The sequence below is a fragment of the Lathyrus oleraceus genome, chromosome 5 (genome assembly GCF_024323335.1).
Source record: "Lathyrus oleraceus cultivar Zhongwan6 chromosome 5, CAAS_Psat_ZW6_1.0, whole genome shotgun sequence".
NCBI classification, from domain to species: domain Eukaryota; kingdom Viridiplantae; phylum Streptophyta; class Magnoliopsida; order Fabales; family Fabaceae; genus Lathyrus; species Lathyrus oleraceus.
This window is the reverse complement of record NC_066583.1, coordinates 518,814,947-518,959,125: the sequence shown is the minus strand read 5'-3', so window position 1 is coordinate 518,959,125 and position 144,179 is coordinate 518,814,947. Positions and strand designations below refer to the sequence as shown.

Below are 144,179 nucleotides of genomic sequence, written 5' to 3'. Positions count from 1 at the left end.
ACTACTACATTAGTCCACTTACGATTGCTTAACATAGCGCTAAATTGCCTTATGGCACACTAACACTAACTACTAAATGCTAACATTTAATTCAAGCTTTTAATTCTTGCAATTTACTTTAATGCCATTTAATTTCTTGCTCATTTATTCATATTGTCTTTTGCCCTTTGCTCACTTGAGCTCATGTTTATGTTTATGCCATTTGCCTTTTGCTCACTTGAGCACATTATTGTGTATACATTTTGCTTTGTGTTTGTCTTGCTTTGTTTGTGTGAACCAATGCAAAAAGGAGAAAGGACTTAGAATTAGGACCTCACCTATGCTAGATGGAGTTTCAAGAGCAACTAGGCCTCATTGTAAGACCCCAATTTTTGACCCTAAGATCTCTCATGGCATCATAGCATTGCATTGCATAAGCCTCAAGGATCAATGAGCATCTTGCTTCCTTTACCTGTGGGTGGAATCTCTTTGTGAGTGATTCTTGATCACCAAGCATGTTTGCATTATATATCATTACTTTTCTCATTTATTTGCTAACCAAATGCACCAAAAATATGTCATTAACCTTTGTTACTTGCAGCTTAAGCAGTCAACAGGTCAAGCATATCAAGTGGATCCTATGTGCACAATGTAACACCCCAATAAAATAAAATAATTATAAAAAATTGAATTAATAGTATATTATTAATTTAATTAAATAATTAGATTATTATTATTGGATTATTTTAATTATTTCGGAATAATAATTATTATTGGAAATATATAAGTGTGAAATGAGGAAAGAGAATCCCATTTTTGGTAAAGAAGTGTTTTCACGTGAAAACAGAGAAACTGCAGAGAAAAGGAAAAAGAGGCAGAACGTGGAAAAGGGCAAAACGAGAACCAGAGAACAAGGGTTGAAGGGAGGAAAAGCTTGAAGCTGCAGAATTTGCCGGATTATCTCAGGTAAGGGGGGTTTATCGTCGATTAATGGGAATTATGGGATAATATGTAATGGGTAGTGATAAGCCGTCGATTTAACCCTAATTGGGACGGTATATGCTGAAATTGATGTTGGATAAACTGTGTTAAAAACTGTAAATTGAATCGATAGTGGTGCGAGTCGTAAATGTTAGACTAGGGCACGGATCCCCATTTAAAAATTGAATCGGCACCACCAATGTAGAGACAAATTGGGTTTTTGATGCGGGAGCAGCCGGAAAAACCTGATATGCATTAAGCTGACTGAACTTGGAATAACTCAGAAAAATCTGAGTCTGCGCGCGAGCGGTCGACCATAGGGTCGGCGTGCGCTGACCCGTGAGGCACGCGCCGACTGCATGCGTCGACGCAAGGGGCTTTTGCGCTGACCCGTGAGTTAAGCGTCGACTGTATGCGTCGACGCAAAGGGCTTTTGCGCTGACTCCCTCCAGTTGAGATGGATATTTTAATGTTGTGTACTTAATTGAGAGCTGGCCTATGTTGGCACGTGATGTAATAGGGATTGTATCCCGCTGTTGGGAGCAGTATAAGTGTTAGTAGAGAGTGCTAATACGGTGTTTAATTGACTTACATGATAATGATGTGTTGATTGATGTATGATGACATGCCTAATGATGTGAATGCACATATATTGCCTGTGTTGTAAATGGACTGTTGTATGACTTAGAGTGTGCGCTTATGTCCGTTGTGAATTGTTGTTGATGCTGCATTGCTAGATGATTAGCGTGTATGGCATAGCCTTCGGGGCTGTAGCTAATTCCCATTGTGAGGAATTAGTGAGTGAATTGTTGTGATAATTGCTGTTGATGCTTGCATGCTAGATGATTAGCTTGCATAGTCTAGCCTTTGGGGCTGTAGCTAATTCCCATAGTGAGGAATTAGTGAGTGAATCATTGTGGAGTCTAGCCTTTGGGGCTGTAGCTAATTTCCATTGTGAGGAATTAGTGAGTGAGTCATTAGATCTCAATGAGTGGGACTAGTGAGCTTAGTAGCCGTATCCGGAGGGATCGGTGAGCTTGAACTGTATGTTCAAGAAGAGTCGGTACCGCATTTCATGGAGTCTCATTGCATAGTGAATGCATGGCATAGCCTGTGGGGCTGTAGCTAATTCCCATTGTGAGGAATTAGTGAGTAAGTCGTTGTGTTGTGCTGTTGGTGTTGAATATGGTTTGAAAATTTTACATATGATATATATTATTGTTGAGTATGATGTTGGAGTAATACTGCCGTTATTGGGTGTGTAGTCTGGTTAGGGTGAATTGTTGCGTTATTTACTTAACATTACATAATGTTGTATAATGCCTATTATATTGATTGAGGAACTCACCCTTACACTATTTTTTCAGGTAACGAGCATTGAGTCGAGTAGAAGCTAGTCCTTGGAGTCTAGTGTCGTCCTTAGTGGGTCATGCTCTGATAGATGTAACATCGGGAGGGAATGTTTTAATTAATTTGATATTGATTGTTGGATGATTTACATGTATAGTGTTACATGTTTTACATTGATGTTGAATTTGATTCCGCTGCGAATTATGCAAAAGACCTTATTTTGATTTAAATAAATGAGCATGACAGGATATTTGATGAATGTAGTGAAATGATTGTGTGACACCCTTCGGGGCATAATTACTCTGATGAATATATGTGTATTTTAATTATAATAATTTGGGGTATTTAGAAGGGTGTTACATTAGTGGTATCAGAGCATAGTCGGTCGTGTCGAGTCGTAGTTATTCTGTTTCCCCTGTACGGGATAGGTGTTGGGTAACCCTATCAGTACTTAATTGTTTAGCTTGTTTGGGTTTTCAGAATAGAGATGGCGGGAAGGGGTAGAGATGATGCTGCGATTGCTGAGGCTCTGGGTATGCTAGCTGGAGTACTTGGAGGAAATCCGAATGTTGTAGGAATGGGAGCTGCTCGTCAACTGAGTGAGTTCCAGAAGAACAATCCTCCAATGTTCAAGGGAGCATACGATCCAGATGGTGCTCAGAAGTGGTTGAAGGAGATCGAGAGGATCTTCAGAGTAACTGAGTGTGCTGATAACCAGAAGGTCAGGTTCGGTACACATATGCTGTCAGAGGAAGCTGATGATTGATGGGTTGCTACCCGCACTGAGTTGGAATCTGCTGGGAATACTGAAATTACTTGGGCTGTATTCAGAGAGAGATTCCTGAGGAAGTATTTTCCGGAGGATGTTAGAGGAAAGAAAGAGATAGAGTTCTTGGAATTGAAGCAGGGTAACAGGTCTGTTACTGAGTATGCTGCTAAATTTACAGAGTTGTCAAAGTATTATACTCCCTATAATGAGGCTGCGGGAGAATTTTCGAAATGTGTGAAGTTTGAGAACGGGTTGCGTCCCGAGATCAAGCAGGCGATTGGATATCAGCGAATCAGGGTGTTTTCTGATTTGGTTGACTGTTGCAGGATTTTTGAACAGGATTCCAAGGCTAGAGCAGAGAGCTATCAGCAAAGGGTTGATAGGAGGGGTAAGAATCAGGTTGATCGTGGGAAACCGTATGCAGCTGGCAAGGGTTTCCAGAAGCAGAGTGGGATGAAGAGGCCTAGTGGGGGAGACTCTAGTGCTCCTGTTAAGTGTTACAGATGTGGTCGGGCTGGACATCGTGTTCATGAGTGTACCAGTGCTGAGATGAAGTGTTTCAAGTGTGGAAAAGGTGGTCATTTGGCTGCAGAGTGTAGGTTGAAGACTGTGACTTGTTTCAACTGTGGAGAAGTGGGTCATATCAGCCCACAGTGTCCTAAGCCGAAGAAAGAAAAGCAGTCGGGAGGCAAGGTTTTTGCTTTATCGGGTTCTGAGACTTCTGCAGATGATCGGTTGATCCGAGGTACGTGTTATATTAATGGCTTTCCTCTTGTAGCTATTATTGACACAGGTGCAACTCATTCTTTTATATCCTTGGATTGTGCTGTGAAACTTAAGTTAGAGATATCTGAGATGTTGGGTAGTATGGTGATTGATACTCCTGCGAAGGGTTCAGTGACTACTACTTCAGTTTGTTTGAGTTGTCCTTTGAGTATTTTTGGTAGGGATTTTGGGATAGACCTTGTGTGTCTTCCTCTAGTACAGATTGACGTTATCTTGGGTATGAACTGGTTGGTGTTTAACCGGGTTTCTATCAATTGTTTTGATAAGACTGTGATATTTCCTGAAGTCGAGGAAGAAAAGAGTTTGTTTCTATCAGCGAGGCAGGTGAATGAGGAAGTGGCAGATGGGGCAGAGTTGTTGATGCTGTTAGCGACTTTGGAGGCTAAAGATAAGCTGGTAATTGGCGATTTAGATGTGGTGTGCGATTTTCCTGATGTGTTTCCTGAAGAAGTGAATGAATTGCCGCCAGAGCGTGAAGTTGAGTTCTCGATTGATTTGGTACCTGGTACTAGACCGATATCGATGGCTCCGTATCGTATGTCTGCTGTTGAGTTAGCTGAATTGAAGAGTCAGCTGGAAGATCTGTTGGATAAGAAATTTATCCGTCCGAGTGTGTCACCGTGGGGTGCACCAGTGTTGTTGGTTAAGAAGAAGGAAGGTACTATGAGGTTGTGTGTGGATTACAGGCAACTGAATAAAGTGACGATCAAGAATCGGTATCCCTTGCCGAGGATTGATGATTTGATGGATCAGTTGGTTGGTGCGAGTGTGTTCAGCAAGATAGATTTGAGATCTGGGTATCATCAGATACGTGTGAAGACTGAGGATATTCAGAAGACTGCTTTCAGAACAAGGTATGGACATTATGAGTATTCTGTAATGCCTTTTGGTGTGACTAATGCGCCTGGAGTATTCATGGAATATATGAATAGGATTTTCCATCCGTATTTGGACAAGTTTGTTGTGGTGTTTATTGACGATATTTTGGTGTATTCGAAATCTGAAGAAGAGCATGCTGAGCATCTGAGGGTGGTTTTAGAAGTTCTACGAGAAAAGAAGTTATTTGCTAAACTATCCAAGTGTGAATTTTGGTTGGAAGAGGTTAGTTTTCTTGGTCATGTGATTTCCAGAGGTGGTGTTGCTGTCGATCCTTCTAAGATAGAAGCGGTATCTAAGTGGGAAGCTCCTAAGTCTGTTGCTGAGATTCGAAGTTTCCTTGGTTTGGCCGGTTATTATAGGAAGTTCATTGAGGGATTTTCTAAGTTGGCGTTACCGTTGACGATGTTGACCAGAAAGGGGCAAGCGTTCGTTTGGGACTCAAAATGTGAAGAAGGTTTCCAAGAGTTAAAGAGGAGGTTGACTACTGCTCCTATTCTGATATTACCGAGTTCGTCGGAATTATTTGAGGTTTATTGTGACGCTTCATTGTTGGGTTTAGGTGGTGTGTTGATGCAGAATAAGCAGGTTATAGCTTATGCTTCGAGACAGCTAAGGGTTCATGAGAGGAACTATCCGACACATGATTTAGAGTTGGCAGTTGTGGTATTTGTTCTGAAGTTGTGGAGGCATTATTTGTATGGGTCAAGGTTTGAAGTTTTCAGTGACCATAAGAGTTTAAAGTATTGGTTCGATCAGAAAGAGCTGAATATGAGACAGAGAAGATGGTTAGAATTTCTGAAGGATTATGACTTTGGTTTGAATTACCATCCGGGTAAAGCAAATGTAGTGGCTGATGCCTTGAGTCGGAAATCATTACATATGTCTATGTTAATGGTTAAGGAATTGGATTTGATCGAGCAATTTAGAGACTTGAGTTTGGTGTGTGAAAGTACTCACAATAGTGTTAAATTGGGAATGTTGAAGTTAACGAGTGGTATTCTGGATGAGATCAGAGAGGGTCAGAAATCCGATATGCTTTTGGTTGATAAGTTGACTTTAGTGAATCAAGGTCAAGGTGGTGAATTCAGAGTTGATGAGAATGGTGTTTTGAGATTTGGTAACCGGGTGTGTATTCCGGATGTTACAGAACTTAAGAAGAGTATTCTTGAGGAAGGACATCGTAGTGGCTTGAGTATTCATCCTGGAGCTACGAAGATGTATCATGATTTGAAAAGGTTATTTTGGTGGCCGGGAATGAAAAGAGAAATTGCAAGTTTTGTGTATTCCTGTTTGACTTGTCAGAAGTCAAAGATTGAGCATCAGAAGCCGTCTGGGCTAATGCAACCGTTGGCTATTCCGGAGTGGAAGTGGGATAGTATCAGTATGGATTTTGTTTCTGGTCTGCCGAGGACAAGTAAGAATTTTGAAGCTATTTGGGTGATCGTTGACAGATTAACGAAATCGACTCATTTCATTCCGATCAGAATGGATTATCCGTTAGAGAGGCTAGCTGAGCTGTATATTGAGAGGATTGTAAGTCTACATGGTATTCCGTCGAGTATTGTTTCGGACAGAGATCCTAGATTTACATCGAAGTTCTGGGAAGGTTTGCAGAAGGCTTTGGGAACTAAGCTGAGATTGAGTTCTGCATATCATCCACAGACTGATGGACAGACTGAGAGGACGATTCAGTCACTAGAGGATCTTTTGAGAGCTTGTGTTTTGGAGAAAGGAGGTGCTTGGGATTGTTATTTGCCTTTGATTGAGTTTACCTACAACAATAGTTTTCATTCGAGTATTGGTATGGCACCATTTGAAGCTTTGTATGGTAGGAGATGTCGGACACCTTTATGTTGGTATGAGTCCGGTGAGAGTGCTGTGGTTGGACCGGAAATTGTTCAACAAACTACGGAAAAGATTAAGATGATTCAGGAGAAGATGAGAATTGCTCAGAGTCGTCAGAAGAGTTATCATGATAAGAGGAGGAAGTCACTTGAGTTTCAAGAGGGAGACCATGTGTTTCTTCGTGTTACTCCGATAACTGGTGTTGGTCGGGCGTTGAAGTCGAAGAAGTTGACACCTCGATTTATTGGTCCCTATCAGATTTTGGAGAGGATAGGAGAGGTAGCCTATCGTATCGCTTTACCGCCGTCGCTTGCGAATTTGCATGATGTGTTCCATGTGTCTCAGTTGAGGAGGTACATTCATGATCCGTCGCATGTTGTCCAAGTAGATGATGTACAGGTGAGAGATAACCTGACTGTTGAAACATCACCTATGAGGATCGAGGATCGAGAGTTGAAGCGGTTGCGGGGTAAAGAGATTGCCTTGGTGAAGGTAGCTTGGGGAGGACCAGCAGGTGGCAACGCGACTTGGGAACTGGAGAGTAAGATGAAGGAGTCTTATCCAGAGTTGTTCGCTTGAGGTATGTTTTCGAGGACGAAAACTCTTTTAGTGGGGGAGAGTTGTAACACCCCAATAAAATAAAATAATTATAAAAAATTGAATTAATAGTATATTATTAATTTAATTAAATAATTAGATTATTATTATTGGATTATTTTAATTATTTCGGAATAATAATTATTATTGGAAATATATAAGTGTGAAATGAGGAAAGAGAATCCCATTTTTGGTAAAGAAGTGTTTTCACGTGAAAACAGAGAAACTGCAGAGAAAAGGAAAAAGAGGCAGAACGTGGAAAAGGGCAAAACGAGAACCAGAGAACAAGGGTTAAAGGGAGGAAAAGCTTGAAGCTGCAGAATTTGCCGGATTATCTCAGGTAAGGGGGGTTTATCGTCGATTAATGGGAATTATGGGATAATATGTAATGGGTAGTGATAAGCCGTCGATTTAACCCTAATTGGGACGGTATATGCTGAAATTGATGTTGGATAAACTGTGTTAAAAACTGTAAATTGAATCGATAGTGGTGCGAGTCGTAAATGTTAGACTAGGGCACGGATCCCCATTTAAAATTTGAATCGGCACCACCAATGTAGAGACAAATTGGGTTTTTGATGCGGGAGCAGCCGGAAAAACCTGATATGCATTAAGCTGACTGAACTTGGAATAACTCAGAAAAATCTGAGTCTGCGCGCGAGCGGTCGACCATAGGGTCGGCGTGCGCTGACCCGTGAGGCACGCGCCGACTGCATGCGTCGACGCAAGGGGCTTTTGCGCTGACCCGTGAGTTAAGCGTCGACTGTATGCGTCGACGCAAAGGGCTTTTGCGCTGACTCCCTCCAGTTGAGATGGATATTTTAATGTTGTGTACTTAATTGAGAGCTGGCCTATGTTGGCACGTGATGTAATAGGGATTGTATCCCGCTGTTGGGAGCAGTATAAGTGTTAGTAGAGAGTGCTAATACGGTGTTTAATTGACTTACATGATAATGATGTGTTGATTGATGTATGATGACATGCCTAATGATGTGAATGCACATATATTGCCTGTGTTGTAAATGGACTGTTGTATGACTTAGAGTGTGCGCTTATGTCCGTTGTGAATTGTTGTTGATGCTGCATTGCTAGATGATTAGCGTGTATGGCATAGCCTTCGGGGCTGTAGCTAATTCCCATTGTGAGGAATTAGTGAGTGAATTGTTGTGATAATTGCTGTTGATGCTTGCATGCTAGATGATTAGCTTGCATAGTCTAGCCTTTGGGGCTGTAGCTAATTCCCATAGTGAGGAATTAGTGAGTGAATCATTGTGGAGTCTAGCCTTTGGGGCTGTAGCTAATTTCCATTGTGAGGAATTAGTGAGTGAGTCATTAGATCTCAATGAGTGGGACTAGTGAGCTTAGTAGCCGTATCCGGAGGGATCGGTGAGCTTGAACTGTATGTTCAAGAAGAGTCGGTACCGCATTTCATGGAGTCTCATTGCATAGTGAATGCATGGCATAGCCTGTGGGGCTGTAGCTAATTCCCATTGTGAGGAATTAGTGAGTAAGTCGTTGTGTTGTGCTGTTGGTGTTGAATATGGTTTGAAAATTTTACATATGATATATATTATTGTTGAGTATGATGTTGGAGTAATACTGCCGTTATTGGGTGTGTAGTCTGGTTAGGGTGAATTGTTGCGTTATTTACTTAACATTACATAATGTTGTATAATGCCTATTATATTGATTGAGGAACTCACCCTTACACTATTTTTTCAGGTAACGAGCATTGAGTCGAGTAGAAGCTAGTCCTTGGAGTCTAGTGTCGTCCTTAGTGGGTCATGCTCTGATAGATGTAACATCGGGAGGGAATGTTTTAATTAATTTGATATTGATTGTTGGATGATTTACATGTATAGTGTTACATGTTTTACATTGATGTTGAATTTGATTCCGCTGCGAATTATGCAAAAGACCTTATTTTGATTTAAATAAATGAGCATGACAGGATATTTGATGAATGTAGTGAAATGATTGTGTGACACCCTTCGGGGCATAATTACTCTGATGAATATATGTGTATTTTAATTATAATAATTTGGGGTATTTAGAAGGGTGTTACACACAAGATGAGGCATCTCCTTGAGATGAGGACCATTTGATCGTTCTAAAGAGCTTACATGAGGTAGGGTTCATTTTGAAGCAAATTTACCAGCTGGTAGAGGCCCAAGTTCATCAGTGCATATTCAGGTCATCTGAGCACCATACATTCAACTGTGCAGTTAATTGAAGGCTATGAGTTGAGGAATGGAATTTCTTCATCCTAATCATGTTCATACAAGGCCTATTCATCATCTCAAACATCTATCTTGGAGATTTTGAAGTCAAATCAAAAGTTTCCAAAAATGGAAAGTGACTTTTACTTTCAAGTTTCCAAAAATGGCAAGTTTTTGGTTCACATTCAACTTGACTTTCCAACATCAAAGAAGCTTCAAATGAAATTTTGGTGAACATGAAAGTTGAATATCTTTCTCTCCTCTTTTCAAAAAGTCCAAGATCATTATCATCTGATGAATGGTTGAGAAGTTATGATCCAATGATTGCAAAGTGTACATGGAAGTTCAACATGGCATAACTTTTGATCCAAAACTCCAAATTGAACCACTCTTTTTGCAAAATGATTCTTGTGACCAAGAGATTCCAAATCTACCATTGCCTTGCATGAAAGAGGATCACATGACCACTTGCTCATTCAAGTACATTTTTGAGGGAAAATGCATAATTCAATTTTGGTGAATCCCATGACCCTAATTCCAATTCCATCATGTTCATTGGATGTTTTTGAGTGAGATTGGACCTTGCATGGCACTGTTCACGTGCTCATTTGCCATGCATAGGTGTATTTTCCAATTTTGCCATGCACCTCATATTTCCTTAATTTTCCATTAACCAAAGCTTAATCTCATTTTCAGCATGATTAACACAGAGTATAAAAGCCAAATGCTAATCACAAATCAGATAATAACAGAATTTAGATCTAGAATTGCATTTCCCTCCAAAAATTCTCTCACTTCAAACTTGAAATTTCTTCACATAACTCGTGAATTTTCTTGCATAATCTGGTTCATTGAGCATTATTGAGTAGGAATCAAGCATTAGATTGGAGAATTTGATGCATATTCGTCCATACACAAAGCTTGAACATGAAGATGGATCTTGAAAATTGAGCTTCATTCAGGTGGATTCAAGTATCAATTCATGCATCAAACTTCATAACAAGGTTGAGGAAGAAGATCTGGAAGTGGTGAGGCCTTGAATACACGAGATCAACACACTGCTCTTCAAACAGGTACATTAGTCGCTTTTAGCTCTTACTTGAGCTTTTCTTTGGTTTGTGGTTGGTATACCACTTAGGTAACCACTCTCTTTCTCCATGTAGTCTAGAAGTCCTGTCGCCTTTTTGGCAGGCATTTGGCTGAAGTCCTCCTTAAGAGGCAATAGCTGTGATTGTTTACATTTGTGCTAAAGACCTCCAAGTGAGGCATGTTACTTGATAAGTCCTCCTAAGTGAAGAGGCAATTGACAGATAGAAGGGATTAGCAATCAATCCCCTGTTATTCAGTGAGTCGTTCATTATGCTCGCGCTACGTGCTGATGCTCTTGAACATAACCCAAGATCTTTGTATAGAGTCAGTCAAGTGGAATAAGGTCCCTCTTTCTGGATCCCCACACTTTCTTTTGTCATAAGCTCACCCAGGCAAGGGTTAAGAGCATGAGGTCTTATCCTCATTTCCTTTCATCAGCTTCACCCTAACTCTCAATGTTAGTGGTTAAGAGCTCCAGGACACCCCTACAGTTTTGGCTTGTTTGTCGAGGTTGATATGACCCCTCTTGACTAAAGCCTAACCATTTGTATGAGCCTCTTGTTTGTATATAGAGTGTGATGTTTGATTGTCTGTTTACTTATTTGCATCTTTCATGTGTTTGCTTTTCATGCATCCTTGTTGCTAGGAGTCAGATGTAAGTCCAGCTATTGGCACTCTGTTTCCTATTTGTTTTGAGGAGTTAGATGTAAGTCTAGCTATTAGCATTTTGTTTCCTCTGTGTTGTTCAGGAGTTAGGTATAAGTCCAGCTATTGGCATCCTATTTCCTATTCTTTGTTCAGGAGTTGGAAGTAAGTCCATCTATTGGCATTCTGTTTCCACTTTGTTGTGCAGGAGTTGGATATAAGTCCATCTATTGGCATTCCGTTTCCTCTTTATAGCTTTTGCTCTTGTGTTTGTTGCCTATTCCAAAGGAACCTACTTGGATCATTTCTATGATCTCAAGAGAGGAACTCCTAATGTAGTTTTGTTCCTCACCCCCACCTTTTTGTGCTTAACCTTGATCCATGTTTTCATCCGTAACCCAAAACCAGAAAACTATTGTGCAAACATTTGACTTGTTTTCAAAATTAGAAACCTAGGCCTTATGCCTTTGATTTTCAAACTTTCTTTTCATAATACTCATTTTGAATTGAACGTTAAATCAACTTTGACCATGTTTGTGAATACTTCTAATTGGTTAATTCAACCCACTCAATTGCTTTTGTGGCCCTTGTCCACTTCTTAATCAAATTTTCATGCATTAGCCATAGATCTGAATTATCTTAGTGGTTGATGTAAATCTCACCGCATCCTTAGTGATCGACTTGTAAGCCTTCCATACTTATAAAAGGGTTAACCCCTCCCTAGTATGTCGAAGCTATTCTCACATGGTGGATTGTTGGTTCAGGTCGAGTTTTCTCCCATTGATAATGAAAGACCTTAAGGCTTTTGTTTAAAATCAGTTCACTCACTGTTTTGAAATTTGTTACCCGAACTACGGGGTTTTGATCCTTATCTTTCATGAGAGGGTACGTAGGCAATGGGTTCATCCATCCAAACACAAAAATAACTAACTTGCACATTCTTTTCTCACCTCTTCAATCATGTTTGCACAATAAATATTTCATAAACAATAACCTTTGCAACAAGTTGTGAAAAGGGTTCCCTAGGAGTACCTAGGATGTTGTGGGTGCCTAACACCTTCCAATGACATAATTACCCTCTTACCCAGATCTCTGTTTCTTTTATTAGTTTTCTCTTGCAAAACTTCTTAGGCTTTTATTCGCTTTCTAGCCATTCCTTTGGATAAATAGAAGTGCGGTGGCGACTAGACTTTGTATGATTTACCTTGGATCTAGTTAATATTTCCAATGGTGACGATTACACCGCTACACTCATGCCTTTAGAATGCTAAATATGTTAAAGAGCAACTAGGCATCATGCCTTTAGAATGCTTAATCTTGAAGTTGAATTGAAATGACATCATTCTAAACTCACTCTTGTCCATTCTTTCTATTACATTGTGGAACTTTTTGATTTGTTTGTTCTTATGTGGTAGGGATCCTAAACTTGAGCTATTTAGAAGGACCATTGTCATGAGCATCCAAGATAAGAGAGCCAAGTTCAAAATGGGAGGATCCTAGGAGATTGATTGAATATGTGCTTGATTGCTTGAATTAATTACTTATTGCTTGCTAGGTCCAAAGGAAAGGAGCAACTTGGATCATCTTTATGTTCTCAAGAAGGGAACTCCAAGGGTTTTATTTCTTTTCTCTCATCTTTGCATGTTTAGGACCTATCCCATATCTTCTTATCTCCACTCTAACCCAAGTTAAACTTATTTTGTGCAAACATTGACATTGTTTTCAAAACTAGAAACCTAGGCACCATGCCTTTGATTTTTCAAACTCTTTTCATAATACTTATTTTGAATTGAACCTTAAGTCAACTTTGACTTCCTTTTGTGAATACTTCTAATTGGTAAATCCAACTCACTTAAATTGTTTTTGTGGTTCCAATGACCACCTTTTCCAAAGCTTTCCATAAACATTAGCTATTAGGTTTGAGTTATCATAGTGGTTGATATAAACCTCATCTGTATCCTTAGTGGTTGGACTATAAGTCTTCCATACGTATTATAGGATGGATCCGTCACTAGTATGTTGAAGCTCTCCTCACATGGTGGATTTGTGGTTTAGGTTGAGTTTTCTCCCTTTGATAACAAAAGACCTTAAGGCTTTTGACCAATCAATTCACCAACTTCTTTTGAGATTTTTACCCTGAACTACGAGGTTTTGATCCTACCTTTCTGATGGTACGTAGGCAATGGGTTCATCCATTCAAACAACAAATATGTAAATATAATATATATTCTCTTCTCATCCCTCCAATCTTGTTTGTGTAGCGGGGTATTCGTTACCATTAGAGATATTGACTAAATCCAAGGTAAATCATACAAGTCGAGTCGCCATCGCACTTCTATTTATCCAAAGGAATGGTTAGAAAGCGAACAAAAACCTAAAAGTTTTATCGAATCAAAAACTAGTAAAAATGTAAAAGATCTGGGTAAGGGGGTTGGTTATGCAATGGGAAGGTGTTAGGCACCCAAAACATCCTAGGTACTCTTAGGGAGCCCTTTTCACATTTGTTGCAAAGGTTGTTGTTTTTGTGAAAATTTATTTGTGCAAACATGATTGAAGGGATGAGAAAAGCGTGTATGTTTATCTAATGTACTACTTACTAAAAGAAGGGTCAAAAGAAAATGACTCGCACGGACGTCGCATCCACTGCCTACGTATCCCATCTGAATTTGAGAATCAGAGTCTTCGTAGCTCGGCTACCTATGGGTTAAAGAGGAGTGTGCTCGGTAAGACATCGCATCTTATGCCTATGTATCTCATCTGGAATGAGAATCAGAGCAAGCCGTAGTTCGGCTAACTATGGGTTAAGGGTTATGTTTTGGGGTGAACGACGTTACTACGCAATCTACCGGATGCTCGACCTTTGGAGACTTACTCGCCTGTAGTAGAAGGAGTAAACGTGTTCTATGGAGAAGAAAAATCAATAAGTTTGTTAGGGTTTGAGGAATGCTCATGCAAAAGGCAATCCTAGATGAAGGAACCGCGCTACCTATGGGGTAAAAATGCGGGAAAAATAAAGGGATAAGAGATTTACCACACGGATAAAGATCCGTAGTAACAGCAATTAGATAAATAAGAAACCCCAAAGACTCTTCCAAGCTAAACACCATCAAAGAAAGCGAGTCAGTACAGGTAATTGGAATGGACCTCCAGGTGGTACCCCACAAATAAAGTGGAACACCAAGCAAGATATCCCTGCAAGAGTATGTGAGCCCTCACAAAACAAAACTCTGAAGGTGAGAAAAACAAGAAAGGGGGGTTTGAATTGTTTTGGAAAATAAGCGCTTTTTCAGAATAAGAACACACAGGATTTTATACTAGTTCGCTTATAACACAAAGCTACTCCAGTCCACCCGGCCAAGGTGATTTCGCCTTCAAAAAGGACTTAATTCACTAATCTTGAAAGATTGTTACAACCAACGTCTAAGAGAAGGATCTCTTAGTCCTATCAAGTATACAGACTGCGCAGAGTCACTTGAGGAATACAAAACAATTTCAGGCAAAAATAGAATTTATAATCTAGAGTGCTTCTAGGACAAAGCAAATATTACAGCAGTAAGAGCAAGTAAGGTGTTTCACGTTCTGAGCAAAAGCTCGTGAAAGACTGAGAGAGAGAGAGAGAATATTTTTGTGCGTTCAGGTGTATCTCTCAATGATGTTTGTCGTCCTTTATATAGATGTAAAAGCACCGTTGTAGTGATGGAAGATATTTTGTCTTGATGAGAGTTTAATGCCATAACTTCTGTTGTTTCTTGCCAAAACAATTTTGTCTCCCTGAATAACTTCTTTCCAGATATAGTTTCTTTCCCTTTGAAGTTGTAGTTGCCGTTACTCTTTCTTGATATGGAAATTCTTTATCAGAGTTTGCGCTGCTTGTTAATCTGAGATCTTTTAGATGTGACTTCAGAGCTTCTGATGATCCTGTTCTTTTAGATCCTCAGCGTTGATTCTGGAGGAACTTTAGATCTTCTGATATTCTGCTATGCTGTTTTGCTCAGAGTCAGAACTTCTAAATCGCGTTTTCCTCTTCAGATGCTTTTGATCTTCTGGTTCTCTGTATCTGATTTGATTCTGTATCTGATAAAGCGATCAGATTCCTTTCTTCTTGTTCAGAGTCCTGCACACTTAGAAACTTTTTATTAGAGTGTCATTTTTGGTTTCATCCTTTGTTATCATCAAAATCCTGGAATCTGTTGTAGAACTATTTTTGTTCTTACAATCTCCCCCTTTTTGATGATGACAAAACAAGCTTAAATGACAGATGAAACATTCAGATATAAGAGTTTATCAGATCATATAGAAATTGGCTCCCCCTGAGATAGGCTAGGGAGTTCAGAAGTTCTTACCAGATCTTCCAAGCAGTGAAGTTTCTAGATACCTTTCTGCAACTTTCTAAGTCAAAAAGTGTTAGATATATTTTTATTGAATGGTATGTTTGCAGAGTGCTTAAGGCATTAGACAATTTTTCATCAGAGCTGTTTGATTTCTCCCCCTTTTTGTCAAAATCAAAAAGACTTAAAGAAATAATAAGCAGGAAGAAAATATATATATAGATATCCAGAAAAGAGCAAAAACATCAGAGACAAAACTAGGAAAGCAACAAGCAAGAAATAAGCCTAGGTGCCTAAGGGTTGGGAGGAGGAGGCATTCTCTGAAGCAGTTGAGTCAGTAGATCCTGGATGTTGGCGTTGAATGTGTCTTGTTGATCCAATCTAACGCGGACTGCCTTCTGCTCTTTCTGAAGCTCCTCAAGGGTCTTGAGAACTAGAGGGGCAAAGTAGAGGACTCCCCCTGAGTCAGAGCATTCTGTTCTTCAGCGCGGAGAGCTTCAGCTTCAGCAGCAGCTTTTGCTTCAGCACCAGCAGCAGCAGCAGCATCAGCTAGAGCTTTAGCTTCAGCTTCCCTTGCTCTTTGAAGTTCTTCTTGTCTCGCTCTTTCTTCTGCTTCCCTTCTGGCCTATTCCTCAGCTTCTCTGTCCAGTCGCTCCTATAGTCTTGCCTCTGCGTCTCTGATAAAGTCGTTTCTGACTTGTTCAGAGAGGTGTTTCAACTTGAAAGCCTCAAAGGTCATCCAGCCAATGACTTTGTTCCAGTGTGTCCTAACAGAGGAGGGATCATCACTGATGCCAGAGTTAATGGTCAGAGACTTGACCTTTTCAAGTGATGCTCCTACAAACAGCATAATTGCTTCCTCTAGGGTTGGCATGGAGTTTTCTGGTTCAGATGGTGGAGGTGAAGAGTTTGGAGGGCTTAGGTTGAGAGTTTGAGGTTCAGCGGAAGTGTTTGGAGGGATGATGTCAGAGGAGTTGGGGTCAGAGGATTGAGCGTCGGATGGAGGGATGGTTGGTTGTCCTATGGGTGGTGAGGTGACTTCAGGTTCAGGTGGAGGTTGTTGTGGTTGTTATGAGGCACGGTTTTGAGTTTGAAGTTGGGCTGGCGTGGGAGAAGCGGGGTCAGAGGGTTCTATGTCTGAAGAAATGATGAAATAAGGAGGAGATTCTGGGGCTGAGGATGAAGAGGTGGTTTCATTCATTTCTTCAGCTTCAGATATGGGTAAGGAGGTAGTGGCAAGGTTGAATTTTGGGAGTGGTTGAGATGTTCTGGTGGTTGAAGGAGGGATTTCAGATTGGGTGTAAAGGGGTGTTGGTAGAGGAAGAGAAGAAGTAACTTGTTGTATAGAAGGAGCAGGAGAGACAGACTTACTAGGGGACTCATTCAGAGGTGCTAGGGGTCTTGATTCAGAGGATTCTCCTAGATTTGCTTTCTTTGCCTTCGATGTCTTCTCAGAAGGTCCTCTTTTATGCTTCATGAAGTTGGGAGCTGTATCTGGCAGTTCGCTCAGCCTGAATTCTGAGATGTCCACTCCTTCATCCTTCAAACGTTGGAGATAGTGGAGAATTGCCTCTCTGGGTTCTTCCTTGGAGAACAAATAGAGACCATGGGGAATTTTCCTTTTATCTTTTAAGGCTTCCCAAGAGGTGTCCAGAGTAGGTCTGACGTTGACCTTCTCTAGAATTCCTATGCTTCTCAGATTCCTGGAGTTCAGAGGCCTTCCAGTGTCGATTGCCATGTCTTCCATAAGCATGAGTTTTACCAGATGGTCCACGAGACCATTTTCTATCAGCACATCTGAGAGGAGTCTTCCTAGAGGAATGTAAGTTCTGGGCTTCATGTGATTTATGGTTTCTCGTATAGAATCTCTGAGGTATTTGAAGAGGAGCGCTGGGAGGCAAAGCTTCAGACCTTTGTGAATACAGTACATAATACATTTCTGATCTGTATTGATGTAATCTGATGAATTCGACGTTGGGCGATGATGAATAGTTCCCAGAATGATTTTGAGCCAAACCCGGAGATTCTGATGTAGTTCCTTGTTCTTTGAGGGGTTTCCTTCTGGGTTTAGTTTGAAGATTGTTGGGTTGATTTCTTGAGCAATGTATTTCGCCCTGGGATTTATGTTATAAATTCTTCTTCCTCCAGCTTTTTCCATGTTCAGCAAAGAAGCGATTGACTTTTCAGTTATCACAATCTTTACTCCCAAGACGTAGGAGACGATGAAATGATCGTCAGCATCAGCAAACCTCCAGAATTCCTTAATGAGATTTGGGTAAACTGGACCGTATAGGCGTTGAAAGTAGTTTCCTCAACCTTGTTGATGAAGTTCTTCAGTGAGGTCTACGCCATTTCTCCTCATGTTGACAAAATCCACCAGGGATTCACACAGCACTTCCAGTTTTTCAAAAGGTGTTGCAAGGTTAATATGGGGCTCACGGTCAAGAATGTGAGGCTCCTTGTAGATTGGTGTTGTAGTTACGCCTGTAACCGTTGGAGTAGGGTTGCTTGTGCTTTGAGTTGGGTTGCTGGAATCCATTTGTTGAGAGTAGTTGAACACAAATTGTTGTTGAGTATCCATGGAGTTGATGAAGAACTGAGATGAAGATGAACTGTTTGCAGAAATGCCTGAGAGAACTTGGGTTAAAGGAGTGAGTGAGAGTGAAATGTATGCAAAGTGAGAAGAGAGTGTTTAAATACCCAAAGGGGAGCATGCAAAACGACACATAAATCAGAGTTTTAGCACAAAAACCAAGTTAGCACGTTTAGAGGGAGAAATGATTATAGCTCATAAATGATGTCTAATCCCAACAGTTCGCACACTGCTTGAGGAGATCTCAAGAGTCTGTCCCTTGATTACTGCTGGACAGCTGTCTAGAAGTTCCAAGGTAGACGCAAATCACTCCACATGTTTTGATGTATCTGATCTTCAGGAATACCAAACGATTGGTTCCTGGAGATTTCTAACTCAGATAACTTCTAATTAGGTAGAAGTATCAGAGTCAGAGGCAGAATGCACTTGTTTATGTCAGAGTCTCATTTAACGACTTTAGAGGCACATTTTATTCAAGGCAGTTTTGAATGTTCAGATTTTCTAAGATAAAGAGGAATCTATCTTCAGCTAATGGTTTAGTAAAGATATCTGCCCATTGATGATCTGTATCAATAAACTTCAATGTTACTATTCCTTTCTGAACATAGTCTCTGATAAAATGGTGTTTTATTTCAATGTGCTTAGCTCTGGAGTGTAGAATGGGATTCTTACTTAAACAAATGGCAGCAGTATTATCACAAAAGATAGGAATGTTACTCTCGAAGATTTGCAGATCTTCTAACTGATTCTTCATCCAGAGCATCTGAGTCGTGCACAATGATGTTGAGATGTATTCTGCTTCTGCTGTGGACAGGGCGATAGTTGATTGTCTTTTGCTGGCCCAGGATATCAGATTGTTTCCTAAGAGCTGACAATTTCCAGATGTGCTTTTTCGTTCCAATCTATCTCCTGTGTAATCTGCATCACAGTAACCCGAGAGTCTATACTCTGATGTTTTCTCATACACCAGGCCCAGGTTATGAGTTCCTTTCAGATATTTGAAAATTCTCTTAACTGTTGTTAAGTGAGTTTCTCTAGGATCTGATTGGAATCTGGCACAGAGACAGACACTAAAGAGAATATCAGGTCGAGTAGCAGTCAGATAGAGAAGAGAGCCTATCATACCATGATAGAGCTTCTGACAAACCTTTTTACTGACTTCTTCCTTTTCAAGAATGCATGTTGGATGCCTGGGAGTCTTTGCAGAGTTGCATTCAGCCATGTCAAATTTCTTCAGAACATCTTTTATGTATTTGCTTTGATGAACGTACGTGACTTCTGAAGTTTGGTTAATTTGAATTCCTAGAAAGAACTTTAGTTCTTGCATTAAGCTCATTTCAAATTCTGCCTGCATTAACTCAGAGAATTCTTGACAAACAGAGGCGTTAGCTGACCAAAAATGATATCATCAACGTATATCTGGCATATCATGAGATCATTGTTAAGGTTTTTACAGAAGAGTGTGGAGTCAACTTTCCCTCTGATAAAATTATGTTCCAGAAGAAAGTTACTTAACCGTTCATACCAAGCTCTAGGAGCTTGTTTAAGTCCATATAAAGATTTTTTAAGTTTAAAAACATGTTCTGGATAATTTGGATTTTCAAAACCTGGAGGTTGGTTGACATACACTTCTTCTGATATATAACCATTAAGGAATGCACTCTTAACATCCATTTGATATAATTTGATAGAGTGATTTATAGCGAAAGATACAAGAAGACGAATAGATTCTAACCTGGCGACTGGAGCAAAGGTTTCATTGTAGTCAATACCTTCTTGTTGACTGTAACCTTGAGCCACCAATCGAGCTTTGTTTTTGACGATTTCTCCTTTCTCATTCAGCTTGTTTCTGAATACCCATCTGGTTCCGATAAAATGAGTGTCTCTGGGCTTAGGAACAAGATCCCAGACATCGTTCTTTGTGAATTGATCTAACTCTTCTTGCATGGCTAGAACCCATTCGTTATCTTGAAGTGCCTCATCACAGGAAGTAGGCTCGATTAGAGACACTAGTCCCAGAGGAGTCTCTTCAGAGGTCTTGAAGGTAGATCTGGTTCTGACAGGTTCGTCCTTGTTGCCCAGAATCAATTCTTCAGATATGTTGAGGCGACTTTTAGCTTTCTTGGGAATCGATGGAAGATTAATTTCTACAGAATTTTGAATGGCAGTTGCTTCTGGAGCTTTGTCAGATCCTGCAAGAGTGATTTCTAAATCTGCAAAATTCTCAACTAGCTTTGACTTTTCAAGGTCAAGCTTATCGTCAAATCTGACATGAACTGATTCTTCCACAATTTTGGTTTCTGTATTGTATACTCTGTAGCCTTTAGAGCGTTCTGAGTATCCTAACATAATACCTTTCTGTGCTTTGGAATCAAACTTGTTCAGATGTTCTTTAGTGTTTAAAATAAAACAGGAGCATCCAAAGGGATGAAAATATGAAATATTTGGTTTTCTTCCTTTACACAGTTCATAGGGAGTCTTTTCCAGAATAGGTCTTATTGAAATTCTATTCTGAATATAACACGTTGTATTTACAACTTCGGCCCAAAAGTGCTTAGCCACATTTGTTTCATTGATCATAGTTCTTGTCATCTCTTGGAGTGTCCTATTCTTCCTCTCTACAACTCCATTTTGTTGTGGAGTTCTAGGGCAGGAGAAATCATGAGATATTCCATTAGAGTCAAATAATTCCTCTAAATATTTGTTTTCAAATTCCCCACCATGATCACTTCTGACTCTGATAATTTTAGAGTCATATTCTTTTTGCACTTTGGAGCAGAAACTAGTGAATACAGAGTGAGACTCACTCTTGTGCTTTAGGAATTTCACCCATGTCCAGCGACTGAAATCATCAACAATGACTAGTCCATACTTCTTTCCATTGACTGATGTTGTTTTCACTGGACCAAATAAATCAATGTGAAGAAGTTCCAGAGGCTTAGAGGAAGTAACAATGGTTTTTTTTTGAAAGATGTTTTTGAAAATTTTCTTTTCTGACATGCTTCACATAGAGCATCTGAAGAGAACTTCAGTTTAGGTAGGCCTCTGACTAACTCGAGTTTATTTAGCTGAAATAATTTCCTCATGCTAATGTGGCCCAAGCGTCTATGCCATACCCATTGCTCTTCGTGAACGGACATCAGACATTTCACATTTTGTTCTTTTAAATCAGACAAATTTATTTTATAAATATTGTTTTTCCTCTTGCCTGTGAATAGGACAGAGCCATTGTTTTGATTTATGGCTTTACATGTTTTTTGATTAAAGATAACATCATAACCATTATCACTTAATTGACTTATGGATAATAGGTTATGCATTAATCCTTCTACGTAAAGGACATCAGATATAGAGGGAAGAGTACCATTACCTATAGTTCTGGAGCCTCTGATGCTTCCTTTCTGATCTCCTCCGAAGCCTACGAATCCAGCGTCTTTAAGTTCCAGGATTTGGAACATAGACTTTCTTTCCGTCATGTGTCGCGAGCATCCAGAGTCCAGGTACCATGACTGGTGTTTGAACTTTGCTGCATAAGATATCTGCAACATAAACAATCTTATCTTTTGGTACCCAGAGTCTCTTGGGTCCTTTATGATTAGTTTTCCCAGAGTTTCTTATTACTTTGGGTTTTCTAGCATTATCAAATTTTTGCTCTTGCGTGTGTGTATAGTGATATGAAAATGGGGATTTAGGTTGGTCACTAGTAGAAGTTTTATCTTCCTTAGGATCATACCCAATTCCTCTTCTATTATTCTGACTGACTCCATAAATCATGGATGCCATTACACTCCTTCCTATCCCATTTTTCAGAAACTTTTGAAAGGCTTTTTCGTATTTATAAATTATCGTGTTTGAAGTTTGTGGAGTTTGAGATAACGCTTCTTCTAGTTTTAAACAAGTTTTCTTTGCTACATCTTTTAGTGATGTTAAAACTTTGTTTTCATCTTTTAGTTCTAGAATTGTCATCTCAAGTTTGCCACATTCTTCAAATTTTTCTTCAAGACAGCCTTTTATTGCTTTACATTTTTGTTTTAGTTTCTGATATGAGTTAAGAGTTTCAGACAAGCATGATTATAGGTCAGATCGAGAGAGTTCAGAAAATACCTCTTCTGATTCAGATTCTACATCTGGAGTGTTCCTGGATGTGGTAGCCATGAACGCCACATTGGCCTGTTCATCAGAGTCAGATTCTGATGAGTCAGATTCACTATCATCCCAGGTAGCCATTAATCCTTTCTTGGTTCTGAGGGGATTTTTCTTGAAGCTCTCTTTTCTGGAACTGTCTTTCTTTAGCTTGGGGCATTCATTCCTGCAGTGACCTGTTTCTTTACATTCATAACAAGTAACATCTTTGTTAGTTTTACCTTTTGAGGTTGATTCTGATCGATCCCCTCTGGGTCTTGGTCTTCTGAAGTTGTTGTTCCTCTTTTTCCAGAGTTGTTTAACTCTTCTGGTCAGGAGGGACAATTCTTCTTCATCATCAGAATCTTCCTGTTCAGAGTCATCTGCATCTTCTGTCTCGGCCTGGAAGGCTTTGTTCCTGTCAGATTTACGCCTTTCAGATCTGGACTTTAATGCTTCAGATCTGAACATTACCTCTATGGCTTCGTCGTCCTCCATTTTGAAGGCTTCATATTTCTGGATTAGAGCCAGAACCTTTGTTTCTTTGACCTGAGAGTTTCCTTCATGAGTCATCCTCAGAGAGTCGAGTATGTCTGTAGCTGTTTCTCTGTTGGTAATTTTCTCATACTCGTTGTAAGATATGGCATTGAGAAGTATCATTCTGGCTTTGTGATGATTCTTGAATTCTCGCTTCTGATCGTCTGACATCTTACTTATGGGAACTTCAACTCCAGCATCTGTTACAGGAGGTTTGTATCCATCTGTGGCAATGTCCCAGAGATCAGCGTCATAGCCTAGAAAGAAACTCTCAATTATATCTTTCCAGTAATCGAATTTCTCTCCATCAAAGACATGAGGCTTAGTATTGTAACCGTATCTTTCATTTATGTGGGTCATAGTTTTTCTCGTTCTGGATCTCTCTACACTATTAAGTGTTTGATTAGAAAATCAATAACAGAGCCGAAGCTCTGATACCAATTGAAGGTGAGAAAAACAAGAAAGGGGAGTTTGAATTGTTTTGGAAAATAAGTGCTTTTTCAGAATAAGAACACACAGGATTTTATACTGGTTCGCTTATAACACAAAGCTACTCCAGTCCACCCGACCAAGGTGATTTCGCCTTCAAAAAGGACTTAATTCACTAATCTTGAAAGATTGGTACAACCAACGTCTAAGAGAAGGATCTCTTAGTCCTCTCAAGTATACAGACTGCGCAGAGTCACTTGAGGAATACAAAACAATTTCAGGCAAAAACAGAATTTGTAATCTAGAGTGTTTCTAGGACAAAGCAAATATTACAACAGTAAGAGCAAGTAAGGTGTTTCACGTTCTGAGCAAAAGCTCGTGAAAGACTGAGAGAGAGAGAGAGAGAGAGAGAATATTTCTGTGCGTTCAGGTGTATCTCTCAATGATGTTTGCCGTCCTTTATATAGAAGAAAAAGGACCGTTGTAGTGATGGCAGATATTTTGTCTTGATGAGAGTTTAATGCCATAACTTCTGTTGTTTCTTGCCAAAACAATTTTGTCTCCCTGAATAACTTCTTTTCAGATATAGTTTCTTTCGCTTTGAAGTTGTAGTTGCCGTTACTCTTTCTTGATATGGAAATTCTTTATCAGAGTTTGCGCTGCTTGTTAATCTGAGATCTTTTAGATGTGACTTCAGAGCTTCTGATGATCCTGTTCTTTTAGATCCTCAGCGTTGATTCTGGAGGAACTTTAGATCTTCTGATATTCTGCTATGCTGTTTTTCTCAGAATCAGAACTTCTAAATCGCGTTTTCCTCTTCAGATGCTTCTGATCTTCTGGTACTCTGTATCTGATAAAGCGATCAGATTCCTTTCTTCTTTTTCAGAGTCCTGCGCACTTAGAAACTTTTCGTTAGAGTGCCATTTTTGGTTTCATTCTTTGTTATCATCAAAATCCTGGAATCTGTTGTAGAACTATTTTTGTTCTTACAAACTCAACAAACAGGTTAGAGAAACAAGTTAGGGTAATCAAGAGTTACCCCAAAATCAAAATGTAACCACATGAATCATGCCATTAAAATTTAAAAAAAAACACACAAAAAGCAACCAAGGGTAGGAGGCCTAAACCTCTTGTCGAACACATGCATCCAAAGGGTATCAAATTCATCCATAATACCTCATTTATTCAGAGCATTCAAATTAAAAGCATAAAGTAATGGGAATACGGGAAAACCTGATTGGAGAGACCGATGAAATTGAATTGCCCGGTTGGGTTTGCAAAGCAATCTGAGGGTTTATATGAGATGGAACTGGTTCTTTGCCGATGAGTTCCCTTCAGTCTCTGGAGGTTGCTCTGAACTTTGTTAGCTCTTCTCTCACTATCTTTTTCCTTGCCAGGGTAATAGGAATAGAATGAAATTTTGTTTCACTGAAACTCTGAATTTATAACCTGATTTTTGTGGACTTGTGGGCTCAAATGAGAGAGGCCCAAGTCCAAAAATTTTATTTTTTATTTTTTATTTTATTTTTTATTTTTTATTTTTCGTTTTTCTTTTTCGTTTTTTTTTTCGTTTTATGTTTTTTTTTTCGTTTTTCGTTTTTTTTAAACACGTGGGCTTCGCCTAGCGAGCATGACAGTTCAAGAAATTCCTCTGAGCGTAGATGATTCTGGTGGCTTTTCTTGGGACTCGCTAGGCGACCCATTCTACTCGCCTAGCGAGCATGACAGCTCATGAACAAACTTTTGCTCCTTCAAGATTAACATTTTGACTGACGAATAGACCCCATTTGAACCTGTTGGAAGTATCTCAAGCCATTCCCTTATGTTGAATGATCATCTAAATAGAATCCACAAAGTGTCTTGGATGATACTCAAGCTTCAAACAAAAGATGTTAGTGACACATTTTTGTGCTTTTGGTTAGTAAACAAAAGTAAGAGAAACAATGATGTATAATTCAAGCATGCTTGGTGATCTCAAACCAATCACAAGGAGTCCCACCCAAAGGCAAAGGGAACCAAGATGCTAAAGATCCTTGAGGCAATCCAAATGCAATGTTATGATGCCATGAGGGATCTTAGAGTCAAAATTGGGGTCTTACAGATGCCCCTATTTAAGGTCATTCTAGTCGGAGGAGTGAAGGTTAAAATCTTCGTCTCGACGGGGTAGAATGGGCTTAAATAATAACGAAGAGACGAATTTTGGTCCCTAAGAGACCTCATGATGCAAATGTAGGTATGAAAAGTGGTAGCACTCTGTAGAGATATGTGTCCACAAAAGCAAAGAAATCAGAAGTCACTGATAATCCATATGAGCAATTCACTCCATGGGACCAAGACCCTGGGGACTCTCCTGGGGATAGAAAAGGGATAAAAATGCGCAAGCAGGTCACGACTCAAAGCGTGGGGAACAGAATTCCAAAGGGAAAAGATCCAATGGAAAGACTCGAGCTGACTCGAAGATGCATGTATTGGGGAATATGCCAATACAGCAAACAACTATCCACAACGGATACTTCGGATAAAATCCGGATGGAAATAATCCACTAAGGGACTTCGCTGAGGATGTCCACAAGGACACTCCTGGGGAAGCAGCGGGACGAGGTATTACCGGTTACTGGGTAATAAGCTCAATGAGACATGTGATCTGAACGCCGGGTATGAGGGTGAGAGATACAACATGCTCAGGAAGAGATGAATATCCAAGACTGGTATAAGGGTGAGAGATATCAAAACTTCAAAAAGTCTGAGGAAAACCTAAAAGGTATACTTCAACTCAGGGATTCTGACTCCACAGGGGACAAAAAGTCATAATAGGGAGCAGAGAGGAAGGAACACCAGGGATACCGGTTACTGGGCATATAATAGGTGACCAACCAAGGCGTGAATTGGGGAATATTCCCAAAACACTCATCATCCAAAAGAGGGCTAAAAGCAAACTCGATTACAAGATGGATGTTCGACTCCACGAAGGGGATACGAATCTTACTCAACTGGGGAAGAACAAAAGGCTTCAGACCCGAGAGTGCATGAGATATACTATCTATTACCGTCAGAACATAGATAATATACTCGCATGGACAATTATCCACAACCGGTTACTGGGTTAATAAAGGATAAATCGACCGAAAAGAAAAGACATCGGGATACCGAAACTAGGTATATAATGATGACCAATTCAGGAGAGAAACAATCGTCACCAACAACAACAAGGTAGACGAGAGATGACCCGCTGGGGATAAATTGCATAATCAGGGCAATTATCCAAGCAGATGAGGGGATATCATCACCAAATATTGGATGAAGATAACTGTCACCAATTAAAGATTAGCAAAAATTGTTACTCTACAAAAAGGGAAGAAATAGGGTTTACAACTACCGATATGAGGGTAGAGGACCGCAGACTCCGCCGGGGATAATAATTACTAATTATTGAGCAATTATTCATTTACCACGGGGAAACAGAAAAAAAATCTCAAGAGACCGATCTAGGATCAAACTAGATAGGCATACCAAATCAAGACTTGTCCCGGTGAGGATATAACTCAATGGGGAAAACCATCCCACTATATGTGTTGGGAAGGAACAAAAACAATCAACATCCACGAGGATATAACCCGTGGGGAATATGAAAGAAAGGATATACGCTTTCTGCCTATGGAGCTGACTCTATATGGAGAGATCAGACACACACGTCTGCTTGGGGAAGTATATCACCAAATAGCAGGAGACAGCAAACAACGATATATGGCAAAGAATGCAACATGAATATCTGAATATTATAATTATGCATGAATATGCATGGTTTATGTATGATGTATGCTGACAGACAAACATATTTAACACAACCAGGTCCAGGAATCAACCACCCGGTACTACATCTCAAGAGAGAAAGCCTAGTTCACCGGAGAGTATCCAATCTGCTGGGGATCAGAGATACCAGGAAGCAAAGAACTCTGTAGGGGATGAATCATCAATCATTCCAGCTGGGGACGAGAGTTATCACAGACAAGGTCCACCACACCAACAACTCTACTGGGGAATCTATCCGAGGAGATAAAGGATTTCTCGGGATCAACCACCAAATACCGCTCTTGCCCAAATAGATCCAAGCTGCTGAGGAAGAAAGGTTGCTACTCTGCTGAAGGGAAGAGAGGTGACTCTCAACAAGCAATCCACTTGGTAGGATAAACCACAAGGGGTTCCGGAGGAAGGAGATACAGTCATGCCAGGAATATGGACAAAAATCTTACCCTGTTGGGGATCGTACCACCCTTGGGAGAGCACTGAGGATCTCCTAAGTATCCTTTCGTCATTGTGAATGTTCACTTTGTTTAAAAACAAATTATAAAAAAAATTGATTGTTTAAAACAATGATATTTTCTTAATCAAAACATGCAAAACATTTGTTGAATAGAAACAGATAAGAGTGTCAATAATTGGATAAAAGGCTCAAATTTACTTGATAGAATGGTAGTCTGCGAATGGCAAGACTCCATAGATCTTTACAAATTTGAAATTGGTGATATATATTGGAAAAGGGCTACATTGGACATAATGACCATTTCTCCACCAATTCTGAATCCGATGTATTTGAAGCTTTGGTTGATAATGAACAAGAATCTTTGACGAATAACGGTTGTAGAACAAAGTCTTGTCAGGATGCAGTTACTTGCCAAACCCTAATTTTTGCCTAGATTGCCCCATGATGAGGTACTCAATCTAGCAGGATACATATATCATTGTTATATATTTTTTTTGTCTCTAACTTTTGCCTGGATCGCCCTTTCGGGTTTTCAATCCACCGAGACGCTCATTTTTGCCTAAGCCACCCTTTCGGGTTTTCAACTTAGCGAGCTATTCAGTTTTTATTTTTTTAGGCGAAGTATTTCTTGACTGCATCTGAATTCACAGGACGAGTGAAATCCTCCCCATCCATAGTTGTAAGTATCAAAGCACCGCCTGAAAAGGCTCTCTTAACAACATACGGACCCTCATAGTTCGGAGTCCACTTGCCCCTGGAATCGGACGCGAAAGACAAAACTTTCTTGAGCACAAGGTCACCTTCTCGGAACATACGAGGCTTGACCTTCTTATCAAAAGCTTTCTTCATCCTCTGCTGATATAACTGACCGTGGCACATGGCAGTCAATCTCTTTTCTTCTATCAAGTTCAGCTGGTCATAACGACTCTGAACCCATTCAGCATCAGTCAACTTGGCTTCCATCAAGACTCTCATTGATGGGATCTCCACCTCTACAGGGAGTACAACCTCCATGCCATAAACAAGAGAGAAATGGGTTGCCCCTGTTGAAATGCGGATAGATGTACGATATCCATGCAAAGCGAATGGCAACATCTCATGCCAGTCTTTGTACGTAACAACCATCTTCTGGATAATTTTCTTAATGTTCTTATTAGCAGCTTCAACAGCCCCATTCATCTTGGGTCTGTAAGGAGAAGAGTTATGATGTGCAATCTTGAATTCACTACACAGCTCTTTCATCATTTTGTTGTTCAAGTTAGATCCATTATCAGTAATGATCTTATCCGGCATACCATAACGGCATATGAGTTGATTCTTGATAAACTTCACGACCACCTGCCTGGTCACATTTGCATATGACGCCGCTTCAACCCAGTTGGTGAAGTAATCAATTGCTACGAGAATGAATTTGTGTCCATTGGACGTTTTCGGCTCTATCATGCCAATCATGTCAATTCCCCACATGGAGAAAGGCCATGGTGATGAAATCATATTCAGAAGTGTCGGGGGAATATGAATCTTATCAGCATAAATCTGACACTTATGGCATTTCTTCACATATTTGCAACAGTCAGACTCCATTGTCAGCCAATAGTAGCCTGCTCTCAACATCTTTCTAGCCATGGCATGTCCATTGGAATGAGTACCAAATGAACCTTCATGGACCTCAGTCATTAACAGGTCTGCTTCGTGTCTATCCACGCATCTGAGCAGAACCATGTCAAAATTTCTTTTGTAAAGCACTTCGCCATTGAGGTAGAAACTGCCAGATAATCTCCTCAAAGTTTTCCTATCTTTCACAAATGCCCCAGGTGGGTAAACCTGATTCTGAAGGAAACATTTAATATCGTAATACCACGGCTTATCATCTTTTACTTCCTCAACTGCAAATACATGAGATGGTCTATCCAAGCGCATCACGGTGATATTGGGAACTTCATTTCAATATTTAACCACAATCATTGAAGCTAGCGTAGCAAGGGCGTCTGCCATCCGATTCTCATCTCGAGGAATATGATGGAAGTCAACCTCAGTAAAGAACGTTGAAATCCTCCTCGCATAATCTCTATATGGAATGAGGTCAGGTTGATTCGTTTCCCATTCACCCTTAATCTGATTAACAACGAGGGCCGAATCACCATATACGTTAAGATGCTTGATTCTAAGATCAATGCATTCCTCCAATCCCATAATACAAGCCTCATACTCTGCCATATTATTCGTGCATTTGAAAGTTAGCCTTGCTATAAAAGGAATATGCGTGTCCTGAGGAGTAATGATCACGACCCCAATACCATTTCCATACTGATTTACAGCACCATCAAACACCATGCTCCATCTGGAACCAGGCTTTGGCCCTTCATCAAGTGTGGGTTCATCACAATCTTTCATTTTTAAATACAGAATCTCCTCATCCGGGAAGTCATACTGAACTGACTGATAATCTTCAATAGGCTGATGTGCCAAATGGTCAGCCAAGATACTACCTTTAATAGCCTTCCGAGCTCAATACTCAATATCATACTCAAATAACAACATCTGCCAACGGGCAATTCTCCCTGTTAATGTAGGCTTCTCGAAGATGTACTTAATTGGATCCATTCTGGATATCAACCAAGTCGTATGATTTATCATATACTGGCGTAAGTGCTTAGCAGCCTAAGCCAAAGCACAACATGTTTTTTCAAGCATTGAGTATCGAGACTCACAATCAGTGAACTTCTTACTCAGGTAGTAAATAGCATACTCCTTCTTCCCTGATTCGTCTTGCTGACCAAGGACACAACCCATCGAGTCTTCAAGAATAGTCAGATACATGATCAAAGGTCTTCCCTCTACAGGCGGAGACAGAATCAGAGGCTCAGACAGATATTCTTTAATACCGTCGAAAGCTTTCTGGCAATCCTCGGTCCAATCATGGAACTGATCTTTCCGGAGGAGCTTGAATATAGGCGCACATGTGGTAGTCATGTGGGATATGAATCTGGAGATATAATTCAAGCGGCCAAGAAAACCTCGGACTTGCTTCTCAGTTTTGGGCGTAGGCATCTCTCGTATTGCTTTGACCTTTGCAGGGTCAACCTCAATACCTCTTTCACTGACAATAAAGCCCAATAACTTGCCGGAACGGACTCCAAATGTACACTTGTTAGGATTCAGACGAAGCTTATATTTCCTCAAACGCTGGAAAAGTTTGAACAAATATGTAAGACCCCAAATTTGTCCCTAAGATCCCTCATGGCATCATATCATATCATTGCATTGCCTCAAGGATCATTGGACACCTTGCTTCCTTCCTTGTGGGTGGGTTATCTTTTTGAGAGTGATTCTTGATCACCAAGCATCCTTGCATTTGTATGTCATTTCTTTTCTTTTAATCACTAACCAAAAGTACAAAAATATGTCATTAACCTTGTTACTTGCAGCTGAAGCATTTGCAGGTCAAGCAATGAAAGGCATTCATTGAGCAATAGATGGTGGTCATTCTTGAGATTTGGACCCCATAATCATTCACAAGAGTGCATATGAGTTATGATGTCATTTTGAAACAAAATCCCAAGTGGTAGAGGCTTGAATTTCATCAAAACATTTTCAAGTCATTTGAAGACCTAGAAAGTCAACTGCAAAGTCAACTGTGGATTTGGAGGTGGGAAGTGACTAGAAATACTTCATTCATGTTCAAACAAGTCTCATTTGACATTTCAATCACTCACATTGAAGAATTTGAGGTCCAATCAAGAATTTCCCAAAATAGAAAGTGACCCATAATTTGAACTTTCCAAAAATGGAAAGGTTTTGGACCAACTTCAACTCAATATTACATCATCAACAAAGCTTCAAATGAAATTTTGTTGAACATTAAAGTTTTAGATCTTTCTCTCCCATTTCCAAAATGTCCAAGATCATGAGCATATGATATGTGGTTGAGGAGATATGATCCAATCATGGCAAAGTGTGCTTGGGACTTCAAATGGCCATAACTTTTCAACCAAAGCTCCAAAATGAGTGGTTCTTTTTGCAATATTCTCCTCTTGACCTCTAATTTCCAAATCATGCATCACATTACATGAATTGTCATCACATGATCATTTGTTAATCCATGGGTTTTTTGGAGGGAAATTACAAAATTCAAAAATGGTGCATTGTATGAACTTTTTGCCATTACCATTGGTTTTAAAAATTGATTTTTAAGTGAAAATGGATCCGCTTTGGTACTGTTCACGTGGCTACCACATGCATGAGGGTGAAAATACCATTTGGTGCATACACTTCATAACTTGTTAATCTCATTTGCATTTGGCTTAAACATGATTTCAGTATGATTAGCATGGGGTATATAAGGTTAAACATAACTGCATTTGCCATTAACTACACTTTTCAGATCTAGATTGAAGAATCATCAAAAATTTTCTCTCAAAATTTTTTCCAATTTCTTCACATAAGAACCTTTTCTATTGATTGATTCATGCTCATGAGGTGTTTTTGAGGAGATTTGGACGTGGAATCAAAGCAAACCGTGCCATATTGAACCAGATTCAAAGCTTGAAGCATCCATGGTGATTTCAAAATCTGCTGGATTCACGTGCATTTGAGCTTCAAATTCATCATCAATCACTTCAATAAGCATTGTGGAGGAACTTTGAGCCATTGCTGAGCTTTGTAGAGCACGATTCCAGTTTCTGCACTTCAAGAGGTCATAATTCGAATCTTGTAATTTTGAAATCCATTGCTATGTTGTTGTAGATCTTGTTGTCCTGATGAATCTGAGCTTTGAATCGTGCAATTTGGTGTCCTATTGACTGAGTTAGGGAAGATTAAAGTTTCATGTATGAACTTTCATGTGCTCGATTCTGTTTGTGTATGTTGATTCATGCTTAGTTCTTGCTTGATCCATGATCTCCTTTGAAAGATCTACGTGTTGATGTGCTTGATTTTGATTTCTGGAGAAATATTTTTGGACGTGCATGAACATGTACACTGTTCATCTTCATGAAGATGAAGATCATACATTTTCCAGATTAGCTACGAAATTGCCATGGTTTTGCTACGAAATTCCATATTAGCTACGAATTCTGGAGCGCTAGGGTTTTACAGTCAAAACGCTGTCGTTTTAGGCTAGCGCGCATTTTCAAAAATCTACATGGTTCGAGTCCGTCTGAGCGCATTATTTCAAATTGCCTTGAATTTTTCACTTTCCCTCCCATTTTCATGCCTTAGTCCATTTTTGAATTTCAATATTTTCTTCCACTTAGAAAAATCATAACAATTTGAAAATTGATCCAAATTGATCCCAATTTTTTGCAAAATGCTCCTTATTCTGTCTAGTTTTTTATCAACATAATTTCCAAAGTTATGCTTAGCTGGATTTTATTTGGTGCTAGGTTATGTGAGCATGTATGCATGTTTGACCTTGCCTTGCTCATCTTGTTGTGAAATGCTCAAAAATGATCCAATGGCTTTGAAATTTTGCATGTTGATTCTAGACACATTGCTTGACATTTTGGTTTTGGTTGGACATTTTTATCAATTACCATTTCTGTTTTATGCATGTGATAACTTGGTGTGACAATTTGTGTCACACCTTTTGATGTCCAAAATGTGCCATTTAATTTCCATGCTAAATGATCTTTGATTCTTCTGATTTTTTGTATTTTGATCATGTTAGGTGTCTTGAATGTGCATGAATTTTTCCAGATTTATTTGAATCATTTCTATTTTGATTTGAATTTTTCATTCATTATGATCATATATGAGCTTTAAAATTGCTTTGAACTTCACATGATCATGAAATGCATTTGGTTAATGATTTTGATGAGAGCCTTTTTAGGATATGTCAATATGTGTTTGAATTTGCTTTGTGTTAAATTTCAGCTCTTGTTTTGAATTTTTTCCTCATCTTTGACCATAGGCTTTGACCTAGTGGTTTGTTGCTTACATGTGTGCTTTGATTTCAGGTTTAAGCATCCAAGTTCTCTAGTTGATGATGCTTCATCATATGAATATTGATGTTTGCTTTTGATTGCTAACACTTGAGTGTTTTGTAGGTTGATGCTAACTCATTTGAGTTTGCCTTATGGCTTACACATTTGTACATTGGGATTGTCTGTTGCTTATTGACTGTTGTCTGTTTGCCTGAGCATTGTACTGATTTGTTTAGTGTTTCCACAGGTACATAAGTTGCTTTAAGTTCACTTGAACTTTGCTTTTCCTTGGTTGCTTAACCACTTAGGTATAATCTCTAATCTTCATGTAGTCTGGAAGACCTACTGTTATTGGCAGGCACCTGTCTGAAGTCCTCCTTAAGAGGCAATGTTTGTGCTTGTTTAACTTTGTGCCAAGCAGGAAAAGTCCTCTTGTGAGGCAATTGGCAGATAAAAGAGATGTGTAATCCATCTCCTGCTACTCAGTGTGTCATTCACCTTGCTCACACCATGTGTTGATGCATTGTGAATAATAACCCAAGATCTTATAGAGTCAATCATTTGTGGAGAAGAGTTCCTACTTTCTGAACTCCCACACTTTCCATTGATCAAAGCTCTCCCAGGCCAGGGATAAGAGCTATGAGGCACACCCCTCATCTCCATTTCATCTGCTTCACCCTAACTCTCAATGTTAGGGTTAAGAGCACAAAATACCCCATTCTAGTTGGCTGTAAAGCCTAACCTTGCTTGAGCATAATTGATTGTATATAGTGTGTGCTATTTGACTTGTTTTATTTGCTTGCCTGATTCATCTGTGCATATTTGCTTATGTGTGCCTTTGTGCATTTATCATCATTACTGGTATGTCATTTCATAATCATTGTTCATATCTTTGTGACATTTTGTTTTGTCCATTGAGGAGTCAATTGTAAGTCCAGCTATTGGCAGTTGTTTCCTATGATCTGGTGGGATTTGGGACTAAGACCATTCATTGGCATTCCTTTCCTTGGAGTCGAGTGTAAGACCATCTGTTGGCAACTTGTTTCCTCTTGCTTATTGCATTTGTTATTTGTTTCTTGTGAGGAGTCAATTGTAAGTCCAGTTATTGGCAGTTGTTTCCTATGATCATTCCTTGGAGATTGGTATAAGTCCATTGATTGGCATCTGGTATCCATATTTCATTTCGTTTTAGGAGACTGGTATAAGTCCATTGATTGGCATCTGGTATCCATGTTTCTCTTTGTTTTAGGAGACTGGTATAAGTCCATTGATTGGCATCTGGTATCCATGTTTCATTTTGTTTTAGGAGACTGGTATAAGTCCATTGATTGGCATCTGGTATCCATGTTTCTCTTTGTTTTAGGAGACTGGTATAAGTCCATTGATTGGCATCTGGTATCCATGTTTCTCTTTGTTTTAGGAGATTGGAATAAGTCCATTGATTTGCATCCAGTATCCATTTACTTTGTTCATCTGTTATTTGCTTGTTGCCTTTTCCAAAGGAATCACTTGAATCATCTACATATGATCTCAAGAGGTGAACATCTAAGAAGTTTTACTTCCTCACCCTTCCACCTTTTGCTGCTTTAAACCTCCATTTGCATGTTAACCCAAACTTGAAAACTATTGTGCAAACATTTTGACATGATTTCAAATTAGAAACCTGGGCCTTAAGCCTCTGATTTTCAAACTCCATTTTTCACAATACTTCTTTTGAATTGAATTCTAATCATACTTTTGACCATTTTTGTGAATAATCCTAATTGGTTAATTTCATTCATTCAATTGTTTTGTGGCTTTGTCCATTCTTGATAAGTTTTCATACATTAGCCATAGATCTCAATTATCTTAGTGGTTGATGTGAATCTCACCTTTTGTCCTTAGTGATTGAATTGTAAGACTTCCCTGTTTATTATAGGGCATGGTCCCTCACTAGCAAGTTGTGTTGGTGTAAGCCCTAGAGGCCAATACATTTTGGTACTTGTATCGAATAATAAAAGGCATTCTCTTTATTATGGTTGATTAATAAAGTCCCTGGAATAGATAGTCCGTTTAATGTATTAAGTGTGACTTAATCATGAGAACACATTAAACATAAGGACACTATTCCTAAAGTATCCGTAGTCGAGCTTTAGTGTGAAGTGGGATAACATTAAAGCATTAAGACTATTATGTTTGTAGACTGATGATCACATCTCATGGATCATGGATAAAGAGTTATCAAGTCTTAAACATAGGTATGAATATTAGGAGTAATATTTATACCGGATTGACCCGCTATAAGAATACTATATAGAAAGTTATGCAAGGTGTCATAAGTTATTCTCATGGTGATAATAGTGTATTCCACTCTTCGACCTGAAACCACTATGGATCCTAGATGTAGAGTCGAGTGCTTTATTGCTGATCCAACGTTGTCCGTAACTGGATGACCATAAAGACAGTTGATGGGTACTCCACAAAGCATGCTGAGGGACATGAGTGTCCTAGATGGAATTTGCCCATCCTGCGTAACAGGATAAATGTCTATGGGCCCAATATTGAACTGGACAAGGATGACACGGTCTATACCTTGTGTTCAATATAGACATAAGGGCAAAAGGGTAATTATACACATAATTATTATCACAGAAGGAATTGTCAGATCACTTGACATTTTCGTGTCTTGGGTAGCAGTGATGTGTTGCTAGATACCGCTCACTGTTTATTATGTTAAATGCGTGATTTAATATAATTGCCAACGTCACGAAAACCTACAGGGTCACACACAAAGGACGGATTGATGAGAGATAGAGTAACTAAGGAATATCGTAAGGTACGGTACCCTTAAGTGAATTATAGAACATCGTAAGGTACGGTGTACTTGAGTAGAATACGAAATATGGTAAGGTACCATGGGCTTAAGTGATTTTGGGCATATTATAAGATATGGGCCAAAATACACTTAAGTGGGCTTTTTAGCTTGAAGCCCACACAAGTGGTTCTATAAATAGAACCCTTGTGCAGAAGCAAAAATTGCGGTTGCATTCTATTCGTTTTCACTCTCTCTCTCTCTCACTCAAAGCCTTCATTCGTACCAGCTAGCACTGAGATTGAAGGAACCCATTCGTGTGGACTGAGTAGAGACGTTGTCATCGTTCAACGTTCGTGATCGCTCCGTGGATCTGCATCAAAGGCTTTGATTGTCACAAGAGATCTGCACCAAAGGTTTCAGTCGTTACAAGAGGTAAATATTCTATCACTGATCATGACCATTCGTAAGGATCTCTAAAGGAGAAAATTTTAATTTCCGCTGTGTTTTGGACCGCAATTCTCCTTCAAGTTGAAGCTTTTTCTCACATGGTGGACTTGTGGTTGTATAGGTTGAGTTTTCTCCCATGGATAATGAAATAATAACTTGTACATTCTTTTCACCTCCTTTCAATCATGTTTGCACAATAAATATTTCATAAACAAATAACATTTCATACAACAAGTTGTGAAAAGGGCTCCCTAGGAGTACCTAGGACGTTTTGGGTGCCTAACACCTTCCTATTGCGTAATTAACCCCTTACCCAGATCTCTGATCTTTTCATTAGTTTTCTATGTGTAAAACTTCTGAGGCTTTTGTTCGCTTTTTAGCCATTCCTTTGGATAAATAAAAGTGCGGTGGCGACTCGATTCTTTGTATACTTTGCTTTTGATTTAGTCAATAAATCATAAAGTGACGAATACACCGCTACAGAAAAGTGGCGACTCTGCTGGGGAGAGCCATCCTTGGTGGTTTTTCCTACTTTTCACCCTTGTTGTATGATATTGTTTATTTGTTATATGACATATTTTTGTATAATTTGGGATTACTGTATTAATTGTAATGATTGAATTGCTTGATATACAATTGCTTATTTGCTGGGTGATCTCTAAGAGATGAGTTCTATACCCGAACTCGAGTGTACCCTATGATAGGAGAATGGCATAGTCTCGTCGACTTGTGTGGAGTATTCCTTAGCAAGTTGACTTGCGAGTCCATTCACTTGGTGGAGGTCATGTTGGATTAATAATGTCACACAAGTCATTTGTGGTTAGGCATTATTTTTTCAATCATGTGCCTTAGAAGCCAAGGACCTTGGTTTACCAAGCCCATCTTGGCCTATTTCTAGGACGTAGTGCGGAGGTCGTTCAGATGTAAGATCTGATGCGATTGTTATGCGATACTACACTCATAAGAGTCTCTCTTGAGAATATTTTTGGAATACGAGTATTCGTTCCTACGATAATATTCGAAAGATGGGATGATGACTATGGGAACCTCTTGTAGAACATGTTCGGCAGGTTTAAACCCTAGTACACTCCCTTTGGGTGGTTCTTAACCGAGACTCCATGCTCGTGACTCTCAACAAACCCATGATTCATGGTTGAGTCGTTCAGACATCCTTAATATCAATGGAACTTGGGTGTCGATAAGGTGAAAACCATAATCCACCAAAATGGATGATTGATATTAAGGATACTATGAGCTTTCCCATGACCTTTGTCTGGTGTGTTTGTTTGATCCTTGAGTGTGATTGCTGCATTCATACATTCATGCATTCATCTGCATTCATGTCATCAGAAAAAATCAGAAAATTTTCAAGGAACTTAAAGGGTTTATTTGCAAAATTTTCAGACATGGAAAGACCAAAAAGGCATACAAAGAAGTACAGCTTTCACCAACCCGATCTGAAAGAGTTAAGGAATCTGACATCTTATGTATTAGATCCCTTGGGTTTCAAAGCTCGCTATGGGAAGCTTCTGCCTCTGTTGACTACTCAGGTGGATGAAGGGCTGATGAGTACTTTGGCACAGTTCTATGATCCTCTGTATCACTGCTTCTCTTTTCCGGACTTTCAGTTGTTGCCTACGCTCGAGGAGTATGCTCATCTTGTGGGTTTTCCTATTCTGGATCAGGTGCCGTTCAGTGGCTTGGAGAGTATTCCGACATCTCGAGAGATTGCAGACTTGTTGCACATTGTCGCATCCGCGAAAAACAACCGGCGGGTAAAAACAAAACAAACAGAGCCGCCACCGTGCGTTATTTATCCCAAAGAGGGAAAGGAAACGCTCGAAGTAAACCTGGAAAAGACATGGTCTCGTGACCAAAGAGAGATGGGATCGGGAGTCGGTTATGCGAAGGGAAGGTATTAGCACCCCTACGCATCCGTCGTACTCGACGGGATCCACGCTCAAAAGGATAGAAGAAAGGTTGCCAAACACTGCTCAAAGAATGCACACACACTGGAAGAAGACACAGGTGGAAGAAGAGGGGAACGGGCTCGCTAGGATATCGCATCCTATGCCTACGTATCTCATCTGGAATGAGAATCAAAGTTATCGTAGTTCGGCTCACGCACGCCAAACTAAACCCACACAGGAAACCGACTGCCAATCGCTGGACTTATGTCAGACTCCACACAAACAGGCAAACATGGAAACCGAATGCCAATCGCTGGACTTACATCAGACTCCGAACCAACAAACACACACAGGAAACCAACTGCCAATCGCTGGACTTACGTCAGACTCCAAGAAAACAAGAGGTTAACCGGACGCTGAGTCGTCAAAAAGCAACAAAAAAGTTGAACAAACAAGCCAACAGGGAGTCTGGTACTCGAGCCTGCTAGCTATCAAGCAAACACACACAAAAATGGAAAAGGGTGCCCGGAGATTTCTCGTACTATCTCCTGCCTGCGTACCTCATCTGGTATGAGGATCAGGGCGACGTAGTTCCCCTTAACAGGGAAAGAACTTCTAACCTAACCAGAGACTGGGAAATGACAAACTAGAAGGGAGCCTGACTCGAGCCTAATAGTTATCATGTAAATTCACAATGGTCCTAGGTTAAGGTTTCTATCTAACTTGCACATGGAGCAAGCTATCCTAAACAGCACAAGCAAACACATACAAGCACAAAAAGCAAGCACACACACTATATGCACACAGATGGTCTCATACAAGGTTAGGCTATGAAACACAAGCCAACTGGAATCGGGTGTAGTTAGCTCTTAACCCTAACATTGAGAGTTAGGGTGAAGCTGATGAAATGGGAAGTGAGGGTAAGACCTCACAGCTCTTATCCCTGGCCTGGGAGAGCTTGACTCAAAATAGAATGTGTGGGAGTTCATAATGTAGGAACTCTTCTCCACAAGTGACTTGACACAACATGATCTTGGGTTATTATCCACAATGCATCAACACAAGGTGTGTGAGCAAAGTGAATGACACACTGAGTAGCAGGAGATGGATTACACATCTCTTCTATCTACCAATTGCCTCATAAGAGGACTTTTCCTGCTTGGCACAAAAATAAACATTCACAAGCATTGCCTCTTAAGGAGGGCTTCAGACAGGTGCCTGCCCACATAACAGGACAGGTCTTCCAGACTACATGAAGTCAGAGAGTTATACCTCAATGGTTAAGCAACCAAGCAAAGCAAAGTTCAAAGTGAACTTAAAGCAACTAATGTACCTGTGGAAACATCAGACAAATCAGTACAAAGTTCAGACAATCAAACAACAGTCAATCACACAATCAGACAGATAAGGCATTAAACAACAATGCGCAAGCCACAAGCCAATGAGCACAACACAAATAACTTGGCATCAACCTACAAAAAAACTCAATATTAGCCAACATCAACCAACTAATCAACTCAAATGAGTGAGCAACTCCATCATGGTAATGTGCTTAACCTGAAATTTACAATCCAAACAGTGAGTCCAAACCACTAGGTCAAAGCCTAGGGTCAAAAGAGGGTCAAACATTCAAAACAGAACATGAAATTTAACATGGATCAACTTCATTCAATCAAGAACATAATCCAAAAGGTCCCATATCAATATCATTAACCAAAAGCATTTCATGAACCAAACATGGCAAGGTATGCAAACTGTGACCACATTGTGACATTAGAAGCAATAAATGCACATTAAATCAAACATGATTCAAATAATCTTGACAAAATTCATGAGTAAACAGGACATACAACATGATCATCACACAAAAAATTAGAGGCATTGGACATCCTTAGGCATGGCAATCACATAGCATAAGTCAAGACAAGCACAACAAGCACATGTGTGACACAAATTGTCACAACAAGTTCGCATAGGCATAAAACAGATATGGATCACGGTAAAGACCTCAAACCAAAGCCAAAACAACACTCAACATGTCTAGAAATAGTGTGCAAAATTTCACAAGCATTGGATAAGGAACAAGCATTTCACAATCAAATGAAGTTCAAGGCAATTTGGAATCTCTAATGTGACCAATCAGAATGAAATATCTCAATTAAATCAGAAATGATCCCAAAAATTCCAAAAAATATCATGCTCATTCACAACATCTATAGCATGCATCATACAAAAAATCAAGGCAATTGGATATCATCTGGCATGGCAAACTCATCAATCAAATTGAACAACACAAGGTGTGACACAAATTGTCACACCTACCTTAGCATGATCACAAAACAGCAATGGTAATTGATAAAAATACCAAATCAACACCAAAATGTCAAGCAAAGTGTCTAGTTTCATCATGAAAATTTTCAGATTCATTGGATCAAAGACCAGCATTTCACAAATGAGAAAGCAAGGCAAGGTACAAAATGGATACATGTTCAAATTCCCTAGCACAAAACAAAATCCAGCCAAGCACAATTTATGGAAAAATGGTCAAAAAATAATAGACAAGATAAGGAATGCAATGCAAAAAACCTCATAATTTTTGGATTATTTTTCAATTATATATGAATTTTTAAAGATGAAGAAAAAATAAAAAAAATGATGTGAAGCATGTATAGAAATGTATGGAGGGAAAAGGAAAATAATGTGAAGCATTTTGAATTATTCCCCTCGCTGGGAATCGAACTCAATGTGAGTTCAAATGTGAAAACGCGCCAAGCTGCTAAACCCAGCGTTTCATTAAACGCTAGCCAATAGAAACGCACGCATGGCCATGGGAATCAACCAATCAGATTGTAACCCTAACAAACACATAGGCAACGCTTTTATGTTGCAAAAACAGATTGAAAACCATGGCCAAAACTGTACTTCATATTCTTCATCACACACCATGCATGAACAGTGGAATTCTCAAGAACATCAAGAACAATATTTCCAGAACTTGAAATTAAACACATCAATGTGAAGATCCTTCATCATACATCTAGAATACACGCATGGCTAAGCTTGAATCAAAGCACACAAAGAGAATCGAAGCAATTATCATTCATGCACAAAACTTTAAATCAACCTAACTCACTCAAACATGCATGGAATTTCACGATTTAAAGCTCAGCATGACCAACAAACATGGATCTACAATAATATCACAATAATTTTGAGAAAAGAGAGATTCGATTTGGTGACCTCTTGAAGTGCAGATCTAGAATTCGTGTTGATTCAAGCCTTGCAATGCTCCAATGTTCCTCTATGAAGCTTGTGAAGTTGATTGGATGAAAGCTTGAGGTTCAATTGCTCGTGATTCAACCAGAATTTGGATTCACCATTGTTGAGTTCAAGCTTGCATATGCTTCAAATAGGCGCGGATTCTCTTGGTTCCAAGTCCAATATTGCTCAATGATGCGTCAGAATCATGAATTGATCAAGAGAAGTGGATTGTGTTTGAAGAATTTGAAAGAAAAATTGAGAGAAAAAATTTGATGAATTGAGATCTAGATCTGAAATTATGAGAAGCTAACTGAAAAACAGTTATGGATTAGGCTTATATATGTTCTACTAATCATGCCTTAATCAAGTTTAAGCCAATGCAAATGGAATTAACAAATATGAGGTGTAAATGCAAATTGGGATTTTCACCCTTATGCATGAAAATGCATGTGAACAGTACACGAATTGTGATTCATTTTCACTCAAAAATCTGTTTTGGAGCTAAAGGCAATGGCACAATGTTCAAATAATGCACAAATTTTAAATTCCATATTTTCCCTCCAAAAATCAAGTGAATTTCCAAATATTCATGTGATGATAATGCATGTCATGTAATGCAATATTTGGAAACTAGAGATCAAAATAAGAGCAATGCAAAAAGAGCCATCCAATTTGGAGATTTGGTTGAGAAGTTATGCTCATTTGAAGTTCAAGGTACACTTTGTCAAGTTTTGACCATATCTCCTTAACCACACATGAGAAGTTGATGATCTTGGACTTTTTGGAAATGGGAGAGAAAGATCCACAACTTTCATGTTCAACAAAATTTCATATAAATCTTTCTTGATGATGTAATCTTGAGTTGAAAACCTTTCCATTTTTGGCAAATTCAAATTATAGGTCACTTTCTATTTTTGGAAAGTTTTGATCTGACTTTAAATTCTTCAATGTTGATGTTTGAAATGTCAAATGAGACTTGTTTGAACATGAATGAGGTATTTCTAACCACTTCCCACCTCCAAATCCACAGTTGACTTGGCAGTTGACTTTTTATGGTTGATAGATGACTTGAACATTCACTGATGATTCTGAGCCTCAACCACTTGATGAAATGGCACCAAAATGAAACCCTAGCTTATACAAGCTCAATAAAATCACATGATGATCTCCATATCATTAAAGACCTCATCTCCTTGCAGAACCCTGACTTTTTATGCAACTGATTAGGGTTGACCAGAGGTCAAAACCCTAATCCCAAGGAATCTTATCAGGAATAATGAATCATGATGATGATGATGTACCATCTCAACCAAGATAATACTCAACCTCCTTGAGGAACCAAGAAACCCTAATTGAAGCACAACCTCAGATGATTAGTGATCAATTCATGAGACCCTCAGGCTTGAATCTTTTAACCCCTCTATCTTCTGAGAAAGACCTAGGAGGATGACTTGCCCATTGTTTCCACATGATATGCAAAGATGTCATGCCTAATGTCCTAAAAATGAGATGCAATATGCTAAGCTATTCCCAAGAGAGGAGGGCAAATTTTGAGGTGTTACAGCTGCCCCTATTCAATCCACTGCGAACCTGTCGATATGAATAGCCTCGGCTTTCAGATGATCAGGGTGAAGAGTGATTGAATACCAAGAACGGACGAACAATTTGCACTCTGATGGGAAATAATTAACAATGCCTGTCAGAATCGGCAAAGAAGTGATCTCAAAAGAAGAATCCGTCTGGTACGGAGAAAGTCGGCCTGAATACCGAACAGAAATGTTGACCTGGATACCAAAATAAATGGTAACACAGGAATACCATGGCCTGAACACCGCATCCGCTGGGGATTATATTATCCTTTCTTTTACTTTTTCTTGAACCCCGAAACTTTCTAATGGATGATTTTCTTTTTTTTTGCTTTCTTGAACCCCGAACAAATATTTTTCTTTCGCGCGAATGATCCCGGATCACCGCAGTTGAACCCTGACATCTTCATAGTAGTCTTGTTTGCCAAACAATGAACCCCGCTCTCCAATTGAACCCTAGTCGCCTGACGATAACTCGCGATCGCCATTGTGAACCCCGTTCTCCAGAAAACACCCTGTGCCTCCCTTTCTCCATTTGGACCCCAGTCGCCTGACGATAACTTGTGATCGCCATTGTGAACCCCGTTCTCCAGAAAACACCTCGTGTCTCCCTTTCTCCATTTGAACCCCGTTCTCCAGAAAATGCCCAGTATCTCCTTCTCTCCATTTGAACCCCGTTCTCCGCTTTCTTGTGATAATTCCGCTGGCAACGCCGGAAATAACACCAAAACACCATTCCGATGGCGACATATCAGAGGGTACACCTTCACGAAAGGAAGGTATCATGTGCATCTCTTCCTCAGAACACACCCATAACGACTTCTGTTGGCCTCAGCCAAAGTCTAAGGTGACATATGATCAGAAGATAATCCTGAGGTCCTCATCCCGGATATAATCTTCAACTCCAATCTCCGTTTGAACCCCATTCTCCAAAAAATGCCGCAACATTTCCCTTTCTCCAATTGAAATGTATTTTCGCGCTGATCGCGTAACGTTCTTTGATTTTATTTCCATCTCCGTCCGATAGAAAAATTTTCTCCAATATCGCACTACTGGGGAACATTGTTACTCCAACGTCATGATGCTAAACTCCTCAGAGTAACATCTTCACCATCCGGAGAAACCAACTCCCAAGCGGTAACCACGGCTCGAGTAACTGATGCTTGCAATGCTGATGCTGATCTTCCAACGAGCGAAACCACTTCTCAAACGGTAACCACGGCTTGAGTAGCATCTTCACCCACTGGCGAAACCAAATCTCAAACGGTAACCACGGCTTGAGACTAGCTGATGCTTGCAATGATGATGCATGTTTTTTTTAGCGCAATGCTCCATAATTACGGAAATGCTACGCAATTAGCTATGCAACATGTTATGCTTATCTAAATGATGAATGCATAAAAGTATCCCCCTCAAGGGACTCTTCTGGGGAGCTCGAGGCACTCTGCTGAGGAACCCAACAACACTCCAATCTCCACCCTGCTGGGGAATAGCACCGTTGTTGGGGAAAGGACCACCCTTACCAAGGATGACCTCCACTGAACCCGATCCACTTGGGGACTTCGCTGGGGAAGAAACCACCAACGCATTCTGCGGGGAAAACAACAATACTCGACTTCCTGTGGAATTAACAAGCTCCGCCATGCTAGGGGAAACAACTACCCACAGACACCTCCGCTGGGAAATAGCAACCTTCAGGCCTGGCTGCTGAGGAACACCGATCTCAAACCTGCTGGGGAAATAACCATCCCGACCCTGCTAGGGAAGACTCGGACCTTAAATCTGCCGGGGAGGTAACAATCCCAACTCTGCTTAGGGAAACAAGGAAATTCTGGCGCAGAACACCCGTCGACTCGTCGAACCCTGGTATTCAACATCTAAATCCAATGTCAGCTTTCCACTTTTGAGAGCTCCCAGACTCGTCTGGACTTTTCTGATTCATCACCTTGTATCCTTGACTTCTCCGTACTCTACGGAGATCGAACTCCGTGGATGTATACCAACTTTCCAGTCCTCAGACTTTGAAGAGTCTTCTTGATTAATATCCAGGATCGTCGTACATCTTTCGTCGTCTTTTCACCATTCCTCCATTCATTCGTCCCTGATTGGACTCCACGGGGATCTTTCGTCAAAAGCTTCCACATCACAACCTGCAAGTGAGTGAAAATATCTAACAGCTCCTGCAAAAGAGATCGTTAGACAAAAACGTGCCCCAGGTATGCCAAAGTCTCAACACCTGGGTCACTCAACCTTCCGAATAAGATTTCAGGTTTTCAATCTTATAAACATGCATTGGAAGGGATCTCCATGTTTCGAAATGCAAAGATTCTTTATCAAAATAAACGGATGTTTTTGCAATCAAAGCGGTTACAAAAACAAAAACAAAATTATTTGACTGAATATGCATTTTATTGATTGAAAAGGTGTGGCTCAAACTGAGCAATACAAAGGAAGCAATTCCTGAAAAGAGGTAATTGCGCACAAAAGGAAAAATCTATCCTAATGGCAACGGGAAACCGCGATCTCATCGAGCTCCAACTCGGTTACACCCCTTATGTCCTCAGACTCTCCGCGCTTTCTGCCTTCTGAACAAGACGGTTCCGACTGATCCCTGTCGGGGATTATCCATGGTATCTTAACCAAAGCACAAACGATCATGCCAGACGCAGTTGTTCGTTTCAATCCCTCTTTTGCCTGGACCGCCCTTTCGGGTTTTCAGTCCACCGGGATACCCTTTTTTGCCCAAGCAGCCTTTTCAGGTTTTCGACTTGCCGGGTGTATAGTTTTTTTCGTTTTATCCCTAATTTTTGCCCGAACCTTTTTCATCTTTTTTTTTCTTGGTTCGGCGGGATGCCCATTTTTGCCTGGACTATTTTATTCTTTTCGTCCAGCGGGTCTCTTTATACGAAGTATTTTTTAACTGCGTCCGCATTCACAGGGGATGAAAAATCCTCGCCATCCATGGTCGTTAACAACAAGGCTCCGCCAGAGAAAACCTTCTTAACCACGAATGGACCTTCATAATTGGGTGTCCACTTGCCCCTACGATCATTTTGAGGAGGAAGGATCCTTTTCCGCACCAGATCTCCTACGTGATACACACGGGGTCGCACTTTTCGGTCAAAAGCACGCTTCATCCGCCGCTGGTATAACTGCCCATGACAGATGGCCGCCAGCCTCTTTTCCTCAATCAGGCTCAACTCTTCATACCAGGTCCTTACCCATTCAGCCTCTTGCAATTTCACGTCCATCAAGACTCTCAAATAGGGAATCTGAACCTCAACCGGTAGTACCGCTTCCATCCCATACACGAGCGAGAAAGGCGTTGCCCCAGTAGACGTGCGCACCGAAGTTCGGTACCCATGCAATACAAATGGCAACATCTCATGCCAATCCTTATAGGTCACGACCATTTTCTGCACAATCTTCTTTATATTCTTATTAGCTGCCTCAACCGCCCCATTCATCTTCGGACGATAAGGAGAAGAATTGTGATGCTCGATCTTGAATTCCCGACATAGTTCTGCCATCATCTTATTGTTCAAATTAGAACCATTATCAGTAATGATTCTCTCGGGAACCCCATATCGGCAAATGATGTCTCTCTTCAAGAATCTGGCAACGACCTGTTTCGTCACATTTGCATAAGAGGCTGCTCCCACCCACTTGGTGAAGTAGTCAATAGCCACTAGTATGAACCGATGCCCATTCGAAGCCGTCGGCTCAATCTTCCCAATCATATCGATGCCCCACTTAGTGAACGGCCACGGGGAAGACATCAAGCTCAACGGATTTGGAGGTACGTGCACCTTGTCGGCATAAATCTGGCATTTATGACACTTCCGCACGAAGTTAAAACATTGGGCCTCCATTGTCATCCAGTAATAACCTGCCCTCAGCAACTTCTTCACCATTGCATTCCCACTGGCATGGGTACCGAACGACCCCTCGTGAACCTCTTTCATCAATTGGCTTGCTTCTTTATCATTAACACATCTGAGCAAAACCCAATCAAAATTTCTCTTGTACAAAACCCCATCCTTATTCAAGTATAACACCATGGACAACCTCCGCAGAGTCTTTCGGTCCTTCTTGGATGCTCCCTCAGGATATTCTTGGGTCTCCAGACAGCACTTGATATCGTAATACCACGGCTTCTCATCGTCAGGCGTTGTGTCAACAGCAAACACATAAGCCGGTCTATCCAGACGTCCCACCTCAACACTGGGAAACTGATTCCACCACTGCACCTTAATCAAGGCAGTCAGAGTAGCCAAAGCATCTGCCAAAGGATTCTCTTCTCTAGGCACATGATGCAATTTCACCTTGGTGAAGAACGTCAACAGTCTCCTCGTATAATCCCGGTATGGAATTAAATGAGATTGATACGTATACCATTTTCCGTTAACCTGGTTCACAACCAAAGCTGAATCTCCATATATAACAAGATTCTTGATTCTCAAATCAATCGCCTCTTCAATCCCCAATATACAAGCTTCGTATTCAGCCACGTTGTTGGTGCACTCAAATGTTAGCCGGGCAGCAAAAGAAATATGGGATCCTTTCGGCGTAACCAAAACAACACCAACACCGCTACCATTCACGTTAACGGCCCCATCAAACATCAGAATCCATTCGGATTCAGGGTCAGGCCCCTCCTCCGGGATTGGTTCCTCACAATCTTTCGATTTGAGAAACATGATGTCCTCATCAGGGAATTCAAACTTCATCGGTTGATAATCCTCAATAGGTTGCTGGGCGAGGTAATCAGACAATACACTCCCCTTAATTGCTTTCTGAGAAGTATACTGTATATCATACTCAGTCAAAATCATTTGCCATCTCGCAACCCGTCCGGTCAATGCTGGCTTCTCGAAAATATACTTGATTGGATCCATCTTGGAAATCAATAAAGTGGTATGAACCAGCATATACTGCCTCAGACGGCGAGCAGCCCAGACCAAAGCACGACAAGTTTTCTCGAGCAGTGAATATCTTGTTTCACAGTCGGTAAACTTTTTGCTAAGGTAGTATATGGCATGCTCTTTTCGACCAGACTCGTCATGCTGCCCCAGTACACACCCTATAGACCCCTCGAGGACCGTCAAGTACAGAATTAACGGTCGTCCCTCCGCAGGAGGCATCAGAATCGGAGGCTCCTGCAAATACTCTTTTATTTTTTCAAATGCCATTTGGCAATCATTATTCCACCTGACCGTTTGATTTTTTCTCAACAATTTGAATATTGGTTCACACGTGGCTATTAGATGAGATATGAACCGTGAAATGTAGTTCAATCCACCTAAGAAACCACGAACCCCCTTCTCTGTTCTCGGTTCAGGCATTTCTTGTATTGCTTTTACTTTAGCAGGATCAACCTCGATTCCTCTTTCACTTACAATAAACCCCAGCAATTTACCGGACCGCACTCCGAAAGTGCACTTATTCGGATTCAACCTCAGTCTGAATTGTCTCAGCCGATCAAACAACTTGGCCAGATCTACCAAATGCCCCTCTTCTGTTTGGGACTTTGCTATCATGTCATCAACATAACATTCGATTTCATGATGAATCATATCATGAAACAAAGTCACCATGGCTCTCTGATAAGTTGCACCGGCGTTCTTGAGACCAAATGGCATCACCTTATAACAAAAAGTGCCTCATGGTGTGATGAACGTTGTTTTCTCCATATCATCTGGCGACATTTTAATTTGATTATAGCCAGAAAAGCCATCCATGAAGGAAAACACCGAGAATTGAGCTGTATTATCTACCAACACATTAATGTCAGGTAGTGGGAAATCATCCTTCGGGCTAGCTCTGTTCAGATCCCGGTAGTCCATACACATTCTCACCTTCTAATCCTTCTTCGGAACCGGCACAATATTCGCGACCCAAGGCAGATAATTAGTGACAGCTAGGAAACCAGCATCCCACTGTTTCTGTACCTCTTCTTTAATTTTCATGGCCATCTCAGGTCGAGTTCTGCGCAACTTCTGCTTCACTGGAGGGCAATCTGCTCTCAATGGTAGCTTGTGCACAACGATATCGGTATCCAACCCTGGCATATCTTGATAAGACCAGGCAAAGATATCAACATACTCTTTCAATAATGCCACCATTCTGCTTTTGACACTCGCCTCCAAGGCGGCCCCGATTTTCACTTCCTTTCTGATCTCATCGGTACCCAGATTCACAACCTCTACATGTTCCTCGTGCAGCTGAATCACCTTCTCCTCTTATTTTAACAACCTGGCTGATTCCTCTGGCAGTTCACAATCTTCTTCGCCTTCTTCTTCGGCATGATAGATCGGATTGTCGAAGTCATATGAGGGTGTAACAGGATTGTTATCAATGAGATCCGGCGAATGATCGCATCTGCATGAATGTTGATTCATGCATTGCTTTAGAACCGGAGCGAGACAAATTGAAAAAGAAAATGAAAACATTGCCATTTTTTTTTTGAACTACAAAAATAAATGAAAAACAGGGAACACCGCTTTTGATGAAAAACATCCATTCATCAATGATGCAAAAAATTTCAAAATGAAACATGAGGTGGCCCTTACAATGAACCATTACGTTTCGGGAAAAACGTATGGCTTCCATGCAAATAAAATTGAAAACAGAAAAATATTACTCTTCAAGTAGAGTGACAGTGATGATCCTTTCGGCCTTCCAGTTCTGGACTTCCATCCCTGGTACGCACGGCTTTATCCATTGATCCATCTTGCAGTCACTGTCGACCTCTTCACCCACCATACAGATGTGATCTGGATCCAGCATGCCAGCACTGGTGAACGTGAATGACGGACGACGTCCTCTACCTTGTCCAGACGAGCCTCGGCCCGGCTGATAACCCACTCCGAATCTGTCTTTATTGGCGGCGATGTCCATCATCTTCCCCCAACCCGGAGCTTCTCCACTCTTCACCACCTCAGCAGCCTGCTTGTACGAAGAAATGGACGGCTTCTCCTCTTCTTTAGCAAAAAGAGCATTCTCCACCTTGACGGTTTCGAATGCTTGACTCGGCGTTTCCCATATCTCACCGTCCATTTCAACATACTTGAACGATGATAGGTGGCTGACGAAGATATCCTCCTCTCCATAGACTGTGACGACCTGCCCGTCCCAGATATACTTCAATTTCTGGTGCAAAGTCGAAGTCACTGCCCCAGCAACATCAATCCATGGGCGACCCAACAGGCAACTGTATGCCGGCTGAATATCCATGACATAGAATACCGACTTGAACACCTCGGGCCCGATCTTCACCGGGAGCTCCACTTCCCCAAACACTGCCCGCTTAGAACCATCAAAAGCTCTCACTATCAGGTCAGTGGGCGTCAAGATTAACCCTTCACAGTCCAGCTTCGCCAGGGCTTTCTTTGGCAACACATTTAAAGATGAGCCGGTATCAACCAACACGTGCGAGAGCACAGCCCCTTTACATTCCATAGCAATGTGTAATGCCCGATTATGATTCCTCCCATCCACAGTTAGATCCAAATCAGTGAAACCCAGCCCATGGCTGGCATTGACATTTGACTCCACTGTCTCCAACTGATTGATTGTTATCTCCTGAGGAACATAGGCTCTCTTCAGGATTTTCAGCAAAGCCTCTCTATGCCCCTCGGAGCTCAGCAATAAGGACAAGATCGAGATCTTGGATGGGGTCTGCTGCAAATGGTCAACATGTTTGTACTCTGACTTCTTGATGATCCTCAGGAATTCTTCAGCTTCATCATCAAGTTCTTTCTCCGACCCACCAGGCGCCGGTGTCACTACAAGAGTACCCTCGCTCACCACCTGCTTCCCTCTCGCCCTGGCTAAAGCCTCGGCCTTTTCTTTCTTTTCTCTCTCTCCATCCCCACTCCTTAAAGCGTCAGGTGCAAACAACCTTCCACTGCGAGTGAAACCACTGGGTCCGGCATTATACACCTTTGAAACGGTGGTTTCACCTGCAGTCTGATCCTCCAACTTCTCCCCATTACAATATACTTCTCCACCATAATGCCATGGCACGGCGTCATCTTTGTCACAAGGAATTGGCCCAGGTACCGTGATAGTAACTGGAGCCGCATCTGCCAGCGTTGACAAATCAACCGGGTCGAAGTAAATGGTTATGGTGGAGACATCCTCTTTCACCAAATCCACTCTCTCAAACCTGAGGCTTCCTTCATCCATCATCTTTTGGACAGCCTTCCTCAGCGACACACACCCATCAGGAGTAACAGTGCACGCAGCACAACAGTTATCATAGCCCGGAAAGACCCCATTCTTCAACAGTTGTCTTTTGACCTCAGCCAACGGAGTCTTCAACTGGCTCACATCCGTCACCCCGATTTGGCCCTCATCCTGAGAAATTGCATTCACCCCCATTTGACCATGCGCGGGCATGGGATTAGCATTCACATTTGGAGATGGAGCAAAGTTGATTGCCTTGGAATCCACTAAGTCCTGGACCACATGCTTAAAAGCTTTGCAATTTTCTACGTTGAGTCCAGGGGCACCAGAGTGGAATTCTCACTTGGCGTTCTCATCAAAACTGGGAGGCCTCTGATCAGGTCTCAACGGAGCCAACATTCTCAACTGGACCAACCCCAAGTCCTTCAACTTCTTCAGCAAGAATGAATAGGTCACATGTGGTCTATCAAATTGACGATCATTCATTCGTCCTCGCACCTGATACCCAGCCCTCTGCGGTCTCTGTTGAAATGGTTGTCGTTGTTGTTGCGGTTGTTGCTGTTGTGTAGGCTAATTATCAGCAGGAATGGTTACCGCAACAGTGTGCTGGTAGTAACGATCCCTACTTTGTCCTTTTTGGGCATACACAGCGCTGGTATCACCCTTCTTCTTCCTCTGACCATTCCCAAAGGGCTTCTTCGATCCAGACGACGAAGCATTACCCTGTATCTTCCCCAGCTTCAACCAACTTTCAATTCTTTCTCCAGCCACCACTATATCAGCAAAGTTAGTAACTGGGCAACCAACCATCCTTTCTGCAAAGGTCCCCTAAAGGGTACCCATAAACAGATCTGACATTTCTCTATCCACCAACGGAGGTTGGACCCTGGCAGCCAGCTCCCTCCACCTCTGGGCATATTCTTTAAACCCTTCACTAGGCTTCTGAGACATACCCTGCAGTTGGGTACGGCTAGGCGCCATATCAGCATTAAATTGGTACTGTTTAAAGAATGCATCACCAAGATCTTGCCAGCTCTTGATGTCAGAAGATTTCAGCTTGGTGTACCATTCCAAAGACCCTCCAGACAAACTGTCTTGGAAGAAGTACATCCACAGCTTCTGGTCCATTGTATAAGCAGAAATCTTGCGGACAAACGCCTGGAGGTGAGTTTCCGGGCAAGAACTCCCATTATACTTGTCAAACGCAGGCGCTTTGAACTTCTGTGGAATCACAATCCCCTCAACCAGCCCCATGTTCGACATATTGACAACCCCCGGAGTAGCATGGCTTTCCAAGGCTCTTATCTTCTCCGCCAGCACCTGAATCTCTTTAATTGGCGGTTGAACACCATATTGACCAAACTGTTCGTTAAGCATGGAGAACTGATCAACTTCCCTGTCCTCCTCTCTATCCTCCTCAGCCCCAAAGAAAGGAGGAAACAGACTGTCCTTCAGATTATTACCCATCGGACCTGGTCTACCGCTTGTGGCAGCACCAAAACCACCCCCATTATTGATCACCACGCCAGCAGTTGTCTTTTTTCTGAGATCTCCTCCATCCCTGGAACCACCAAGGCCATGGTTGGAGACACCCTCCAAGTTGACACCACTATTAGCAGCTGAAGCCCGCTCGAGCTTCTCCACTTTATGAGCAAGTGCTTTTTGCCCATGGCAAACCCTTGCATGACATTGATCAATTCGTTCATTTTCTCCTTCAGCTCAAGAAAATCTGCGTTGGGTAGATCCATCAGCCTGGGTGTGTTGCGTCTGGTAAAGTATCTGTATGGACGGGTTGTGTGCAAGGGAATGACTCTACGCGCACGAGCAATGATTCATGAAACAACCAAGCATGTTAGAAACCGACACCTGCAAAATAGAAAACAAGTTATTATGATTCATGCATGAATGCAATGTCTATCCACATGAGGAACATTCTGTCTTTCGATCCTGGCTTCATCGAGACAGATAATAATCCGACAACAATATTCTAATATTCATCGAATGATTTCGACATACAGAGCAGAGATATATGATTTAGCAAAGATTTCACCCAACCATGTGTGTGCTATGTGAGTGCATACAGGAAAGCAAATAAAGCTTGAAGATCGATCACTGAATGAAAATAACCATTGTATACCAAAAATGCACCATACGTGCGAGAGTCATACATCGAGTCTGATACAAATCAAATTACAATTCTCCAGAATCAGAAAGAAAATACAAACAAGTGAATTCCGTCAACAGGCCTGACAGTAATCCAACACAAATGATAATAAAAGGCTACGCTGAAGAAGGCCCCACAGAAGGCTCCGCATCATCTACCATCTTGGTAAATTTCACAGCAAACCTAAGCTCAGTGTTCTCCTGCTGCAGTCTCCCTATCTCCTTCTGGTGAATCTTTATCTGTCGGACGTAATGATCCCTCTCAGCAAGGTAGTGATCTCTCTCAGCAATAATCTTCGCTTTCTCAATTTCCCATTCTGTGGCAAGGACTTTAGCTCTGACATCTCTCTGCTTCTTCACAAGGATTTGTCTCCTCTTCTCATCTTCAATAACCCTCAAGGCCCTAGCTAGTTTCTCCTTGGTAAGGTCATGCTCCTTTGTAGACAACTCCAACGCTTGGTTGATCTTGCGGTAATAGGCAGTATCTATCTCAAAGCGCTTCACCTTCATGGCATGTCTCTTATCCTGGTCTTCTATTCTCCCTTTGATTTCCTGATTAGCCATCTGAATCCTAGCAACATTCATCTCCAATTCAACCTTCTCTGCTTGTAGTTAATCTCTGGCTTTCTTCATCTCAAGGAACTCTTCCATACTGACAGAAGAACGTGGCCCCTCAATCAATGGACACCAAGGATCACCTCTAGGAAATGGTAGATGGGTGAGCTCAATCCTCTTTCTGAGCCAATCATCAAATGGAGAAAGAGACCTGCTATTAACCTTACCAAAAGCAACCTTACCCTTCCTCTGAATGTTACACCATGCCCCGGACACCTGCCTCAACTGTAACAAATTACCCTCAGCTGGGAAGTAGAAAGACTCATGAATCTCACACTCGAGAGGAGGAACCTCCATAGCAAACCCCATTTGTCTCCTAAGAAGCGTCGGGTTGTAATTAATGCAACCCTGAACTCCTATAAGAGGCACATTGGGAAAGCTCCCACAACTATAAATGAAGTTTCGTCCAGCCATACCATTGTGAGTCCAAGCTATGTCCTTGGCCCGCAAACCCATCAACCTGGTCGCCCAATTAACCGTAGGATCAAGAGAAACAAAAGCACCTCTGGAAGGCAGATACCCCATAAACCATTTGTACAACAGTTGAGCACAACATCTAATCAACCCCCCACGCCGCTTCTCGTTCCGATTATGGACCGAGTAATAAACATCCCCAACCAAGGTAGGAATAGGATTCCTCTGCATAAACACCCGGATGGCATTAATGTCCACAAAGTTCTTCTGATTAGGGAACATGACGATCCCATAAATGCTCACGGCAATCAAAGCACAAACGGCCCTCCAATTTCCCACAACAGCATGATCCTTGGCTTTAGTCTCTAAGAAATTCAGATGAAAACCGGGCAACTTCCCCTTCTCCTTCAAACCCCCCTTGGTCACCTCTGGGCTCAAATAAAGAGCACGAGAGATTTCAACAACATTAGGCTCCCCCTTAGTGACGTAGAACGGAATCTAGTCCCTGATCGGGAGACCCAGGATGCTGGCGTAGTCCTCCATCGAAGGCCCCAACAAGTAATCCGGGAAAACGAAGCACCTCAAACCCGGGTCATAAAACTGGAGAAAAGTGTGGATGGCACTCTTATCCGTATCAATAAGCCTGAAAACCACCTTCAGAATACCACCATAATACTCACGGAACAACCCCACATGGTCAGGTGTAATCAATGCTATCATATCCCTCAACACATCAATATCTGGATTGTAGAAACTGTAGACGACATCATCTTTCAAGCCGGGCCTCATGTCTGGAACAAAGAAGTCTCTAAACCGGGATCTCGATCAAGAATGTCCCCTACATATGGATAAACATGAGTTAGATGCGGATAAATGCAAAATGTGAATGATGCTGATGCATGAATGCAATGCACTGTGCCATCCTCCAAGTCATCTGAACAACCCTTATGCTGGATTCCGGTTTCTGAATTGATCTCAACCATCTGAGGTACTGAGCAACCTTAAATCCAACTCAGGAATTCCGAAATAAACGGAACCGGAGAATACATCACCATCATCACCAGAAAGTCCTCTGAACCGATAACCACCAGATCCTCTGAACCAGCCTAGGGAATCCTGAAATAAACGGATCCCCACTGATAAATACCACGAACAGAACTCCGGCGTCTCAGAAATAAATCCATAAATCCGACTTATAAATAGAACTCTGATCAATAACTGAACCATTAGTCACCATCAGAACATGCATCTGTAAGAATCAACCCTCCCCTCACAGGTGAATTCTAAACAAGTCATCCTAAGGCGGATAATGGTCTCGACAATCGGGCAAAGATACTCAACGGGTTTGCCTTTTCGGGTGTGCCGTTGCAGCTCTCTTAAGATCGTCTAAACCAAAGATCCGGGAAAGCACGGTCACCGAAGTCAACAGCCCTAAAGAGATAACCCAACCAAAGTGGAATACCCCACTAAGGAAGAGCTCACTCAGAAGAACCTCGTCCGGCTTGTGGTATGTCACGTCGCAACAACATGCTGATCCAACATGTGAGGAAACGTGAGACCACACTAATCCTAGGTGTATACTCGGGCCTGGGTTTTAGCCCCACTCAGAACACCCACCCCAAATCAGAGAAACCACTTGTACAGAAGACAGCACAATGATAGTATGATGCATGCAAACATTTATGCAAATAATCACAGTACAATAATCATAAATGCAATAAATAGAACAGCACAAGCAACCTAAACTATCCTAGAGAGCGCTAGGAGAGACTCGCTTAGGGAAGATGGACCAGCGAGAGGTCAACTTCTTATCCCCAGCAGAGTCGCCAGCTGTCGCATCCGCGAAAAACAACCGACGGGCAAAAACAAAACAAACAGAGCCGCCACCGTGCGTTATTTATCCCAAAGAGGGAAAGGAAACGCTCGAAGTAAACCTGGAAAAGACATGGTCTCGCGACCAAAGAGAGATGGGATCGGGAGTCGGTTATGCGAAGGGAAGGCATTAGCACCCCTACACATCCTCGTACTCGACGGGATCCACGCTCAAAAGGATAGAAGAAAGGTTGCCAAACACTGCTCAAAGAATGCACACACACTGGAATAAGACACAGGTGGAAGAAGAGGGGAATGGGCTCGCTAGGATATCGCATCCTATGCCTACGTATCTCATCTGGAATGAGAATCAGAGCTACCGTAGTTCGGCTCGCGCACGCCAAACAAAACCCACACAGGAAACCAACTGCCAATCGCTGGACTTATGTCAGACTCCACACAAACAGGCAAACATGGAAACCGAATGCCAATCGCTGGACTTACATCAGACTCCAAACCAACAAACACACACAGGAAACCAACTGCCAATCGCTGGACTTACGTCAGACTCCAAGAAAACAAGAGGTTAACCGGATGCTGAGTCGTCAAAAAGCAACAAAAAAGTTGAACAAACAAGCTAACAGGGAGTCTGGTACTCGAGCCTGCTAGCTGTCAAGCAAACACACACAAAAAGGGAAAAGGGTGCCCGGAGAGATCTCGTACGATCTCCTGCCTACGTACCTCATCTGGTATGAGGATCAGGGCAACGTAGTTCCCCTTAATAGGGAAAGAACTTCTAACCTAACCAGAGACTGGGAAATGACAAACTAGAAGGGAGCCTGACTCGAGCCTAATAGTTATCATGTAAATTCACCATGGTCCTAGGTTAAGGTTTCTATCTAACTTGCACAGGGAGCAAGCTATCCTAAACAACACAAGCAAACACATACAAGCACAAAAAGCAAGCACACACACTATATGCACACAGATGGGCTCATACAAGGCTAGGCTGTGAAACATAAGCCAACTGGAATCGGGTGTAGTTAGCTCTTAACCCTAACATTGAGAGTTAGGGTGAAGCTGATGAAATGGGAAGTGAGGGTAAGACCTCACAGCTCTTATCCCTGGCCTGGGAGAGCTTGACTCAAAATAGAATGTGTGGGAGTTCAGAATGTAGGAACTCTTCTCCACAAGTGACTTGATAAAACATGATCTTGGGTTATTATCCACAATGCATCAACACAAGGTGTATGAGCAAAGTGAATGACACACTGAGTAGCAGGAGATGGATTACACATCTTTCTATCTACCAATTGCCTCATAAGAGGACTTTTCCTGCTTGGCACAAAAATAAACATTCACAAGCATTGCCTCTTAAGGAGGGCTTCAGACAGGTGCCTGCCCACATAACAGGACAGGTCTTCCAGACTACATGAAGTCAGAGAGTTATACCTCAATGGTTAAGCAACCAAGCAAAGCAAAGTTCAAAGTGAACTTAAAGCAACTAATGTACCTGTGGAAACATCAGACAAATCAGTACAAAGTTCAGACAATCAAACAACAGTCAATCACACAATCAGACAGATAAGGCATTAAACAACAATGCGCAAGCCACAAGCCAATGGGCACAACACAAATAACTTGGCATCAACTTACAAAGCAACTCAATATTAGCCAACATCAACCAACTAATCAACTCAAATGAGTGAGCAACTCCATCATGGTAATGTGCTTAACCTGAAATCCACAATCCAAACAGTGAGTCCAAACCACTAGGTCAAAGCCTAGGGTCAAAAGAGGGTCAAACATTCAAAACAGAACATGAAATTTAACATGAATCAACTTCATTCAATCAAGAAAACAATCCAAAAGGTCCCATATCAATATCATTAACCAAAAGCATTTCATGAACCAAACATGGCAAGGTATGCAAATTGTGACCACATTGTGACATCAGAAGCAATAAATGCACATTAAATCAAAAATGATTCAAATAATCTTGACAAAATTCATGAGTAAACAGGACATACAACATGATCATCACACAAAAAATTAGAGGCATTGGACATCCTTAGGCATGGCAATCACATAGCATAAGTCAAGACAGGCACAACAAGCACATGTGTGACACAAATTGTCACAACAAGTTAACATAGGCATAAAACAGAGATGGATCATGGTAAAGACCTCAAACCAAAGCCAAAACAACACTCAACATGTCTAGAAATAGTGTGCAAAATTTCACAAGCATTGGATAAGGAACAAGCATTTCACAATCAAATGAAGTTCAAGGCAATTTGGAAGCTCAAATGTGACCAATCAGAATGAAAAATCTCAATTAAATCAGAAATGATTCCAAAAATTCCAACAAAAATCATGCTCATTCACAACATCTATAGCATGCATCATACAAAAAATCAAGGCAATTGGATATCATCTGGCATGGCAAACTCATCAATCAAATTGAACAACACAAGGTGTGACACAAATTGTCACACCTACCTTAGCATGATCATAAAACCGCAATGGTAATTGATAAAAATACCAAATCAACACCAAAATGTCAAGCAAAGTGTCTAGTTTCATCATGCAAATTTTCAGATTCATTGGATCAAAGACCAGCATTTCACAAATGAGAAAGCAAGGCAAGGTACAAAATGGATACATGTTCAAATTCCCTAGAACAAAACAAAATCCAGCCAAGCACAATTTATGGAAAAATGATCAACAAATAATAGACAAGATAAGGAATGCAATGCAAAAAACCTCATAATTTTTGGATGATTTTTCAATTATATATGAATTTTTAAAGATGAAGAAAAAATAAAAATAAAATGATGTGAAGCATGTATAGAAATGTATGGAGGGAAAAGTAAAATAATGTGAAGCATTTTGAATTATTCCCCTCGCTGGGAATCGAACTCAGTGTGAGTTCAAATGTGAAAACGCGCCAAGCTGCTAAACGCTAGCCAATAGAAACGCACGCATGGCCATGGGAATCAACCAATCAGATTGTAACCCTAACAAACACATAGGCAACGCTTTTATGTTGCAAAAACAGATTGAAAACCGTGGCCAAAACTGTACTTCATCTTCTTCATCACACGCCATGCATGAACAGTGGAATTCTCAAGAACATCAAGAACAATATTTCCAGAACTTGAAATTAAACACATCAATGTGAAGATCCTTCATCATACATCAAGAATACACGCATGGCTAAGCTTGAATCAAAGCACACAAAGAGAATCGAAGCAATTATCATTCATGCATAAAACTTTAAATCAACCTAACTCACTCAAACATGCATGGAATTTCACGATTTAAAGCTCAGCATGACCAGCAAACATGGATCTACAATAATATCACAATAATTTTGAGAAAAGAGAGATTCGATTTGGTGACCTCTTGAAGTGCAGATCTGGAATTCGTGTTGATTCAAGCCTTGCAATGCTCCAATGTTCCTCTATGAAGCTTGTGAAGTTGATTGAATGAAAGCTTGAGGTTCAATTGCTCGTGATTCAACCAGAATTTGGATTCACCATTGTTGAGTTCAAGCTTGCATATGCTTCAAACAGGCGCGGATTCTCTTGGTTCCAAGTCCAATATTGCTCAATGATGCGTCAGAATCATGAATTGATCAAGAGAAGTGGATTGTGTTTGAAGAATTTGAAAGAAAAATTGAGAGAAAAAATTTGATGAATTGAGATCTAGATCTGAAATTATGAGAAGCTAACTGAAAAACAGGTATGGATTAGGCTTATATATGTTCTACTAGTCATGCCTTAATCAAGTTTAAGCCAATGCAAATGGAATTAACAAATATGAGGTGTAAATGCAAATTGGGATTTTCACCCTTATGCATGAAAATGCATGTGAACAGTACACGAATTGTGATTCATTTTCACTCAAAAATCTGTTTTGGAGCTAAAGGCAATGGCACAATGTTCAAATAATGCACAAAATTTAAATTCCATATTTTCCCTCCAAAAATCAAGTGAATTTCCAAATATTCATGTGATGATAACGCATGTCATGTAATGCAAGATTTGGAAACTAGAGATCAAAATAAGAGCAATGCAAAAAGAGCCATCCAATTTGGAGTTTTGGTTGAGAAGTTATGCTCATTTGAAGTTCAAGGTACACTTTGTCAAGTTTTGATCATATCTCCTTAACCACACATGAGAAATTGATGATCTTGGACTTTTTGGAAATGGGAGAGAAAGATCCACAACTTTCATGTTCAACAAAATTTAATTTGAAGCTTTCTTGATGATGTAATCTTGAGTTGAAAACCTTTCCATTTTTGGCAAATTCAAATTATAGGTCACTTTCTGTTTTTGGAAAGTTTTGACCTGACTTTAAATTCTTCAATGTTGATGTTTGAAATGTCAAATGAGACTTGTTTGAACATGAATGAGGTATTTCTAACCACTTCCCACCTCCAAATCCACAGTTGACTTGGCAGTTGGCTTTTTATGGTTGACAGATGACTTGAACATTCACTGATGATTCCGAGCCTCAACCACTTGATGAAATGGCACCAAAATGAAACCCTAGCTTATACAAGCTCAATAAAATCACATGATGATCTCCATCTCATTAAAGACCTCATCTCCTTGTAGAACCCTGACTTTTTATGCAACTGATTAGGGTTGACCAGAGGTCAAAACCCTAATCCCAAGGAATCTGATCAGGAATAATGAATCATGATGATGATGATGTACCATCTCAACCAAGATAATAATCAAACTCCTTGAGGAACCAAGAAACCCTAATTGAAGCACAACCTCAGATGATTAGTGATCAATTCATGAGACCCTCAGGCTTGAATCTTTTAACCCCTCTATCTTCTGAGAAAGACCTAGGAGGATGACTTGCTCATTGTTTCCACATGATATGCAAAGATGTCATGCCTAATGTACCTAAAAATGAGATGCAATATGCTAAGTTATTCCCAAGAGAGGAGGGAAAATTTTGAGGTGTTACACACATAGATGAATCCCTTATTAAAGCTCATATGACCACCAAAGGTGGAATTCAGGGTCTTCCTTCTGATTTCCTCGTCGCTCAAGCTACCGTTTATGGGAAGTCCATGAGTGAGGATGCCTTTGAGGCCATATTCGTGCTGCTCATCTATGGTTTGGTATTGTTCCCCAACCTTGACAAATTTGTGGATGTGAACGCTATTAGAATCTTTTCGGTTCTTAATCCCGTTCCTACTCTGTTGTGTGATACCTATTTCTCTTTGCACCTGAGGAATGCAAAGGGTGGAGGAGCTATTGTGTGTTGTTTGCCTTTGTTGTATAAGTGGTTTATTTCTCACTTACCGCAGACGATTGCTTTCAAGGAGAACAAGGGATCTCTCACTAATGATGATATCTCTTGGTATGATCGCGTGTATGATACTGTTCAGATCATTGATTATTGTGGTGAATTCCCTAATGTGCCTTTTCTTGGTACATGTGGTGGGATCAGCTACAACCCTATCTTAGCACGTCGTCAGCTTGGGTTCCCCCTAAGGGATAAACCTCATAACATTCTGTTAGAAGGTGTGTTCTTTCAGGAGGGTAAAGATCCCCAAGGTCTGAAAGCCAGGATGGTCCGCGCTTGGCGCAAGATTCACAAGAAGGGTAGAAGTGAGTTGGGTCCGACAGAGAGCTTCTGAGTATCTCATGCCCTATGATTATCCGAGACCTACACCATTGTATGTGGTTGGGCCTTCAACCCTCCCTAACCAAGGCGTAGAGGAGTTGAGAGACGAAGACCTTTCACGTGCCTTGATCCGTGAAAGAGAAGAGTTGCTTCAACAACTTAAGGAGAAGGACGCTCTGATCGAATTTCTCGAGCATCAGGTGATAGATGATCCGAATGATACCTGGACTTCTCTGCTTCCTCAGTCTTCCAAATTCTGGAAGAGGAAGTATGATCGACTTGCTAAGGAGAAAGAGGATATGGAAGCAGCATATGAGAGAGAGATCAAGAGGCTTTGTGCATCTCGTCTTCCAGCATCTCGAGCTTCTAGGGATCCATAGGATGTTTATTTTCCTTTTCCCTTGTAATGATCAACAATGTTGTACTTCTTTGTTTCAAATATATTTGATGAGATATTTTCCATATGCGATTAAATGTTTAATATTTCAAAAAAATTGCAAATGATACCCTAAAAGATTCCTTGAAATAAAAACAAAGCATATGCACAAGCATTGCATGCATCATTTTGCATAAGCAGGTTTTGTTCTGGTCTTCTTGTCCGTGGCCTAACTCTGTGCTCTTCATTTATTTTGAAGACAAGCTGACTCATCGGTACTACACCCGAGCCAATTCTGCAAGAGTGATGGATCAACTTGAACAAGAGAACCGAGAGCTGAAGGAAGAGGTCGCCAGACTAAGTGCCCTGATGGAGCAATTCTTGGCTGCTCAGAATCAACCGTCTCCACCGCCTGCAACCCCTCCCCAGAGGACTGTTATATCAGAGATTGTCTCCTCAACAGTGCCAGCTGCCAGTGCTCATTTCATGCCAGCCATGCCAGTCGGTTTTCCGTGGGGTATGTCTCCTGGTTTTATGCCTGATATTCCAGCTCCTACCTTTGCTTCCATGCCGGCATCTAGCCCGGTCCTTGCAATGCCTCCTCCTGTCGTGCATACCACTCCCAGGGTAGACGACACCATCTATCATTCTGAGCCGTCTGAGGGCCCAGATGTTAATGAAAAGATGGATGCAATGAATGACCAATTCCTTGAGCTCCGCAAGGAATTGAAGACCCTCCGAGGGAAAGATTTGTTCGGCAAGTCTGCTGCCGAATTATGTTTGGTTCCCGGTGTTAAGATACCCGTCAAATTCAAAGTCCCTGACTTTGAAAAGTATAAGGGGAACACCTGCCCTCTCAGCCACCTGGTTATGTATGCCAGGAAAATGTCTACTCAGACTGATAATAATCAGCTGCTGATTCATTATTTTCAGGATAGTTTGTCTGATGCAGCTCTTTGTTGGTATATGAGCCTAGATAGCGCAAATATTCGTTCCTTCAACGATCTTGGCGAAGCCTTCATCAAGCAGTACAAATATAATGTTGATATGGCTCCTGATCGTGATCAACTCAGAGCCATGTCTCAGAAGGACAAAGAGACATTTAAAGAATACGCCCAGAGGTGGCGAGAGCTGGCAGCTCAGATTACTCCTCCGCTGGAAGAGAAGGAGATGACTAAGATCTTTTTGAAAACTCTTAGTTCATTTTACTATGAGCGGATGGTCGCTAGTGCTCCCTCTGATTTCACTGAAATGGTGAACATGGGGATGCGATTGGAGGAAGGAGTCCGTGAAGGACGTTTATCCAAAGATGAAGGCTCTTCAAGCAAGCGATATGGGGCGTTTGCTAAGAAGAAAGATGGGGAGGCACATGCTGTGCAATCCCATGCTAAACCCAGAAGACCCTCTGCCAAGAGGAAGCCTGTGCGTCATGCCAGCAATCAGCATCAGGTGGCTCACATAGCACCTGTCTTCAGAGACAACAATCAGCATAATCAGCAACAACCTCAGTATCAACAGTAACATCGCCCACAGTAACAGGCTTACCAGCCTCGTGGCAACGGTAATCAGGCTAATTTGAATTATGAGAGGAAGAAGATCACTTTCGATCCTATTCCTATGTCATACGATGAGCTATATCCATCTTTAATAGAGCGGAAACTGATTACCCCGAGGGATCCTCCGACTGTGCCTGTTAACCCGCAGTGGTGGTACAAGCCCGACCAACATTGTGTTTATCATTCCGGTGCTCCCGGTCACCATATAGAAAACTGCTATCCGTTGAAGACTAAGGTGCAAGACCTTATGAGATGCGGCATTCTGAGCTTTGAGGACTCAGGCCCCAATGTTACGAAGAACCCATTGCCCGAGCATGAGAAGTCGGTTAACATGGTCCAGGGTTGCCCTGGAAAATATAAGGTCAAATATGTAAGCCATATTCGACAGTCATTGGTCGAGTTGCATCGTTTGCTGTGTAATTACAGTCATATGGAGCATGACCATGACAAATGCCGTATCTGCTCCATCAATAGATTGGGTTGCCGCCAAGTGCGCAGAGAGCTTCAAGAATTGCTAGATGAGGGAACCATTGAGATTCTGCAGAATAGAAATGTTGATGAAGACGAACCAGAAGTAAATGTGATTTCTCCTGTGTTCAAGATTCCTGAACCTGTTGTCATCCGTTATGATGGTAGCAAGCCGAAGGTTTCTCCTTCTTTGGTGATTAAACCTGCAGGCCCTGTGCCTTATGCTTCAGATAGAGCAATTCCCTTCCGATATAATCCAGTCGTTGTTGAAGAGGGGAAAGAAGTGTCGTTGCCTTCAACCTCTGTGGTTAATATTGCTGATATGAGCGGGTTGACCCGTAGTGGTCGTGTGTTTTCTGCACCCCCGAAGCCTCATGTTGTTTCTGATTGTGTTGAGCGTCCAGTTGGGACTGCGGTGAATGTTCCGAATCTGGCACTTGCTGTTGCCAAACCCTCCTTTGTACAAAAGACTCCTACTTCTTCTGTTGGCCCGAGTGGCACTGCGAATGAAGACTGTGATGAGATGCTGAGGCTCATCAAGAAGAGTGAGTACAACATTGTAAACCAGCTTCTACAAATGCCGTCCAAAATCTCCGTGCTATCTTTGCTTTTGAATTCAGAACCCCATAGGGAGGCTCTGCAGAAAGTTTTAGACTTGGCTTATGTTAATCATGACGTCACTATAGAACAGTTTGACAGTATTGTTGCAAACATTACTGCTTGCAACACTGAGTTTCTGTGACGCTGATCTCCCTGAGGAGGGAAGAGACCACAACATGGCTTTACATATTTCCATGAACTGCAAGACCGACGCCATGTCCAACGTGCTGGTGGACACTGGGTCATCTTTGAATGTATTGTCGAAGACCACTCTTTCGAGATTGTCATATCAAGGGCCTCCCATGAGGCAGAGTGGTGTTGTTGTGAAAGCTTTCGATGGGTCGCGTAAGACCGTGATTGGGGAAGTTGATCTCCCAATCAAGATCGGACCAAGTGATTTCCAAGTTACCTTCCAGGTTATGGATATCCACCCATCTTACAGCTGTCTCCTTGGCAGACCATGGATTCACGAGGCTGGCGCCGTGACATCCACCCTACACCAGAAGCTGAAATTCGTTAAGAATAAGAAATTGGTTGTGGTAGGGGGAGAAAAGGCTCTCCTGGTTAGCCACCTGTCTTCTTTCTCATATATTGATGCTGAGGATGAAGTTGGAACGCCTTTCCAAGCTTTGTCTATTGTTGAACCGATTGAGAAGAAGTCTCCTTCATTTACTTCCTATCGTGATGCGAAACTGGCCATTGAATGTGGTGCAGTTGCTGGTCTAGGAAAGATGATTGAGCTTGAAGATAATAAATCCCGGGCTGGCATTGGCTATTCTTCTGGGGCATTCAATGAGAAAGGGTTGTTCAAGAGTGGAGGTTTCATCCACGCTGATCAAGCTGAGGAAGCTGCTGCTATCCTGGAAGAGGATACGGAGGATTCGAGCAACTTCGTCATCCCTGGTGGTGTCTGCCACAATTGGGTCGCTGTGGATGTTCCTACGGTCATTCATAAGTCAACATAATTTGTTCACTTTGTTCAAAACCCTTCTCCCATGCCAAAAGGAGAAGTGATGACATTGTTGGCATCATATATACAATGATATTTTCATGCAATTAATTCATTGTTAAACATTTGTTTTCCATTTGTTTTCACTTTTTCTTTTGCATGAAATCGATGATCACAAAAAACCCTGAAAACAAGAATTAAAACAATCTTTTCATCTGCATAATGATTTGCTTGTTTAAATTCTAAAGCTTTTTATTATCCAAAATCATTATGCAGGTTGATTCTAAAACCCATTGAACATAATGATCCAACGCCATCTCCCAATTTTGAATTCCCTGTATTCGAGGCAGAGGAAGATGATGTTGAAGGGATCCCTGATGAGATTACCCGTCTTCTTGAGCATGAAGAGAAGATCATTCAGCCGTATCTCGAAGATCTGGAAACAGTCAACTTGGGGTCTGAAGATTGTGTTCGTATGGTGAAGATTGGGGCACTCCTTGAAGAGTCTGTCAAGAAGGGGTTGATCAGTTCGCTACGAGAATATTCCGATATCTTTGCTTGGTCGTATGAAGACATGCCAGGACTGGATACAAATATTATGCAACATTTCCTGCCTTTGAAGCCTGAGTGCGTGCCTGTGAAGCAGAAGCTCAGAAGAACTCATCCAGATATGGCAGTGAAGATCAAAGAAGAAGTTCAGAAGCAAATTGATGTGGGGTTTCTGGTGACTTCTACATATCCTCTATGGGTGGCCAATATTGTGCCTGTGCCTAAGAAAGACGGAAAAGTCCGTATGTGTGTTGATTACAGAGATTTGAATAAGGCTAGTCCGAAAGATGATTTTCCCCTACCACACATTGACATGTTGGTAGACAATACAGCTAAATTCAAAGTCTTCTCGTTTATGGACGGATTTTCCGGATATAATCAAATCAAGATGGCACCCGAGGATATGGAGAAGACAACATTCATCACACCTTGGGAAACATTCTGTTATCGAGTGATGCCCTTCGGTTTGAAGAACGCTGGAGCCACGTATCAACGTGCTATGACTACCTTGTTTCATGATATGATGCACAAGGAGATAGAGGTCTATGTCGATGACATGATTGCTAAGTCCCAAACGGAAGGTGAACATGTTGAGCATTTGTTGAAACTTTTTCAGCGTTTGAGGAAGTTTAGGCTTCGTCTGAATCCGAACAAATGTACATTTGGAGTCCGTTCTGGCAAGTTGTTGGGTTTTGTTGTCAGTGAGAAAGGTATTGAGATTGATCCTGCAAAGGTCAAAGCAATACAAGAGATGCCTGCGCCCAAAACTGAAAAGCAAGTCTGAGATTTTCTTGGTCGATTGAACTATATTTCCAGATTTATATCCCACATGACTGCCACATGTGCGCCGATATTCAAGCTCCTCCGGAAAGATCAATCTCATGATTGGACCGAGGATTACCAAAAAGCTTTTGACAGTATCAAAGAATATCTGTCTGAACCTCCGATCTTGTCTCCGCCTGTGGAAGGAAGACCTCTGATCATGTATTTGACTGTTCTTGAAGACTCGATGGGTTGTGTACTCGGTCAACAAGATGAATCAGGGAAGAAAGAGTCTTCTATCTACTACCTCAGTAAGAAGTTTACTGATTGTGAGTCTCGATATTCAATGCTTGAGAAGACGTGCTGTGTTTTGGCTTGGGCTGCTAAGCGTTTGCGCGAGTACATGATAAATCATACAACTTGGTTGATATCCAGAATGGATCCAATCAAGTATATTTTCGAAAAGCCTGCTTTAACTGGGAGGATTGCCCGTTGACAGATGTTATTGTCTGAGTATGATATCGAGTATCGAGCTCAGAAAGCTATCAAAGGTAGTATCTTGGCTGACCATTTAGCGCATCAGCCGATTGAGAAGATAATCGGATGGCAGATGCACTTGCTACGCTTGCTTCAATGATTGTAGTCAAGTATTGGAATGAAGTTCCCAATATTACTGTGATGCGCTTGGATAGACCAGCTCACGTATTTGCAGTTGAAGAAGTGCACGATGACAAGCCTTGGTATTTTGATATCAAGAATTTCCTCCAGAACCAGGTCTACCCGCCTGGGGCATCTGTGAAAGATAGGAAAACTTTGAGAAGGTTGTCAGGCAGTTTCTACCTCAGTGGTGAAGTGCTGTACAAAAGAAATTTTGACATGGTTTTGCTCAGATGCGTGGATAGACACGAAGCAAACCTGTTGATGACTGAGGTCCATGAGGGTTCATTTGGTACTCATTCCAATGGACATGCCATGGCAAGAAAGATGTTGAGGGCAGGCTACTATTGGCTGACAATGGAGTCTGACTGCTGCAAATATGTGAAGAAATGCCACAAATGTCAGATTTACACGGACAAGATTCATATTCCTCCGACACTTCTGAATGTGATTTCATCACCATGGCCTTTCTCTATGTGGGGAATCAACATGATCGGCATGATTGAACCGAAAGCGTCCAATGGACACAGGTTTATTCTCGTGGCAATTGATTACTTCACCAAATGGGTTGAAGCCGCTTCGTATGCGAATGTGACCAGGCAGGTGGTCGTGAAGTTTATCAAGAATCAACTTATATGCCGTTATGGTGTGCCAGATAAGATCATTACTGATAATGGATCTAATCTGAATAATAAGATGATGGAAGAGTTGTGCGCTGAGTTCAGGATTGCACACCATAATTCCTCTCCCTACAGACCCAAGATGAATGGGGCTGTTGAAGTTGCTAATAAGAATATCAAGAAGATTATCTAGAAGATGGTTGTTACGTACAAAGATTGGCATGAGATGCTTCCATTTTCTTTGCATGGATATCGTACATCTGTCCGCACTTCAATAGGGGCAACCCCTTTCTCTCTTGTTTACGGCATGGAGGTTGTTCTCCTAGTAGAGGTGGAGATCCCATCAATGAGAGCCTTGATGGAAGCCAAGTTGACTGATGCTGAATGGATTCAGAGTCGTTATGACCAGCTGAATTTGATTGAGGAGAAGCGATTGACTGCCATGTGCCATGGTCAGTTATATCAGCAGAGAATGAAGAAAGCATTCGATAAGAAGGTCAAGCCTCGTGTGTTCCGAGAAGGTGACCTCGTGCTCAAGAAAGTCTTGTCTTTCGCGCCCGATTCCAGGGGCAAGTGGACTCCAAACTATGAAGGTTCATATGTTGTTAAGAGAGCCTTTTCAGGCGGAGCTTTGATGCTTACAACAATGGATGGGGAGGATTTCACTCGTCCTGTGAATTCAGATGCAGTCAAGAAATACTTTGCCTAAAAAAAAAGGTAAAGTATATAAAAAAACAGAATAGCTCGCTAAGTTGAAAACCCGAAAGGGCGGCTTAGGCAAAAATGAGCGTCTCGGTGGAAAACCCGGAAGGGTAATCCAGGCAAAAATTAGAGACTTGAAAAAAAAGAATATTTGCATCCCGCTAGATTGAGTACCTCACCCTGAGGCAATCTAGGCAAAAAGTAGGGATTTGGCAAGTAACTGCATCCTGACAAGACTTTCTGTCCACAGCTGTCTTTTTGTCAAAGATTCTTGATGCGGCGTCAACTGAAGCTTCGAATACATCGAAATTCAAATTGGTAGAGAAAGGATCATTATGTTCAATGTATCCCTCTTCCAATATATATCACCGATTTCAAATTTGTACAGATCTATGGAGTCTTGCCATTTGCAGGCTGCCATTCCATCAAATAAATTTGAGCTTTTATCCAATTATTTGCACTCTTATTTTGTTTCAATTCAACAAATGTTTTGCATGTTTTAATTGATAAAATGTCATTGTTTAAACAAATAAAAATTTTCAAATTGTTGTTTTAAACAAAGTGAACATTCACAATGATGAAAGGATACTTAAGAATTTCTCAGTGCTCTCCCAAAGGTGGCATGATTTCCAACAAGGTAAGACATTTGTTCCTATTCTTGGCATGGTTGTATCCTCTTTCTCCAGATTGTTGTTAGGGTTGTTCCCTAAGCAGAGCTTCTATTGAGATGTTGTTCCCTAAACGGAGTGTTTGTTAAGAACTTCACAATCCTCTCCAACAATATTCTCTCCCCAGCATGGGTGCTTTTCCTTTTGGAAGATTCGGTAGTTGGTGGGTTGACATCCTGGGACTTCGTCTGTTTCCTCAGTATAGTCGCCAGCAGAGTGGTTGGTATGATATATTTCATCTATACTATCTCTTCCCATCAGGGTGCTTGTTGAGGTTTATACCTCTTTTCCCTTCAGCAGAGCAGTGATTCGTTCCTCCTCAGCAGTTGTGGTTCCTTTTGGAAGGTTCAGTTTTTGGTGGTTGATCCCCAGCTCTCCTTCTCTGCCTCAGATAAATCCCCAGTAGATTTGTGGTGGTGGATTGTATCTGTGATGGTTTTCTGTCCTGCAAAGATTTGGTTGATTTCCTGATGCTTTTGATCCCCAGTAGAGTGGCTTGTAGCAGAATCTACTTGTGTGATCTATCTCCCCTCAGTGGGTTTATCCCCAATGGAGTGGCTGACAGTATCCCCAGTAGAGTTGCTTGTGCGGCTAGATTTTACTTGTGTGTTCTGTTCTCTTCAGCAGTTTTTGCTTGCGCAGTGAATTTTTGTTTCCCAGTTGATACTGAGGATCCCCCGCAGAAATCTCAGGATTTCTCCATTTCCCCAACAGATTTGTCTTTGTGGCAGTTTTTGCCTGTTGTGAACTTTTGTTCCCCGGTTGGGTTGACTGATGATCCATCACTCAGAGATTTTTGTGATTTCTTTGATATCTCTGACTTTTTCCAGCAGATCTTTGCTTTTTGGCATAAAGATCTCCAGCAAATTGGCTTTCCAGTTGGATTTCTTTGGTTTTTTCCTCTGGAAGTGTAGTACCGGGCGTTTGAGTCCTAGACCTGTTTGCGTTAGATATGTCTGTTTTGTCAGCATTCATCAAACATAAATCACGCATATTCATGCATACTTTCAACATTCAGATATTCATGTTGCATTTTTTGCCATATATCTTTTGTTTGTTGTCTCCTGTTAATGGTAATATAGATCTCTCCAGTAGATCTTCCCAAGCAGATGTCGGGTGTCTAATCTCTCAACATAGAGTCAGCCCCATAAGCAGAAAGTGTCTGTCTTTCCTTCTGCAATTCCCCACTGAGATATATCCTCGTGGATGACGGTTTTTCCCGTTTCCTCCCAACACATATATTGGGATGGATCTTCCTATTGAGTTATATCCTCATTAGGACGAGTCTTGATTCAGTTTGCCATTTTGGTTTGATCCTAAATTGGCATTTTTCAACTGTCTCTTGTGCTTCCCTGTGGAATAAATGAATGAATTGCCCAGTAACCGGCAATAGTTCTTTTTATCCCAGACGGAGTTTGGGCCTCTACCCAGTAACTGGTAGTTGTAAGTCCTATGTTCCTTTTTCCCTCTTGGCGGAATTTGTGGTTATATACCTTTTATTCCTCAGTAGAGTTGTTGGTTCTCTACCTAGTATTTCGGTAGTTATAAATCCTACTTTCATCCCCTAGCAGAGGTAACCGTTGTGGTTCAGTCGGGACGATGGTTACTCTTTGTGGTCTTCTACCCAGTATTCGGTAGTTGTAAATCCTAATTTCTCCCCTTTGCAGAGTTAACCTTGTTGTTCATCCTAACCGACGATGGTTACTCTTTGTGGTTATCTTCATCCAGTATTCGATGTTGATATTCCCTCTTTCTTCTGGGTAATTGCTGTATGCTAGCAGTTGTATCCCCAACAGATCTTTCCTTGTGAATAATTCCCAGATGCTAGCAATTTTATCCTCAGCGGGTCCTTTCACCGTATGCCAGTGATTTTTTCCCCGGATCATTGATGTTTATCAATGCATCCCTGGTGAGTTCTCTTTCATTTACCCGTTCAATTGGTAATGATTTTTGCTCCCTTTGATTGGTCATCTTTATATACCTAGTTGTGGTATCCCGATGCCTTTCTTTTCGGTCGATTTATCCTTGATTAACCCAGTGACCGGTTGTGGATAATCTTCCATGTGAGTATGCTATCCACGTTCTGACGGTAATGGATAATATATCTTATGCACTCTTCAGTCGAAGCCTTTTGTGTTTCCCTAGTCGAGTAAGTTTCGTATTCCTTTACGGAATCGAATTTTCTTTGTTCTCCTTTTTGAGTATATCTCCCTGTAATTGGTGATATGTCTCCTGGATAATTGTCGGATGCTTGCAATCTATCCCCTGTGAGTTATCTTTCGTTTACCATGTTGGTGTTGGTAACGATTGTCTCTCTTTTCGGTCGGTCACCTATTATATACTCAGTAACCAGTATCCCTGGTGTTCCTTCCATGCGAGTATACTATCTACGTTTTGATGGTAATAGATAATATATCTCATGTGAGTATACTATCCACGTTCTGACGGTAATGGATATTATATCTCATGCGCTCTTTGGGTTTTTTCCTCAGCTGGGTAAGATTCGTTTTCCTGTTGCGGAGTTGAATGTCCATCCTATAAGTCGATTTGCTTTTTTTTTCAAGCCCTCCTTTCGGATGATGAGTGTTTTGGCATATATACCAATTCACGCTTTGGTCGGTCACCTATTATATACCCAGTAACCGGTATCCCTGGTGTTCCTTCCTTTCTGCTCCCTATTATGACCTTGGTCCCCTGTGGAGTCAGATTTTCCTGAGTTGATGTACCTTTTTCAGGTCTTTCTCAGATGTTTGGTTGATTGATATCTCTCACCCTTATACCAGTCTTAGATATTCATTCTTCCTGAGCCTTGTTCTTCTTTCACCCAGTAGCCGGTGTTTAGATCACTTGTCTCTTTGAGTTTGTTACCCAGTAACCGGTAACACCTCATCTTGTAGTTTTTCGCCAGGAGAGTCTCTTTGTTAGGCATTCCCAGTGGAGTTTCTGTTGTGTTTTTACCCTTTTGCTGTATTGGCGTTTTCCCCAATATATGCAGTTTTCCCCGGCAGGGAGGTTTTGTGTGAATCTTTCCCCAGTCCGAGTCCGGATTTTCATCCGAAGTATCCTTCGTGGATAGTTTGAGCCAACTTGAGTCTTTCCAATGGGTTTATTCCCTTTGGAAATTTCTTTTTATTTCCCCCAGTTTGAGTCCTTTACTCCCCGGTAAGGTCTCCAGTCCAGTCGTGTCCAGCTCACGCAATGTCAAGTTCTTGTTTCTCCCTAATTCAGAGTCGTGTCTTACTCACGCATTTCTTTTCTTATCCCCATAAGAGTCTTGTTAGAATCTCTGTTCCTGGTGAGTGTATTACTCCGATGGATCGTCTTCTCTTCTTTGTGGACCCGTATTCCCCACAAAGTTGTTTCTTTCGCACGCATACATTTGCATCATGAGGTCTCTTAGGGACCAAAATTTGTCTCATTATTGTTATTTAAGCCCATTCTACCGCGTCGAGATGAAGATTTTAACCTTCACTTCTCCTGCTAGAATGACCTTAAATAGAGGCATCTGTAAGACCCCAATTTTGTCCCTAAGATCCCTCATGGCATCATATCATATCATTGCATTGCCTCAAGGATCATTGGACACCTTGCTTCCTTCCTTGTGGGTGGGTTATCTTTTTTAGAGTGATTCTTGATCACCAAGCATCCTTGCATTTGTATGTCATTTCTTTTCTTTTAATCACTAACCAAAAGTACAAAAATATGTCATTAACCTTGTTACTTGCAGCTGAAGCATTTGCAGGTCAAGCAATGAAAGGCATTCATTGAGCAATAGATGGTGGTCATTCTTGAGATTTGGACCCCATAATCATTCACAAGAGTTCATATGAGTTATGATGTCATTTTGAAGCAAAATCCCAAGTGGTAGAGGCTTGAATTTCATCAAAACATTTTCAAGTCCTCTGAAGACCTAGAAAGTCAACTCCAAAGTCAACTGTGGATTTGGAGGTGGGAAGTGACTAGAAATACTTCATTCATGTTCAAACAAGTCTCATTTTACATTTCAATCACTCACATTGAAGAATTTGAGGTCCAGTCAAGAATTTCCCAAAATAGAAAGTGACCCATAATTTGAACTTTCGAAAAATGGAAAGGTTTTGGACCAACTTCAACTCAATATTACATGATCAACAAAGCTTCAAATGAAATTTTGTTGAACATGAAAGTTGTAGATCTTTCTCTCCCATTTCCAAAATGTCCAAGATCATGAGCATATGATGTGTGGTTGAGGAGATATGATCCAATCATGGCAAAGTGTGCTTGGGACTTCAAATGGCCATAACTTTTCAACCAAAGCTCCAAAATGAGTGGTTCTTTTTGAAATATTCTCCTCTTGACCTCTAATTTCCAAATCATGCATCACATTACATGAATTGTCATCACATGATCATTTGTTAATCCATGGGTTTTTTGGAGGGAAATTACAAAATTCAAAAATGGTGCATTGTATGAACTTTTTGCCATTACCATTGGTTTTAAAAGTTGATTTTAAGTGAAAATGGATCAGCTTTGGTACTGTTCACGTGGCTACCACATGCATGAGGGTGAAAATACCATTTGGTGCATACACTTCATAACTTGTTAATCTCATTTGCATTTGGCTTAAACATGATTTCAGTATGATTAGCATGGGGTATATAAGGTTAAACATAACTGCATTTGCCATTAACTACACTTTTCAGATCTAGATTGAAGAATCATCAAATTTTTTCTCTCAAATTTTTTTCCAATTTCTTCACATAAGAACCTTTTCTATTGATTGATTCATGCTCATGAGGTGTTTTTGAGGAGATTTGGACGTGGAATCAAAGCAAACCGTGCCATATTGAACCAGATTCAAAGCTTGAAACATGCATGGTGATTTCAAAATATGCTGGATTCACGTGCATTTGAGCTTCAAATTCATCATCAATCACTTCAATAAGCATTGTGGAGGAACTTTGAGCCATTGCTGAGCTTTGTAGAGCACGATTCCAGTTTCTGCACTTCAAGAGGTCATAATTCGAATCTTGTAATTTTGAAATCCATTGATATGTTGTTGTAGATCTTGTTGTCCTGATGAATCTGAGCTTTGAATCGTGCAATTTGGTGTCCTATTGACTGAGTTAGGGAAGATTAAAGTTTCATGTATGAACTTTCATGTGCTCGATTCTGTTTGTGTATGTTGATTCACGCTTAGTTCTTGCTTGATCCATGATCTCCTTTGAAAGATCTACGTGTTGATGTGCTTAATTTTGATTTCTGGAGAAATATTTCTGGACGTGCATGAACATGTACACTGTTCATCTTCATGAAGATGAAGATCATACGTTTTCCAGATTAGCTACGAAATTGCCATGGTTTTGCTACGAAATTCCAGATTAGCTACGAATTCTGGAGCGCTAGGGTTTTACAGTCAAAACGCTGTCGTTTTAGGCTAGCGCGCATTTTCAAAAATCTACATGGTTCGAGTCCGTCTGAGCGCATTATTTCAAATTGCCTTGCATTTTTCACTTTCCCTCCCATTTTCATGACTTAGTCCATTTTTGAATTTCAATATTTTCTTCCACTTAGAAAAATCATAACAATTTGAAAATTGATCCAAATTGATCCCAATTTTTTGCAAAATGCTCCTTATTCTGTCTAGTTTTTATCATCATAATTTCCTAAGTTGTGCTTGGCTGGATTTTATTTGGTGCTAGGTTATGTGAGCATGTATGCGTGTTTGACCTTGCCTTGCTCATCTTGTTGTGAAATGCTCAAAAATGATCTAATGGATTTGAAATTTTGCATGTTGATTCTAGACACATTTCTTGACATTTTGGTTTTGGTTGGACATTTTTATCAATTACCATTTCTGTTTTATGCATGTGATAACTTGGTGTGACAATTTGTGTCACACCTTTTGATGTCCAACTTGTGCCATTTAATTTCCATGCTAAATGATCTTTGATTCTTCTGATTTTTTGTATGTTGATCATGTTAGATGTCTTGAATGTGCATGAATTTTTCCAGATTTATTTGAATCATTTCTGTTTTGATTTGAATTTTTCATTCATGATGATCATATATGAGCTTTGAAATTGCTTTGAACTTCACTTGATCATGAAATGCATTTGGTTAATGATTTTGATGTTAGCCTTTTTATGATATGTCAATATGTGTTTGAAGTTGCTTTGTGTTAAATTTCAGCTCCTGTTTTGAATTTTTTCCTCATCTTTGACCCTAGGCTTTGACCTAGTGGTTTGTTGCTTACATGTGAGCTTTGATTTCAGGTTTAAGCATCCAAGTTCTCTAGTTGATGATGCTTCATCATATGAATATTGATGTTTGCTTTTGATTGCTAACACTTGAGTGTTTTGTAGGTTGATGCTAACTCATTTGAGTTTGCCTTATGGCTTACACATTTGTACATTGGGATTGTCTGTTGCTTATTGACTGTTGTCTGTTTGTCTGAGCATTGTACTGATTTGTTTAGTGTTTCCACAGGTACATAAGTTGCTTTAAGTTCACTTGAACTTTGCTTTTGCTTGGTTGCTTAACCACTTAGGTATAATCTCTAATCTTCATGTAGTCTGGAAGACCTACTGTTATTGGTAGGCACCTGTCTGAAGTCCTCCTTAAGAGGCAATGTTTGTGCTTGTTTAACTTTGTGCCAAGCAGGAAAAGTCCTCTTGTGAGGCAATTGGCAGATAAAAGAGATGTGTAATCCATCTCCTGCTACTCAGTGTGTCATTCACCTTGCTCACACCATGTGTTGATGCATTGTGAATAATAACCCAAGATCTTATAGAGTCAATCATTTGTGGAGAAAAGTTCCTACTTTCTGAACTCCCACACTTTCCATTGATCAAAGCTCTCCCAGGCCAGGGATAAGAGCTATGAGGCACACCCCTCATCTCCATTTCATCTGCTTCACCCTTACTCTCAATGTTAGGGTTAAGAGCACAAAATACCCCATTCCAGTTGGCTGTAAAGCCTAACCTTGCTTGAGCCTAATTGATTGTATATAGTGTGTGCTATTTGACTTGTTTTGTTTGCTTGCCTGATTCATCTGTGCATATTTGCTTATGTGTGCCTTTGTGCATTTATCATCATTACTGGTATGTCATTTCATAATCATTGTTCATATCTTTGTGACATTTTTTTTGTCCATTGAGGAGTCAATTGTAAGTCCAGCTATTGGTAGTTGTTTCCTATGATCTGGTGGGATTTGGGACTAAGACCATTCATTGGCATTCCTTTCCTTGGAGTCGAGTGTAAGACCATTTGTTGGCAACTTGTTTCCTCTTGCTTATTGCATTTGTTATTTGTTTCTTGTGAGGAGTCAATTGTAAGTCCAGTTATTGGCAGTTGTTTCCTATGATCATTCCTTGGAGATTGGTATAAGTCCATTGATTGGCATCTGGTATCCATGTTTCATTTTGTTTTAGGAAACTGGTATAAGTCCATTGATTGGCATCTGGTATCCATGTTTCTCTTTGTTTTAGGAGACTGGTATAAGTCCATTGATTGGCATCTGGTATCCATGTTTCATTTTGTTTTAGGAGACTGGTATAAGTCCATTGATTGGCATCTGGTATCCATGTTTCTCTTTATTTTAGGAGACTGGTATAAGTCCATTGATTAGCGTATGGTATCCATGTTTCTCTTTGTTTTAGGAGATTGGAATAAGTCCATTGATTGGCATCCAGTATCCATTTACTTTGTTCATCTGTTATTTGCTTGTTGCCTTTTCCAAAGGAATCACTTGAATCATCTACATATGATCTCAAGAGGTGAACATCTAAGAAGTTTTACTTCCTCACCCTCCCACCTTTTGCTGCTTTAAACCTCCATTTGCATGTTAACCCAAACTTGAAAACTATTGTGCAAACATTTTGACATGATTTCAAATTAGAAACCTGGGCCTTAAGCCTCTGATTTTCAAACTCCATTTTTCACAATACTTCTTTTGAATTGAATTCTAATCATACTTTTGACCATTTTTGTGAATAATCCTAATTGGTTAATTTCATTCATTCAATTGTTTTGTGGCTTTATCCATTCTTGATAAGTTTTCATACATTAGCCATGGATCTCAATTATCTTAGTGGTTGATGTGAATCTCACCTTTTGTCCTTAGTGATTGAATTGTAAGACTTCCTTGTTTATTATAGGGCATGGTCCCTCACTAGCAAGTTGAAGCTTTTTCTCACATGGTGGACTTGTGGTTGTATAGGTTGAGTTTTCTCCCATGGATAATGAAAGACCTTAGGGCTTTTGTTTAAAATCAACCCATTCATATTTTGGAAATCTTTTAGCCGAACTACGAGGTTTTCATCCTGTAAAGGTGCGTAGGCAATGGTTATCCATCCAAACACAAAAATAATAACTTGTACATTCTTTTCACATCCTTTCAATCATGTTTTCACAATAAATATTTCATAAACAAATAACATTTCATACAACAAGTTGTGAAAAGGGCTCCCTAGGAGTACCTAGGACGTTTTGGGTGCCTAACACCTTCCCATTGCGTAATTAACCCCTTACCCAGATCTCTGATCTTTTCATTAGTTTTCTATGTGTAAAACTACATAGGCTTTTGTTCGCTTTTTAGCCATTCCTTTGGATAAATAAAAGTGCGGTGGCGACTCGATTCTTTGTATACTTTGCTTTTGATTTAGTCAATAAATCATAAAGTGACGAATACACCGCTACAAAATGCTCTACATGTTCAACTTCCGTTCTTGACTTGGCGATCATATCATCAACATATACCTCGATCTCCTTATGCATCATATCATGGAACAAAGTGGTCATAACTCGTTGATACGTGGCTCCGGCGTTCTTCAAACCGAAGGGCATCACTCGATAACAGAATGTTCCCCAAGGTGTGATGAATGTTGTCTTCTCTATATCCTCGGGTGCCATTTTAATCTGATTATATCCGGAAAATCCATCCATAAACGAGAAGACTTTGAATTTAGCTGTATTATCTACCAACACATCAATATGTGGTAGAGGGAAATCATCTTTCGTACTAGCTTTATTCAAGTCTCTATAGTCCACGCACATCCGGACTTTTCCATCTTTCTTAGGCACGGTCATAATATTGGCCACACATTGAGGATATGTAGAAGTCACCAGAAACCCCGCATCAATTTGCTTCTGAACTTCTTCTTTGATCTTCACTGCCATATCAGGATGAGTTCTTCTGAGCTTTTGCTTCACAGGCACACACTCAGGCTTCAAAGGCAAGAAATGTTGCACAATATCGGTATCTAGACCAGGCATGTCTTCATATGACCAGGCAAAGACGTCAACATATTCTCTTAGCAACTTAAGCAACCCCTTCTTAACAGATTATTCCAGAAGTGCCCCAATCTTTACCTCTCGCACACAATCTTCACACCCCAAGTTGATTGTTTCCAGATTCTCAAGATGCGACTGAATGATCTTCTCTTCATGCTCAAGTAGACGGGTAATCTCATCAGGAATCTCTTCAACATAATCTTCCTCTGCCTCGAATACAGGGAATTCAAAATTGGGAGATGGTGTCGGATCATTATGTTCAATGGGTTTAGAAATCAACCTGCATAATGATTTTGGATATGAAAAGCTTTAGAATTCAAACAAGGCAAATCATTATGCATATGAAAAGATCGATTTTATTCTATTTTTAGGGTTTTATGTGATCACCAATTTCATGCAAAAAGCAAAAAGGGAAAATAATTGGAAAAACAAACATTTAACATGAATTTATTGAATGAAAATATCATTGTATTTATGTTGCCAACAATGTTATCACTTCTCCTTTTGGCATGGGAGAAGGGTTTTCAAACAAAGTGATTATTACGTTGACTTATGGACAACTGTTGGAATATCCACAGCGACCCAATTGTTGCAGGCCCCACCAGGGATGATGAAGTTGCCAGAATCCTTTGTATCTTCTTCTAAAACGGCAGCAGCCTCCTCATCTTGACCGGCGTGGATAAAACCTCCACTCTTAAATAGCCCTTTCTCGTTGAAAACCCCAGAAGGAAAGCCAATGCCAGCCCGAGACTTGTTGTCTTCTAACTCAATCATTTTTCCTAAACCAGTGGTTGCACCACGCTCAATGGCCAACTTTGCATCTTTGTAGGAAGCAAATGAAGGAGTTCTCTTCTCAGTAGGCTCAGCAATAGATAAAGCTTGGAAAGGAGTTCCAACCTCAACCTCAGCATCTATATAAGAGAAGGAAGACAAATGGCTAACCAGGAGAGCCCTTTCTCCCCCTACCACCACCAGCTTCTTGTTTTTCACGAATTTCAATTTCTGGTGTAGGGTGGATGTCACGGCGCCTTCCTCGTGAATCCAAGGTCTTAAAATATTGGCTCTAGTGTAGTACCAGTGAGTCATCTTGTCTTCAAAATAAATGAAGGACACAGAGTCAGACCACAGGGCAAGGGACCGGAAACAAAACCTGCTTATGCATATGATGCATGCAATGCTTGTGCATATGATTTGTTTTTTTATTTCAAAGGAACTTTAGAGTTTTATTTGCAAATTTTGGAAATATTAAGCATTTTATCACATACGGAAATATCTCATCAAATAATATTAGGGAAAGGAAGTGCAGCATCGTCAATCATACACAAGAGAAAAGGAAAATAATCGTCCTATGGATCCCTAGAAATAATCATCTAAAGCTCGGGACACAGGAAGATAAGATGCACGAAGCCTCTTCACCTCCCTCTCATAGGCTGCCTCCATATCGGCCTTCTCTTTGGCAAGTCGATCATACTTCCTCTTCCAGAACTTAGAAGACTGAGGAAGTAGAGAAGTCCATACATCATCAGGGTCATCAATAACCTGATGCTCAAGAAACTCAATCAATGCATCCTTCTTCTTAATCTGTTGAAGCAACTCTTCACGTTCACGGATCCAGGCACGTGAACGGTCTTCGTCTCTCAACTCCTCTGCTCCTTGATTAGGGAGGGTTGAAGGCCCAACCATAATCATAGGTGTAGGTCTAGGATACTCGTAAGGCATGAGATACTCAAACGCTCTCTTCCTAACCCAAACAGTGTAAGGCTCCAAAGCGATGCAATTCTTAGGACCCAACTCTTTCCTTCTGTAGCGGTGTATTCGTCACTTTATGATTTATTGACTAAATCAAAAGCAAAGCATACAAAGAATCGAGTCGCCACCGCACTTTTATTTATCCAAAGGAATGGCTAAAAAGCGAACAAAAGCCTAAGAAGTTTTACACATAGAAAACTAATGAAAAGATTAGAGAATCTGGGTAAGGGGTTAATTACGCCATGGGAAGATGTTAGGCACCCAAAACGTCCTAGGTACTCCTAGGGATCCCTTTTCACACTTGTTGTACGAAATGTTATTTGTTTATGAAAATATTTATTGTGCAAACATGGATTGAATGGATGAGAAAAGAATATATAATTTTTATTATTTTTGTGTTTAAACGGATGAACCTGTTGCCTACGTACCTTCCATGAAAGGTAAGGATCAAAACGCCGTAGTTCGGCTAAAAGATTTCCAAAATATGAGTGGATTGATTTTAAAACAAAAGCCCTAAGGTCTTTCGTTATCCACGGGAGAAAACTCAACCTTATACAAACGACAAGTCCACCATGTGAGAAAAGCTTCAACTTGCTAGTGAGGGGTTAACCCTATAATAAGCAAGGAAGTCTTACAATTCAATCACTAAGGACGAAAAGGCGAGATTAACATCAACCAACTAGGATAAATCAAACCTATGGCTATTGTATGAAAACTTATCAAGAATGGACAAAGCCACAAAACAATTGAATGAGTGAAATTAACCAATTAGAATTTATTCACAAAAGATGGTCAGAGTATGATTAGAATTCAATTCAAAGAAGTATTATGAAATGGAGTGTGAAAAATCAAAGGCCTAAAGCCTAGGTTTCTAATTTGAAAAGAAATGAAAATGTTTGCACAATATTTTTCAGGTTTGGATTAACATGCAAATGGAGGTTTAAAGAAACAAAAGGTGGAGAGGGTGAGGGAGGGTAAAACTTCTTAGATGTTCACCTCTTGAAATCATATGTAGATGATTCAAGTGATTCCTTTGGAATAGGCAATGAGCAAATAAGCAAATGAACAAAGCAAATGGATACCGGATGCCAATCAATGGACTTATACCAATCTCACAAACAAAGGTGGATACCGGATACCAATCAATGGATTTACACCAATCTCCTAAAACAAAACAAAGATACCAGATGCCAATCAATGGACTTATACTAGTCTCACAAAACAAAATAACAAGGATACCAGATGCCAATCAATGGACTTATACTAGTCTCCCACCATATCATAGGAACAACTGCCAAGTAATGGACTTATGCTTGTCTCCTCCATGGACAAAGCAAAAATGCTATAAAGCAAAGTTTATGAAATGATATACAAATGATGATGATAAATGCACAAAGGCACACTCAAGCAAATATGCACAGATGAATCAAGTAATCAGACAAACAAGTCAATTAGCACACACTATATACAAGCAATTAGGCTCAAGCAAGGTTAGACTTTAAAGTCAACTGGAATGGGGTATGTTGTGCTCTTAACCTTAACATTGAGAGTTAAGGTGAAGCAGATGAAATGGAGATGAGGGGTGTGCCTCATAGCTCTTATCCCTGGCTTGGGAGAGCTTTGAATAATAGAAGGTGTGGGAGTTCAGAAAGTTGGAACTCTTCTCCACAAGTAGACTCTATAAGATCTTGGGTTAATATCCACAATGCATCAACATGTTATGTGAGCAAGGGGATGACACACTGAATAGTAGGATATGGATTACACATCTCTTCTGTCTACCAATTGCCTCATAAGAGAACTTTTCCTGCTTGGCATAAAGAGTAAACAATCACGAGCATTGCCTCTTAAGGAGGACTTCAGACAGGTGCCTGCCCACATAACAGGATAGGTCTTCCAGACTACATGAAGAAGAGAGGTTATACCTAAGTGGTTAAGCAACCAAGCAAAAGCAAGTTCAAAGTGAACTCAAGCAACTAATGTACCTGTGGAAACATCAAACAATATCAGTACAACTATACAGACAAACAACCAACAGTCAATATCAACAGTCAAACCCAATAAGCAAAGGGCATAAGCCACAAGTCAAGCTCAAATGAGTTAACAACCCTACAAAATACACAATGTTAGTAGTCAAAGGCAAACATCAAATGCTCAAATGAGGGAGCATCATGAACCATATAACTTGGATGTTCAACCTGAAATCAAAGCTCAAACATGAGAGGCAAACCACTAGGTCAAAGCCTAGGGTCAAAGATGGAGGAAAAATTTGAAACAGAAGCTGAAAATTAACATGAATCAACTTCAAACACATCTTGAAACAATCCAAAAGGTCTCACATCAATATCATATACCAAAAGTATTTCATGATCAAATGAAGTTCAAGACTATTTTAAAGCTCAAATGTGACCAACCAGAATGAAAAATCTCAATCAAATCAGAAATCAATCAAATATTTCTAAGAAAATTCATGAGCATTCACAACATTCATAATATGCATCACACAAAAAATCAGAGCAATTGGAATTCATTTGATATGGCAAATTCATCACATAAGTTGGACAAGCAAAGGTGTGACACAAGTTGTCACACCTACATTAACATGATCATAAAACAGCAATGGCACATGATAAAAATACCAAATCAACACCATAATTTCAAGCAAAGAGTCTAGTTTCATCATGTAAATTTTCAGATTCATTGGATAAAACACCAACATTTCACAAATGATATGGCAAGGCAAAGTACAAAAGGCATACATGTTCACAAACCCTAGCACAAAAAATAAACCAGCCAAGCACAATTTATGAAAAAATGATCATAAAATGCTAGACAGGATATGGATCATGATGCAAAAGACCACATACTTTTTGGAGCATTATTCTATTTGTTTTGATTTTTATAAGACGAAGAAAAATTAAAAAAAAGCATGTGAAGCAATGTACATGAACACATGGAGGGAAAGGAAAAATAAGCATGGCATTTGAAATATGTTGCAAGCCAGAATCGAACACGGAGGCAATTTGAATTGTGATTGGCGCCAAGCTGCAAAACACAGCGTTTCATTAAATGCTGGCTCTGGCCAATCAAAACGCGCGCATGGGCGCTGGCATGCACCAATCACGTGCAAGCCCTAGCAAACAATAGGCAACGCATTTTCGTGGCCAAACTGGATCTAAACCGTGGCCTATTCTCTGAATCATCTTCTTCCTCACGCGTGCATGAACAGTGAGTGTTCATCAACACTCAAGAACAAATTTTCCAGTTTTCAAAAATAAGCACATGTACATGTTGCATAATCATCATAGATCAAGAATCAACTATTGGCTAAGCATATAACATCATACATCAAGTGGATCGAGCAAATCAAGTTTCATTCATGCAACTTCAAACAATCATATCTCAGCCAATAATGCATGGATTTCAATGGTTTAAAGCTCAGAGTAACCACAACAACAAGATCTACAAATATAGCATAAGAAATTTGAGAAAAGAGAGAATCAATTTTGTGACCTCTTGAAGTGCAGAATTGGAATTGGACGAATTCTGGCCTTGCAATGCTCAAAAGCTCTTCTAGGAAGCTTGTACAAGTGAATGGATGAGAGATCAAAGCTCAATTGCACTTGCTTTCAACAGAATTCGATTTCACCATTAATGCTTCCAAGCTTCAAGATGCTTCAATCATACACGAATTCTCTTGGATCTATGTTCAATCTTGCTCCATGATGCTTCCAGATGATGAATCAAGTGATGGATGATGATTTGTTTGAAGAAATTGAGAGAAAATTTTGAGAGAAAATTTGTGTATTCTAGATCTAGATCTGAAAAATGTGAATGTTGTTAGCTGAAAACAGTTAGGGTTTTTGTTATATACTCCCTCTTAATCATGCTCTTAATCATGTTTAGGCAATGGTAATTGGAATTAGCTAAAATGGAGTGTAAATGCAAAATTGGGATTTCACCCTATGCATGAAAATGCATGGTGAACAGTACACGAAATGCATTTGATTTCACTTAAAATTTCATTTTAGAGCCAATGGAAGTGGTGGAAAGTTCAAATAATGCACAAATTTTAAACTTTAATTTTTCCCTCCAAAAATCAAGTGAAATACCAAATGTTCATATGATGATAATTGATGAAATGCAATGCATGATTTTGAAAGTAGAGGTCAAGAGAAAAATGTACAAAAAAGAGCCATCCATTTGGAGCTTTGGTTGAGAAGTTATGACCATTTGAAGTTCAATGTACACTTTGCCATGTTTTGATTATATCTCCTTAACCACACATGAGAAATTGATGATCTTGGACTTTTTAGAAATGGGAGAGAAAGATCTACAACTTTCATGTTCAACAAAATTTCATTTGAAGCTTTCTTGGTGATTTAATTTGAAGTTGAAGTTGGATTAAAACCTTTCCATTTTTGGCAAATTTGAATTATAGGTCACTTTCTATTTTTGGAAAGTTTTGACCTGACTTTATTTTCTTCAATGTTGATGTTTGAAATGTCAAATGAGACTTGTTTGAACATGAATGAAGTATTTCTAATCACTTCCCACCTCCAAATCTACAGTTGACTTGGCAGTTGACTTTCTAGGCCTCCAGTTGACCTGATCATGTTCTGATGAAATTTAAGTCTCCACCACTTGGGATTTTGATTCAAAATGATGTCATAGCTCATGTAAGCTCTTGTGAATGATCATGGGGTCCAAATTCTCAAGAATGACCACCATCTATTGCTCAATGAATGCCTTTGACTGCTTTGATTGTTGATTGCTTCATCTGCAAGACAAGGGTTAGATGACATATTTTTTGTACTTTTGGTTAGTAGTAAAGGAAAAGCAATGATATACAAATGCAAGGAATGCTTGGTGATCAAGAATCACTCTCAAAAGATAACCCACCCACAGGGAAGGAGGCAAGGTGCACAATGATCCTTGAGGCAATGAAATGATATGATATGATGCCATGAGGGATCTTAGGGACAAAATTGGGGTCTTACAGATGCCCCTATTTAAGGTCATTCTAACCGGAGAAGTAAAGTTTAGAAATCTTCATCTCGACGCGGTAGAATGGGCTTAAATAACAATAATGAGACAAATTTTGGTCCCTAAGAGACCTCATGATGCAAATGTATGCATGCAAAAGAAACAACTCTCTGTGGGGAATATGGGTCCACAAAGAAAAGATGATCCGTCGGAGCAATACACTCACCAGGAACAGAGACTCTAATAGGACTCTCATGGGGATAAGAAAAAGAAAAATAATGCGTGAGCAGGACACAACTCTGAATTAGGGGAAACAAAGAACCAGACACAGCGTGAACAAGACACGACTGGACTAGAGACCTCACTGGGGAGTAAAGGACTCAAACTGGGAACAAAGAATTCCAAAGGAGGACACATCCATTGGAAAGACTCAAGCTGACTCAAACTATCCACAAAGGATACTTCGGATGAAAATCCGGACTCGGACTGGGGAAAAGATTCACAAAGAATCTCCCTGCCAGGAAAAAATTGCATGTATTGGGGAAAACCCCAATACAGCACAAGGGCAAAATCACAACGGAAACTCCACTGGGGAATGTCTATCAAAGAGACTCTCCTGGAGAAGCAACAAAGAATGAGGTGTTACCGGTATAAGGGTAACAAACTCAGGAAGAATGAATATCTAAGCCCGGTATAAGGGTGAGAGATATCAATCAACCAAACATCTGAGAAGGACCTGAAAAAAGGTACATCAACTCAGGAAAATCTGACTCCACAGGGGACCAAGGTCATAATAGGGATCAGAAAGGAAGGAACACCAGGGATACCGGTTACTGGGTATATAATAGGTGACCGACCAAAGCGTGAATTGGTATATATGCCAAAACACTCATGATCCAAAAGGAGAGCTTGAAAAAGCAAATCGACTTACAGGATGGACATTCGAATCCACAACAGGAAAACGAATCTTACTCAGCTGGGGAAAAAACCCAAAGAGCGCATGAGATATAATATCCATTACCGTTAGAACGTGGATAGAATACTCGCATGGAAGGAACACCAGGGATACCGGTTACTGGGTATATAATAGGTGACCGACCGAAAAGAGAGACAATCGTTACCAACACCAACAGGGTAAACGAAAGATAACTCACAGGGGATAAATTGCAAGCATCAGGCAATTATCCAAGAGACGTATCACCGGCTACTGGGAGATACACTCAAAAAAGGAGAACAAAGAAATATTCGACTCCACAAAGGAATACGAATCTTACTCGAATGGGGAAACACAACAGGCTTCGACTGAAGAGTGCATGAGATATATTATCCATTACCGTCAGAACGTGGATAACATACTCGCATGGAAGATTATCCACAACCGGTTACTGGGTTAATAAAGGATAAATCAACCGAAAAGAAAGGCATCGGGATACCAAAGCTAGGTATATAAAGATGACCGATCAAAGGGAGCAACAATCATTACCAATCAAACGGGTAAAAGAAAGAAGACCCGCTTGGGATGAATTGCATAAACAGCAATTATCCACAAGGACTTGCTGGGGATACAATTGCTAGCAACCGGCAATTACCCAGAAGCAAGGAGGGAATATCAACTATTGAATGAAGATAACCACAAAGAGTAACCATCATCGGTTAGGATGAACAACAAGGTTAACTCTGCAAAGGGGAGAAATTAGGGTTTACAACTACTGAATACGGGGTAGAATACCAAAACTCTGGCTGGGGATAGGGTTGCTAGCATCCGGCAACTATCCACAAGAAAGCACAGACTCCGTTGGGGATAAAAACACAACAACATAGGATTTACAACTACCGAATACTGGGTAGAAGACCACAAAATCCACCATCAACCAGACTGAACCACAAAGGTTACCTCTACTAGGGGAAAAGAGATAGGACTTACGACTACCGAATACTGGGTAGTAGCCAACAACTCTGATGAGGATAAAAAGATAGGGTTTACATCTGCCGAATACGGGGTAGAAAACCACAACGTCCACGTGGGAATGAAAGAATCACAATTCCGCACGGGCATCAAAAAATAGGGTTTATAACAAACCACAAACTGCTGAGGAGCAGAACAACTAGGATTTACGACTACCGAATACTGGGTAGAAAACCATCGACTCTTGCATAGGACTTACAACTACCGGTATGAGGGTAGAGGCCCAAACTCCGCTGGGGATAAAAAGAATTATTGCTGGCTACTGGGCAATTCATTCATTTATTCCACAGGGAAGCACGAGAAACAGTTGACAAATAGCCAATTCGGGATTGATCCGAAAAGACCGACTGAATCAAGACTCGTCCTAATGAGGATATAACTCAATAGGAAGCTCCATCCCAATATATGTGTTGGGAGGAAACGGAAGAAACCGTCATCCACGAGGATATATCTCAGTGGGGAACTGCAGAAGGAACGACAGACACTTTCTGCTTATGGGGCTGACTCTATATGGAGAGATTTAAACACCCGACATCTGCTTGGGGGAGATCTATTGTGGAGATCTATATTACCCATAGCAGGAAACGACAAACAAGAGATATATGACAAAAAATGCAACATGAATATCTGAATGTTGAAAATATGCGTGATTTATGTTTGATGAATGCTGACAAAACAGACATATCTAACAAACAGGGTCCAGGGATCAAACGCCCGGTACTACACCTCCAGAAGAAAAACAACTGGAAAGCCAATCTGCTGGAGATCTACATGCTGAAAAGCAAAGATCTGCGGGTAGGCAAAAGATCCGAGATATCAAAGAAATCACAAAATCTCTGAGTGATGGATCAACAATCAACCCAACTGGGGTACAGAAAGTCACAACGGGCATAAACAGCCACAAAGACAAATCTGTTGGGGAAATGAAGAAATCCCAAGATATCTGCAGGGGAACAAGAGTTCACTGCACAGGCGAGAATTGCCACGAAGGCAACTCCAAATAACTCCGCTAGGGAACAACCCACAAAGGGAGAATAGATCATCCATGTAGAATCTAACTGCAAGAACAACTCTACTGGGAACAATGTCAGCCATTCCATCGGGGATACACCCACTAAGGAAAAAAATAGATCACACAAGTAGTTTCTGCAACAAGCCACTCTACTAGGGATCAAAAGCATCAGGAAATCAACCACATCCGAGGATGATAGATCACCGACTGATCCCACTGGGGAAACAAAGATCTCAACAGGCAGAAACTGCCACAAATCTGTTGAGAAAACCAACTCTGGCGGGGACTCTGACCCTGTTGGGGAATCTGGGGGAATCACAGCTACAATCCACCATACCACAAATCTACTGATGGCTTCACTGGGGAATCCACTAGGGAATTCACCGGGGATGAGGAGGAGAGCTGGGGATCAACCACCAAATGCTGAACCTTCCAAGAATAAACCCACAACTGCTGGGGAGGAAAATAAACACTGCTCTGCTGAAGGGATAAGAGGTAAAACCTCAACAAGCACTCCGATGGGGAGATATAGCATCAAATGCAGTATATCATATCAACAACCCTGGCGACAGTGCTGAGGAGAGAAGCAACAACTCCGTTGGCGACTGCACTGGGGAGAGTGATGGGGTACCGGGGTCTCAAACCACCTACTACCGAATCTTCCAAAGGAAAGCACCCATGCTGGGGAGAAAAAACTGTTGGAGAAGAAAACGAAGTCTTCAACAAGCACTCTGCTTGGGGAACAAGATCTCAACAGAGGCTCTGCTTGGGGAACAACCCCAATAACAATCTGGAGAAAGAGGACACAACCATGCCAGGAATATGAACAAATGTCTTACCCTGTTGGAAATCATGCCACCCTTGGGAGAGCACTGAGAAATTCTTAAGTATCCTTTCATCATTGTGAATAATCACTTTGTTTAAAACAATAGTTTGAAAAATTTATTTGTTTAAAACAATGACATTTTATCAATTAAAACATGCAAAACATTTGTTGAATTGAAACAAATAAGAGTGCAAATAATTGGATGAAAAGTTCAAATTAATTTGATGGAATGGTAGCCTGCAAATGGCAAGACTCCATAGATATGTACAAATTTAAGATCAGTGATATATATTGGAAGAGGGCTACATTGAACATAATGATCCTTTCTCTACCAATTTGAATCTCGATGTATTCGAAGCTTCAGTCGACGACGAATCGAGAATCTCTGACGAACAGACCGCTGCGGAACAGAAAGTCTTGTCCGGATGCAGTTACTTGCCAAATCCTTAAGTTTTGCCTATATTGCCCCAGGGTGAGGTACTCAATCTAGCGGGATGCAAATATTCTCTTTTCAAGTCTCTAACTTTTTCCTGGATTACCCTTTCGGGTTATCCACCGAGACGCTCATTTTTGCCTAAGCCGCCCTTTCGGGTTTTCAACTTAACGAGCTATTCTGTTTTTCTTTTGCATACTTTTTTTCTCTTAGGCAAAGTATTTCTTGACTGCATCTGAATTCACAGGACGAGTGAAATCCTCCCCATCCATTGTTGTAAGCATCAAAGCTCCGCCTGAAAAGGCTCTCTTGACAACATATGGACCCTCGTAGTTTGGAGTCCACTTGCCCCTGGAATCGGGCGCGAAAGACAAAAACTTTCTTGAGCACGAGGTCACCTTCTCGGAACACACGAGGCTTGACCTTCTTATCGAATGCTTTCTTCATTCTCTGCTGATATAATTGACCATGGCACATGGTAGTCAATCGCTTCTCTTCAATCAAATTCAGTTGGTCATAACGACTCTGAATCCATTCAGCATCAGTCAACTTGGCTTCCATCAAGACTCTCATTGATGGGATCTCCACCTCTACTGGGAGAACAACCTCCATGCCGTAAACAAGAGAAAAAGGGGTTACCCCTGTTGAAGTGCGGACAGACGTACGATAACCATGCAAAGCAAACGGCAGCATCTCATGCCAATCTTTGTACGTAACTGTTATCTTCTGGATAATCTTCTTGATATTCTTATTAGCAACTTCAACAGCCCCATTCATCTTAGGTCTGTAAGGAGAGGAATTATGGTGTGCAATCTTGAACTCAGCGCACAACTCATCCATCATCTTATTATTCAGATTAGATCCATTATCAGTAATGATCTTATCTGGCACACCATAACGGCAAATCAGCTGGTTCTTGATAAACTTCACAACCACCTGCCTGGTCACATTCGCATACGAAACAACTTCAACCCATTTGGTGAAGTAATCAATTGCTACGAGAATAAACCTGTGTCCGTTGGACGCTTTCGGTTCAATCATTCCTATCATGTCGATTCCCCACATAGAGAAAAGCCATGGTGATGAAATCACATTCAGAAGTGTCAGAGGAATATGAATCTTATCCGCGTAAATCTGACACTTGTGGCATTTCTTCACATATTTGCAGTAGTCAGACTCCATTGTCAGCCAATAGTAGCCTGCTCTCAGCATCTTTCTAGCCATGGCATGTCCATTGGAATGAGTACCAAATGAACCCTCATGGACCTCAGTCGTCAACAGGTTTTCTTTGTGTCTATCCACGCATCTGAGCAAAACCATGTCAAAATTTCTCTTATACAGCACTTCACCACTGAGGTAGAAACTGCCTACAAACCTTCTCAAAGTTTTCCTATCTTTCACAGATGCCCCAGGCGGGTAGACCTGGTTCTGGAGGAAATTCTTGATATTAAAATACCAAGGCTTGTCATCATTCATTTCTTCAACTGCAAACACGTGAGCTGGTCTATCCAAGCGCATCACGGTGATATTGGGAACTTCATTCCAATACTTGACCACAATCATCGAAGCAAGCGTAGCAAGAGCATCTGCCATCCGATAATCCTCTCGAGGGATATGATGAAAGACAACTTCAGTAAAGAATGTTGAAATCCTCCTCGCATAATCTCTATATGGAATGAGACCTGGCTGATTCGTCTCCCATTCACCCTTGATCTGATTGACAACTAGGGCCGAATCACCATACACATCAAGATGTTTGATTCTCAAATCAATACATTCTTCCAGTCCCATAATACAGGCTTCATACTCAGCCATATTATTCGTGAATTTGAAAGTTATCCTTGCTGTAAAAGGAATATGTGTGCCATGAGGAGTAATGATTACTGCCCCAATTCCATTTCCGTATTGATTCACAGCGCCATCAAACACCATCGTCCATCTGGAACCAGGTTTCGGACCTTCATCAAGTGTAGGCTCATCACAATCTTTCATTTTCAAATACAGAATCTCCTCGTCTAGGAAGTCGTACTGAACAGACTGATGATCTTCAATCGGCTGATGTGCCAAATGGTCAGCCAAGATACTACCTTTGATAGCTTTCTGAGCTCGATACTCGATATCATACTCAGACAACAACATCTGCCAATGGGCAATCCTCCCAGTTAAAGCAGGCTTCTCGAAAATATACTTGATTGGATCCATTCTGGATATCAACCAAGTTGTATGATTTATCATGTACTGGCGCAAACGCTTAGCAGCCCAAGCCAAAGCACAGCACGTCTTCTCAAGCATTGAGTATCGAGACTCACAATCAGTAAACTTCTTACTGAGGTAGTAGATAGCAGATTCTTTCTTCCCTGATTCATCTTGTTGACCGAGTACACAACCCATCGAGTCTTCAAGAACAGTCAGATACATAATCAGAGGTCTTCCTTCTACAGGCGGAGACAAGATCGGAGGTTCAGACAAGTATTCTTTGATACTGTTGAAATCTTTCTGGCAATCCTCGGTCCAATCATGGGATTGATCTTTCTGGAGGAGCTTGAATATCGGTGCACATGTGGCAGTCATGTGGGATATAAATCTGGAAATATAATTCAAGCGGCCAAGAAAACCTCGGACTTGCTTTTCAGTTTTGGGTGCAGGCATCTCTTGTATTGCTTTGACCTTGGCAGGATCAACCTCAATACCTCTCTCGCTGACAACAAAACCCAACAACTTGCCGGAACGGACTCCAAATGTACATTTGTTCGGATTCAGGCAAAGTCTAAACTTCCTCAGACGCTGAAAAAGCTTCAACAAATGCTCAACATGTTCAACTTCCGTTTGGGACTTAGCAATCATATCATCAACATAGACCTCTATCTCCTTGTGCATCATATCATGAAACAAGGTAGTCATAGCACGTTGATACGTGGCTCCGGCGTTCTTCAAACCGAAGGGCATCACTCGATAACAGAATGTTCCCCAAGGTGTGATGAATGTTGTCTTCTCCATATCCTCGGGTGCCATCTTGATTTGATTATATCCGGAAAATCCGTTCATAAAGAAAAAGACTTTGAATTTAGCTGTATTGTCTACCAACATATCAATGTGTGGTAGAGGAAAATCATCTTTCAGACTAGCTTTATTCAAATCTTTGTAATCAACACACATACGGACTTTTCCGTCCTTCTTAGGCACAGGCACAATGTTGGCCACCCATTGAGGATATGTAGAAGTCACCAGAAACCCCGCATCAATTTGCTTCTGAACTTCCTCTTTGATCTTCACTGCCATATCTGGATGAGTTCTTCTGAGCTTCTGCTTCACAGGCACGCACTCAGGCTTCAAAGGCAGGAAATGTTGCACAATATCTGTATCTAGACCCGGCATGTCTTTATACAACCAAGCAAAGATATCAGAATATTCTCGTAGCAAACTGATCAACCCCTTCTTGACAGACTCTTCAAGAAGTGCCCCAACCTTCACCATACGAACACAATCTTCAGACCCCAAGTTGACTGTTTCCAGATCTTCGAGGTGCGGCTGAATGATCTTCTTCTCGTGCTCAAGGAGACGGGTAATCTCATCAGGAATCCCTTCAACATCATCTTCCTCTGCTTCAAATACAGGGAATTCAAAATTGGGAGATGGCGTTGGGTCATTATGTTCAATGGGTTTTAGAATCAACCTGCATAATGATTTTGGTTAATAAAAAACTTTAGAATTTAAACAAGCAAACCGTTATGCAGAATGAAAAAGATGCTTTTATTCTTGTTTTTAGGGTGTTTTGTGATCACTGATTTCATGCAAAAGCAAAAAGTGAAAACAAAAGGAAAAATAAATGTTTAACAATGCATTAATTGAATGAAATATCATTGTATAAATGCTGCCAACAATGTCATCACTTCTCCTTTTGGCATGGGAGAAGGGTTTTGAACAAAGTGAACCATTACTCTGATCTATGAATAATTGTAGGAACATCTACAGCGACCCAATTATGGCAGACACCACCAGGTATGATGAAGTTGCTCAAATCCTCTGCATCCTCTTCCAAGATAGCAGCAGCTTCCTCGGCTAGATCAGCATGGATGAAACCTCCACTCTTGAACAGCCCTTGCTCGTTGAATGCCCCGGAAGAATAGCCAATGCCAGTCCGGGATTTATTGTCTTCAAGCTCAATCATCTTCCCTAAACCAGTAACTGCACCACATTCAATGGCCAGTTTCGCATCACGGTAGGAAGCAAATGAAGGAGACTTCTTCTCAATCGGCTCAGCAATAGACAAAGCTTGGAAAGGAGTTCCAACTTCATCCTCAGCATCAATATATGAGAAAGAAGACAAGTGGCTAACCAGGAGAGCCTTTTCTCCCCTACCACAACCAGTTTCTTATTCTTGACGAATTTCAGCTTCTGGTGTAGGGTGGATGTCACGGCGCCAGCCTCGTGAATCCATGGTCTACCAAGGAGACAACTATAAGATGGGTGGATATCCATAACCTGAAAGGTAACTTGGAAATCACTTGGTCCAATCTTGATTGGGAGATCAACTTCCCCAATCACAGTTTTACGCGACCCATCAAAAGCCTTCACAACAACACCACTTTGCCTCATGGGAGGCCCCTGATACGACAATCTCGAAAGAGTGGTCTTTGGCAATACATTTAGAGATGATCCAGTGTCCACCAGCACATTGGACATGGCGTCAGTCTTGCAATTCATGGAAATATGTAAAGCCATGTTGTGGTCTCTTCCCTCCTCAGGGAGGTCAGCGTCACAGAAACTCAAAGTGTTGCAACCAGTGATGTTTGCAACTATACTATCAAACTGTTCAATCGTGACATCGTGATCAACATACGCCAGGTCCAAAACTTTCTGCAGAGCCTCCCTATGGGGTTCTGAATTCAGCAGTAAAGATAGCACGGACATCTTGGACGGCGTTTGTAGAAGCTGGTCTACAACGTTGTACTCACTCTTCTTGATGAGCCTTAGCATCTCATCACAGTCTTCATTCACAGTGCCACTCGGGCCAACAGAAGAAGCATGAGTCTTTTGTACAAAGGAGGGTTTGGCAACAGGTGCCGGATTCTGAACATTCACCGCAGTCCCAATCGGACGCTCAGCAGAATCAGAAACAACAGCTCTAGCCTAAGGCTTAGGTGCTGAAAACACGCGACCACTCCGGGTCAATCCACTCACATCTGCAATATTAACCATAGAGGTAGAAGGCAACAGCACTTCTTTCCTATCTTCCACAGCAACGGGATTGTATCGGAAGGGAATAACTTTGTTCGAAGAATAAGGCACAGGGCCTGCAGGCTTGATTACCAGAGAAGGAGAAACTTTCGGATTGCTACCATCGTAACGGATGACAACAGGCTCGGGAAATTTGAACACAGGAGAAATAACATTCACTTTTGGTTCGTCTTCATCCACATTTCGATTCTGCAGAATCTCAATGGTACCTTCATCCAACAGCTCCTGAAGCTCTCTTCGCACTTGGCGACAACCCAGTCTATTGACGGAGCAGATACGGCATCTATCATGGTCGTGCTCCATATGACTGTACTGACACAGCAAACGATGCAATTCGACCAATGACTGTCGAATATGGCTTACATATTTGACTTTATATTTGCCAGGGCAACCCTGGACCATGTTCACTGATTTCCCATGCTCGGGCAATGGGTTCTTCGTAACATTCGGGCATGAGTCCTCAAAGCTCAGGATGCCGCATCTCATCAGGTCTTGAACCTTGGTTTTCAATGGATAGCAATCTCAATATTGTGTCCCGGAGCACCGGAATGATAAACACAGTGTTGATCGGGCTTGTACCACCACTGCGGGTTAGCAGGCACAGCCGGAGGCTCCCTGGGAGTAACCAGTTTCCTCTCCAACAAGGAAGGATATAATTCAGCATATGACATAGGAATGGGATCGAAGCTGATCTTTTTCCTATCATAATTCAGATTGGCCTGATTACTGGTATTGCCACGAGGCTGGTAAGCCTGTTGCTGTGGATGATGTTGCTGTTGATACTGAGGTTGTTGCTGATGCTGATGATGTTGTTGATACTGCTGAGCATTATCTCTGAAAACAGGTGCTATATGAGCCACCTAGTGCTGGTTGCTGGCGTGACGCACAGGCTTCCTCTTAATAGAGGGTCTTCTTGGTTTAGCATGGGATTGCACAGCATGTGCTTCCCCATCTTTCTTCTTAAACGCCCCATACCGTTTAGAAGAGCTCTCATCTTTAGCCAATCGTCCTTCATGGACACCTTCCTCCAGACGCATCCCCATGTTCACCATTTCGGTGAAATCAGAGGGAGCACTCGCGACCATCCGTTCGTAATAAAATGAACTAAGAGTCTTTAGGAAGATCTTAGTCATCTCCTTCTCTTCCAGCAGAGGAGTAATCTGAGTTGCTAGCTCTCGCCACCTCTGGGCGTATTCCTTAAATGTCTCTTTATCCTTCTGGGACATGGCCCTGAGTTGATCACGGTCAGGAGCCATATCAACATTATATTTGTACTGCTTGACGAAGGCTTCGCCAAGATCATTGAAGGATCGGATGTTTGCGCTATCAAGGCTCATATACCAACGAAGAGCCGCACCAGACAAACTATCCTGAAAGTAATGGATCAGAAGCTAATCATTATCTATTTGCGTAGACATTTTCCTGGCATACATGACCAGGTGAGCGAGAGGGCAGGTGTTCCCCTTATACTTCTCAAAGTCAGGGACTTTGAACTTGACCGGAATCTTCACACCGGGAACCAGGCAAAGTTCAGCAGCAGACTTGCCAAACAGATCTTTCCCTCGGAGGGTCTTCAATTCCTTACGGAGCTCAAGGAATTGATCATTCATCGCATCCATCTTCTCATTAACATCTGGGCCCTCAGACGGCTCAGAATGATAGATGGTGTCGTCTACCCTGGGAGTGGTATGCACGACAGGAGGAGGCATAGCAAGGACCGGGCTAGATGCCGGCATAGAAGCAAAGGTAGGAGCTGGAATATCTGGCATGAAACCAGGAGGCATACCCCACGGGAACCCGGCTGGCATGGCATTCGGCATGAAATGAGCACTAGCAGCTAGCACAGTCGGAGCAACCACTTCTGATATGACAGTCCTCTGGGGAGGAGTTGCAGGAGGTGGAGAAGGTTGATTCTGAGCAGCTAGAAATTGCTCCATCAAAGCAGTGAGCCTGGCGACTTCATCCTTCAGCTCTCTGTTCTCTTGTTCTAACTGATCCATCACTCTTGAAGAATTGGCTCTGGTATAGTACCGATGAGTCAGCTTGTCTTCAAAATAAATGAAGAGCATTGAGTTAAGCCACAGACAAGAAGACCAGAACAACCTGCTCATGCAAAAATGATGCATGCAACGCTTGTGCGTATGCTTTGTTTTTATTTCAAGGAACTTTTAGGGTTCTATTTGCAAATTTTGAAATTTTAGACATTTAATAGCATATGGAAAAAATATCTCATCAAATATATTTAAGACAAAGAAGTACAGCATTTTTTATTATTACAAGGGAAAAGGAAAATGAACATCCTATGGATCCCTAGAAGCTCGAGATGCTGGAAGACGAGATACACAAAGCTTCTTGATCTCTCTCCCATATGCTGCTTCCATATCTGCTTTCTCTTTAGCAAGTCGATCATACTTCCTCTTCCAGAATTTGGAAGACTGAGGAAGCAGAGAAGTCCAGGTATCATTCGGATCATCTATCACCTGATGCTCGAGGAATTCGATCAGAGCATCTTTCTCCTTGATTTGCTGAAGCAACTCTTCTCTTTCACGGATCCAGGCACGTGAAAGGTCTTCCTCTCTCAACTCCTCTACATCTTGGTTAGGGAGGGTTGAAGGCCCAGCCACAACCAACGGAGTAGGTCTCGGATAGTCATACGGCATCAGATATTCAGAAGCTCTCTGTCTGACCCAAGAAGTATATGGCTCCAAAGCAATGCAGTTCTTCGGACCCAAATCATTCCTACCTTTCTTATGAATCTTGCGCCAAGCGCGGACCATCCTGGCTTTCAGGCCTTGGGGATCTTTACCCTCCTGAAAGAACATACCTTCTAACAGAATGTTATGAGGTTTATCCTTTAGGGGGAACCCAAGCTGACGACGTGCTAAGATAGGATTGTAGTTGATCCCACCACATGTACCAAGAAGAGGCACATTAGGGAATTCACGATAATAATCAATGATCTGAACAGTATCATACACGCGATCATACCAAGAGATATCATCATTAGTGAGAGACATAAGTCTCTGGGACCACCGTAGACATCCCTTGTTCTCCTTGAAAGCAACCGTCTGCGGTAAGTGAGAAATAAACCACTTATACAACAGAGGCAAACAGCACACAATAGCTCCTCCACCCTTTGCATTCCTCAGATGCAAAGAGAAATAGGCATCACCCAACAGAGTCGGAACGGGATTAAGAACTGAGAAGATCCTAATGGCGTTCACATCCACGAATTTGTCGATGTTGGGGAACAATACCAAACCATAGATGAGCAGCACAAATATGGCCTCAAAGGCATCCTCACTCATGGCCTTCCCATAAACGGAAGCTTGAGCAATGAGGAAATCAGAAGGAAGACCCTGAATTCCACCTTTGGTGGTCATATGCGCTTCAATAAGGGATTCATCTATGTGCAACAAGTCTGCGATCTCTCGAGAAGTCGGAATACTCTCTAAGCCACTGAACGACACTTGATCCAGAATAGCAATACCCACAAGATGAGCACACTCCTCCAAAGTAGGCAACAACTGGAAGTCCGGAAAAGAGAAGAAGTGATACAGAGGATCATAGAACTGAGCCAAAGTACTCATCAACCCTTCATCAACCTGAGTAGTCAACAGAGGCAGAAGTTTCCCATAACGAGCTTTGAAACCCAATGGATCTAATACATAGGATGTCAGATTCCTTAACTCTTTCACATCAGGTTGTCTAAAGTTGTACTTCTTTGTATGCCTTTTTGGTCTTTCCATGTCTGAAAATTTTGCAAATAAACCCTTTAAGTTCCTTGAAAATTTTCTGATTTTTCTGATGACATGAATGCGGATGAATGCATGAATGCATGAATGCAGCAATCACACTCAAGGATCAAGCAAGGCACACCAAACAAAGGTCATGGGAAAGCTCATAATATCCTTAATATCAATCATCAGTTTTGGTGGATTATGGTTTTCACCTTATCAACACCCAAGTTCCATTGATATTAACGATACCTAAACCGGCTCAATCATCCTTAATATCAATCATCCATTTTGGTGGATTATGGTTTTCACCTTATCGACACCCAAGTTCCATTGATATTAAGGATGTATGAACAACTCAACCATGAATCACGGGTTTGTTGTGAGTCACGAGCATGGAGTCTCGGTTAAGAACCACCCAAAGGGAGTGTACTAGGGTTTAAACCTGCTGAACATGTTCTACAAGAGGTTCCCATAGTCATCATCCCATCTTTCGAATATTATCGGAGGAACGAATACACGTATTCCAAAAATATTCTCAAGAGAGACTCTTATGAGTGTAGTATCGCGTAACAATCGCATCAGATCTTACATCTGAACGACTTCCGCACTACGTCCTAAAAATAGGCCAAGATGGGCTTGGTAAACTAAGGTCCTTGGCTTCTAAGGCACATGATTGAAAGAATAATGCCTAACCACAAATAACTTGTGTGACATTATTAATCCAACATGACCTCCACCAAGTGAATGGACTCGCAAGTCAACTTGTTAAGGAATACTCCACACAAGTCGACAAGACTATGCCATTCTCCTATCCTAAGGTGCACTCGAGTTCGGGTACAGAACTCATCTTACAGAGATCACCAAAGCAAACAGCAATTGTATATCAAGCAATTCAATCATTACAATCAATACAGTTATCCCAAATTGTACAAAAATATGTCATATAACAGATAATAATATCACACAACAAGGGTGAAAAGTAGGCAATACCACCAAGGAATTTTGTCCCCAGCAGAGTCGCCACTTTTCTGTAGCGGTGTATTCGTCACTTTATGATTTATTGACTAAATCAAAAGCAAAGCATACAAAGAATCGAGTCGCCACCGCACTTTTATTTATCCAAAGGAATGGCTAAAAAGCGAACAAAAGCCTAAGAAGTTTTACACATAGAAAACTAATGAAAAGATTAGAGAATCTGGGTAAGGGGTTAATTACGCCATGGGAAGGTGTTAGGCACCCAAAACGTCCTAGGTACTCCTAGGGAGCCCTTTTCACACTTGTTGTACGAAATGTTATTTGTTTATGAAAATATTTATTGTGCAAACATGGATTGAATGGATGAGAAAAGAATATACAATTTTTATTATTTTTGTGTTTGAACGGATGAACCCGTTGCCTACGTACCTTCCATGAAAGGTAAGGATCAAAACGCCGTAGTTCGGCTAAAAGATTTCCAAAATATGAGTGGATTGATTTTAAAACAAAAGCCCTAAGGTCTTTCGTTATCCACGGGAGAAAACTCAACCTTATACAAACGATAAGTCCACCATGTGAGAAAAGCTTCAACTTGCTAGTGAGGGGTTAACCCTATAATAAGCAAGGAAGTCTTACAATTCAATCACTAAGGACGAAAAGGTGAGATTAACATCAACCAACTAGGATAAATCAAACCTATGGCTATTGTATGAAAGCTTATCAAGAATGGACAAAGCCACAAAACAATTGAATGAGTGAAATTAACCAATTAGAATTTATTCACAAAAGATGGTCAGAGTATGATTAGAATTCAATTCAAAGAAGTATTATGAAATGGAGTGTGAAAAATCAAAGGCCTAAAGCCTAGGTTTCTAATTTGAAAAGAAATGAAAATGTTTGCACAATATTTTTCAGGTTTGGATTAACATGCAAATGGAGGTTTAAAGAAACAAAAGGTGGGGAGGGTGAGGGAGTGTAAAACTTCTTAGATGTTCACCTCTTGAAATCATATGTAGATGATTCAAGTGATTCCTTTGGAATAGGCAATGAGCAAATAAGCAAATGAACAAAGTAAATGGATACCGGATGCCAATCAATGGACTTATACCAATCTCACAAACAAAGGTGGATACCGGATACCAATCAATGGATTTACACCAATCTCCTAAAACAAAACAAAGATACCAGATGCCAATCAATGGACTTATACTAGTCTCACAAAACAAAATAACAAGGATACCAGATGCCAATCAATGGACTTATACTAGTCTCCCACCATATCATAGGAACAACTGCCAAGTAATGGACTTATGCTTGTCTCCTCCATGGACAAAGCAAAAATGCTATAAAGAAAAGTTTATGAAATGATATACAAATGATGATGATAAATGCACAAAGGCACACTCAAGCAAATATGCACAGATGAATCAAGTAATCAGACAAACAAGTCAATTAGCACACACTATATACAAGCAATTAGGCTCAAGTAAGGTTAGACTTTAAAGTCAACTGGAATGGGGTATGTTGTGCTCTTAACCTTAACATTGAGAGTTAAGGTGAAGCAGATGAAATGGAGATGAGGGGTGTGCCTCATAGCTCTTATCCCTGGCTTGGGAGAGCTTTGAATAATAGAAGGTGTGGGAGTTCAGAAAGTTGGAACTCTTCTCCACAAGTAGACTCTATAAGATCTTGGGTTAATATCCACAATGCATCAACATGTTATGTGAGCAAGGGGATGACACACTGAATAGTAGGAGATGGATTACACATCTCTTCTGTCTACCAATTGCCTCATAAGAGGACTTTTCCTGCTTGGCACAAAGAGTAAACAATCACGAGCATTGCCTCTTAAGGAGGACTTCAGACAGGTGCCTGCTCACATAACAGGACAGGTCTTCCAGACTACATGAAGAAGAGAGGTTATACCTAAGTGGTTAAGCAACCAAGCAAAAGCAAGTTCAAAGTGAACTTAAGCAACTAATGTACCTGTGGAAACATCAAACAAATCAGTACAACTATACAGACAAACAACCAACAGTCAATATCAACAGTCAAACCCAATAAGCAAAGGGCATAAGCCACAAGTCAAGCTCAAATGAGTTAACAACCCTACAAAATACACAATGTTAGTAGTCAAAGGAAAACATCAAATTCTCAAATGAGGGAGCATCATGAACCCTATAACTTGGATGTTCAACCTGAAATCAAAGCTCAAACATGAGAGGTAAACCACTAGGTCAAAGCCTAGGGTCAAAGATGGAGGAAAAATTTGAAACAGAAGCTGAAAATTAACATGAATCAACTTCAAACACATCTTGAAACAATCCAAAAGGTCTCACATCAATATCATATACCAAAAGTATTTCATGATCAAATGAAGTTCAAGACTATTTTAAAGCTCAAATGTGACCAACCAGAATGAAAAATCTCAATCAAATCAGAAATCAATCAAATATTTCCAAGAAAATTCATGAGCATTCACAACATTCATAATATGCATCACACAAAAAATCAGAGCAATTGGAATTCATTTGATATGGAAAATTCATCACATAAATTGGACAAGCAAAGGTGTGACACAAATTGTCACACCTACATTAACATGATCATAAAACAGAAATGGCACATGATAAAAATACCAAATCAACACCATAACTTCAAGCAAAGAGTCTAGTTTCATCATGTAAATTTTCAGACTCATTGGATAAAAAACCAGCATTTCACAAATGATATGGCAAGGAAAAGTACAAAAGGCATACATGTTCACAAACCCTAGCACAAAAAATAAACCAGCCAAGCACAATTTATGAAAAAATGATCATAAAATACTAGACAGGATATGGATCATGATGCAAAAGACCACATACTTTTTGGAGCATTATTCAATTTGTTTTGATTTTTATAAGATGAAGAAAAATTAAAAAAAAAGCATGTGAAGCAATGTACATGAACACATGGAGGGAAAGGAAAAATAAGCATGGCATTTGAAATATGTTGCAAGCCGGAATCGAACACGGAGGCAATTTGAATTGTGATTGGCGCCAAGCTGCAAAACGCAGCGTTTCATTAAACGTTGGCTCTGGCCAATCAAAACGCGCGCATGGGCGCTGGCATGCACCAATCACGTGCAAGCCCTAGCAAACAATAGGCAACGCATTTTCGTGGCCAAATTGGATCTAAACCGTGGCCTATTCTCTGAATCATCTTCTTCCTCACGCGTGCATGAACAGTGAGTGTTCATCAACACTCAAGAACAAATTTTCCAGTTTTCAAAAATAAGCACATGTACATGTTGCATAATCATCATAGATCAAGAATCAACTATTGGCTAAGCATATAACATCATACATCAAGTGGATCGAGCAAATCAAGTTTCATTCATGCAACTTCAAACAATCATATCTCAGCCAATAATGCATGGATTTCAATAGTTTAAAGCTCAGAGTAACCACAACAACAAGATCTACAAATATAGCATAAGAAATTTGAGAAAAGAGAGAATCAATTTTGTGACCTCTTGAAGTGCAGAATTGGAATTGGACGAATTCTGGCCTTGCAATGCTCAAAAGCTCTTCTAGGAAGCTTGTACAAGTGAATGGATGAAAGATCAAAGCTCAATTGCACTTGCTTTCAACAGAATTCGATTTCACCATTAATGCTTCCAAGCTTCAAGATGCTTCAATCATACACGAATTCTCTTGGATCTATGTTCAATCTTGCTCCATGATGCTTCCAAATGATGAATCAAGTGATGGATGATGATTTGTTTGAAGAAATTGAGAGAAAATTTTGAGAGAAAATTTGTGTATTCTAGATCTAGATCTGAAAAATGTGAATGTTGTTAGCTGAAAACAGTTAGGGTTTTTGTTATATACTCCCTCTTAATCATGCTCTTAATCATGTTTAGGCAATGCTAATTGGAATTAGCTAAAATGGAGTATAAATGCAAAATTGGGATTTCACCCTATGCATGAAAATGCATGGTGAACAGTAAACGAAATGCATTTGATTTCACTTAAAATTTCATTTTAGAGCCAATGGAAGTGGTGGAAAGTTCAAATAATGCACCAATTTTAAACTTTAATTTTTCCCTCCAAAAATCAAGTGAAATACCAAATGTTCATATGATGATAATTGATGAAATGCAATGCATGATTTTGAAAGTAGAGGTCAAGAGAAAAATGTACAAAAAAGAGCCATCCAATTTGGAGCTTTGGTTGAGAAGTTATGACCATTTGAAGTTCAATGTATACTTTGCCATGTTTTGATTATATCTCCTTAACCACACATGAGAAATTGATGATCTTGGACTTTTTGGAAATGGGAGAGAAAGATCTACAACTTTTATGTTCAATAAAATTTCATTTGAAGCTTTCTTGGTGATGTAATTTGAAGTTGAAGTTGGATTAAAACCTTTCCATTTTTGGCAAATTTGAATTATAGGTCACTTTCTATTTTTGGAAAGTTTTGACCTGACTTTATTTTCTTCAATGTTGATGTTTGAAATGTCAAATGAGACTTGTTTGAACATGAATGAAGTATTTCTAATCACTTCCCACCTCCAAATCTACAGTTGACTTGGCAGTTGACTTTCTAGGCCTCCAGTTAACCTGATCATGTTCTGATGAAATTCAAGTCTCCACCACTTGGGATTTTGATTCAAAATGATGTCATAGCTCATGTAAGCTCTTGTGAATGATCATGGGGTCCAAATTCTCAAGAATGGCCACCATCTATTGCTCAATGAATGCCTTTGACTGCTTTGACTGTTGATTGCTTCATCTGCAAGACAAGGGTTATATGACATATTTTTTGTACTTTTGGTTAGTAGTAAAGGAAAAGCAATGATATACAAATGCAAGGAATGCTTGGTGATCAAGAATCACTCTCAAAATATAACCCACCCACAGGGAAGGAGGCAAGGTGCACAATGATCCTTGAGGCAATGAAATGATATGATATGATGCCATGAGGGATCTTAGGGACAAAATTGGGGTCTTACACCTTCCTTTCCTATGAATCTTGCACCAAGCGCGGACCATCCTAGCTTTCAAGCCTTGGGGATCTTTACCATTCTGAAAGAATACACCCTCTAACAGAATGTTATTGGGTTTATCCTTTAAGGGGAACCCAAGCTGCCGATGTGCCAAAACAGGATTGTAGTTAATCCCACCACATGTACCAAGAAGAGGTACATTGGAGAATTCGCCAAAGGAGTCAATAATTTTCACACCATCATACACACGGTTATACCAAGAGATATCATCATTAGTGAGAGACATAAGTCTCGTGGACCACCGTAGACATTCCTTGTTTTCCTTGAAAGCGACCGTCTGAGGTAAGTGAGAAATAAAGCACTTATACAACAAAGGCAAACAGCACACAATAGCGCCACCACCCTTTGCATTCCTCAGATGCAAAGAGAAATAGGTATCACCCAACAGAGTCAGAACGGGATTAAGAGTAGAGAAGATCCTAATAGCGTTCACATCCACAAACTTGTCGATGTTGGGAAATAACACTAGCCCATAGATGAGCAGTACAAATATGGCCTCAAAGGCGTCTTCACTCATGGCCTTCCCATACATAGTAGCTTGAGCAATGAGGAACTCAGAAGGGAGACCTTGAATTCCCCCTTTGGTAGTCATATGAGCATCAACCAGAGATTCATCTATGTGTAACATGTCTGCTATCTCTTGAGAAGTAGGAATACTCTCCAAGCCATTGAACGGCAACTGGTCTAGAATAGGTATACCTATAAGGTAAGCATACTCCTCAAGGGTAGGAAAAAGCTGGAAATCCGGAAACGTGAAGCAGCGGTACAAGGGATCATAAAACTGCACCAATACACTCACCAATCCTTCATCCACCTGAGTAGTCAGAAGAGGAAGAAGCTTCCCAAAACGAGCCTTGAAACCCAAAGGATCTAATACATAGGATGTCAGATTCCTTAACTCTTTCAAATCTGGTTTTCTGAAACTGTACTTCTTTGTATTCCTTCTTTGTCTTTCCATGTCTGAAAATTTTGCAAATAAACCCCTTAAGTTCCTTGAAAATTTTCTCATTATTTTGATGATATGAATGCAAATGGATGCATGAATGCATGAATACAACAATCACACTCAAGGATCAAGCAAAGCACACCAAACAAAGGTCATGGGATGGATCATGTTATCCTTAATATCAATCATCCATTTTGGTGGATTATGGTATACACCTTATCAACACCCAAGTTCCATTGATATTAAGGATTCATGAACGGATCAACCATGAATCAAGGGTTTGTTGCAAGTCACGAGCATGGAGTTTAGGTTAAGAACCACCCCAAAGGGAGTGTACTAGGGTTTAAACCTGCCAAACATGTTCTACAATAGGTTCCCATAGTCATCATCCCATCTTTTGGATATTATCGGAGAAACGACTACTCGTATTCCAAAAACATTCTCAAGAGAGACTCTTACGAGTGTAGTATCGCGTAACAATCGTATAAAATCTTACACTTGAACGACTTTCGCACTACATCCTAAGCATAGGCCAAGATGAGTTTGGTAAACTAAGGTCCTTGGCTTCTAAGGTCTATATTGGAAAAAGTAATGTCTAACCACAACTTACTTGTGTGACATTATTGATCCCAACATAACCTCCACCAAGTGAATGGACTTGCAAGTCAACTTGCTAAGGAATAACTCCACACAAGTCGACAAGACTATGTCATTCTCCTATCCTAAGTGCACTCGAGTCCGGGTATAGAACTCATCTCACAAAGATCACCAAGCATACAAGGAATTGATATTCAAACAATTCAATCATTACATACAATACAATAATCCCAAATTGCACAAAAATATGTCACAAAAAAAATATACAATACAATACAACAAATATGAAAAGTAGGCAAAACCCACTAGGCAGTATTGCTCCCCGACAAAGTCGCCACTTTTCTGTAGCGGGGTATTCGTTACCATTAGAGATATTGACTAAATCCAAGGTAAATCATACAAGTCGAGTCGCCACCGCACTTCTATTTATCCAAAGGAATGGTTAGAAAGCGAACAAAAACCTAAAAGATTTATCGAATCAAAAACTAGTAAAAGTGTCAGAGATCTGGGTAAGGGGGTTGGTTATGCAATGGGAAGGTGTTAGGCACCCAAAACATCCTAGGTACTCCTAGGGAGCCCTTTTCACATTTGTTGCAAAGGTTGTTATGTTTTTGAAAATTTATTTGTGCAAACATGATTGAAGGGATGAGAAAAGCGTGTATGTTTATCTAATGTACTACTTACTAAAAGAAGGGTCAAAAGAAAATGACTCGCACGGACGTCGCATCCACTGCCTACGTATCCCATCTGAATTTGAGAATCAGAGTCTTCGTAGCTTGGCTACCTATGGGTTAAAGAGGAGTGTGCTCGGTAAGACATCGCATCTTATGCCTATGTATCTCATCTGGAATGAGAATCAGAGCAAGCCGTAGTTCGGCTAACTACGGGTTAAGGGTTATGTTTTGGGGTGAACGACATTACTACGCAATCTACCTCATGCTCGACCTTTGGAGACTTACTCGCCTGTAGTAGAAGGAGTAAACGTGTTCTATGGAGAAGAAAAATCAATAAGTTTGTTAGGGTTTGAGGAATGCTCATGCAAAAGGCAATCCTAGATGAAGGAACCGCGCTACCTATGGGGTAAAAATGTGGGAAAAATAAAGGGATAAGAGATCTACCGCACGGATAAAGATCCGTAGTAATAGCAATTAGATAAATAAGAAACCCCAAAGACTCTTCCAAGCTAAACACCATCAAAGAAAGCAAGTCAGTACAGGTAATCGGAATGGACCTCTAGGTGGTACCCCACAAATAAAGTGGAACACCAAGCAAGCTATCCCTGCAAGAGTATGTGAGCCCTCACAAAACAAAACTCAACAAACAGGTTAGAGAAACAAGATAGGGTAATCAAGAGTTGCCCCCAAATCAAAATATAACCACATGAATCATGCCATTAAAATTAAAAAAAAAACTCACAAAAAGCAACCAAGGGTAGGAGGCCTAAACCTCTTGTCGAACACATGCATCAAAAGGGTATCAAATTCACCCATAATACCTCATACATTTAGAGCATTCAAATTAAAAGCATAAAGTAATGGGAATAAGGGCAAACCTGATTGGAGAGACCGATGAAATTGAATTTCCCGGTTGGGTTTTCAAAGCAATCTGAGGGTTTATATGAGATGGAACTGGTTCTTTGCCGATGAGTTCCCTTCGGTCTCTGGAGGTTGCTCTGAACTTTGTTAGCTCTTCTCTCACTATCTTTTTCCTTGCCAGGGTAATAGGAATAGAATGAAATTTTGTTTCACTGAAACTCTGAATTTATAACCTGATTTTTGTGGACTTGTGGGCTCAAATGAGAGAGGCCCAAGTCCAAAATTTTATTTATTTATTTATTTATTTTATTTTCGTTTTTCGTTCTTTTTTTTTCGTTCTTTCGTTTTTTTTTAAACACGTGGGCTTCGCCTAGCGAGCATGACAGTTCAAGAAATTCCTCTGAGCGTAGGTGATTATGGTGGCTTTTCTTTGGGCTCGCTAGGCGACCCATTCTACTCGCCTAGCGAGCATGACAGCTCATGAACAAACTTTTGCTCCTTCAAGATTAACGTTTTGACTGATGAATAGACCCCATTTGAACCTGTTGGAAGTATCTCAAGCCATTCCCTTGTGTTGACTGATCATCTAAATAGAACCCACAAAGTGTCTTGGATGATACTCAAGCTTCAAACAAAAGATGTTAGTGACACATTTTTGTGCTTTTGGTTATTAAACAAAAGTAAGAGAAACAATGATGTATAATTCAAGCATGCTTGGTGATCTCAAACCAATCACAATGAGTCCCACCCAAAGGCAAAGGGAACCAAGATGCTAAAGATCCTTAAGGCAATGCAAATGCAATGTTATGATGCCATGAGGGATCTTAGGGTCAAAATTGGGGTCTTACAGTTTGCACAAATCTTTTCACAAATACCAACCTACAACACACATTTGCAAAAAGGGCTCCCTTAGAGTACTAAGGATGTTTTAGGTGCGTAAAACCTTCCCATTGCATAACCAACCCCCTTACCCAGATCTCTGACATTTTTATTAGTTTTTGATTTGATAAAACTTCTCGGTTTTTGTTCGCTTTCTAACCTTTCCTTTGGATAAATAGAAGTGCGGTGGCGACTCGAATTGTATGATTTACTTTTGATTTAGTCAATAAATATAAAGGTAACGAATACCCTGCTACAAAACCCACTGGAGACTACTCCCCAGCAGAGTCGCCACTTAATTTATGTAGCGGGAAATTCATGATCATCAAGCTATTGACAAGCTATGGATCAATTAACGAGAGTCGCCACTGCACTTTTATTGTTTCCAAGGGAAAAGGGAAAAAGTACGAACAAAACCCAATAAGTAGGAAGTTTTCAAATAAAAACTGATAAAAATCAGAGATCACAGGAAAGGGGGTTGGTTACACAGAGGGAAGGTGTTAGCACCCAAAGTGTCCTAGGTACTCCTAGGGAGCCCTTTTTATGTGCATATGTATTTTGTATAAAGTGATGTTTACAAACAAATAGAATGGGGGGATGAGAAAAGAATTCATTAATTATACTTTTGTGTTTGACAAGACCTTCGGACTTGTGTCTACGTACCAACATAAAAATGAGGGATCAAAACCTCGTAGTTCGTGATACAAATTTCAAAATGGATGCATTGATTTTAACAAAATTTAAGTTTGAGAGGCACAAAGGCCTAAAATGATTTGAATGAGTTAGTTCTTTTTGGCTTTTTGAAAGTTTAGGTCAAATATAGTTAAGTTTATTCACAAGTTTGATTTAAGAAAATAAGTTTGAAAATGCAATGGCATAAGGCCAAAGTTTCTATCTTTTTGCAAAAGAGGTCAAAGTTTTGAACAAAAATAGTTCACACAAAGTAGATTTTGAAAATGGAGGGAGAGATTTTGAAATTAAAGAAATGGGGAGAAGATGAAGAGACTACCCTATGTATAAAATTTAAAATTTTATAGTTGAAAATATCTGACCAAGTGGGTAGCAATCCAATAGATAAAAATGTCAATAGAAACCCATAATTCCCTTTGGACTTTTAGAATTAGGCAACACATAAATGCACAATTATATTATCTTGAAGAGCAAGGCATCAAATAAAGATGGCCTCATCCAAGCTTATCCATTCCATGATTTTCTTCATAAATTGCCCATGTAACAGATGAATTCCACAAGTCACAGGTTCAAAATAACAGCTTCACAATGATCATGTTGTAGATGAACCCTAGAGAGGTCTTCAAAGATGTATCAGATGAATTTCAAATTGCAAGCACTTGGTTCTTCAACATGTTGGCATTGGCTAAGTCCATTAGCATAGGAAGGTTGCCTAGATTCTAAGTCCATTTACTCAAGATCAAGCCAACAGTCCACTCAAAAGTTTTTTAGGGTTTTTGTTGTTATTATATACATTAAAGGTCAAAGACCACACACAAACAAGCAAAGTATATACAAACAAAATATATCATACAATATGGTCCAAATGGACAAACTGAAAATTACATTAACATAAACAATTAGAATGATATGGACAATGGCAAATAAAATGCTTAAAGTAAATTGCATTAAAGTAAAAGTTTGAAATTAAAAATTAGTAGTTAGTAGGTTAGAAGTTAGTTTTGTTTTGCTTTTGCTTTTCAAGACATTCTTTGGAGAACACTCAACCCACTTATCACAAGCATGGATCCTCGAACCAAAACATCTTCTAAAGGAAGGAAAGAAGGCCAAGTTTCCACACAATACCATGAAAGAGGGGAGACTTACAATCTCACTAACTAGAATGCTTATGCCTTTTATGTCAAAAATTTAGCGCTATGTTAAGCAATCGTGAAATTCTAGTTATCAGACTTTAGATGTCACACGGGTTGTTATGACATCCAATTCTGCACAGACAAGAATTATGCAGAACTTAACAGTAAGTGCAGTAAATAACACAAGTAATTGTTTACCCAGTTCAGTCCAACATGACCTACATCTGGGGGCTACCAAGCCAGGGAGGAAATCCACTATCAGTAGTATTAATTCAAAGCTAAACTCACCCGTTTACAACTTGTCACTTAATCCCTACCCAATGCAATTTCAATCTTACTCTAAGATCAGAGTTCCTACTCACTCCCCCTCAATCACCTCAGTGATTACTACCTTTAATCAATATTAAAGACAACTTTGAAGTCACACTTCAAACAACTCTTGATTGTGCTTAACAGCTTTAATCAAGATACACAGCACTCACGCTTAAAAGCTTTGAGCGACATAACACTTACAACTCAATAAACACCCTATACCAAAACAATCATCAACGTGATAATGGCTTGGCTTACAAGATATGTCTAATACAAGACTCACAAAAATACAACAGTGAAGTATGATGGACACACTTAATCTTCACGCCTCAAAATCCCCGAAACTGAATGAAGGAACGACTTCCTTTTATATTGCAGTACCTGGGCTTTTGCACTTGTATTCTCCTGAATTTAAGGTCACGCGAGTTCCCATAAATTCAATATCTAGGTTACTAACAAATAGGTTATTTGTTAGGTTCATTAAATGTAGCTTGGTTGTTGATTTCCTGGTTTTTCTCTAAGCTGTTGAATCCCTGAAGAATAGCCTGAGAAAAAGCTGAAACAGAAAACTGAACAACCTACAATATAGCATATGCTGTCAGGAATGAATGTCACGACATTCAGCTTGACATCAAGGATCATATGCTGAGTCTGTTTTTCCAGAAAACAGACTGTACAATTTTGCTGACCTGTACATGACCAAAAAGACCATGATACAGTAACAGCTTACATTAATAAATGTCAAAGTATCCAATTTGACATTTACACATTTGGCCTTAAGTTAGTTCTGTTATCTTCTTGAAGAACAAACTAAGAAACATACTGAAGTGTAGCAGAACACCACTCTGTCTATTATTCAATATATACTGTCCATGATGAATGTCATAACATCCAGTTTGACATTCATACAGTAGGCCTTATGCCAGGTCTGGTTCTTCCTTGATAACCAGACTGCAAATGAATACTGAGCTCTAACAGAACACCAATTGTTCTATTCCTCAGTAGCTGCTGACAAGGATGAATGTCATAGTCTCCAGTTTGACATTCAATAAATCCTGTATTAGCTAATCCTGCAGTAACTACTCAAGTGTGTCATGACATCAGTCAAGACATCAGAGTACAGTTAGATATTCTAACCTACAATGCAGTCACACATACACACCATGTCATGACATCAGTCAAGACATTAGAATCCAGCTAGTGTTTTACCATATAATGCAGCCAATTAAACACCTACAAACTCCCCCTTTGGCAAATTTTTGGCTAAAACATTTTGATCCCCATAACAGAGTTCATAGGAGCGGAATCACACATCTAGCAGGAAATAAACCTAGCTAATACACTCAGAGTGGCAGCACACTCACATACATGGAAGTTAAATAAGAACTTCACAAAGCAGCACACATACAGAGGAGCAGAAGTTAAATACAAAACTTCAACACTCATCAGCTACAGGGGAGGGATCTTCGAATCTGTCATGAACGTCTGTTTTCACAGACCAATCTGTTGTCTGGGGTATCACCTGTTACTCCCCCTTTTTGTCACAAATATTGCCAAAGCCAACAACATAAACAGAAAAAAATGACAGACTTACAGACTTGGTTTTACTTCACAGTTTCAACCAAGTTAGTACCCACTTGATCTTGCTTCACAACTTTGATCAAGTAATCACCCACTTTTGCTTGACTGTAGGTACAACCATATCAGATGCCATGACTTTGTTTCTGACATCCAGAACCACTCCTGCATGAACAGCGTCCTTGAATTCCTGCAGGTGCATAGGTCTTCTCACGTTAGGGTGTCTCCTTACCCTCTTGTTGCAAGTGGTAAAGCTATGATCTGTTGACCAATCAGAACATAGTTCCAATAAATACATTCCAAACATCAGTGATTGCTATAAGGTCTCAAAGAGACATATTCCCAGTTTGCCCCTTAAGTTTTCAAACTGAGTAGCATCCAGAGCCTTTGTAAATATGTCAGCCAGTTGAAGTTCAGTGGCTACATGTTCCAAAGTAATCACCTTGTCTTCCACCAGATCTCTGATGAAGTGGTGTCTAATGTCAATATGTTTGGTCCTGCTGTGTTGGATGGGATTCTTGGAGATATTGATGGCACTGAGATTATCACAGAACAATGTCATGACATTTTGAGTGACATTGTACTCAGTGAGCATCTGTTTCATCCAAACCAGTTGGGAACAGCTGCTTCCAGCAGCTATGTATTCAGCCTCTGCAGTGGACAGAGATACACAATTCTGCTTCTTGCTGAACCAAGATATGAGATTGTCTCCCAAGAAGAAACATCCTCCTGATGTGCTTTTTCTGTCATCAGCACTCCCAGCCTAGTCAGCATCACAGTACCCAGATAGGACAGGCTCAGACCCATGTGAGTACAAGATTCCATAGTCACAAGTCCCATTGATGTACTTGAGAATCCTTTTGACTTGATTCAAGTGGCTCATCTTAGGCTCTGCTTGGTATCTCGCACACACTCCAACTGCATAAGAGATGTCAGGTCTACTTGCAATTAGATATAGTAGACTGCCTATCATGCTTCTATACAAGCATTGATCAACACTAGGCCCTCCATCATCTTTGGTTAACTTCAGATGAGTAGGAGCAGGAGTCCTTTTGTGCCTAGCATTATCCATACCAAACTTCTTAACAATGTTTTTGGCATACTTGCTTTGGGAGAGGAACATAGAGTCCTCCATTTGGTTGACTTGCATTCCAAGAAAGTAGGTTAGTTCCCCAACCAGACTCATTTCAAACTCAGATTGCATCTGTTGAACAAAATGTGATACCATTTGTTCTGACATACCACCAAAGACTATATCATCCACATAGATTTGAGCAATCATGATTTTGCCGTCTTCATCCTTCACGAACAAGGTTTTATCTATTCTACCTTTTCTGTATCCATTTGAGGTCAGAAATTCGGTCAACCTTTCATACCATGCTCTAGGTGCTTGTTTCAACCCATACAGGGCTTTCCTCAACTTGTATACATGCTTAGGTTGGTTAGGATCACAGAACCCTTTAGGTTGTTCCACATAGACTTCTTCATTCAAGTAGCCATTCAAGAATGCACTCTTCACATCCATTTGGAATAGTTTAAACTTCAGAATGCATGATACCCCTAACAACAATCTGATGGACTCAAGCCTAGCCACAGGAGCAAATGTCTCATCAAAATCAACCCCTTCAACTTGAGTGTATCCTTGAGCTACTATCTTGCTTTATTCCTAGTAATTACTCCTTTCTCATCAGATTTGTTTTTGTAGATCCACTTGGTACCAATGATGTTGGTCCCTTCAGGCCTAGGGACTAGCTCCCATACTTCATTTCTTTTGAACTGCTCAAGTTCCTCTTGCATGGCATTGATCCAGTACTCATCAGTCAGGGCTTCTTTCACATTCTTTGGTTCAACCTTGGATACAAAGCAGGAATTTGAGCTTATTCCCCGTGACCTGGTAGTCACACCATTAGTAGGATCCCCTATGATAAGATCCTTAGGGTGGTCTTTCTGAATTCTGATAGATGGCATTTTGGTGGTTGCATCTACTTCACATTCAGGAGGAGGTTCTTGTACTTCTTCAAACTTGATTGGAATGTCAGTTGAACTGTCAAGGAATGTTTCAACATCCTTTATGACATCGATCCCTTCCTCTTTATCATCCACAATAACATTTATGGATTCCATCAGGACATTGGTCCTGTAGTTGAACACTCTGTAGGCTCTGCTGTTAGTGGAGTATCCTAGAAATATACCCTCATCACTTTTGGGATCCAGCTTCCTTCTCTGTTCACGATCTGTGAGAATGTAGCATTTACTTCCAAAGATATGAAAGTACTTCACTGTGGGTTTTCTGCCTTTCCATATTTCATATAGAGTGGAGGAGGTTCCTTTTCTCAAGGTGACTCTGTTGTGAACATAGCACGCGGTATTCATTGCTTCATCCCAAAAGTGCATGGGGAGCTTCTTTGCATGAATCATTGCTCTGGCAGATTCTTGAATAGTTCTATTTTTTCTTTCAACTATCCCATTCTGCTGGGGAGTTATAGGGAAGGAGAACTCATGACTTATTCCTTCAGACGAGCAAAACTCATCAAACTTGGAATTCTTGAACTCCGTACCATGATCACTCCTAATCCGGACCACACAACTGTCCTTTTCCCTTTGAAGTCTGATGCACAGGTCTTTGAAGACATCAAATGTATCTGACTTCTCTCTGATGAAGCTTATCCACGTGTATCTGGAATGGTCATCAACCACCACGTAGGCATATCTCTTCCCACCAAGACTTTCAACCTGCATAGGTCCCATTAAGTCCATATGCAACAGTTCCAGAACTCTGGAAGTTGTAGGATGTCCCAGCTTCGGATGTGACATCTTGGTTTGCTTGCCCACCTGGCATTCTCCACAGACTCTTCCTTCATCAATAAGCAGCTTTGGGATCCCTCTGACTGCTTCCTTGGATATAATCTTCTTCATTCCCCGTAAGTGGAGATGTCCAAGTCGTCTATGCCACAGTTTCACCTCCTGTTCTTCCTTGGCTGAGGAGCATATTGTGGAAAAGTTAGAGACTTTAGGTTCCCACAGATAACAGTTATCTTTGGACCTGGTTCCTCTCATAACTTCCTGATTGTCACCATTTGTCACAGTGCACAGCTCCTTAGTAAACTGAACATAGAATCCTTGATCACACAGCTGGCTTATGCTGATGAGATTTGCAGTTAGTCCTCTTACTAACAATACATTATTCAACTTTGGAACTCCAGAGCAGTCCAGCTTGCCCACACCTTTTATTTTTCCTTTGGCACCATCACCAAAGGTCACATAGCTGGTAGTGTGAGGTTGAATATCCACCAGTAGATTTTCCATACCAGTCATATGTCTTGAGCATCCACTGTCAAAGTACCAGTCTTCTCTGGTAGAAGCCCTTAGAGCTGTGTGTGTTAACCTAGCATACCATTGTTGCTTCTTGCTGGGGACATAGCGCTTATATGTCTTATGCTTAGGCCTGACATGCGAGGCTTGGTTAGGGAAACCATGAATCCAGTAGCAGAAGGCTTTGATATGTCCAAGCCTACCACAGTGGTGACACCTCCACTCCTGGAATTTCCTCTTCTGATGATTATTCATCCTAGTTCCCCGATGTTGAGACATTGGCTTTGACTTCCGCTTGAACTTCTAAACTTTAGCCTTTGGGCGTTTGTGTTCAGCTGAGGATCTTTTCCCAAATCCTAGGCCAGATTTGGTTCCAGACTTCTGTCCCACCTTTAGAATTTCTTCCAAGGTGTCAGTTCCCTTGTTCATCATTCTGATGGATTTAGTCATCTGATTCAGCTTGGAGTTCAGCAAGGCTATCTCACCATTTAGACCCTCTATGGCTGTCAAATGCTTCTGTCTCTCATCTTCCAGTTCCTTGATGAGTTTCTTCTGCTTTTCTCCTTGTGCACGGACTTCTGCACTGGTGGTACACAGCTTCTTATAGGCTGCAGCAAGTTCATCAAATGTCAGTTCATCTGCACTTAAGTCATCATCAGAGGCACAAACACTGGTTAGTGCAGTGACATGTTTGGCAGATTCTCCTTCAGATTCACTTTCAGAATCTCCTTCAGACCATGTGATAGTTAGCCCCTTCTTTTGCATCTTGAGATAGGTAGGGCATTCAGCTCTGACGTGTCCATACCCTTCACAACCATGACACTGGATTCCCTTGCCTTGGTTGAACTTTTCTTCAGAAGTTGATCTTTTCCTGATGTCAGACGGGATGTTCTTGACATTAGGTCTCCCTCTTTGATCAATCTTCTTCACGAACTTGTTGAACTGTCTCCCAAGCATGGCTAAAGCTTCTGATATACTTGCATCACCTTCAGTATATCCTGCTTCTGACTCCTCTTCAGCATTAGATACAAAAGCTATGCTTTTGTTCTTCTTTTCAGCATTCTCACACAAGCCCATTTCAAAGGTTTGGAGAGAACCAATGAGCTCATCCACCTTCATATTGCAGATGTCATGTGCCTCCTCTATGGCTGTGACCTTCATAGCAAATCTCTTAGGCAAGGACCTGAAAATCTTTCTTACAAGTTTCTCTTCAGCCATTTTCTCACCTAGTCCACCAGAGGTGTTTGCAATTTCAAGAATATTCATGTGAAAGTCATGAATAGTCTCATCCTCTTTCATCCTCAGATTTTCAAACTTGGTGGTCAGCATCTGAAGTTTGGACATCTTCACTTTGGAAGTACCTTAATGGGTTACCTTGAGGGTATCCCAAACTTCCTTAGCTAGTTCACAGTGGTGCACCAGCCTGAAGATGTTCTTACTGATTCCATTGAACAATGCATTCAAGGCCTTGGAATTTCCAAGAGCTAATGCCTCTTTCTCCTTGTCCCACTCTTCTTCAGGAATCTGCACACTGACTCCATCTTCACCTGTCCTCATTGGATGTTCCCATCCTTTGTTGACAGCTCTCCAGACTTTGCTATCTAGAGACCTTAAGAAGGCTATCATACGAGGCTTCCAGTCATCATAATTAGAGCCATCCAACATGGGTGGTCTATTTGAGTGTCCTATATCCTTGTCCATGGAACTAGAAAGTAACTTCCCTAGATCTCACCCAGAAATTCACAGGCAGGGTGCCTGCTCTGATGCCAATTGAAATTCTAGTTATCAGACTTTAGATGTCACACGGGTTGTTATGACATCCAATTCTGCACAAACAAGAATTATGCAGAACTTAACAGTAAGTGCAGTAAATAACACAAGTAATTGTTTACCCAGTTCAGTCCAACATGACCTACATCTGGGGGCTACCAAGCCAGGGAGGAAATCCACTATCAGTAGTATTAATTCAAAGCTAAACTCACCCGTTTACAACTTGTCACTTAATCCCTACCCAGTGCAATTTCAATCTTACTCTAAGATCAGAGTTCCTACTCACTCCCCCTCAATCACCTCAGTGATTACTACCTTTAATCAATATTAAAGACAACTTTGAAGTCACACTTCAAACAACTCTTGATTGTGCTTAACAGCTTTAATCAAGATACACAGCACTCACGCTTAAAAGCTTTGAGCGACATAACACTTACAACTCAATGAACACCCTATACCAAAACAATCATCAACGTGATAATGGCTTGGCTTACAAGATATGTCTAATACAAGACTCACAAAAATACAGCAGTGAAGTATGATGGACACACTTAATCTTCACGCCTCAAAATCCCCGAAACTGAATGAAGGAACGACTTCCTTTTATATTGCAGTACCTGGGCTTTTGCACTTGTATTCTCCTGAATTTAAGGTCACGCGAGTTCTCATAAATTCAATATCTAGGTTACTAACAAATAGGCTATTTGTTAGGTTCATTAAATGTAGCTTGGTTGTTGATTTCCTGGTTTTTCTCTAAGCTGTTGAATCCCTGAAGAATAGCCTGAGAAAAAGCTGAAACAGAAAACTGAACAACCTACAATATAGCATATGCTGTCAGGAATGAATGTCACGACATTCAGCTTGACATCAAGGATCATATGCTGAGTCTGTTTTTCCAGAAAACAGACTGTACAATTTTGCTGACCTGTACATGACCAAAAAGACCATGATACAGTAACAGCTTACATTAATAAATGTCAAAGTATCCAATTTGACATTTACACATTTTGCCTTAAGTTAGTTCTGTTATCCTCTTGAAGAACAAACTAAGAAACATACCGAAGTGTAGCAGAACACCACTCTGTCTATTAGTCAGTATATACTATCCATGATGAATGTCATAACATCCAGTTTGACATTCATACAGTAGGCCTTATGCCAGGTCTGGTTCTTCCTTGATAACCAGACTGCAAATGAATACTGAGCTCTAACAGAACACCAACTGTTCTATTCCTCAGTAGCTGCTGACAGGGATGAATGTCACAGTCTCCAGTTTGACATTCAATAAATCCTGTATTAGCTAATCCTGCAGTAACTACTCAAGTGTGTCATGACATCAGTCAAGACATCAGAGTACAGTTAGATATTCTAACCTACAATGCAGTCACACATACACACCATGTCATGACATCAGTCAAGACATTAGAATCCAGCTAGTGTTTTACCATATAATGCAGCCAATTAAACACCTACAAATCGTAATTGGACTTATGTAAAAGACACAATTATTTGAGGTCGGGTAATAGAATTTTGGTGTTAATACATGTTAGAGACATAGTATAATGGACTATGCTCATGAAACATACCACACACAAAAAAAGAATATGCAAAAGGAGTGGCCTAATCTCATCCATACTCATGTCAATTTTCCAATCAACTAGCATTAGGACTTTGAGATGTCATAGGCCAAATGGAGTGAATGAATTAAGAAGAGGAATGAGGTGAAGTGGGAAGGGGATGAATGAAATCACAAATTGGCCAAAGGAGGACTTTTACCAAATTAATATCATTCATTCATTTTGGGAGATGGAATATACATTCCATCAATCCCCTAAATCTAATGATATTAATTTGACAAAGTCAAATCATCCTTGACCAAGGCCCAACAACAATAAGCAAACTCAAACAAGTCAATACAAGTGGTCAACAAAAATAATTGGCATTCATTCAAATAAAAAATAATAAAATAGTGCATTTAAATCAAATATGTTTTGTCAAATTCCTAAAATCTCATCAAAATACCAAAGAAATGGCCATGAGATTTATCATAGGTCAAAGGACCTTGGAGAAAAAATTTCATAATTTTTGGACATTTAAAAATATTTTTAAACAATTAAAAACAAATGAAAAATCAATTAATTCATGAAAAATATTAATAATGATCCAAAAAATAATTTTAATTCAGAATATGAAAGAGAAAAATATTTGAAATTTTTTGGTGAAAGTCCCATATTTTTTGGATCAATATTGAATTTAATATGAATTATTGAAAATAATGCAATAAAAATAAAAATTTAGAAAATCAAAAATATGTGGACCACTTGATCTCCCTCATTAATTGAGGTGGCAGATCAAGTGGCCAGGAGCGCGCAATCCACCATAGACCTTAGTCAGCGCGTGACAACTTTGGTAATCCAAACCAATGCTCAAGATTAAAACGTAATGGATGGATCATGTGGTTCAGAGCCTTGCCAACTCATCGCCAGAGCCAGAGCTCCGGTCATCTTCTCTGGTGGACCTCAACGGACTGGTCAACCATGAACCATCACCAAAATGAAAAACGAGGACATGATCTTGAAGAAAAAATGGCATTGAACTCGAATCTGACATCCATTCACTCCAACTCCAAGTATATTGAGAGATACATGGAGTTGAAATTTGAGGTACATGAACTGAGTTGGTTCGATTTGGCCTCAAAGCAACTCAATCTTTTTGCCTACATTGGTAGGACTTCAGACAACCAAAGAATCGATAGAATTGAGCAAGAATTTGAGAGAATCGAAGAGTTTAAAATTTCTGAAAAATACCTTCAATGGAGGTCTGGATTCAATTGGTCTTGATCTTGCTTGTGCTTGATCTCACTCCACTTGCTTGCAGAAGAATGATTGAATGGTTAAAAAGATATGGATTCCTGGAGAATTGAATTTCAAAACAGTGGAAATTCAAGCTCAAATTCAAGAGAATTTTTCAGGCTTATCCTTTGCAAAGTGAGGGTTTGGAATGGGGGATCAAAGCTGGCGCGAAGGTGTTTTTATTTATGAGCAATTGAAGCTCTATTTATAGCTTAAATGGTTGATAATTGCACACTCCAATTCACTTTCCAATTTTGGCAAATGGTGATGCAATGGTGCATGGGCGCGCATAGGCCCATGAAATGATTTCTTGAGGTCCACAAATTAATATCAGATGCTCTGAACTAAGCTTGGATTGCAAGGTAAATGTACATTGATGTTTGAAGTTTGATCTTTGCCAAGTGATATCACCCTGTTTAAGCCATGTGCAGTCTATGCATTTCTTATCCAAAATGAATGAATTTGAGCTTTTTAGAAAGGTGAGATCAATAGGAACAAATTTAATATTCAACACTTTTTCATTTGGAGCTTGGAACTTGGAGAAATTTGAGGTGGAAGTTTGGAAATTTTTGACATATCAAATTTTTTCTAAATGTCAAGCCATATGTCTCAATATTCCACCTTGTTTAACTTTTTATATGAGCTTCAAATGAGAAAAGTGTCTTCATCAAAATTGTATCTCTCTAAAATAACTTCAAAATAGTCACCAATTTTATGTCATTTAGATTTGAAATGATAGAGTTATGCATTTCTGAAGTTTGGAAAAATCACTTGATCAATGGTATAGGTCAAAATGACCTATAATGTAGCCTCATATCACATGCTCAAAAAAGTTGAATTAGCTCCCACTCCAAAAATAAAAGTTGAAGTAGACACATTTAATGTGATTGTACAACTTGGAAATCTTTCATCTCATAAAAATTTAGCAAGTTATGGCATTGGGAAGTTGACTTTCAAATTAGGGTTTAGACAAAATGACCTATAATATTTCGACATAGAAAATGATTTTCCAAGAAAAACTATCTCTAGGTATCAACATGAAAGTTGTTTGGAATGTCATTTAGAGTAAGTTTACTCTTGGAATCAGTTTCATATGGTGAAAATTGTAGGAGATAGAATCTAGGGAGACCCAACTTTGATCACATGAATTCATCTGGCCAACCACCATCAACCAACTTACTAATTTCCAATTCTCTAAACTTTCTTGGCTCATGGTAGATCATATATGCATAAGATGATGACTTTTGAAGTGTCCCTTGAGAAATTTGATCAATTGGTGAGATAGCTTGTTGGAGAAGTTACTCAAGATACCTAGTCAAACTAGGGTTTCCAAGGCAAATCACCCTCAAACTCTTGAAGAAAACTTGATCAATATAACATGTAGAGATCATTGGGACTCATATATGATGTTCATAACCACTCTTAAATCAACTCTTGGTTGTGCTCTTTGTTCATGAGGGTCTCAAACCCTAGATGTGAACTTGATGAATCAATGAGATCATGCCCTACCTACAAAAGAGTTAGATAAATGCAAAGACATATTTTTGGTATTTTAGTTATTAAAATGATAATATACAAGTATGATATAATCACAAAGTGCTTGGTGATATCTCTCAAAACAAACCCAATGGAAAAGGGGTAAGGAGGATGCCAAGATATGATCCCAATGCTAATGCTTATGAGGATTTGCATGAGGAATCTTAGGGTAAAAATTGGGGTCTTACAGGTACATCATGCATATTTCTTTTGGAATCAATCATTCATGTATTATGGTTTAATCTTATGTATTCACTTGGTTCAAAGTCATGTCACTCATGATATCATTCAAGTTCATGGTCCATTTCATTTAATTACATCCATTGATTTTAGCTTCATGTTTCAATGGGGTTCATAGGGCATTGATTTGAACCCATTAACATATTCATGCTCAAGAATATTTTAATTGAATTTTTTGAGGGAAAACCACAATTTAAAATAAAAGCATTTTTGCATTGATTAAAATAATCATTTTCATTCACAATACAAGTTCCATTTACATTTTTGATACCATTCAACATTATATTCAAGGACTTTCCTTGTAAGTCCATTTTTCTTTACAACTTTCATTCAATTTCATTATGATACTCAACCAATCCATTTTAATTCACAATATTCTCATTTAAAGTTATAATTCATGATTCAATCCAAAACTAAAAACAATACAATAATATTCCATATTCATACATTGATATTCCATATGCAAGGTGTCTCCATTGTTACAAACCCAATTCACCAATTTCAAAAATTACAACATGCAACCATTCAAATTAAGCATAACATTAGATTCCAAGCATAGTAATCCATTTCAATTTCGCATTTCCAAGCTTCGATCCATATCCAATTCCATAGCATTCCACATAAAGCCAATCCAACCTACACCAACATTGATCAATAACAGCCATCATTAGCATCATGACAAATTGCAACATTCACTTTCACAACAGTTTCACTTACCATGTAATTTCAAGCCAGATTAACATATACCAATAAGTCACCAACTTATGAAGACAACCATGGCAAATCACATTGATACAACGGTTCACAAACTCATCCCACTGGCATTTTCACAACATTGTCCCTGCAAGATTCAACAGCAACTCAACTAATATTTAACTGCTAACTGATATAACAGAATCTTCTAACTGCTTCTAACCCCCCCAACTGTCATGAAAACAGAACTGAAAACAAGCCATAAAAGAAGGATAACCAACTAACAGAGGTTCGGTTATAAACTACCTTCCATAACACCAAGGACTCTAACAGAATGAGAGAAAAGCTCCAACCTTTCAACATTTTTATGACAGAATAAACCAACCAACTAACATCTCTGCTGAGAAATCTTTAACAAAGCATAATGTCCTCATGTTCACTTAACAGAATTTTTACAATCAACCTAATTAACTGATAACTGAATCCTAACAGAACCAACTCTAACAGTTACTAACAGTTAACCATCAACAAACTAACCATAACAGAAAAATCCATTTCAAATAACCAATCCAATTTCTAACCAACTTTTCATTTGAATTACAATTTCTAACAACTAACCAAATGTGAATCTCTAACTGACAAGGGAATTTCAATTGAATTTGAGCTAATTTCAAAGTAATTTCATAATAGAATTTGGAAAAAAATCTATAAGTACAAACCTTCATTCTTCAGATTTTAATCTTCTTCACTCTTGAGATTTTAATCTTCACTCTTCATTTTTCATTCTTCATTCTGCATCTTCTTCATTCGGCACCTAAATTTCTACACTCTGCATCGTGAAAACTTCATGCTGCAATCGAGAATTCTTGCTTTGCGAATTCAAGCTCTCGGTTCCGCGGCTGAAACTTTGTTTTGCAACCTTCAATATGCAGCATTTCATCCTGATCCTGCAACAATATGAAGAACGTGACACCCAAGTTGAATCTACAAATGCGATACTCCACATCCGCAACTAGCTAAGGCGTTGGGCCTTGGCTCTATAGGCCCATCCACAGTTTTGTTATTCTTTACCCCATACAGTGGGCCTGCACCCCCAATTTCCGATTTAATATTTCATTTCTTTTTTTAGAGTTGTTTTCTTATTTTTATTAGATATTATAGGATTTAGGTTAATGAGAAGTTAATTAGGATTTGGTTATGGTTATTTTGCTTGATTAGATTGTAGAATTAGGATTAACCATGTTTAATTAGATTGATTGAAATGCTAATTTAATTAGAATGTTCATTTTAGAAATTTAGATCTTAATTAAGTTTCGGGTTTAATTTTAATTGTAATAATTCAATTAATCAGGTTTTGACATATAATTAATTTGGATTATTTTTGTTTAATTAAATGTTGATTGTTAGAAACATTATTTTCCTGATTATCCCATTTTTGAATATGACCATTTTTCCCTTAAGGCTTGAAATCTTGATATTTTATACATGTCCCCCTAGCTTAGGGCTTTAGTTAGATTTGTCTGATCATATTTAGTTGATTATATCAATAGGATATTATTGTATAATAATTTAATCTATCATTTCAATCTCACTGATTAGTTTGACCAAAGGTCACTTTGGTCAACCAAATCCTTTGTAATTATACTATAAGCCCCAAGCCTACTCAAGTGATCAAAAGACCCTTGATCACTTGATATAGAAAATTCATTATGCTAAAACTATAGTGGATACTCTGAATCTCAAGAGCTCAAGACCTCAAGGTTCAAATACAAGATCAAGACTTTGAGTCAACATCAATCAAGCATAGCTAGCAAAGTCGGCTACTTTTCAAAGCACATCAAAGGTATCAACACTTGACAACTGCGATTCAAATTGTAATCCATAAGCCTTAAGTAATGAGGAATGATGAGACGAAGTTTCTCTTATCCTTGTCTAGAGTGACTTTGCATATGGGACGTAGGCCCTAGATATTCAAAGCATTCGCCCTCATTCATAGACTTTTGCACAATTCATATTAAACAATTGTCAAGTCTTCTCAATACAATAAACAATATGGCATCATCAAGATCAATAATCAGAAACCTCTAACAACACTTGTCAATCCTGATGAGGGTTACACGCTATGAGCCTTAAGTAATGAGGAATGATGAGACATAGTTTTTCTTCCCCTTGTCTAAAGTGACTTTGCGTACGGGGCGTATGCCCTAGCTATTCAAAGCACTTGTCCTTATTCATAGACTTTAGTGCAATTTGAATCGTACAATTGACAAGTCTTCTTCAAGCAAGCTGTAGCGGGGTATTCGTTACCATTAGAGATATTGATTGAATCTAAGGTAAACCATACAAGTCGAGTCGCCACCGCACTTCTTTTTATCCAAAGGAATTGTTAGAAAGCGAACAAAAACCTAAAAGTTTTATCGAATAAAAAACTAGTAAAAATGTCAGAGATCGGGGTAAGGGGGTTAGTTATGCAATGGGAAGGTTTTAAGCACCCAAAACATCCTAGGTACTCCTAGGGAGCCCTTTTCACATTTGTTGTAAGGTTGGTATTTTGTGAAAATTTGTTTGTGCAAACATGATTGAAGAGATGAGAAGAGAATATACAATTTAATTACATTTTGTGTTTGGATGGATAAACCCATTGCCTACGTACCATCTTAAAAAAGATTAGGATCAAAACCTCGTAGTTCGGGGTAAAAATCTCAAAATGAGTTGGTGAATTGATTGGTCCAAAAGCCTTAAGGTCTTTTGTTATCCAAGGGAGAAAACTCAACCTAAAACCACAAATCCACCATGTGAGGATAGCTTCAACATGCTAGTGAGGGGTTAACCCTATAATAAGCATGGAAGACTCATTGTCCATCACTAAGGATATAGGTGAGTATTACATCTACCTCAAGGATAACTCAAACCTAATAGCTAAGGGTTATGAAAAGTTTTGATTAAGAAAGTGGCCATTGAAACCACAAAAAGCATTTGAATGGGTTATATTTACCAATGAAAAGTATGTACAAAATATGGTCAAAGTTGACTTAGAAGTTCAATTCAAAATAAGTGTTATGAAAAGAAAGTTTGAAAATCAAAAGCATAAGGCTTCGGTTTATAATGTTTGAAAACAAGTGTTAAATGTTTGCACAAAAGTTTTGGCTTGGGTTAGGGTGGAGGGAAGAAGAAGAATGGCTAAAGTCCTAATCATACAAGAGATAAGGGATAAGAAACAAGACCACAAATGGAGTTCCTCTCTTGAGATCATATTGATGACCCAAGTAGCTCTCATCCTTTGGAATATGAAAGCAAAATAAGTGTATGCTCAAGCAATCAACATAATCAAACAAACTTCTTAGAAGATCCCCAATATCTCTTGTATCTTTCACTTTGGATGAACATGGCCATGGTTCTTCAATTTGATCTCTCATAGGATCCCCTAGCACAAAAGCACACACACATCAAAGAGTCTTATGAATCAAATCAAGAATGGACAAGAGTGAGTTTAGAGAATGTCCTATAAACTAAGTCCTTTTACTCCAATTTGCATAGGGAATATCCTATAAACTAAGTCCATTTGTCCATTTCTTTGCATTTGGTCCACAACAATCAAAACAAAACACAAGCACGATAATATATACACAATTATATGCTCAAGTGAGCAAAAGGCAAATTGCATTAACATAAACATATGCTCAAATGAGCAAAGGGGGGAAAAGCAAATGAATAATATGTACAAGAATAGTAAATTGCATAAATGTATAGAGCAAGAAGTAAATGTTAATGGTTAATGGTTAGTGTTAGTAGTTAGTGTGCCATAAGGCAAATTTAGCGCTATGTTAAGCAATCGTAATTGGACTTATGTAGAAGTCACAACTATCTGAGGTTGGTCAATAATAATGTAGGCAACAACACAAGTTAGAGGTCTTGATTAGTGAATCAAACTCCAACAACTTGCCATGCCAAAAAGAAGATGAGAAATGATCTTGTATTAATTTAGGTTCTTTGCATGATTTAGAAAGCAATCTATCCTTAATGCAAAGCCATTCACTTGATCCATGATCAAGATGAATTAGATTTGAATCAAGGAAGATTAAACCTCCATGTATCAATGCTAACCACCAATCTTTAACTCATTGATCAAAAGGAAAAGAAGAAGAAGAAGAAGAAGAAGAAGAAGAAGAAGAAAGAGATGAAGAATTAAAGTGCATTAAATGAAATGGAATGAGATAATCAACAAGCTATGACCAAAGATAGAGACGATCAAGGTCAAATAATAGAAAACATAAGCAAAATGAAGATTAGAAGTCAAGAAACAAATAAAATATTTTTGGCATTTTTAATATTTGAAATAAAACTTGAATTAAAATAATAAAAGAAAAGCCAAACTTCAAATTCACTTCAAATCAACTTTGAAAAGACCAAGTGAATTATCCCAAGTTCAACAAGGTCAAACAAAGTTTGACAAAAAATTTCAGCATTTTTAGAAGTCAGAAACAATTTTAAATCAATTAAAAATGCATAAAAATAACCTAATTGAATTAAAATCTCAAATAAATCTCAAATCAATTAATAAATTGATGAGAATATTTTTCATAGATCTATCATTATTCAAAGAGGTTGAGGAAATATTTATAGTATTTTTTGAATATCAAAAACTATTTAAAATGAATTAAAAATAACCAGAAAAGAGAAAATTCATGAAAAATATCAAATGATAAAATAAAAAATATTAAAAATCATTTTTAGAAACTAGAAATTAAAAGAGAAATAATGCAATTGGTCTCACATTTTTTGGACCAATAATGAAGGAGATATGAATTTTTGAAAAGAAATAGAATAAAAGAAATAAAATGGAAATAAGAATCAGAAATTAAAAATAAAGAAAATCCACACGTGTTGGATCCTAGCTCATTAATTGAGTTGGCGCATCAGACGACTGTGGCATGCGCGCGCATCATGATCCTCAGTCAACTGAATCACATAGTGCCTTAAAATAAGTCATAACGTTGGACAGCCAGGATTAAATCTGGAAACACAAATGGATGGCTCAGATTAAAAATGGAGACCAGAAGGTGGTCAGCGCCACCGTCTTCTCCGACCAGCTTCGGCGAAGGTCCAAATTTACAGAGAAATAAATGTTAACCAAAACGCGCGATCCAGGTACCAAACGAAAGGTGGAGTGGTGTACATCACTCATGTACCAACCAAATTCACTCTAGATTCCTATTGAGGGAGAAATTAGAGGTTGAATTTCATGGAGTTCAACTGAAACTTGTTGGATTTTGAAAATTCAAAGCATGAAATGATTGCCTCTATGAAGAGGACTTCAGACAACACAGCAATAACAAGAAACAAGCAACATATGAGTTGATTCGAAGAATTTAAAATCAGAAGTAAACCTCTGATTTGTAGAGCTTGGATTCACAATTCCTTGGTGCTAAAGCTTGCAGTTCACTCTAGGGATGAAGGAGAAGAAGGCTAAGGAACTTCAGATCTGAAATTTTAATCGAGGAAATCAAAATTCAGATCTAAAATTTGAGAGAAAAGTGAGATAGTTCCTTTGGAGTGAGGGTGGGATTTCAGTTGCACAGCATGTAGGGCGCCTTCAGGTTAGTGAAATGAAGCTCATATGCAATGTATTTATAGGCAAGGTAATGCTGAATGCATGATTTTAAATTTGCATGAATGGAAAGGGCCTCCATGCATGGGCCTGTACAGGCGCATGGAGGGCCCAATTCCACTTGGTTTTGGCAGCTGATCATCATCATGTACAAATTGGACGTGCAGATTGTGTGTTAATGGATCATGCAATGCAAATTTAAATGATTTTCCAAAATGTGCCATAATGTTCAAGCCTTCGAAAATACCATGGCCAAACTTGAAATGTAACCTTATGAGTAATAGTTGGAAAGCTTGTTGCATAAGGAACAAATGTCATGTTGATCAAAACTCCAATTGGGCCTTGGAAATTAGTGAAAATTGAACTTGAAGTGTAGGGTGCAAAACATGCATATGTGAAATTTCCAAAATTAGCCAAAGTTCAAGCCCTTCTGTTTCAATGATGCAAGCTCCAAATTATAAAATCTTCAACATAAAATTTGTAGATATTTTCAAGGAAATAAATTTGGACTTAAATTTTGCATCATTTGGATTTTTGATGAAGACGTTATGGGCACTTGAAGTTGGACTTTTTCACATTTCAATGCATTTGGTCCAAAGTGACCTATAATGTTTTGCATTATCACATGTATTTATTTTAAGATTTTGCAATTTTTCTCAACATAACATTTGAATTAGACATCTTAAGCTTTCCAATTCATTTGATACCACCTCCAAACCATGAAAAATGAATGATTTATGTTCTTGGGAAGTTGATCCAAAATTAGGGTTTCAGTCAAAATGACCTATAATGTCTTGGAATGGATGATGACCTTCCAAGCTTCAAATTAATTTTTGATGAACATGAAAGTTCTTCATATTGTTCTTAAGAACATTGTTTCTCTTGGGGTCATATCCATTTGACCAACACATAAAAAGTTAGGTCTCAGTGTATTTCAAAATAGTCAGATGAATTGACTGATCAACTTCTCAAGTCCAAAACTCATATCTTGATGAATTGATGATTGAGGACACTCAAATAAGTTCAAATATGCATGAAATGATGAATTAAAGAACTTCCCTTGATTGCATTTGACCATGGGTTGAGGTTGCTTCATGGGCAAGGCATAGTTGATGAATAGATGAATTAGGGTTTCCTTGGGAAACAAGCCTCAAGCCCCTTGATTTGCTTTGATCAAAATGATGAATTGAGATTATTGGGAGGCATATTTGATGGATGAGAGCTTTGGTAACCATTGCCATGTTTGCTTTCATCTTCTCTTGACCATATCATTGCACAAAGGATTTCTTAGAAGCTTTAAACCTTGTGACTGCTCAAGCTACAAACAAGAGATGTTAGTGACATATTTTTGTGCTTTTGGTTAGTGAATAAAATGATAAAAGCAATAATATACAATTCAATCATGCTTGGTGATCTCAAACCAAATCTCAAGAGATCCCACCCAAAGGCAAAGAGCCAAGATGCTTATTATCCTTGAGGCAATGTAAATGCAATGTAATGATGCCATGAGGGATCTTAGGGTCAAAATTGGGGTCTTACACAAACATTAATTATTCAACCTTCCAATAATGGAGCTCTTTTTCTATTAGCAACTTGTGGTTGTACACCCTCTTTCAATTCAATTATTTGCCTTGTATAGTGGTAAAACTTGGCACTTGGACTTTTCCTTGAGAGGTGGTAAACCTTGGCACATGTTATTTACCTTGAGAGGTGGTAAACCTTGGAAATTCAATCCATTGCCTTGAGAGGTGGTAAACCTTGGCAGTTTAATTCTTTTCCTTGAAAGGTGGTAAACCTTGGCAGTTCAATTCCTGACCATCGAGCTATGTATAAACCCGACGTCATTGAAAAATCAGAGCACCGTCGCGCTTTATTTGTTTCCAAAGGAAAAGGGAAAAGTACGAAGAAAAAAAACCCAAAGATAAGAAGTTTTCAAATCAAAACTAATAAAATTCCAGAGATTACAGGTAAGGGGTTTGTTACACAGAGGGAAGGTATTAGCACCCAAAGTGTCCTAGGTACTCCTAGGGAGCCCTTTTTTATGTGCAAGTGTATTTGTTGAAAAGATGTTTGATAAAAATGGAATGAGGGGATGAAAAAAGAATTAAATTATTATATTTTTGTGTTTCACAAGACGTTCAGTCTTATGCCTACGTACCAACATATAAATGAGGGATCAAAATCCCATAGTTCGTGGTAAAAATTTCAAAGAAGTTGGTTGATTTATTTTTTATTATCAAAAAGTTTAAAGGAAAGGGCACAAAATGGCCAAAAGATTTAAATGAAGTTGTTAGTTCTTTTTGTCTTTTGAAATTTGAGGTCAATATGATTAAGTTTATTCTCAAGTTTGATAAAGAAAAAGTTTTAAAAATCAATGGCATAAGGCCAAAGTTTCTACTCATTAAAACAAGTCTAAGTTGAAAATACAAACAAAGAAGGTTTTAAAATGAGGGAGAGATTTTTAAATTAAAGAAGAAAGGAGGAGATGAAGAGACTACCATATACAAAATTAAAAGTTAAGAGTTGAAAAGATCTGACAAATGGGAAGCAATCCACAGGACAAGAATGTCAGATAGAAACTCATTTCCTTTGGACTATTGAGCAAGCGACAATCATAGGCAACATCCAAGCAAAATAATAATGAAGACCAAGGAATCAAATAAATACTTACATAACATCCAACCAAGCACTCCAATAGCGAGCAGTCTTCAAATGTCTTCAAATGTATCAGATGAAATATTTTCCTTGACAAACTCACAGAAACAATCATCAGACATCAATAATAATAACAGTATAACAATTAAGCACGGAGATAAAGTGATAGATGAACCCAAGTGAAAACAAAAGGCTTACATCATATGAAAGGAACTGTAATGGATATCTTAGTCTCAAAAAATATTGGCATTGCCCAAGTCCTTTAAAGAAAACTTTGTTTTGCAATCTTTAATATGCAGCATTTCAATGGTGATCTTGCAACAATATCTCACAGTTGTGCAACCAATCGGAGACAACAAATTCAGAGAAGATAAAAGAAAACAGAGAGAAGAATAAGGAGCATAGAGGAAAAGAATGCATTACTTGCGGTTCACCGGTGAGCCACTGCTTCGAATTTTTGTTTCGGTAAGTTACTCTCCTATCCTTTGCTTCAATTATTCGCGCCCTTCTTCAACATAATCCATGATCTCATCCATGTCTCCTCTCGATTATACGTGCGCTTGTAAATTAATTGGAGAACTTGATGTCGGTTACGATTTATTGAAGATGAATTCGATTTGGTGAAGCTTGAGCTTGGATATGCACATGAAGAACGTCATACCCAAGTTGAATCTACAAATGCGATATTCCACAACGTTGCCCGATCCACGGGATGCAAGCGCTGAACACTGATGAAGAGTCGAAATCCACGGCTTTAATGTTGAATCGATGAACACGATGCCAACAACTTTGAGCTTTGTGAAGGAGCATTTTTCGTGTTGTTGCGTTTCCACCCAAGCTTTTCATAGTCGTTTTTCGCATTTCCTTGTTAGGTCATTTGGGACCGATTTGTTGTACTCATTTTGGACTCGGTTTGGGCCTTACGCCCAAACAAGTTTGTTCAGTTCACACGTGCATCGAACCCGTGGCACCCCCTTTCAACTAGCTAAGGCGTTGGGCCTTGGCTCCATAGGCCCATCCGTAGTTTTGTTATTCTTTACCCCATACAGTGGGCCTGCACCCCCAATTTCCCATTTAATATTTCATTTCTTTTTTTAGAGTTGTTTTCTTATTTTTATTAGATATTAGAGGATTGAAATTTGAATTGTTCCATTTGAATTGGCAGTCATCAGAGCCACATGATCCATTTGAATTGTTCTAATCTCACGCATTGAAATTGATTACCACTCGTGTTACACATTGACTCGTGACTATGGTGGAAAGCGCGCTAGCGGCCACTTGATCTGACACCTCAATTAATGAGGGAGATCAAGTGGTCCACGTTTTTTTTTCTCATTTTCTGATTTTCATTTTATTTGGTTTATTTTTATTAATTCATATTAATTCTAATATTGATCCAAAAAATATGAGAGTTTCACCAAAAAAAAATTAAATAAATTTCTCTTTCATTTTCTGAATTAAAATTATTTTTTGGATCATTATTAATATTTTTCATGATTTAATTGATTTTGTGAATATTTTTAAATGTTTAAAAATACTTTTAAGTTTCGAAAAATTATTAAAAAAAATCCCCAGGGTCCTTTGACCTTGTTTGACCTATGATAAATCTCATGGCCATTTATTTGATGTTTTGATGAGGTTTTAGGATTTTGATAAACCATAACTTAATTTAATGCATATTTTAATTGATTTTATTTATTTAAATGCAAAATAAATTGTGTTGAGCTTCTAATATTGACTTATTGAGTTTGACTTGTGTTGTTAGGCCTTGGTCAAGGTTGATTTGACTTTGTTGAGTTAAAATCATTGGATTTAGGGGATTGATGAAATGTATATTTCATCTTCCAAAATGAATGAATGATTTTAATTTGGTAAAAGTCCTCCTTTGACCAATTTGTGTTGATTCCATTTCCCCTCCCTCTTCATCTCAATCCCCTTCTCTATTCATTCATGTCATGGATCTATAATATCTCTATATCCTAAGGCTAGTTGATTGCAAAATCAACATGAGTATGAATGAGATTAGATCCACTCTTTTCCATATTATTTTTGTGTGTGGTATATTTTAGGAGCATAGTTCATTATAATATGTCTCTAATATGCATTAACACCAAAATTTATATTTCCCGGCCTCAAATAGTTGTGACTTCTACATAAGTCCAATTACGATTGCTTAATATAGCGCTAAATTTGTGACACAAAAGGCATAACATTCTAGTAAGTGAGATTGTAAGTCTCCCCTCTTTCTTGGTATTTTATGGAAAATTGGCCTTTTTTCCTTTCTTTAGAAGATGTCTTGGTTCAAGGATCCATGCTTATGAATACTGGGTTGAGTGTTCTCCAAAGAATGACTTAAACAAAACAAAAGCAAAAGTAGTACTAACTTCTAATCAATTAACAACTAACATTTATATTCAAGCCATTTACTTTTATGCACTTTAATTTTGAACTTTATTCATTTGTCATTATTCATACCATTCAATTTGTTTACTTTAATGCCATTTTGACTTTGCTCACTTGAGTCATATCTTGTGATCATATTGTGTTTGTATATACTTGTTTGTGTTTGTGGTCTTTTGACCTTAATATACATAATAAGAACAAAAACCCTAAAAGACATATTGTGTGGAATGTTGAATTTGATCTTAGACAATTGGACTTAGAATTAGGCAGCACTCCCTATGCAAAGGACTTTGCCAATGCCAACTTTCATGAAACCAAGTGCTTGTGAAGTGAACTTTCATCTAATAAAAATATTGAAGATTCATTTGAGTTCATCTGCAATATGATCCTGTTGAAGCTGTTACTTTGAACATGTGTCTAATGCCTATCTTTGAAGTCATCTGATACATGGGGAATTATGAAGAAGATTGTGAGGTTGCTAAGCTTGGATGTGGCTATCTTTATTTGAGGTCTTGCTCTTCATCTTGCTATTTGTGTATTGATATTGCTTGATCTTAAAGTCCAAGGGAAATTGGGATTCTATATGACATTCTTGTCTATTGGATTATAATCCATTGGTCAGATCTTTTCAACTCTTAACTTTTAAATTTGTGCTTAGGATTAGTCTCTTCATATCCTCCCCACCTTCTTTAATTTAAAAATCTCTCCCTTTTTAAAAAAAACATCTTTGCTTGTGTTTTCTAAACTTAGACCATATTGCAAATTAGAAACCTTGGTCTTATGCCATTGCATTTTGAAAAACCTCTTTTTCTTAATCAAACTTGTAAATGAACTTAACTATACTTGACTTAAAATTTCAAAAGACAAAAAGAACTAACACTCACTCATACCTTTTTAGGACTTTTGTGCCTCTTTTAAACTTAAATTTTTGTTAAAATTAATTCACTCACTTTGAAATTGATACCACAAACTACGAGGTTTTGATCCCTCATTTTTATGTTGGTACGTAGGCACAAGTCCGAAGGTCTTCTCAAACACAAAAATAGAATTAATAAATTCTTTTCTCATTCCCCCACTCTATTTATTGCAAACATCATTTGTACAAAAACAAATATGTAGACAAAAAAGGGCTCCCTAGGAGTACCTAGGACACTTTGGGTGCTAATACCTTCCCTCTATTTAACCAATCCCCTTACCTGTAATCTCTAACATTTTATTAGTTTTGATTTAAAAACTTCTTATATTTTGGTTTTGTTAGTACTTTTCACTTTTCCCTTGGAAAAAATAAAAGTGCGGTGGCGACTCTAGTTTTATTGACGTTAAGTTTATCCATAGCTTAATGGTCATGAATTTACCGCTACAGTAACTTCAGTTCTCACTTTCAGACGACACCATCTCGAAATTCACATAGGTAAAGTTCATGTTGTATCTATCATTCTTGAGATACATATTTTATACATTGAACTTCATTAAAAGTTTGAAAACTCAACCCTCAAGATGTAATAGTAGAATTGTCACATAATGTTTCACAAACATCCAAATCAACAACTTGTTGTAACCCTTTGAATCTTAGGATAAGATTTTCTTAACATCATATTGGGTTTCTACCGTTGTTGGAGCTCTTATTCAAGGACATGCAATCTCATATCTCTCCAAGTAGTCTTTACTAAATCTCTGGCCAGTGGTTTAGTAAATGGATCAGCCAAATTGTAGCTTGAATGTATATATGTGAGTGAAATACTTACATACTTAATCAATTCTATCATGAAAGAATATTTAAGTCTTATGTAACTAAAATTTCCATTCTACACTTTGTTGTATGCTATAGTTAAAGTGGATTGACTATCACAGTGTATCAACACCTTTGAAACATTGTTTTCGTCAATGGAACTTTAAGTATAAGGTCCCTTAGCCATTTAACTTCTTAACCAGCGGAAGCAAGAGCCTCGATTTCTGATTCTATGGTGAAGTTAGTGATATATATTTGTTTCTTGCTCTTCCAAGAAATTGCACCTATGACTAGTGTAAATATCAACCAAAATGCAGATCTATGATATTGAACACTCGATAGACAACTCACATTGGTATATCCTTCTAATATGGTAGGAACCAACCATAATGGATGCCAAGATTTTTTGTTTTCAAAATATAAGCAAAATCCATGTGATGGCCTTCCAATGCTTACCATTTGGGTTGTTAGTAAATCTACTCATTTAATAACTGTGAATGTTATCTTATGTCTACTACATTGCATCAAATACATTAGACAACCAACTACAGTTGCATATTTCAATTGAACCATAACTCTTCCATCATTATTTTAAAGTTTGAGACTAGGATCAAATGGAGTACTCACTTTCTTGAAATGTAAGTGTTTTAACTTATCAAGTACTTTCTCAACATGGTGCGTTTGACTAAGTTCATAACCCCAAGTATTTCGCTCCCTAAAAGTGTGAACTAGTCCAAGATCATTAATCTGGAATGTGGAAGTTAGAAACATCCTTCTTTCAAAATTCCATTCATCTCGTTGCTAATGATCAACATGTAATCAACATGGCGACAAAGGAATATCACAATGTTCTCACACAACTTTGTGTACAAACACTTGTCACAAGAATTAAATGAAGAAGGTTTTTAAATGATCATGCATGATGATGCAAGAAGGTTTTAAGATTAAGTGAGAGATGAAATTGTGATAAATTTAAAGTAGTATAGTATGAACTTCAATGAGCACCTTATTTATGCTCACTTGTCTCGAATCTTCACTTAAATTTCTATGTTAAACATTTTTGATCGTTTTCATCATTGATGTACATGACACTCTTGATCCTTTTCTTCTTTGATAATCTTTGTCTTCATCAAATTTGAACTAGATATAAGATGTATTCTTCATAATCTCCCCCAAAGTTTTGTGTCTCCTCCTTAGTTGGTGAATCTTGCAATGACAGTCAAATTTTTGATGTCATTGTTTTGGTGCTTGTTTTAATCCATACAAGAATTTGACAAGTTTGCACACCTTTTGTTCATTACCAATAAACACATAACCTTTCAGTTTCTCCGTGTAAATATCCTCATCGATATCTATATTTAGGAATGTTATTTTGACATCCATTTAATAAATTATAAGATCATGCATAGACACTAACGCAAACAATACTTCAAAGTTAAATAATAGATTGAAGTCTATAATCAAAAATCAATTATAAAATTTTAAATTATAAATTTTTATGAATTTGACCATATTAATGATTAACAAACTCTATTTTTATAAATATCTTCAAAAATTAAATCTAACTTACACAAATTTATGACACCGATAGAAAATTTTATGTGTCTAATGCTCACAAAATTATGTATACGTGCAGCTGAAATTCTATAAAGATTAGAAAGATTTATAATATACATATAAGTGCATATTAGAGAATTCTTTTTAAATAATCAATTTTTAAAAAAAAAATTCCAAAAAAACCCATAATTTCAAAAAAATTACATATATGGGCAATTTTTGCCCTAGTATGTGCATGGGCGCCACCCTAGATGGCGCCTACCCTTAAATTTAGGGCAAGTCGCCACTAGGAGTGGCGCCTACTCCTATTTCCATTTTTTTAATTTTTTTAATTTTTTTTTTAAAAAAATTTAATATGTTTTTAATTTTTTTTTTAATTTTTTAAAATCTTTTTTAACTTATTTTAAATTTATTAATTTATATTTATTATAAATTATATTAATTTATATTAATACATATATATAAATAATATTATTTACAAGATATATATATATATATATATATATATATATATATATATATATATATATATATATATATATATATTAATTTAATTTAATTTATAACAAAATAATATTATTTACAAATTTTTGGGAGAATTAGGGTTAATTATGTTAGGGTTAATTAATCAATTATAATTAGGGTTTATTGATCGGTTATAATTAGAGTTTGGTAGTTATGACCTAATTCAAACCCTAATTCTCCCTAAGACTAATTAAACAAGTGCGACACTAATTAGGGTTAAGTACATTGATGTACAACCTAGATTTTTTCCTATAAATAAAGTGTTATTTCCTTGCATTTTCTTCACCATTATTTCCTATCACTTTCTCTATCAAGTTGAGTTCATGGCATCCCCCAGACCGTCATCATGGCAGCGAACATCATCAAGGCAGCCGGATCCTGAACCAGTAATCTTAAAAAGGGATGGGCATGTTATTTTCTCGCCTGTGAAACCCCCAATGGAGATGAAATTTTGGAACATTCGTTCGTTGGACCAACTAAAAAGGTCCTTGATGTCTTGGTTAGAGGGAGATTAACAACCTAGTGAAGTCATCAGAAGGATTCAGAGGCTTAGAAGAAGGTTCTCATTTGAAACTGGAGAAACGGTATGTTGGTGGGTTGAAGTTGAAAGCGACATTGATTGCATCCAAATGATGCATGGATTAGATGACATAGTGTTAACTGTTGTAATTTTTTAGATTTTAATGGTTGTTTGTGTTGTTGTTCTTGTATTTGTTATTGTTCTATTACTTGTTCTTGTTTTAGTACTTGTTCTTGTTCCAGTATTTGTTTTTGTTTTAGTAATTGTTGTTGTAATGTTAGATGTTTGTGTTTGTTGTTCCAGTGTCATCTTCTATTTGGAATAAAAAGTAAACTTTATTGATAAATAGCATTGGTACACAGAGTTATGAATATGAAAACTATGTTGTGGAACTAGATCCACGATATGGATATTTGTTCTTATTATGCCCCAGTTGTTGATATATGCTACACTTCCTCTGCATTTTCTCTGCGACGTCCATTTCAGTTCTAATGCGCCTATTGTTTGGGCGACCACTTTTATTCAGCCGCATCGATTCGTTGTGCCAAACAATTTCCCCGTCATACTCTAGCCAATATGCCTCCAATGCTACCACCGAAAAGGGATTGTCGTATACATTTAGCAATGTTGCAACTTTGTAGATGGGAGACACTAGCGACAATGCATCGAAGTGGTTGTGTGAACACGCTGCAATGACATGGGAACAAGGCATACGATAGGCCTGAAATTGACCACAGTCGCATCAACAGTCTGCTATTAGGACCCTATACTCTTATCTGGGCAGCCCCTGGTTGTGGTCAATTGTTTCCTTGACACTAAAAGTGTGGCCATGGCGGTCGAATTCCGTAACCCGATGGCTGCTGGCTTTGGAAGATTCCTGCCTCATAAACTTCATGCAGGCATCACTATATACTTGACTCGTCTGTAACACTTCATGCCAGCGCTTGCCTCTTGTTACGAACAACGTTGCCATCCAAAAATAGGTCGCACTCACCAAAGCGGTTACCGGGAGGTTACGTATGCCCTTAAAGACGCCGTTCATTAATTCCACAAGATTTGTTGTCATGTGGCCCCACCTCACCCCATCGTCGTATGACCTAGTCCACTTTGTTGTGTCAATATTATCGATCCACCTCCCTGCATCAGAATTTGCCAACACTATTTCCCGGCGGTAGTATTGGAATCCAGGTTGGTTTAATGCATACCCCGCGTTTATCAAATTTTGCTTCAAGAAATTATCTTTGAACTCCCGTACAAAATTTTGAGTAATATGCCTGATGCAGTAGACATATGTAGACGGGGGGTCATGCCAACCATTTGCTGGATTATTGTATGCACTATCTATAGAAGCGTGCCCGTCAGAAATCACACAGATGCCAGCTTGTGGAGTCACGTGCGTTCGGAGATTCTTAAGGAAAAAACTCCAAGCAACAGTCGTTTCTCCTTCTACCAATGCAAAGGCTATTGGGAAAATATTAGAATTTCCATCTTGTGTGACCGCCATCAGTAACGATCCTTTGTATTTCCCATACAGCCAAGTTCCATCGACTTGAATAAGCGGCTTGCAGAATGTGAAACCGATGATGCAGGGACGAAATGCCCAGAAAAGTCTATGGAATATTCCATTACCTTCTAGACGAGTTTCGTCAGGGGATTGTGCCGGCAAGGTCTCCATTATAGAAACCGTCCCATGTGAATACAAATGTAGTGCAGCCAGGTAGCACGGAAGTTGTTTGTATGATTCCTCCCAATTACCGTATACCACTTCAATTGCCTTGGTTTTCGCTAACCAAGCCTTTCTGTACGACGGTGTATATTTGAAAACAGCAACACAATGGGAGATAATAGTTTTGACCTTGAGTGACGGGTCAGCTTCAACAAGAGGTATTATGGAATGGCAGATCATATCATGGCTAAGTTTGCGATGATCCTGTGTCATGTTTGTGTTGACGCAAGTGTGAGCTTGAGAAATGGACCCTATCACCCACGCATTATGTTTCTTCTTGTACGATTCCATCAACCTATACCCACACTCCGGGTTTTTGCATAAAATAAAGTATCTTTCCGGGTTTGATTTGTTAACATCGTAGTCAACACAGTTTTTCAAGTGCCAGTTTTTTATTGCTAACAGACACTCTTCCTTGGTCCGAAATTGGTCACCCTTCTTTAACTCCTCATCAGACCTCATATATGGGTTGTAGAACATATCTGATGAGGGCTCATCCTCGCCCAAGTTAAGGGTTGTGAAGTGGGCAGGCGGTGAGTAGCGTTGCGCCATAGGTATTTGTACTTGGTCTTCGTCTTCGGAATCACGGTTCACCAAGTCATCAACCACGTCTTCTGCATCATCAACCACATCGTCTTCAACGGGGTGTTCAACATCTTGTTCGTCATCAACCACAGGATCAATAACCTGTGACTGAATATTCTGAGTTGGTTGAAATCGTTCCAACACATTGTACAACACTATATATTCGTAACCAGAATACTCATGGTTACGAAACATGTATTGTGCCTCCATGTCATTTTGAATCAATGACTTATAAAACCTGACTGAGTTATTTTCAGAAAAAAAAAGGTTGTTGATAAAAAATTTGGGACACAGGTTGTCTAAGTTTGGACGCAATCTTTTTTTTTTCAGATAAGAGAAGTCAGCTCCTCTATTTAGACAAAAACGAGTGCAATCGGTGTTTCTAAATAGGAAGCCAGACATATCACATTCATAAGTCTCACCATTCACGTGAGCTTTGATTTTGTATTGTGATGAAGATGCCATGATATGTGAAGATATGTGTGAAATATGTGAAGATATTGTGAAGATTTTGTGAAGATATTGTGAAGATTTTGTGAAGATATATGTGAAGATATTGTGAAGATTTTGTGAATACCTTTGTGAAAATTTGTGTGAATACTTATACTCACACATCCACCAAGCCTTCCCCTAGACAAGACAAGTGCAACCTAATATGTACCAATGCATGCTAACTTATCCACCTAGCTGCACCTAACCTGCACCTAGCCTGCAAGATTCTCATGCATGCCTATCCATCAAATGTCTTCACCACCCAGTCTGCAAGATTCCCACGCATGCCTATCCATCAAATGTCTTCACCACCTAGTCTTCAAGATTGCCACGCATGCCTAAAGAATTTTGATTCAATTGTGATGCATGCGTTACACGTGTCACATTTTTGCATGCAACACTACCACCAAGCCTTCCCCTAGACAAGACAAGTGCAACCTAATCTGTACCAATGCATGCTAACCTATCCACCTAGCCTGCACCTAACCTGCAAGATTCTCACGCATGCCTATCCATCAAATGTCTTCACCACCTAGTCTGCAAGATTCCCACGCATGCCTATCCATCAAATGTCTTCACCACCTAGTCTGCAATTGTCCCACGCATGCCTAAAGAATTTTGATTCAATTGTGATGCATGCGTTATACGTGTCACATTTTTGCATGCAACACTACCACCAAGCCTTCCCCTAGACAAGACAAGTGCAACCTAATCTGTACCAATGCATGCTAACCTATCCACCTAGCCTACACCTAGCCTGCACCTAGCCTGCAAGATTCTCACGCATTCCTATCCATCAAATGTCTTCACCACCTAGTCTGCAACATTCTCACGCATGCCTATCCATCAAATGTCTTCACCACCTAGTCTGCAAGATTCCCACGCATGCCTAAAGAATTTTTTTCAAACTCATCTTAAATAGCAGAAAATCAACTAAATATTAATATTTTGAACTGTTTTAATTTTGGTCAAATAGCTTAATAACTATAATTCATTAAGTATTTAGATTTGGACTCCCAACCTTTATATAATTTTTCTCTAGTTATCAATTGAATCGATTTAACTAAATATTTAAGTATCCATTTAAGTCTCCTTATCTCTACATGCATGCAGCTCACCTAGCCTGCAAGATTCTCAGACAAGACAAGACTTTAATGTATTCGCCACCTAGAGTGGCGAGTTCATGTCTTATCCTGACCTACTGATGCATGCAGTAGACGTGTCAAAACTATTACATGCATGCAGCTCCACCTAGCCTGCAAGATTCTCAGACAAGACAAGACTTTAATGTATTCGCCACCTAGAGTAGCGAGTTCATGTCTTATCCTGACCTACTGATGCATGCAGTAGACGTGTCAAAATTATTACATGCATGCAGCTCCACCTAGCCTGCAAGATTCTCAGACAAGACAAGACTTCAATGTATTCGCCACCTAGAGTGGCGAGTTCATGTCTTATCCTGACCTACTGATGCATGCAGTAGACGTGTCTTATGTGAAGACATGCATGCAGCTCCACCTATCCTGCAAGATTCTCAGCCAACTTTGCATGTGTTACTCCTTCCCAGATTTTTGCATGCGTTACATGTGTCTGATTTTTTTACATATTCATACTATTTGAATACGGTTATAAATAGCAGGTCATTCTTGAAAATTTTCATCAGCCACTAACACTTTTATTCAGAGAACTCCGGCGAAACTTTTCATCAACAAACCTACGTTCTACATTGCAATCATGTCTCTTCTTACCATGGGCCAAGAACACAGAGGCACTAGGGCAAACATTGCCTCATTCGTAAGTTTTTCTTGAACATTACCTCTTTCGTATGTTTACAATTTATTTTTTAAAACTCCAATCTAATGATTGTTTATATTGTTTTTTTTAAAGGATCCCAAGAAATTTCGTCAACGTTCACACCATATGCCTTATCCAGACCCATGGTGCGTACCTTACATAGAGTGTGTGGGGTTCGGTCATGTTATGCATGTGGTAAATGCCACAATTGATGTGAAATTTATTCTTGCTTTGTGTGAACGTTGGAGACCAGAGACACACACTTTTCACCTATCAATTGGTGAATGTACCATCACACTAGAGGATGTGTACATGCTTTTGAGTCTTCGAATAGATGGTAAGCCTGTGACTAGAAATGTTCAACAGCCCAACGAACTATGTGTTCAAATGTTGGGCGTAGATCTGGTCGAGGGTGAGGGATCTGCAAAAGCAACGGGTCTGGGTATTAACCTATCGAGCCTCCAATTCTACCACGACTCTATAAATTTGACTGAGGATTCGTCCGAACAAGAAAAAATAATAAAAACAAGGTTTTACATTATGTTATTGTTTGGGAACTTGCTATTTCCCGAAGGCACGGGAAATAGCATAAACTTTATGTACTTGAGTTTGCTCGAGGATACAGATAGAATAAGCACGTATAGTTGGGGTTCTGCTGTATTGGCTTTCCTATATAGCTCTTTGTGTAAAAATGCACAAAATGACCACTGTACATTTTCTGGATGTGCTTTTTTGCTCCAAACATGGGGGTGGTGGAGATTGCCGAGGCTAGCCCCCGAAAATCCTAACGTCTACTCCTTCCCCTACGTAACTAGGTGAATTTATGATGTTATTTCATTTTGTATATTTATTCTATAAATATTTGTAAATAATATTATTTATCTTTTTCTGTTTAGGTTCATTGCAACTGGACTAGATTACAGTCTTACCCCGAAAAATAAAATAATATTTTATCGTCAACTCTTGGATCGTCTCCGAGCACAAGATGTATTACCACTAAATCATTCATCTTCTAACTAATTTATTAATATCAAGCATTCTCAATAAATAACATATTTATTTTTTTCTTTGCAGTTTATTTGAAGGCCATATTTGGGATTGAAACATCAACCCAACCCTGAAGATGCAGCTGTTTGGACAGCAAAAACGGCTATCATGCGGTTCACCACTG

The 144,179-nt window shown here is 39.6% G+C and overlaps 1 long non-coding RNA gene across 1 annotated transcript; it reads right to left on the bottom strand.

The window, feature by feature from the left end:
• Nucleotides 1–123,122: 123,122 nt before the first annotated feature.
• LOC127082964 (uncharacterized) lies at nt 123,123–124,376 on the bottom strand. Its single transcript, XR_007788267.1, has 3 exons — nt 124,134–124,376; nt 123,439–123,562; nt 123,123–123,357 (listed from the first exon to the last, which is right to left on the bottom strand). It is a non-coding gene; the product is annotated as an uncharacterized LOC127082964 (long non-coding RNA).
• Between the last annotated feature and the right edge of the window lie 19,803 nt (nt 124,377–144,179).